We start from the raw sequence: 144,179 nt of genomic DNA on the forward strand, positions 1-144,179 counted from the left end.
TCAAACACTCAAATTGTGAGACTTCTCAAATTTTGACGCTCGATAACTTCGATAAATGATGACCAAATGTCTTAAACAAAGTATCAAATTAATCAGTTCGACGAGATCTTTCAGGTGACACAACACATCATGATTGCATCTTTTTGAATTTCCAAGAAAAAGAGTACTTTAAGTGCTCAAACACTCAAATTGTGCGATTTTTCATATTTTGAAGCTCGGTAACTTCGACAAATGATGACCAAATGCCTTGATCAAAGTGTCAAATTAATCAGATCGACGAGATCTTTCAGGTGACACAACACATCATCATTCCATCTTGTTGAATTTCCAAGAAAAATAGTACTTTAAGTGCTCAAACACTGAAATTGTGCGATTTTTCATATTTTGAAGCTCGATAACTTCGACAAATGATGACCAAATGTCTTAAACAAAGTATCAAATTAATCAGTTCGACGAGATCTTTCAGGTGACACAACACATCATGATTGCATCTTGTTGAATTTCCAAGAAAAAGAGTACTTTAAGTGCTCAAATACTCAAATTGTGCGATTTTTCATATTTTGAAGCTCAATAACTTCGACAAATGATGACCAAATGTCTTGATCAAAGTGTCAAATTAATCAGATCGACGAGATCTTTCAGGTGACACAACACATCATGATTGCATCTTGTTGAATTTCCAAGAAAAAGAGCATTTTAAGTGCTCAAATACTCAAATTGTGCGATTTTTCATATTTTGAAGCTCGGTAACTTCGACAAATGATGACCAAATGTCTTGATCAAAGTGTCAAATTAATCAGATCAACGAGATCTTTCAGGTGACATAACACATCATCATTCCATCTTGTTGAATTTCCAAGAAAAAGAGTACTTTAAGTGCTCAAATACTCAAATTGTGCGATTTTTCATATTTTGAAGCTCAATAACTTCGACAAATGATGACCAAATGTCTTGATCAAAGTGTCAAATTAATCAGATCGACGAGATCTTTCAGGTGACATAACACATCATCATTCCATCTTGTTGAATTTCCAAGAAAAAGAGTACTTTAAGTGCTCAAACACTAAAATTGTGCGATTTTTCATATTTTGAAGCTCCATAACTTCGACAAATGATGACCAAATGTCTTGAAGAAAGTGTCAAATTAATCATCTCGACGAGATCTTTCAGGTGACACAACACATCATAATTCCATCTTGTTGAATTTCCAAGAAAAAGAGTACTTTAAGTGCTCAAACACTCAAATTGTGCGATTTTTCATATTTTGAAGCTCGATAACTTCGACAAATGATGACCAAATGTCTTAAACAAAGTGTCAAATTAATCAGCTCGACGAGATCTTTCAGGTGACGCAACACATCATCATTCCATCTTGTTGAATTTCCAAGAAAAAGAGTACTTTATGTGCTCAAACACTCAAATTGTGCGATTTTTCATATTTTGAAGCTCGATAACTTCGACAAATGATGACCTAATGTCTTGAACAAAGTGTCAAATTAATCAGATCGACGAGATCTATCAGGTGACACAACACATCATCATTCCATCTTGTTGAATTTCCAAGAAAAAGAGTAGTTTAAGTGCTCAAACACTCAAATTGTAAGACTTCTCAAATTTTGACGCTCAATAACTTCGACAAATGATGACCAAATGTCTTGATCAAAGTGTCAAATTAATCAGATCGACGAGATCTTTCAGGTGACACAACATATCATCATTCCATTTTGTTGAATTTCCAAGAAAAAGAGTAGTTTAAGTGCTCAAACACTCAAATTGTGAGACTTCTCAAATTTTGACGCTCGATAACTTCGATAAATGATGACCAAATGTCTTAAACAAAGTATCAAATTAATCAGTTCGACGAGATCTTTCAGGTGACACAACACATCATGATTGCATCTTTTTGAATTTCCAAGAAAAAGAGTACTTTAAGTGCTCAAACACTCAAATTGTGCGATTTTTCATATTTTGAAGCTCGGTAACTTCGACAAATGATGACCAAATGCCTTGATCAAAGTGTCAAATTAATCAGATCGACGAGATCTTTCAGGTGACACAACACATCATCATTCCATCTTGTTGAATTTCCAAGAAAAATAGTACTTTAAGTGCTCAAACACTGAAATTGTGCGATTTTTCATATTTTGAAGCTCGATAACTTCGACAAATGATGACCAAATGTCTTAAACAAAGTATCAAATTAATCAGTTCGACGAGATCTTTCAGGTGACACAACACATCATGATTGCATCTTGTTGAATTTCCAAGAAAAAGAGTACTTTAAGTGCTCAAATACTCAAATTGTGCGATTTTTCATATTTTGAAGCTCAATAACTTCGACAAATGATGACCAAATGTCTTGATCAAAGTGTCAAATTAATCAGATCGACGAGATCTTTCAGGTGACACAACACATCATGATTGCATCTTGTTGAATTTCCAAGAAAAAGAGCATTTTAAGTGCTCAAATACTCAAATTGTGCGATTTTTCATATTTTGAAGCTCGGTAACTTCGACAAATGATGACCAAATGTCTTGATCAAAGTGTCAAATTAATCAGATCAACGAGATCTTTCAGGTGACATAACACATCATCATTCCATCTTGTTGAATTTCCAAGAAAAAGAGTACTTTAAGTGCTCAAATACTCAAATTGTGCGATTTTTCATATTTTGAAGCTCAATAACTTCGACAAATGATGACCAAATGTCTTGATCAAAGTGTCAAATTAATCAGATCGACGAGATCTTTCAGGTGACATAACACATCATCATTCCATCTTGTTGAATTTCCAAGAAAAAGAGTACTTTAAGTGCTCAAACACTAAAATTGTGCGATTTTTCATATTTTGAAGCTCCATAACTTCGACAAATGATGACCAAATGTCTTGAAGAAAGTGTCAAATTAATCATCTCGACGAGATCTTTCAGGTGACACAACACATCATAATTCCATCTTGTTGAATTTCCAAGAAAAAGAGTACTTTAAGTGCTCAAACACTCAAATTGTGCGATTTTTCATATTTTGAAGCTCGATAACTTCGACAAATGATGACCAAATGTCTTAAACAAAGTGTCAAATTAATCAGCTCGACGAGATCTTTCAGGTGACGCAACACATCATCATTCCATCTTGTTGAATTTCCAAGAAAAAGAGTACTTTATGTGCTCAAACACTCAAATTGTGCGATTTTTCATATTTTGAAGCTCGATAACTTCGACAAATGATGACCTAATGTCTTGAACAAAGTGTCAAATTAATCAGATCGACGAGATCTATCAGGTGACACAACACATCATCATTCCATCTTGTTGAATTTCCAAGAAAAAGAGTAGTTTAAGTGCTCAAACACTCAAATTGTAAGACTTCTCAAATTTTGACGCTCAATAACTTCGACAAATGATGACCAAATGTCTTGAACAAAGTGTCAAATTAATCAGCTCGACGAGATCTTTCAGGTGACACAACACATCATCATTCCATCTTGTTGAATTTCCAAGAAAAAGAGTACTTTAATTGCTCAAACACTCCAATTGTCAGACTTCTCAAATTTTGACGCTCGATAACTTCGACAAATGATGAACAAATGTCTTGAACAAAGTGTCAAATTAATTAAATCGACGAGATCTTTCAGGTGACACAACACATCATCATTCCATCTTGTTGAATTTCCAAGAAAAAGAGTAGTTTAAGTGCTCAAACACTCAAATTGTGAGACTTCTCAAATTTTGACGCTCAATAACTTCGACAAATGATGACCAAATGTCTTAAACAAAGTGTCAAATTAATCAGCTCGAGGAGATCTTTCAGGTGACACAACACATCATCATTCCATCTTGTTGAATTTCCAAGAAAAAGAGTACTTTAAGTGCTCAAACACTCCAATTGTGAGACTTCTCAAATTTTGACGCTCGATAACTTCGACAAATGATGACCAAATGTCTTAAACAAAGTATCAAATTAATCAGTTCGACGAGATCTTTCAGGTGACACAACACATCATGATTGCATCTTGTTGAATTTCCAAGAAAAAGAGTACTTTAAGTGCTCAAACACTCCAATTGTGACACTTCTCAAATTTTGACGCTCGATAACTTCGACAAATGATGAACAAATGTCTTGAACAAAGTGTCAAATTAATCAGCTCGACGAGATCTTTCAGGTGACACAACACATCATCATTCCATCTTGTTGAATTTCCAAGAAAAAGAGTACTTTAAGTGCTCAAACACTCCAATTGTGAGACTTCTCAAATTTTGACGCTCGATAACTTCGACAAATGATGAACAAATGTCTTAAACAAAGTATCAAATTAATCAGTTCGACGAGATCTTTCAGGTGACACAACACATCATCATTCCATCTTGTTGAATTTCCAAGAAAAAGAGCACTTTAAGTGCTCAAACACTCCAATTGTGACACTTTTCTAAATTTGAAACTCGATAGCTTCGACAAATGATGACCAAATGTCTTAAACAAAGTGTCAAATTAATCAGCTCGACGAGATCTTTCAGGTGACGCAACACATCATCATTCCATCTTGTTGAATTTCCAAGAAAAAGAGTACTTTATGTGCTCAAACACTCCAATTGTGAGACTTCTCAAATTTTGACGCTCGATAACTTCGACAAATGATGACCAAATGTCTTAAACAAAGTATCAAATTAATCAGTTCGACGAGATCTTTCAGGTGACACAACACATCATGATTGCATCTTGTTGAATTTCCAAGAAAAAGAGTACTTTAAGTGCTCAAACACTCAAATTGTGCGATTTTTCATATTTTGAAGCTCGGTAACTTCGACAAATGATGACCAAATGCCTTGATCAAAGTGTCAAATTAATCAAATCAACGAGATCTTTCAGGTGACATAACACATCATCATTCCATCTTGTTGAATTTCCAAGAAAAAGAGTACTTTAAGTGCTCAAATACTCAAATTGTGCGATTTTTCATATTTTGAAGCTCGGTAACTTCGAGAAATGATGACCAAATGCCTTGATCAAAGTGTCAAATTAATCAGATCGACGAGATCTTTCAGGTGACACAACACATCATGATTGCATCTTGTTGAATTTCCAAGAAAAAGAGTACTTTAAGTGTTCAAATACTCAAATTGTGCGATTTTTCATATTTTGAAGCTCAATAACTTCGACAAATGATGACCAAATGTCTTGATCAAAGTGTCAAATTAATCAGATCGACGAGATCTTTCAGGTGACATAACACATCATCATTCCATCTTGTTGAATTTCCAAGAAAAAGAGTAGTTTAAGTGCTCAAACACTCAAATTGTGAGACTTCTCAAATTTTGACGCTCGATAACTTCGATAAATGATGACCAAATGTCTTAAACAAAATATCAAATTAATCAGTTCGACGAGATCTTTCAGGTGACACAACACATCATGATTGCATCTTGTTGAATTTCCAAGAAAAAGAGTACTTTAAGTGCTCAAACACTCAAATTGTGCGATTTTTCATATTTTGAAGCTCGGTAACTTCGACAAATGATGACCAAATGCCTTGATCAAAGTGTCAAATTAATCAGATCGACGAGATCTTTCAGGTGACACAACACATCATCATTCCATCTTGTTGAATTTCCAAGAAAAAGAGTACTTTAAGTGCTCAAACACTCAAATTGTGCGATTCTTCATATTTTGAAGCTCGATAACTTCGACAAATGATGACCAACTGTCTTAAACAAAGTGTCAAGTTAATCAGCTCGACGAGATCTTTCAGGTGACACAACACATCATCATTCCATCTTGTTGAATTTCCAAGAAAAATAGTACTTTAAGTGCTCAAACACTGAAATTGTGCGATTTTTCATATTTTGAAGCTCGATAACTTCGACAAATGATGACCAAATGTCTTAAACAAAGTATCAAATTAATCAGTTCGACGAGATCTTTCAGGTGACACAACACATCATGATTGCATCTTGTTGAATTTCCAAGAAAAAGAGTACTTTAAGTGCTCAAATACTCAAATTGTGCGATTTTTCATATTTTGAAGCTCAATAACTTCGACAAATGATGACCAAATGTCTTGATCAAAGTGTCAAATTAATCAGATCGACGAGATCTTTCAGGTGACACAACACATCATGATTGCATCTTGTTGAATTTCCAAGAAAAAGAGCATTTTAAGTGCTCAAACACTCAAATTGTGCGATTTTTCATATTTTGAAGCTCGATAACTTCGACAAATGATGACCAAATGTCTTGATCAAAGTGTCAAATTAATCAGATCAACGAGATCTTTCAGGTGACATAACACATCATCATTCCATCTTGTTGAATTTCCAAGAAAAAGAGTACTTTAAGTGCTCAAATACTCAAATTGTGCGATTTTTCATATTTTGAAGCTCAATAACTTCGACAAATGATGACCAAATGTCTTGATCAAAGTGTCAAATTAATCAGATCGACGAGATCTTTCAGGTGACATAACACATCATCATTCCATCTTGTTGAATTTCCAAGAAAAAGAGTACTTTAAGTGCTCAAACACTAAAATTGTGCGATTTTTCATATTTTGAAGCTCCATAACTTCGACAAATGATGACCAAATGTCTTGAAGAAAGTGTCAAATTAATCATCTCGACGAGATCTTTCAGGTGACACAACACATCATGATTCCATCTTGTTGAATTTCCAAGAAAAAGAGTACTTTAAGTGCTCAAACACTCAAATTGTGCGATTTTTCATATTTTGAAGCTCGATAACTTCGACAAATGATGACCAAATGTCTTAAACAAAGTGTCAAATTAATCAGCTCGACGAGATCTTTCAGGTGACGCAACACATCATCATTCCATCTTGTTGAATTTCCAAGAAAAAGAGTACTTTATGTGCTCAAACACTCAAATTGTGCGATTTTTCATATTTTGAAGCTCGATAACTTCGACAAATGATGACCAAATGTCTTGAACAAAGTGTCAAATTAATCAGATCGACGAGATCTATCAGGTGACACAACACATCATCATTCCATCTTGTTGAATTTCCAAGAAAAAGAGTAGTTTAAGTGCTCAAACACTCAAATTGTGAGACTTCTCAAATTTTGACGCTCGATAACTTCGACAAATGATGAACAAATGTCTTGAACAAAGTGTCAAATTAATCAGATCGACGAGATCTTTCAGGTGACACAACACATCATGATTGCATCTTGTTGAATTTCCAAGAAAAAGAGTACTTTAAGTGCTCAAACACTCAAATTGTGCGATTTTTCATATTTTGAAGCTCGGTAACTTCGACAAATGATGACCAAATGCCTTGATCAAAGTGAAAAATTAATCAGATCGACGAGATCTTTCAGGTGACACAACACATCATGATTGCATCTTGTTGAATTTCCAAGAAAAAGAGTACTTTAAGTGTTCAAATACTCAAATTGTGCGATTTTTCATATTTTGAAGCTCAATAACTTCGACAAATGATGACCAAATGTCTTGATCAAAGTGTCAAATTAATCAGATCGACGAGATCTTTCAGGTGACATAACACATCATCATTCCATCTTGTTGAATTTCCAAGAAAAAGAGTAGTTTAAGTGCTCAAACACTCAAATTGTGAGACTTCTCAAATTTTGACGCTCGATAACTTCGATAAATGATGACCAAATGTCTTAAACAAAATATCAAATTAATCAGTTCGACGAGATCTTTCAGGTGACACAACACATCATGATTGCATCTTGTTGAATTTCCAAGAAAAAGAGTACTTTAAGTGCTCAAACACTCAAATTGTGCGATTTTTCATATTTTGAAGCTCGGTAACTTCGACAAATGATGACCAAATGCCTTGATCAAAGTGTCAAATTAATCAGATCGACGAGATCTTTCAGGTGACACAACACATCATCATTCCATCTTGTTGAATTTCCAAGAAAAAGAGTACTTTAAGTGCTCAAACACTCAAATTGTGCGATTTTTCATATTTTGAAGCTCGATAACTTCGACAAATGATGACCAACTGTCTTAAACAAAGTGTCAAGTTAATCAGCTCGACGAGATCTTTCAGGTGACACAACACATCATCATTCCATCTTGTTGAATTTCCAAGAAAAAGAGTACTTTAAGTGCTCAAACACTAAAATTGTGCGATTTTTCATATTTTGAAGCTCCATAACTTCGACAAATGATGACCAAATGTCTTGAAGAAAGTGTCAAATTAATCATCTCGACGAGATCTTTCAGGTGACACAACACATCATGATTCCATCTTGTTGAATTTCCAAGAAAAAGAGTACTTTAAGTGCTCAAACACTCAAATTGTGCGATTTTTCATATTTTGAAGCTCGATAACTTCGACAAATGATGACCAAATGTCTTAAACAAAGTGTCAAATTAATCAGCTCGACGAGATCTTTCAGGTGACGCAACACATCATCATTCCATCTTGTTGAATTTCCAAGAAAAAGAGTACTTTATGTGCTCAAACACTCAAATTGTGCGATTTTTCATATTTTGAAGCTCGATAACTTCGACAAATGATGACCAAATGTCTTGAACAAAGTGTCAAATTAATCAGATCGACGAGATCTATCAGGTGACACAACACATCATCATTCCATCTTGTTGAATTTCCAAGAAAAAGAGTAGTTTAAGTGCTCAAACACTCAAATTGTGAGACTTCTCAAATTTTGACGCTCGATAACTTCGACAAATGATGAACAAATGTCTTGAACAAAGTGTCAAATTAATCAGATCGACGAGATCTTTCAGGTGACACAACACATCATGATTGCATCTTGTTGAATTTCCAAGAAAAAGAGTACTTTAAGTGCTCAAACACTCAAATTGTGCGATTTTTCATATTTTGAAGCTCGGTAACTTCGACAAATGATGACCAAATGCCTTGATCAAAGTGTCAAATTAATCAGATCGACGAGATCTTTCAGGTGACACAACACATCATCATTCCATCTTGTTGAATTTCCAAGAAAAATAGTACTTTAAGTGCTCAAACACTGAAATTGTGCGATTTTTCATATTTTGAAGCTCGATAACTTCGACAAATGATGACCAAATGTCTTAAACAAAGTATCAAATTAATCAGTTCGACGAGATCTTTCAGGTGACACAACACATCATGATTGCATCTTGTTGAATTTCCAAGAAAAAGAGTACTTTAAGTGCTCAAATACTCAAATTGTGCGATTTTTCATATTTTGAAGCTCAATAACTTCGACAAATGATGACCAAATGTCTTGATCAAAGTGTCAAATTAATCAGATCGACGAGATCTTTCAAGTGACACAACACATCATGATTGCATCTTGTTGAATTTCCAAGAAAAAGAGCATTTTAAGTGCTCAAACACTCAAATTGTGCGATTTTTCATATTTTGAAGCTCGATAACTTCGACAAATGATGACCAAATGTCTTGATCAAAGTGTCAAATTAATCAGATCAACGAGATCTTTCAGGTGACATAACACATCATCATTCCATCTTGTTGAATTTCCAAGAAAAAGAGTACTTTAAGTGCTCAAATACTCAAATTGTGCGATTTTTCATATTTTGAAGCTCGGTAACTTCGAGAAATGATGACCAAATGCCTTGATCAAAGTGTCAAATTAATCAGATCGACGAGATCTTTCAGGTGACACAACACATCATGATTGCATCTTGTTGAATTTCCAAGAAAAAGAGTACTTTAAGTGTTCAAATACTCAAATTGTGCGATTTTTCATATTTTGAAGCTCAATAACTTCGACAAATGATGACCAAATGTCTTGATCAAAGTGTCAAATTAATCAGATCGACGAGATCTTTCAGGTGACATAACACATCATCATTCCATCTTGTTGAATTTCCAAGAAAAAGAGTAGTTTAAGTGCTCAAACACTCAAATTGTGAGACTTCTCAAATTTTGACGCTCGATAACTTCGATAAATGATGACCAAATGTCTTAAACAAAGTATCAAATTAATCAGTTCGACGAGATCTTTCAGGTGACACAACACATCATGATTGCATCTTGTTGAATTTCCAAGAAAAAGAGTACTTTAAGTGCTCAAACACTCAAATTGTGCGATTTTTCATATTTTGAAGCTCGGTAACTTCGACAAATGATGACCAAATGCCTTGATCAAAGTGTCAAATTAATCAGATCGACGAGATCTTTCAGGTGACACAACACATCATCATTCCATCTTGTTGAATTTCCAAGAAAAAGAGTACTTTAAGTGCTCAAACACTCAAATTGTGCGATTTTTCATATTTTGAAGCTCGATAACTTCGACAAATGATGACCAACTGTCTTAAACAAAGTGTCAAGTTAATCAGCTCGACGAGATCTTTCAGGTGACACAACACATCATCATTCCATCTTGTTGAATTTCCAAGAAAAATAGTACTTTAAGTGCTCAAACACTGAAATTGTGCGATTTTTCATATTTTGAAGCTCGATAACTTCGACAAATGATGACCAAATGTCTTAAACAAAGTATCAAATTAATCAGTTCGACGAGATCTTTCAGGTGACACAACACATCATGATTGCATCTTGTTGAATTTCCAAGAAAAAGAGTACTTTAAGTGCTCAAATACTCAAATTGTGCGATTTTTCATATTTTGAAGCTCAATAACTTCGACAAATGATGACCAAATGTCTTGATCAAAGTGTCAAATTAATCAGATCGACGAGATCTTTCAGGTGACACAACACATCATGATTGCATCTTGTTGAATTTCCAAGAAAAAGAGCATTTTAAGTGCTCAAACACTCAAATTGTGCGATTTTTCATATTTTGAAGCTCGATAACTTCGACAAATGATGACCAAATGTCTTGATCAAAGTGTCAAATTAATCAGATCAACGAGATCTTTCAGGTGACATAACACATCATCATTCCATCTTGTTGAATTTCCAAGAAAAAGAGTACTTTAAGTGCTCAAATACTCAAATTGTGCGATTTTTCATATTTTGAAGCTCAATAACTTCGACAAATGATGACCAAATGTCTTAAACAAAGTGACAAGTTAATCAGCTCGACGAGATCTTTCAGGTGACACAACACATCATCATTCCATCTTGTTGAATTTCCAAGAAAAATAGTACTTTAAGTGCTCAAACACTGAAATTGTGCGATTTTTCATATTTTGAAGCTCGATAACTTCGACAAATGATGACCAAATGTCTTGAAGAAAGTGTCAAATTAATCATCTCGACGAGATCTTTCAGGTGACACAACACATCATGATTCCATCTTGTTGAATTTCCAAGAAAAAGAGTACTTTAAGTGCTCAAACACTCCAATTGTGACACTTTTCTAAATTTGAAACTCGATAGCTTCGACAAATGATGACCAAATGTCTTAAACAAAGTGACAAATTAATCAGCTAGACGAGATCTTTCAGGTGACACAACACATTATCATTCCATCTTATTGAATTTCCAAGAAAAAGAGTACTTTAATTGCTCAAACACTGCAATTGTGCGATTTTTCATAATTTGAAGCTCGATAACTTCGACAAATGATGACCAAATGTCTTGAAGAAAGTGTCAAATTAATCATCTCGACGAGATCCTTCAGGTGACACAACACATCATGATTCCATCTTGTTGAATTTCCAAGAAAAAGAGTACTTTAAGTGCTCAAACACTCCAATTGTGACACTTTTCTAAATTTGAAACTCGATAGCTTCGACAAATGATGACCAAATGTCTTAAACAAAGTGTCAAATTAATCAGCTCGACGAGATCTTTCAGGTGACGCAACACATCATCATTCCATCTTGTTGAATTTCCAAGAAAAAGAGTACTTTATGTGCTCAAACACTCCAATTGTGAGACTTCTCAAAATTTGACGCTCGATAACTTCGACAAATGATGACCAAATGTCTTAAACAAAGTATCAAATTAATCAGTTCGACGAGATCTTTCAGGTGACACAACACATCATGATTGCATCTTGTTGAATTTCCAAGAAAAAGAGTACTTTAAGTGCTCAAACACTCAAATTGTGCGATTTTTCATATTTTGAAGCTCAATAACTTCGACAAATGATGACCAAATGTCTTGAACAAAGTGTCAAATTAATCAGAACGACGAGATCTTTCAGGTGACATAACACATCATCATTCCATCTTGTTGAATTTCCAAGAAAAAGAGTACTTTAAGTGCTCAAACACTCAAATTGTGCGATTTTTCATATTTTGAAGCTCGATAACTTCGACAAATGATGACCAAATGTCTTGAACAAAGTGTCAAATTAATCAGCTCGAAGAGATCTTTCAGGTGACACAACACATCATGATTGCATCTTGTTGAATTTCCAAGAAAAAGAGTACTTTAAGTGCTCAAACACTCAAATTGTGCGATTTTTCATATTTTGAAGCTCAATAACTTCGACAAATGATGACCAAATGTCTTGAACAAAGTGTCAAATTAATCAGATCGACGAGATCTTTCAGGTGACACAACACATCATCATTCCATCTTGTGTAATTTCCAAGAAAAAGAGTAGTTTAAGTGCTCAAACACTCAAATTGTGAGACTTCTCAAATTTTGACGCTCAATAACTTCGACAAATGATGACCAAATGTCTTAAACAAAGTGTCAAATTAATCAGCTCGACGAGATCTTTCAGGTGACACAACAAATCATCATTCCATCTTGTTGAATTTCCAAGAAAAAGAGTACTTTATGTGCTCAAACACTCAAATTGTGCGATTTTTCATATTTTGAAGCTCGATAACTTCGACAAATGATGACCAAATGTCTTGAACAAAGTGTCAAGGTAATCAGATCGACGAGATCTATCAGGTGACACAACACATCATGATTGCATCTTGTTGAATTTCCAAGAAAAAGAGTACTTTAAGAACTCAAACACTCAAATTGTGAGACTTCTCAAATTTTGACGCTCGATAACTTCGACAAATGATGACCAAATGTCTTAAACAAAGTATCAAATTAATAAGATCGAGGAGATCTTTCAGGTGACATAACACATCATCTATCCATCTTGTTGAATTTCCAAGAAAAAGAGTAGTTTAAGTGCTCAAACACTCAAATTGTGAGACTTCTCAAATTTTGACGCTCAATAACTTCGACAAATGATGACCAAATGTCTTAAACAAAGTGTCAAATTAATCAGATCGACGAGATCTTTCAGGTGACACAACACATCATGATTGCATCTTGTTGAATTTCCAAGAAAAAGAGTACTTTAAGAACTCAAACACTCAAATTGTGAGACTTCTCAAATTTTGACGCTCGATAACTTCGACAAATGATGACCAAATGTCTTGAACAAAGTGTCAAATTAATAAGATCGACGAGATCTTTCAGGTGACATAACACATCATCATTCCATCTTGTTGAATTTCCAAGAAAAAGAGTACTTTAAGTGCTCAAACACTCAAATTGTGCGATTTTTCATATTTTGAAGCTCGATAACTTCGACAAATGATGACCAAATGTCTTGAACAAAGTGTCAAATTAATCAGCTCGAAGAGATCTTTCAGGTGACACAACACATCATGATTGCATCTTGTTGAATTTCCAAGAAAAAGAGTACTTTAAGTGCTCAAACACTCAAATTGTGCGATTTTTCATATTTTGAAGCTCAATAACTTCGACAAATGATGACCAAATGTCTTGAACAAAGTGTCAAATTAATCAGATCGACGAGATCTTTCAGGTGACACAACACATCATCATTCCATCTTGTGTAATTTCCAAGAAAAAGAGTAGTTTAAGTGCTCAAACACTCAAATTGTGAGACTTCTCAAATTTTGACGCTCAATAACTTCGACAAATGATGACCAAATGTCTTAAACAAAGTGTCAAATTAATCAGCTCGACGAGATCTTTCAGGTGACACAACAAATCATCATTCCATCTTGTTGAATTTCCAAGAAAAAGAGTACTTTATGTGCTCAAACACTCAAATTGTGCGATTTTTCATATTTTGAAGCTCGATAACTTCGACAAATGATGACCAAATGTCTTGAACAAAGTGTCAAGGTAATCAGATCGACGAGATCTATCAGGTGACACAACACATCATGATTCCATCTTGTTGAATTTCCAAGAAAAAGAGTACTTTAAGTGCTCAAACACTGAAATTGTGCGATTTTTCATATTTTGAAGCTCAATAACTTCGACAAATGATGACCAAATGTCTTGATCAAAGTGTCAAATTAATCAGATCGACGAGATCTTTCAGGTGACACAACACATCATGATTGCATCTTGTTGAATTTCCAAGAAAAAGAGTACTTTAAGAACTCAAACACTCAAATTGTGAGACTTCTCAAATTTTGACGCTCGATAACTTCGACAAATGATGACCAAATGTCTTAAACAAAGTATCAAATTAATAAGATCGACGAGATCTTTCAGGTGACATAACACATCATCTATCCATCTTGTTGAATTTCCAAGAAAAAGAGTAGTTTAAGTGCTCAAACACTCAAATTGTGAGACTTCTCAAATTTTGACGCTCAATAACTTCGACAAATGATGACCAAATGTCTTAAACAAAGTGTCAAATTAATCAGATCGACGAGATCTTTCAGGTGACACAACACATCATGATTGCATCTTGTTGAATTTCCAAGAAAAAGAGTACTTTAAGAACTCAAACACTCAAATTGTGAGACTTCTCAAATTTTGACGCTCGATAACTTCGACAAATGATGACCAAATGTCTTGAACAAAGTGTCAAATTAATAAGATCGACGAGATCTTTCAGGTGACATAACACATCATGATTGCATCTTGTTGAATTTCCAAGAAAAAGAGTACTTTAAGTGCTCAAATACTCATATTGTGCGATTTTTCATATTTTGAAGCTCAATAACTTCGACAAATGATGACCAAATGTCTTGATCAAAGTGTCAAATTAATCAGATCGACGAGATCTTTCAGGTGACACAACACATCATCATTCCATCTTGTTGAATTTCCAAGAAAAAGAGTACTTTAATTGCTCAAACACTCCAATTGTGAGACTTTTCTAAATTTGAAACTCGATAACTTCGACAAATGATGACCAAATGTCTTAAACAAAGTGACAAATTAATCAGCTAGACGAGATCTTTCAGGTGACACAACACATCATGATTGCATCTTGTTGAATTTCCAAGAAAAAGAGTACTTTAAGTGCTCAAACACTCAAATTGTGCGATTTTTCATAATTTGAAGCTCAGTAACTTCGACAAATGATGACCAAATGTCTTGATCAAAGTGTCAAATTAATCAGATCAACGAGATCTTTCAGGTGACATAACACATCATCATTCCATCTTGTTGAATTTCCAAGAAAAAGAGTACTTTAAGTGCTCAAATACTCAAATTGTGCGATTTTTCATATTTTGAAGCTCGATAACTTCGACAAATGATGACCAAATGTCTTGAACAAAGTGTCAAATTAATAAGATCGACGAGATCTTTCAGGTGACATAACACATCATCATTCCATCTTGTTGAATTTCCAAGAAAAAGAGTACTTTAAGAACTCAAACACTCAAATTGTGAGACTTCTCAAATTTTGACGCTCGATAACGTCGACAAATGATGACCAAATGTCTTGATCAAAGTGTCAAATTAATCAGATCGACGAGATCTTTCAGGTGACATAACACATCATCATTCCATCTTGTTGAATTTCCAAGAAAAAGAGTACTTTAAGTGCTCAAACACTCAAATTGTGCGATTTTTCATATTTTGAAGCTCCATAACTTCGACAAATGATGACCAAATGTCTTGATCAAAGTGTCAAATTAATCAGATCGACGAGATCTTTCAGGTGACACAACACATCATCATTCCATCTTGTTGAATTTCCAAGAAAAAGAGTACTTTAAGTGCTCAAACACTCCAATTGTGACACTTTTCTAAATTTGAAACTCGATAACTTCGACAAATGATGACCAAATGTCTTAAACAAAGTGACAAATTAATCAGCTAGACGAGATCTTTCAGGTGACACAACACATCATGATTGCATCTTGTTGAATTTCCAAGAAAAAGAGTACTTTAAGTGCTCAAACACTCAAATTGTGCGATTTTTCATATTTTGAAGCTCAATAACTTCGACAAATGATGACCAAATGTCTTGAACAAAGTGTCAAATTAATCAGATCGACGAGATCTTTCAGGTGACACAACACATCATCATTCCATCTTGTTGAATTTCCAAGAAAAAGAGTAGTTTAAGTGCTCAAACTCTCAAATTGTGGGATTTTTCATAATTTGAAGCTCGATAACTTCGACAAATGATGACCAAATGTCTTAAACAAAGTGACAAATTAATCAGCTAGACGAGTTCTTTCAGGTGACACAACACATCATGATTGCATCTTGTTGAATTTCCAAGAAAAAGAGTACTTTAAGTGCTCAAACACTGAAATTGTGCGATTTTTCATATTTTGAAGCTCGATAACTTCGACAAATGATGACCAAATGTCTTGAACAAAGTGTCAAATTAATAAGATCGACGAGATCTTTCAGGTGACATAACACATCATCATTCCATCTTGTTGAATTTCCAAGAAAAAGAGTGCTTTAAGTGCTCAAACACTGAAATTGTGCGATTTTTCATATTTTGAAGCTCGATAACTTCGACAAATGATGACCAAATGTCTTAAACAAAGTATCAAATTAATAAGATCGACGAGATCTTTCAGGTGACATAACACATCATCTATCCATCTTGTTGAATTTCCAAGAAAAAGAGTACTTTAAGAACTCAAACACTCAAATTGTGAGACTTCTCAAATTTTGACGCTCGATAACGTCGACAAATGATGACCAAATGTCTTGATCAAAGTGTCAAATTAATCAGCTAGACGAGATCTTTCAGGTGACACAACACATCATGATTGCATCTTGTTGAATTTCCAAGAAAAAGAGTACTTTAAGTGCTCAAACACTCAAATTGTGCGATTTTTCATAATTTGAAGCTCAATAACTTCGACAAATGATGACCAAATGTCTTGATCAAAGTGTCAAATTAATCAGATCAACGAGATCTTTCAGGTGACATAACACATCATCATTCCATCTTGTTGAATTTCCAAGAAAAAGAGTACTTTAAGTGCTCAAATACTCAAATTGTGCGATTTTTCATATTTTGAAGCTCGATAACTTCGACAAATGATGACCAAATGTCTTGAACAAAGTGTCAAATTAATAAGATCGACGAGATCTTTCAGGTGACATAACACATCATCTATCCATCTTGTTGAATTTCCAAGAAAAAGAGTGCTTTAAGTGCTCAAACACTGAAATTGTGCGATTTTTCATATTTTGAAGCTCGATAACTTCGACAAATGATGACCAAATGTCTTGAACAAAGTGTCAAATTAATAAGATCGACGAGATCTTTCAGGTGACATAACACATCATCATTCCATCTTGTTGAATTTCCAAGAAAAAGAGTGCTTTAAGTGCTCAAACACTGAAATTGTGCGATTTTTCATATTTTGAAGCTCGATAACTTCGACAAATGATGACCAAATGTCTTGAACAAAGTGTCAAATTAATCAGATCGACGAGATCTTTCAGGTGACACAACACATCATCATTCCATCTTGTGTAATTTCCAAGAAAAAGAGTGCTTTAAGTGCTCAAACACTGAAATTGTGCGATTTTTCATATTTTGAAGCTCGATAACTTCGACAAATGATGACCAAATGTCTTGAACAAAGTGTCAAATTAATCAGATCGACGAGATCTTTCAGGTGACACAACACATCATCATTCCATCTTGTGTAATTTCCAAGAAAAAGAGTAGTTTAAGTGCTCAAACACTCAAATTGTGAGACTTCTCAAATTTTGACGCTCAATAACTTCGACAAATGATGACCAAATGTCTTAAACAAAGTGTCAAATTAATCAGCTCGACGAGATTTTTCAGGTGACACAACACATCATCATTCCATCTTGTTGAATTTCCAAGAAAAAGAGTACTTTAATTGCTCAAACACTCCAATTGTGAGACTTCTCAAATTTTGACGCTCGATAACTTCGACAAATGATGACCAAATGTCTTAAACAAAGTATCAAATTAATCAGTTCGACGAGATCTTTCAGGTGACACAACACATCATGATTGCATCTTGTTGAATTTCCAAGAAAAAGAGTACTTTATGTGCTCAAACACTCAAATTGTGCGATTTTTCATATTTTGAAGCTCGATAACTTCGACAAATGATGACCAAATGTCTTGAACAAAGTGTCAAATTAATCAGATCGACGAGATCTTTCAGGTGACACAACACATCATCATTCCATCTTGTTGAATTTCCAAGAAAAAGAGTACTTTAATTGCTCAAACACTCCAATTGTGAGACTTCTCAAATTTTGACGCTCAATAACTTCGACAAATGATGACCAAATGTCTTAAACAAAGGGTCAAATTAATCAGCTCGAGGAGATCTTTCAGGTGACACAACACATCATCATTCCATCTTGTTGAATTTCCAAGAAAAAGAGTACTTTATGTGCTCAAACACTCAAATTGTGCGATTTTTCATATTTTGAAGCTCGATAACTTCGACAAATGATGACCAAATGTCTTGAACAAAGTGTCAAATTAATCAGATCGACGAGATCTTTCAGGTGACACAACACATCATCATTCCATCTTGTTGAATTTCCAAGAAAAAGAGTAGTTTAAGTGCTCAAACACTCAAATTGTGAGACTTCTCAAATTTTGACGCTCAATAACTCCGACAAATGATGACCAAATGTCTTGAACAAAGTGTCAAATTAATCAGCTCGACGAGATTTTTCAGGTGACACAACACATCATCATTCCATCTTGTTGAATTTCCAAGAAAAAGAGTACTTTAATTGCTCAAACACTTCAATTGTGAGACTTCTCAAATTTTGACGCTCGATAACTTCGACAAATGATGACCAAATGTCTTAAACAAAGTATCAAATTAATCAGTTCGACGAGATCTTTCAGGTGACACAACACATCATCATTCCATCTTGTTGAATTTCCAAGAAAAAGAGTACTTTAATTGCTCAAATACTCAAATTGTGCGATTTTTCATATTTTGAAGCTCGATAACTTCGACAAATGATGACCAAATGTCTTGAACAAAGTGTCAAATTAATAAGATCGACGAGATCTTTCAGGTGACATAACACATCATCATTCCATCTTGTTGAATTTCCAAGAAAAAGAGTACTTTAAGTGCTCAAACACTGAAATTGTGCGATTTTTCATATTTTGAAGCTCGATAACTTCGACAAATGATGACCAAATGTCTTAAACAAAGTATCAAATTAATAAGATCGACGAGATCTTTCAGGTGACATAACACATCATCTATCCATCTTGTTGAATTTCCAAGAAAAAGAGTACTTTAAGAACTCAAACACTCAAATTGTGAGACTTCTCAAATTTTGACGCTCGATAACGTCGACAAATGATGACCAAATGTCTTGATCAAAGTGTCAAATTAATCAGATCGACGAGATCTTTCAGGTGACACAACACATCATCATTCCATCTTGTTGAATTTCCAAGAAAAAGAGTACTTTAAGTGCTCAAACACTCAAATTGTGCGATTTTTCATATTTTGAAGCTCGATAACTTCGACAAATGATGACCAAATGTCTTAAACAAAGTGACAAATTAATCAGCTAGACGAGATCTTTCAGGTGACACAACACATCATGATTGCATCTTGTTGAATTTCCAAGAAAAAGAGTACTTTAAGTGCTCAAACACTCAAATTGTGCGATTTTTCATAATTTGAAGCTCAATAACTTCGACAAATGATGACCAAATGTCTTGATCAAAGTGTCAAATTAATCAGATCAACGAGATCTTTCAGGTGACATAACACATCATCATTCCATCTTGTTGAATTTCCAAGAAAAAGAGTACTTTAAGTGCTCAAATACTCAAATTGTGCGATTTTTCATATTTTGAAGCTCGATAACTTCGACAAATGATGACCAAATGTCTTGAACAAAGTGTCAAATTAATAAGATCGACGAGATCTTTCAGGTGACATAACACATCATAATTCCATCTTGTTGAATTTCCAAGAAAAAGAGTGCTTTAAGTGCTCAAACACTGAAATTGTGCGATTTTTCATATTTTGAAGCTCGATAACTTCGACAAATGATGACCAAATGTCTTGAACAAAGTGTCAAATTAATAAGATCGACGAGATCTTTCAGGTGACATAACACATCATCATTCCATCTTGTTGAATTTCCAAGAAAAAGAGTGCTTTAAGTGCTCAAACACTGAAATTGTGCGATTTTTCATATTTTGAAGCTCGATAACTTCGACAAATGATGACCAAATGTCTTGAACAAAGTGTCAAATTAATCAGCTCGAAGAGATCTTTCAGGTGACACAACACATCATGATTGCATCTTGTTGAATTTCCAAGAAAAAGAGTACTTTAAGTGCTCAAACACTCAAATTGTGCGATTTTTCATATTTTGAAGCTCAATAACTTCGACAAATGATGACCAAATGTCTTGAACAAAGTGTCAAATTAATCAGATCGACGAGATCTTTCAGGTGACACAACACATCATCATTCCATCTTGTGTAATTTCCAAGAAAAAGAGTAGTTTAAGTGCTCAAACACTCAAATTGTGAGACTTCTCAAATTTTGACGCTCAATAACTTCGACAAATGATGACCAAATGTCTTAAACAAAGTGTCAAATTAATCAGCTCGACGAGATTTTTCAGGTGACACAACACATCATCATTCCATCTTGTTGAATTTCCAAGAAAAAGAGTACTTTAATTGCTCAAACACTCCAATTGTGAGACTTCTCAAATTTTGACGCTCGATAACTTCGACAAATGATGACCAAATGTCTTAAACAAAGTATCAAATTAATCAGTTCGACGAGATCTTTCAGGTGACACAACACATCATCATTCCATCTTGTTGAATTTCCAAGAAAAAGAGTACTTTAATTGCTCAAATACTCAAATTGTGCGATTTTTCATATTTTGAAGCTCGATAACTTCGACAAATGACGACCAAATGTCTTGAACAAAGTGTCAAATTAATAAGATCGACGAGATCTTTCAGGTGACATAACACATCATCATTCCATCTTGTTGAATTTCCAAGAAAAAGAGTACTTTAAGTGCTCAAACACTGAAATTGTGCGATTTTTCATATTTTGAAGCTCGATAACTTCGACAAATGATGACCAAATGTCTTGAACAAAGTGTCAAATTAATCAGATCGACGAGATCTTTCAGGTGACACAACACATCATCATTCCATCTTGTTGAATTTCCAAGAAAAAGAGTACTTTAATTGCTCAAACACTCCAATTGTGAGACTTCTCAAATTTTGACGCTCAATAACTTCGACAAATGATGACCAAATGTCTTAAACAAAGGGTCAAATTAATCAGCTCGAGGAGATCTTTCAGGTGACACAACACATCATCATTCCATCTTGTTGAATTTCCAAGAAAAAGAGTACTTTATGTGCTCAAACACTCAAATTGTGCGATTTTTCATAATTTGAAGCTCGATAACTTCGACAAATGATGACCAAATGTCTTGAACAAAGTGTCAAATTAATCAGATCGACGAGATCTTTCAGGTGACACAACACATCATCATTCCATCTTGTTGAATTTCCAAGAAAAAGAGTAGTTTAAGTGCTCAAACACTCAAATTGTGAGACTTCTCAAATTTTGACGCTCAATAACTCCGACAAATGATGACCAAATGTCTTGAACAAAGTGTCAAATTAATCAGCTCGACGAGATTTTTCAGGTGACACAACACATCATCATTCCATCTTGTTGAATTTCCAAGAAAAAGAGTACTTTAATTGCTCAAACACTTCAATTGTGAGACTTCTCAAATTTTGACGCTCGATAACTTCGACAAATGATGACCAAATGTCTTAAACAAAGTATCAAATTAATCAGTTCGACGAGATCTTTCAGGTGACACAACACATCATCATTCCATCTTGTTGAATTTCCAAGAAAAAGAGTACTTTAATTGCTCAAATACTCAAATTGTGCGATTTTTCATATTTTGAAGCTCGATAACTTCGACAAATGATGACCAAATGTCTTGAACAAAGTGTCAAATTAATAAGATCGACGAGATCTTTCAGGTGACATAACACATCATCATTCCATCTTGTTGAATTTCCAAGAAAAAGAGTACTTTAAGTGCTCAAACACTGAAATTGTGCGATTTTTCATATTTTGAAGCTCGATAACTTCGACAAATGATGACCAAATGTCTTAAACAAAGTATCAAATTAATAAGATCGACGAGATCTTTCAGGTGACATAACACATCATCTATCCATCTTGTTGAATTTCCAAGAAAAAGAGTACTTTAAGAACTCAAACACTCAAATTGTGAGACTTCTCAAATTTTGACGCTCGATAACGTCGACAAATGATGACCAAATGTCTTGATCAAAGTGTCAAATTAATCAGATCGACGAGATCTTTCAGGTGACACAACACATCATCATTCCATCTTGTTGAATTTCCAAGAAAAAGAGTACTTTAAGTGCTCAAACACTCAAATTGTGCGATTTTTCATATTTTGAAGCTCGATAACTTCGACAAATGATGACCAAATGTCTTAAACAAAGTGACAAATTAATCAGCTAGACGAGATCTTTCAGGTGACACAACACATCATGATTGCATCTTGTTGAATTTCCAAGAAAAAGAGTACTTTAAGTGCTCAAACACTCAAATTGTGCGATTTTTCATAATTTGAAGCTCAATAACTTCGACAAATGATGACCAAATGTCTTGATCAAAGTGTCAAATTAATCAGATCAACGAGATCTTTCAGGTGACATAACACATCATCATTCCATCTTGTTGAATTTCCAAGAAAAAGAGTACTTTAAGTGCTCAAATACTCAAATTGTGCGATTTTTCATATTTTGAAGCTCGATAACTTCGACAAATGATGACCAAATGTCTTGAACAAAGTGTCAAATTAATAAGATCGACGAGATCTTTCAGGTGACATAACACATCATCATTCCATCTTGTTGAATTTCCAAGAAAAAGAGTGCTTTAAGTGCTCAAACACTGAAATTGTGCGATTTTTCATATTTTGAAGCTCGATAACTTCGACAAATGATGACCAAATGTCTTGAACAAAGTGTCAAATTAATAAGATCGACGAGATCTTTCAGGTGACATAACACATCATCATTCCATCTTGTTGAATTTCCAAGAAAAAGAGTGCTTTAAGTGCTCAAACACTGAAATTGTGCGATTTTTCATATTTTGAAGCTCGATAACTTCGACAAATGATGACCAAATGTCTTGAACAAAGTGTCAAATTAATCAGCTCGAAGAGATCTTTCAGGTGACACAACACATCATGATTGCATCTTGTTGAATTTCCAAGAAAAAGAGTACTTTAAGTGCTCAAACACTCAAATTGTGCGATTTTTCATATTTTGAAGCTCAATAACTTCGACAAATGATGACCAAATGTCTTGAACAAAGTGTCAAATTAATCAGATCGACGAGATCTTTCAGGTGACACAACACATCATCATTCCATCTTGTGTAATTTCCAAGAAAAAGAGTAGTTTAAGTGCTCAAACACTCAAATTGTGAGACTTCTCAAATTTTGACGCTCAATAACTTCGACAAATGATGACCAAATGTCTTAAACAAAGTGTCAAATTAATCAGCTCGACGAGATTTTTCAGGTGACACAACACATCATCATTCCATCTTGTTGAATTTCCAAGAAAAAGAGTACTTTAATTGCTCAAACACTCCAATTGTGAGACTTCTCAAATTTTGACGCTCGATAACTTCGACAAATGATGACCAAATGTCTTAAACAAAGTATCAAATTAATCAGTTCGACGAGATCTTTCAGGTGACACAACACATCATCATTCCATCTTGTTGAATTTCCAAGAAAAAGAGTACTTTAATTGCTCAAATACTCAAATTGTGCGATTTTTCATATTTTGAAGCTCGATAACTTCGACAAATGATGACCAAATGTCTTGAACAAAGTGTCAAATTAATAAGATCGACGAGATCTTTCAGGTGACATAACACATCATCATTCCATCTTGTTGAATTTCCAAGAAAAAGAGTACTTTAAGTGCTCAAACACTCAAATTGTGCGATTTTTCATAATTTGAAGCTCAATAACTTCGACAAATGATGACCAAATGTCTTGAACAAAGTGTCAAATTAATCAGATCGACGAGATCTTTCAGGTGACACAACACATCATCATTCCATCTTGTTGAATTTCCAAGAAAAAGAGTACTTTAAGTGCTCAAACACTGAAATTGTGCGATTTTTCATATTTTGAAGCTCGATAACTTCGACAAATGATGACCAAATGTCTTAAACAAAGTATCAAATTAATAAGATCGACGAGATCTTTCAGGTGACATAACACATCATCTATCCATCTTGTTGAATTTCCAAGAAAAAGAGTACTTTAAGAACTCAAACACTCAAATTGTGAGACTTCTCAAATTTTGACGCTCGATAACGTCGACAAATGATGACCAAATGTCTTGATCAAAGTGTCAAATTAATCAGATCGACGAGATCTTTCAGGTGACACAACACATCATCATTCCATCTTGTTGAATTTCCAAGAAAAAGAGTACTTTAAGTGCTCAAACACTCAAATTGTGCGATTTTTCATATTTTGAAGCTCGATAACTTCGACAAATGATGACCAAATGTCTTAAACAAAGTGACAAATTAATCAGCTAGACGAGATCTTTCAGGTGACACAACACATCATGATTGCATCTTGTTGAATTTCCAAGAAAAAGAGTACTTTAAGTGCTCAAACACTCAAATTGTGCGATTTTTCATAATTTGAAGCTCAATAACTTCGACAAATGATGACCAAATGTCTTGATCAAAGTGTCAAATTAATCAGATCAACGAGATCTTTCAGGTGACATAACACATCATCATTCCATCTTGTTGAATTTCCAAGAAAAAGAGTACTTTAAGTGCTCAAATACTCAAATTGTGCGATTTTTCATATTTTGAAGCTCGATAACTTCGACAAATGATGACCAAATGTCTTGAACAAAGTGTCAAATTAATAAGATCGACGAGATCTTTCAGGTGACATAACACATCATCATTCCATCTTGTTGAATTTCCAAGAAAAAGAGTGCTTTAAGTGCTCAAACACTGAAATTGTGCGATTTTTCATATTTTGAAGCTCGATAACTTCGACAAATGATGACCAAATGTCTTGAACAAAGTGTCAAATTAATAAGATCGACGAGATCTTTCAGGTGACATAACACATCATCATTCCATCTTGTTGAATTTCCAAGAAAAAGAGTGCTTTAAGTGCTCAAACACTGAAATTGTGCGATTTTTCATATTTTGAAGCTCGATAACTTCGACAAATGATGACCAAATGTCTTGAACAAAGTGTCAAATTAATCAGCTCGAAGAGATCTTTCAGGTGACACAACACATCATGATTGCATCTTGTTGAATTTCCAAGAAAAAGAGTACTTTAAGTGCTCAAACACTCAAATTGTGCGATTTTTCATATTTTGAAGCTCAATAACTTCGACAAATGATGACCAAATGTCTTGAACAAAGTGTCAAATTAATCAGATCGACGAGATCTTTCAGGTGACACAACACATCATCATTCCATCTTGTGTAATTTCCAAGAAAAAGAGTAGTTTAAGTGCTCAAACACTCAAATTGTGAGACTTCTCAAATTTTGACGCTCAATAACTTCGACAAATGATGACCAAATGTCTTAAACAAAGTGTCAAATTAATCAGCTCGACGAGATTTTTCAGGTGACACAACACATCATCATTCCATCTTGTTGAATTTCCAAGAAAAAGAGTACTTTAATTGCTCAAACACTCCAATTGTGAGACTTCTCAAATTTTGACGCTCGATAACTTCGACAAATGATGACCAAATGTCTTAAACAAAGTATCAAATTAATCAGTTCGACGAGATCTTTCAGGTGACACAACACATCATCATTCCATCTTGTTGAATTTCCAAGAAAAAGAGTACTTTAATTGCTCAAATACTCAAATTGTGCGATTTTTCATATTTTGAAGCTCGATAACTTCGACAAATGATGACCAAATGTCTTGAACAAAGTGTCAAATTAATAAGATCGACGAGATCTTTCAGGTGACATAACACATCATCATTCCATCTTGTTGAATTTCCAAGAAAAAGAGTACTTTAAGTGCTCAAACACTCAAATTGTGCGATTTTTCATAATTTGAAGCTCAATAACTTCGACAAATGATGACCAAATGTCTTGAACAAAGTGTCAAATTAATCAGATCGACGAGATCTTTCAGGTGACACAACACATCATCATTCCATCTTGTTGAATTTCCAAGAAAAAGAGTACTTTATGTGCTCAAACACTCAAATTGTGCGATTTTTCATATTTTGAAGCTCGATAACTTCGACAAATGATGACCAAATGTCTTGAACAAAGTGTCAAATTAATCAGATCGACGAGATCTTTCAGGTGACACAACACATCATCATTCCATCTTGTTGAATTTCCAAGAAAAAGAGTAGTTTAAGTGCTCAAACACTCAAATTGTGAGACTTCTCAAATTTTGACGCTCAATAACTCCGACAAATGATGACCAAATGTCTTGAACAAAGTGTCAAATTAATCAGCTCGACGAGATTTTTCAGGTGACACAACACATCATCATTCCATCTTGTTGAATTTCCAAGAAAAAGAGTACTTTAATTGCTCAAACACTTCAATTGTGAGACTTCTCAAATTTTGACGCTCGATAACTTCGACAAATGATGACCAAATGTCTTAAACAAAGTATCAAATTAATCAGTTCGACGAGATCTTTCAGGTGACACAACACATCATCATTCCATCTTGTTGAATTTCCAAGAAAAAGAGTACTTTAATTGCTCAAATACTCAAATTGTGCGATTTTTCATATTTTGAAGCTCGATAACTTCGACAAATGATGACCAAATGTCTTGAACAAAGTGTCAAATTAATAAGATCGACGAGATCTTTCAGGTGACATAACACATCATCATTCCATCTTGTTGAATTTCCAAGAAAAAGAGTACTTTAAGTGCTCAAACACTGAAATTTTGCGATTTTTCATATTTTGAAGCTCGATAACTTCGACAAATGATGACCAAATGTCTTAAACAAAGTATCAAATTAATAAGATCGACGAGATCTTTCAGGTGACATAACACATCATCTATCCATCTTGTTGAATTTCCAAGAAAAAGAGTACTTTAAGAACTCAAACACTCAAATTGTGCGATTTTTCATATTTTGAAGCTCAATAACTTCGACAAATGATGACCAAATGTCTTGAACAAAGTGTCAAATTAATCAGATCGACGAGATCTTTCAGGTGACACAACACATCATCATTCCATCTTGTTGAATTTCCAAGAAAAAGAGTACTTTAAGTGCTCAAACACTGAAATTGTGCGATTTTTCATATTTTGACGCTCAATAACTTCGACAAATGATGACCAAATGTCTTAAACAAAGTGTCAAATTAATCAGCTCGACGAGATTTTTCAGGTGACACAACACATCATCATTCCATCTTGTTGAATTTCCAAGAAAAAGAGTACTTTAAGAACTCAAACACTCAAATTGTGAGACTTCTCAAATTTTGACGCTCGATAACTTCGACAAATGATGACCAAATGTCTTGAACAAAGTGTCAAATTAATAAGATCGACGAGATCTTTCAGGTGACATAACACATCATCATTCCATCTTGTTGAATTTCCAAGAAAAAGAGTACTTTAAGTGCTCAAACACTCAAATTGTGCGATTTTTCATATTTTGAAGCTCGATAACTTCGACAAATGATGACCAAATGTCTTGAACAAAGTGTCAAATTAATCAGATCGACGAGATCTTTCAGGTGACACAACACATCATCATTCCATCTTGTTGAATTTCCAAGAAAAAGAGTACTTTAAGTGCTCAAACACTCAAATTGTGCGATTTTTCATATTTTGAAGCTCGATAACTTCGACAAATGATGACCAAATGTCTTGAACAAAGTGTCAAATTAATCAGATCGACGAGATCTTTCAGGTGACACAACACATCATCATTCCATCTTGTTGAATTTCCAAGAAAAAGAGTACTTTAAGTGCTCAAACACTCAAATTGTGCGATTTTTCATATTTTGAAGCTCGATAACTTCGACAAATGATGACCAAATGTCTTGAACAAAGTGTCAAATTAATCAGATCGACGAGATCTTTCAGGTGACACAACACATCATCATTCCATCTTGTTGAATTTCCAAGAAAAAGAGTACTTTAAGTGCTCAAACACTCAAATTGTGCGATTTTTCATATTTTGAAGCTCCATAACTTCGACAAATGATGACCAAATGTCTTGATCAAAGTGTCAAATTAATCAGATCGACGAGATCTTTCAGGTGACACAACACATCATCATTCCATCTTGTTGAATTTCCAAGAAAAAGAGTACTTTAAGTGCTCAAACACTCCAATTGTGACACTTTTCTAAATTTGAAACTCGATAACTTCGACAAATGATGACCAAATGTCTTAAACAAAGTGACAAATTAATCAGCTAGACGAGATCTTTCAGGTGACACAACACATCATGATTGCATCTTGTTGAATTTCCAAGAAAAAGAGTACTTTAAGTGCTCAAACACTCAAATTGTGCGATTTTTCATATTTTGAAGCTCAATAACTTCGACAAATGATGACCAAATGTCTTGAACAAAGTGTCAAATTAATCAGATCGACGAGATCTTTCAGGTGACACAACACATCATCATTCCATCTTGTTGAATTTCCAAGAAAAAGAGTAGTTTAAGTGCTCAAACTCTCAAATTGTGGGATTTTTCATAATTTGAAGCTCGATAACTTCGACAAATGATGACCAAATGTCTTAAACAAAGTGACAAATTAATCAGCTAGACGAGTTCTTTCAGATAACACAACACATCATGATTCCATCTTGTTGAATTTCCAAGAAAAAGAGTACTTTAAGTGCTCAAACACTGAAATTGTGCGATTTTTCATATTTTGAAGCTCGATAACTTCGACAAATGATGACCAAATGTCTTAAACAAAGTATCAAATTAATAAGATCGACGAGATCTTTCAGGTGACATAACACATCATCTATCCATCTTGTTGAATTTCCAAGAAAAAGAGTACTTTAAGAACTCAAACACTCAAATTGTGAGACTTCTCAAATTTTGACGCTCGATAACTTCGACAAATGATGACCAAATGTCTTGAACAAAGTGTCAAATTAATAAGATCGACGAGATCTTTCAGGTGACATAACACATCATCATTCCATCTTGTTGAATTTCCAAGAAAAAGAGTACTTTAAGTGCTCAAACACTCAAATTGTGCGATTTTTCATATTTTGAAGCTCGATAACTTCGACAAATGATGACCAAATGTCTTGAACAAAGTGTCAAATTAATCAGATCGACGAGATCTTTCAGGTGACACAACACATCATCATTCCATCTTGTTGAATTTCCAAGAAAAAGAGTAGTTTAAGTGCTCAAACACTGAAATTGTGCGATTTTTCATATTTTGAAGCTCGATAACTTCGACAAATGATGACCAAATGTCTTGAACAAAGTGTCAAATTAATCAGATCGACGAGATCTTTCAGGTGACACAACACATCATCATTCCATCTTGTTGAATTTCCAAGAAAAAGAGTAGTTTAAGTGCTCAAACACTCAAATTGTGAGACTTCTCAAATTTTGACGCTCAATAACTTCGACAAATGATGACCAAATGTCTTAAACAAAGTGTCAAATTAATAAGCTCGACGAGATCTTTCAGGTGACACAACACATCATCATTCCATCTTGTTGAATTTCCAAGAAAAAGAGTACTTTATGTGCCCAAACACTCAAATTGTGCGATTTTTCATATTTTGAAGCTCGATAACTTCGACAAATAATGACCAAATGTCTTAAACAAAGTATCAAATTAATCAGTTCGACGAGATCTTTCAGGTGACACAACACATCATGATTGCATCTTGTTGAATTTCCAAGAAAAAGAGTACTTTAAGTGCTCAAACACTCAAATTGTGCGATTTTTCATATTTTGAAGCTCGATAACTTCGACAAATGATGACCAAATGTCTTAAACAAAGTATCAAATTAATAAGATCGACGAGATCTTTCAGGTGACATAACACATCATCATTCCATCTTGTTGAATTTCCAAGAAAAAGAGTACTTTAAGTGCTCAAATACTCAAATTGTGCGATTTTTCATATTTTGAAGCTCAATAACTTCGACAAATGATGACCAAATGTCTTGATCAAAGTGTCAAATTAATCAGATCGACGAGGTCTTTCAGGTGACACAACATATCATGATTGCATCTTGTTGAATTTCCAAGAAAAAGAGTACTTTAAGAACTCAAACACTCAAATTGTGAGACTTCTCAAATTTTGACGCTCGATAACTTCGACAAATAATGACCAAATGTCTTAAACAAAGTATCAAATTAATCAGTTCGACGAGATCTTTCAGGTGACACAACACATCATGATTGCATCTTGTTGAATTTCCAAGAAAAAGAGTACTTTAAGTGCTCAAACACTCAAATTGTGCGATTTTTCATAATTTGAAGCTCAATAACTTCGACAAATGATGACCAAATGTCTTGAACAAAGTGTCAAATTAATCAGATCGACGAGATCTTTCAGGTGACACAACACATCATCATTCCATCTTGTTGAATTTCCAAGAAAAAGAGTACTTTATGTGCTCAAACACTCAAATTGTGCGATTTTTCATATTTTGAAGCTCGATAACTTCGACAAATGATGACCAAATGTCTTGAACAAAGTGTCAAATTAATCAGATCGACGAGATCTTTCAGGTGACACAACACATCATCATTCCATCTTGTTGAATTTCCAAGAAAAAGAGTAGTTTAAGTGCTCAAACACTCAAATTGTGAGACTTCTCAAATTTTGACGCTCAATAACTCCGACAAATGATGACCAAATGTCTTGAACAAAGTGTCAAATTAATCAGCTCGACGAGATTTTTCAGGTGACACAACACATCATCATTCCATCTTGTTGAATTTCCAAGAAAAAGAGTACTTTAATTGCTCAAACACTTCAATTGTGAGACTTCTCAAATTTTGACGCTCGATAACTTCGACAAATGATGACCAAATGTCTTAAACAAAGTATCAAATTAATCAGTTCGACGAGATCTTTCAGGTGACACAACACATCATCATTCCATCTTGTTGAATTTCCAAGAAAAAGAGTACTTTAATTGCTCAAATACTCAAATTGTGCGATTTTTCATATTTTGAAGCTCGATAACTTCGACAAATGATGACCAAATGTCTTGAACAAAGTGTCAAATTAATAAGATCGACGAGATCTTTCAGGTGACATAACACATCATCATTCCATCTTGTTGAATTTCCAAGAAAAAGAGTACTTTAAGTGCTCAAACACTGAAATTGTGCGATTTTTCATATTTTGAAGCTCGATAACTTCGACAAATGATGACCAAATGTCTTAAACAAAGTATCAAATTAATAAGATCGACGAGATCTTTCAGGTGACATAACACATCATCTATCCATCTTGTTGAATTTCCAAGAAAAAGAGTACTTTAAGAACTCAAACACTCAAATTGTGAGACTTCTCAAATTTTGACGCTCGATAACGTCGACAAATGATGACCAAATGTCTTGATCAAAGTGTCAAATTAATCAGATCGACGAGATCTTTCAGGTGACACAACACATCATCATTCCATCTTGTTGAATTTCCAAGAAAAAGAGTACTTTAAGTGCTCAAACACTCAAATTGTGCGATTTTTCATATTTTGAAGCTCGATAACTTCGACAAATGATGACCAAATGTCTTAAACAAAGTGACAAATTAATCAGCTAGACGAGATCTTTCAGGTGACACAACACATCATGATTGCATCTTGTTGAATTTCCAAGAAAAAGAGTACTTTAAGTGCTCAAACACTCAAATTGTGCGATTTTTCATAATTTGAAGCTCAATAACTTCGACAAATGATGACCAAATGTCTTGATCAAAGTGTCAAATTAATCAGATCAACGAGATCTTTCAGGTGACATAACACATCATCATTCCATCTTGTTGAATTTCCAAGAAAAAGAGTACTTTAAGTGCTCAAATACTCAAATTGTGCGATTTTTCATATTTTGAAGCTCGATAACTTCGACAAATGATGACCAAATGTCTTGAACAAAGTGTCAAATTAATAAGATCGACGAGATCTTTCAGGTGACATAACACATCATCATTCCATCTTGTTGAATTTCCAAGAAAAAGAGTGCTTTAAGTGCTCAAACACTGAAATTGTGCGATTTTTCATATTTTGAAGCTCGATAACTTCGACAAATGATGACCAAATGTCTTGAACAAAGTGTCAAATTAATCAGCTCGAAGAGATCTTTCAGGTGACACAACACATCATGATTGCATCTTGTTGAATTTCCAAGAAAAAGAGTACTTTAAGTGCTCAAACACTCAAATTGTGCGATTTTTCATATTTTGAAGCTCAATAACTTCGACAAATGATGACCAAATGTCTTGAACAAAGTGTCAAATTAATCAGATCGACGAGATCTTTCAGGTGACACAACACATCATCATTCCATCTTGTGTAATTTCCAAGAAAAAGAGTAGTTTAAGTGCTCAAACACTCAAATTGTGAGACTTCTCAAATTTTGACGCTCAATAACTTCGACAAATGATGACCAAATGTCTTAAACAAAGTGTCAAATTAATCAGCTCGACGAGATTTTTCAGGTGACACAACACATCATCATTCCATCTTGTTGAATTTCCAAGAAAAAGAGTACTTTAATTGCTCAAACACTCCAATTGTGAGACTTCTCAAATTTTGACGCTCGATAACTTCGACAAATGATGACCAAATGTCTTAAACAAAGTATCAAATTAATCAGTTCGACGAGATCTTTCAGGTGACACAACACATCATCATTCCATCTTGTTGAATTTCCAAGAAAAAGAGTACTTTAATTGCTCAAATACTCAAATTGTGCGATTTTTCATATTTTGAAGCTCGATAACTTCGACAAATGATGACCAAATGTCTTGAACAAAGTGTCAAATTAATAAGATCGACGAGATCTTTCAGGTGACATAACACATCATCATTCCATCTTGTTGAATTTCCAAGAAAAAGAGTACTTTAAGTGCTCAAACACTCAAATTGTGCGATTTTTCATAATTTGAAGCTCAATAACTTCGACAAATGATGACCAAATGTCTTGATCAAAGTGTCAAATTAATCAGATCAACGAGATCTTTCAGGTGACATAACACATCATCATTCCATCTTGTTGAATTTCCAAGAAAAAGAGTACTTTAAGTGCTCAAATACTCAAATTGTGCGATTTTTCATATTTTGAAGCTCGATAACTTCGACAAATGATGACCAAATGTCTTGAACAAAGTGTCAAATTAATAAGATCGACGAGATCTTTCAGGTGACATAACACATCATCATTCCATCTTGTTGAATTTCCAAGAAAAAGAGTGCTTTAAGTGCTCAAACACTGAAATTGTGCGATTTTTCATATTTTGAAGCTCGATAACTTCGACAAATGATGACCAAATGTCTTGAACAAAGTGTCAAATTAATCAGCTCGAAGAGATCTTTCAGGTGACACAACACATCATGATTGCATCTTGTTGAATTTCCAAGAAAAAGAGTACTTTAAGTGCTCAAACACTCAAATTGTGCGATTTTTCATATTTTGAAGCTCAATAACTTCGACAAATGATGACCAAATGTCTTGAACAAAGTGTCAAATTAATCAGATCGACGAGATCTTTCAGGTGACACAACACATCATCATTCCATCTTGTGTAATTTCCAAGAAAAAGAGTAGTTTAAGTGCTCAAACACTCAAATTGTGAGACTTCTCAAATTTTGACGCTCAATAACTTCGACAAATGATGACCAAATGTCTTAAACAAAGTGTCAAATTAATCAGCTCGACGAGATTTTTCAGGTGACACAACACATCATCATTCCATCTTGTTGAATTTCCAAGAAAAAGAGTACTTTAATTGCTCAAACACTCCAATTGTGAGACTTCTCAAATTTTGACGCTCGATAACTTCGACAAATGATGACCAAATGTCTTAAACAAAGTATCAAATTAATCAGTTCGACGAGATCTTTCAGGTGACACAACACATCATCATTCCATCTTGTTGAATTTCCAAGAAAAAGAGTACTTTAATTGCTCAAATACTCAAATTGTGCGATTTTTCATATTTTGAAGCTCGATAACTTCGACAAATGATGACCAAATGTCTTGAACAAAGTGTCAAATTAATAAGATCGACGAGATCTTTCAGGTGACATAACACATCATCATTCCATCTTGTTGAATTTCCAAGAAAAAGAGTACTTTAAGTGCTCAAACACTCAAATTGTGCGATTTTTCATATTTTGAAGCTCGATAACTTCGACAAATGATGACCAAATGTCTTGAACAAAGTGTCAAATTAATAAGATCGACGAGATCTTTCAGGTGACATAACACATCATCATTCCATCTTGTTGAATTTCCAAGAAAAAGAGTGCTTTAAGTGCTCAAACACTGAAATTGTGCGATTTTTCATATTTTGAAGCTCGATAACTTCGACAAATGATGACCAAATGTCTTGAACAAAGTGTCAAATTAATAAGATCGACGAGATCTTTCAGGTGACATAACACATCATCATTCCATCTTGTTGAATTTCCAAGAAAAAGAGTGCTTTAAGTGCTCAAACACTGAAATTGTGCGATTTTTCATATTTTGAAGCTCGATAACTTCGACAAATGATGACCAAATGTCTTAAACAAAGTATCAAATTAATAAGATCGACGAGATCTTTCAGGTGACATAACACATCATCATTCCATCTTGTTGAATTTCCAAGAAAAAGAGTACTTTAATTGCTCAAACACTCCAATTGTGAGACTTCTCAAATTTTGACGCTCGATAACTTCGACAAATGATGACCAAATGTCTTGAACAAAGTGTCAAATTAATCAGATCGACGAGATCTTTCAGGTGACACAACACATCATCATTCCATCTTGTTGAATTTCCAAGAAAAAGAGTAGTTTAAGTGCTCAAACACTCAAATTGTGAGACTTCTCAAATTTTGACGCTCAATAACTCCGACAAATGATGACCAAATGTCTTGAACAAAGTGTCAAATTAATCAGCTCGACGAGATTTTTCAGGTGACACAACACATCATCATTCCATCTTGTTGAATTTCCAAGAAAAAGAGTACTTTAATTGCTCAAATACTCAAATTGTGCGATTTTTCATATTTTGAAGCTCGATAACTTCGACAAATGATGACCAAATGTCTTGAACAAAGTGTCAAATTAATAAGATCGACGAGATCTTTCAGGTGACATAACACATCATCATTCCATCTTGTTGAATTTCCAAGAAAAAGAGTACTTTAAGTGCTCAAACACTGAAATTGTGCGATTTTTCATATTTTGAAGCTCGATAACTTCGACAAATGATGACCAAATGTCTTAAACAAAGAATCAAATTAATAAGATCGACGAGATCTTTCAGGTGACATAACACATCATCTATCCATCTTGTTGAATTTCCAAGAAAAAGAGTACTTTAAGTGCTCAAACACTCAAATTGTGCGATTTTTCATATTTTGAAGCTCGATAACTTCGACAAATGATGACCAAATGTCTTGAACAAAGTGTCAAATTAATCAGCTCGAAGAGATCTTTCAGGTGACACAACACATCATGATTGCATCTTGTTGAATTTCCAAGAAAAAGACTACTTTAAGTGCTCAAACACTCAAATTGTGCGATTTTTCATATTTTGAAGCTCAATAACTTCGACAAATGATGACCAAATGTCTTGAACAAAGTGTCAAATTAATCAGATCGACGAGATCTTTCAGGTGACACAACACATCATCATTCCATCTTGTTGAATTTCCAAGAAAAAGAGTACTTTAAGTGCTCAAACACTGAAATTGTGCGATTTTTCATATTTTGAAGCTCGATAACTTCGACAAATGATGACCAAATGTCTTAAACAAAGTATCAAATTAATAAGATCGACGAGATCTTTCAGGTGACATAACACATCATCATTCCATCTTGTTGAATTTCCAAGAAAAAGAGTACTTTAAGTGCTCAAACACTCAAATTGTGCGATTTTTCATATTTTGAAGCTCGATAACTTCGACAAATGATGACCAAATGTCTTGAACAAAGTGTCAAATTAATCAGCTCGAAGAGATCTTTCAGGTGACACAACACATCATGATTGCATCTTGTTGAATTTCCAAGAAAAAGAGTACTTTAAGTGCTCAAACACTCAAATTGTGCGATTTTTCATATTTTGAAGCTCAATAACTTCGACAAATGATGACCAAATGTCTTGAACAAAGTGTCAAATTAATCAGATCGACGAGATCTTTCAGGTGACACAACACATCATCATTCCATCTTGTGTAATTTCCAAGAAAAAGAGTAGTTTAAGTGCTCAAACACTCAAATTGTGAGACTTCTCAAATTTTGACGCTCAATAACTTCGACAAATGATGACCAAATGTCTTAAACAAAGTGTCAAATTAATCAGCTTGACGAGATCTTTCAGGTGACACAACACATCATCATTCCATCTTGTTGAATTTCCAAGAAAAAGAGTACTTTAAGTGCTCAAACACTGAAATTGTGCGATTTTTCATATTTTGAAGCTCGATAACTTCGACAAATGATGACCAAATGTCTTAAACAAAGTATCAAATTAATAAGATCGACGAGATCTTTCAGGTGACACAACACATCATCATTCCATCTTGTTGAATTTCCAAGAAAAAGAGTACTTTAAGAACTCAAACACTCAAATTGTGAGACTTCTCAAATTTTGACGCTCGATAACGTCGACAAATGATGACCAAATGTCTTGATCAAAGTGTCAAAGTAATCAGATCGACGAGATCTTTCAGGTGACATAACACATCATCATTCCATCTTGTTGAATTTCCAAGAAAAAGAGTACTTTAAGTGCTCAAACACTCAAATTGTGCGATTTTTCATATTTTGAAGCTCCATAACTTCGACAAATGATGACCAAATGTCTTGATCAAAGTGTCAAATTAATCAGATCGACGAGATCTTTCAGGTGACACAACACATCATCATTCCATCTTGTTGAATTTCCAAGAAAAAGAGTACTTTAAGTGCTCAAACACTCCAATTGTGACACTTTTCTAAATTTGAAACTCGATAACTTCGACAAATGATGACCAAATGTCTTAAACAAAGTGACAAATTAATCAGCTAGACGAGATCTTTCAGGTGACACAACACATCATGATTGCATCTTGTTGAATTTCCAAGAAAAAGAGTACTTTAAGTGCTCAAACACTCAAATTGTGCGATTTTTCATATTTTGAAGCTCAATAACTTCGACAAATGATGACCAAATGTCTTGAACAAAGTGTCAAATTAATCAGATCGACGAGATCTTTCAGGTGACACAACACATCATCATTCCATCTTGTTGAATTTCCAAGAAAAAGAGTAGTTTAAGTGCTCAAACTCTCAAATTGTGGGATTTTTCATAATTTGAAGCTCGATAACTTCGACAAATGATGACCAAATGTCTTAAACAAAGTGACAAATTAATCAGCTAGACGAGTTCTTTCAGATAACACAACACATCATGATTCCATCTTGTTGAATTTCCAAGAAAAAGAGTACTTTAAGTGCTCAAACACTGAAATTGTGCGATTTTTCATATTTTGAAGCTCGATAACTTCGACAAATGATGACCAAATGTCTTAAACAAAGTATCAAATTAATAAGATCGACGAGATCTTTCAGGTGACATAACACATCATCTATCCATCTTGTTGAATTTCCAAGAAAAAGAGTACTTTAAGAACTCAAACACTCAAATTGTGAGACTTCTCAAATTTTGACGCTCGATAACTTCGACAAATGATGACCAAATGTCTTGAACAAAGTGTCAAATTAATAAGATCGACGAGATCTTTCAGGTGACATAACACATCATCATTCCATCTTGTTGAATTTCCAAGAAAAAGAGTACTTTAAGTGCTCAAACACTCAAATTGTGCGATTTTTCATATTTTGAAGCTCGATAACTTCGACAAATGATGACCAAATGTCTTGAACAAAGTGTCAAATTAATCAGATCGACGAGATCTTTCAGGTGACACAACACATCATCATTCCATCTTGTTGAATTTCCAAGAAAAAGAGTAGTTTAAGTGCTCAAACACTGAAATTGTGCGATTTTTCATATTTTGAAGCTCGATAACTTCGACAAATGATGACCAAATGTCTTGAACAAAGTGTCAAATTAATCAGATCGACGAGATCTTTCAGGTGACACAACACATCATCATTCCATCTTGTTGAATTTCCAAGAAAAAGAGTAGTTTAAGTGCTCAAACACTCAAATTGTGAGACTTCTCAAATTTTGACGCTCAATAACTTCGACAAATGATGACCAAATGTCTTAAACAAAGTGTCAAATTAATAAGCTCGACGAGATCTTTCAGGTGACACAACACATCATCATTCCATCTTGTTGAATTTCCAAGAAAAAGAGTACTTTATGTGCCCAAACACTCAAATTGTGCGATTTTTCATATTTTGAAGCTCGATAACTTCGACAAATAATGACCAAATGTCTTAAACAAAGTATCAAATTAATCAGTTCGACGAGATCTTTCAGGTGACACAACACATCATGATTGCATCTTGTTGAATTTCCAAGAAAAAGAGTACTTTAAGTGCTCAAACACTCAAATTGTGCGATTTTTCATATTTTGAAGCTCGATAACTTCGACAAATGATGACCAAATGTCTTAAACAAAGTATCAAATTAATAAGATCGACGAGATCTTTCAGGTGACATAACACATCATCATTCCATCTTGTTGAATTTCCAAGAAAAAGAGTACTTTAAGTGCTCAAATACTCAAATTGTGCGATTTTTCATATTTTGAAGCTCAATAACTTCGACAAATGATGACCAAATGTCTTGATCAAAGTGTCAAATTAATCAGATCGACGAGATCTTTCAGGTGACACAACATATCATGATTGCATCTTGTTGAATTTCCAAGAAAAAGAGTACTTTAAGAACTCAAACACTCAAATTGTGAGACTTCTCAAATTTTGACGCTCGATAACTTCGACAAATGATGACCAAATGTCTTAAACAAAGTTTCAAATTAATCAGTTCGACGAGATCTTTCAGGTGACACAACACATCATGATTCCATCTTGTTGAATTTCCAAGAAAAAGAGTACTTTAAGTGCTCAAACACTCAAATTGTGCGATTTTTCATATTTTGAAGCTCGATAACTTCGACAAATGATGACCAAATGTGTTAAACAAAGTATCAAATTAATAAGATCGACGAGATCTTTCAGGTGACATAACACATCATCTATCCATCTTGTTGAATTTCCAAGAAAAAGAGTACTTTAAGAACTCAAACACTCAAATTGTGAGACTTCTCAAATTTTGACGCTCGATAACGTCGACAAATGATGACCAAATGTCTTGATCAAAGTGTCAAATTAATCAGATCGACGAGATCTTTCAGGTGACACAACACATCATCATTCCATCTTGTTGAATTTCCAAGAAAAAGAGTACTTTAAGTGCTCAAACACTCAAATTGTGCGATTTTTCATATTTTGAAGCTCGATAACTTCGACAAATGATGACCAAATGTCTTAAACAAAGTGACAAATTAATCAGCTAGACGAGATCTTTCAGGTGACACAACACATCATGATTGCATCTTGTTGAATTTCCAAGAAAAAGAGTACTTTAAGTGCTCAAACACTCAAATTGTGCGATTTTTCATAATTTGAAGCTCAATAACTTCGACAAATGATGACCAAATGTCTTGATCAAAGTGTCAAATTAATCAGATCAACGAGATCTTTCAGGTGACATAACACATCATCATTCCATCTTGTTGAATTTCCAAGAAAAAGAGTACTTTAAGTGCTCAAATACTCAAATTGTGCGATTTTTCATATTTTGAAGCTCGATAACTTCGACAAATGATGACCAAATGTCTTGAACAAAGTGTCAAATTAATAAGATCGACGAGATCTTTCAGGTGACATAACACATCATCATTCCATCTTGTTGAATTTCCAAGAAAAAGAGTGCTTTAAGTGCTCAAACACTGAAATTGTGCGATTTTTCATATTTTGAAGCTCGATAACTTCGACAAATGATGACCAAATGTCTTGAACAAAGTGTCAAATTAATAAGATCGACGAGATCTTTCAGGTGACATAACACATCATCATTCCATCTTGTTGAATTTCCAAGAAAAAGAGTGCTTTAAGTGCTCAAACACTGAAATTGTGCGATTTTTCATATTTTGAAGCTCGATAACTTCGACAAATGATGACCAAATGTCTTGAACAAAGTGTCAAATTAATCAGCTCGAAGAGATCTTTCAGGTGACACAACACATCATGATTGCATCTTGTTGAATTTCCAAGAAAAAGAGTACTTTAAGTGCTCAAACACTCAAATTGTGCGATTTTTCATATTTTGAAGCTCAATAACTTCGACAAATGATGACCAAATGTCTTGAACAAAGTGTCAAATTAATCAGATCGACGAGATCTTTCAGGTGACACAACACATCATCATTCCATCTTGTGTAATTTCCAAGAAAAAGAGTAGTTTAAGTGCTCAAACACTCAAATTGTGAGACTTCTCAAATTTTGACGCTCAATAACTTCGACAAATGATGACCAAATGTCTTAAACAAAGTGTCAAATTAATCAGCTCGACGAGATTTTTCAGGTGACACAACACATCATCATTCCATCTTGTTGAATTTCCAAGAAAAAGAGTACTTTAATTGCTCAAACACTCCAATTGTGAGACTTCTCAAATTTTGACGCTCGATAACTTCGACAAATGATGACCAAATGTCTTAAACAAAGTATCAAATTAATCAGTTCGACGAGATCTTTCAGGTAACACAACACATCATGATTGCATCTTGTTGAATTTCCAAGAAAAAGAGTACTTTATGTGCTCAAACACTCAAATTGTGCGATTTTTCATATTTTGAAGCTCGATAACTTCGACAAATGATGACCAAATGTCTTGAACAAAGTGTCAAATTAATCAGATCGACGAGATCTTTCAGGTGACACAACACATCATCATTCCATCTTGTTGAATTTCCAAGAAAAAGAGTACTTTAATTGCTCAAACACTCCAATTGTGAGACTTCTCAAATTTTGACGCTCAATAACTTCGACAAATGATGACCAAATGTCTTAAACAAAGGGTCAAATTAATCAGCTCGAGGAGATCTTTCAGGTGACACAACACATCATCATTCCATCTTGTTGAATTTCCAAGAAAAAGAGTACTTTATGTGCTCAAACACTCAAATTGTGCGATTTTTCATATTTTGAAGCTCGATAACTTCGACAAATGATGACCAAATGTCTTGAACAAAGTGTCAAATTAATCAGATCGACGAGATCTTTCAGGTGACACAACACATCATCATTCCATCTTGTTGAATTTCCAAGAAAAAGAGTAGTTTAAGTGCTCAAACACTCAAATTGTGAGACTTCTCAAATTTTGACGCTCAATAACTCCGACAAATGATGACCAAATGTCTTGAACAAAGTGTCAAATTAATCAGCTCGACGAGATTTTTCAGGTGACACAACACATCATCATTCCATCTTGTTGAATTTCCAAGAAAAAGAGTACTTTAATTGCTCAAATACTCAAATTGTGCGATTTTTCATATTTTGAAGCTCGATAACTTCGACAAATGATGACCAAATGTCTTGAACAAAGTGTCAAATTAATAAGATCGACGAGATCTTTCAGGTGACATAACACATCATCATTCCATCTTGTTGAATTTCCAAGAAAAAGAGTACTTTAAGTGCTCAAACACTGAAATTGTGCGATTTTTCATATTTTGAAGCTCGATAACTTCGACAAATGATGACCAAATGTCTTAAACAAAGTATCAAATTAATAAGATCGACGAGATCTTTCAGGTGACATAACACATCATCTATCCATCTTGTTGAATTTCCAAGAAAAAGAGTACTTTAAGTGCTCAAACACTCAAATTGTGCGATTTTTCATATTTTGAAGCTCGATAACTTCGACAAATGATGACCAAATGTCTTGAACAAAGTGTCAAATTAATCAGCTCGAAGAGATCTTTCAGGTGACACAACACATCATGATTGCATCTTGTTGAATTTCCAAGAAAAAGAGTACTTTAAGTGCTCAAACACTCAAATTGTGCGATTTTTCATATTTTGAAGCTCGATAACTTCGACAAATGATGACCAAATGTCTTGAACAAAGTGTCAAATTAATCAGCTCGAAGAGATCTTTCAGGTGACACAACACATCATGATTGCATCTTGTTGAATTTCCAAGAAAAAGACTACTTTAAGAGCTCAAACACTCAAATTGTGCGATTTTTCATATTTTGAAGCTCAATAACTTCGACAAATGATGACCAAATGTCTTGAACAAAGTGTCAAATTAATCAGATCGACGAGATCTTTCAGGTGACACAACACATCATCATTCCATCTTGTGTAATTTCCAAGAAAAAGAGTAGTTTAAGTGCTCAAACACTCAAATTGTGAGACTTCTCAAATTTTGACGCTCAATAACTTCGACAAATGATGACCAAATGTCTTAAACAAAGTGTCAAATTAATCAGCTCGACGAGATCTTTCAGGTGACACAACACATCATCATTCCATCTTGTTGAATTTCCAAGAAAAAGAGTACTTTAAGTGCTCAAACACTGAAATTGTGCGATTTTTCATATTTTGAAGCTCGATAACTTCGACAAATGATGACCAAATGTCTTAAACAAAGTATCAAATTAATAAGATCGACGAGATCTTTCAGGTGACATAACACATCATCATTCCATCTTGTTGAATTTCCAAGAAAAAGAGTACTTTAAGTGCTCAAACACTCAAATTGTGCGATTTTTCATATTTTGAAGCTCGATAACTTCGACAAATGATGACCAAATGTCTTGAACAAAGTGTCAAATTAATCAGCTCGAAGAGATCTTTCAGGTGACACAACACATCATGATTGCATCTTGTTGAATTTCCAAGAAAAAGAGTACTTTAAGTGCTCAAACACTCAAATTGTGCGATTTTTCATATTTTGAAGCTCAATAACTTCGACAAATGATGACCAAATGTCTTGAACAAAGTGTCAAATTAATCAGATCGACGAGATCTTTCAGGTGACACAACACATCATCATTCCATCTTGTGTAATTTCCAAGAAAAAGAGTAGTTTAAGTGCTCAAACACTCAAATTGTGAGACTTCTCAAATTTTGACGCTCAATAACTTCGACAAATGATGACCAAATGTCTTAAACAAAGTGTCAAATTAATCAGCTTGACGAGATCTTTCAGGTGACACAACACATCATCATTCCATCTTGTTGAATTTCCAAGAAAAAGAGTACTTTAAGTGCTCAAACACTGAAATTGTGCGATTTTTCATATTTTGAAGCTCGATAACTTCGACAAATGATGACCAAATGTCTTAAACAAAGTATCAAATTAATAAGATCGACGAGATCTTTCAGGTGACACAACACATCATCATTCCATCTTGTTGAATTTCCAAGAAAAAGAGTACTTTAAGAACTCAAACACTCAAATTGTGAGACTTCTCAAATTTTGACGCTCGATAACGTCGACAAATGATGACCAAATGTCTTGATCAAAGTGTCAAATTAATCAGATCGACGAGATCTTTCAGGTGACATAACACATCATCATTCCATCTTGTTGAATTTCCAAGAAAAAGAGTACTTTAAGTGCTCAAACACTCAAATTGTGCGATTTTTCATATTTTGAAGCTCCATAACTTCGACAAATGATGACCAAATGTCTTGATCAAAGTGTCAAATTAATCAGATCGACGAGATCTTTCAGGTGACACAACACATCATCATTCCATCTTGTTGAATTTCCAAGAAAAAGAGTACTTTAATTGCTCAAACACTCCAATTGTGACACTTTTCTAAATTTGAAACTCGATAACTTCGACAAATGATGACCAAATGTCTTAAACAAAGTGACAAATTAATCAGCTAGACGAGATCTTTCAGGTGACACAACACATCATGATTGCATCTTGTTGAATTTCCAAGAAAAAGAGTACTTTAAGTGCTCAAACACTCAAATTGTGCGATTTTTCATATTTTGAAGCTCAATAACTTCGACAAATGATGACCAAATGTCTTGAACAAAGTGTCAAATTAATCAGATCGACGAGATCTTTCAGGTGACACAACACATCATCATTCCATCTTGTTGAATTTCCAAGAAAAAGAGTAGTTTAAGTGCTCAAACTCTCAAATTGTGGGATTTTTCATAATTTGAAGCTCGATAACTTCGACAAATGATGACCAAATGTCTTAAACAAAGTGTCAAATTAATCAGCTCGAGGAGATCTTTCAGGTGACACAACACATCATGATTCCATCTTGTTGAATTTCCAAGAAAAAGAGTACTTTAAGTGCTCAAACACTGAAATTGTGCGATTTTTCATATTTTGAAGCTCGATAACTTCGACAAATGATGACCAAATGTCTTAAACAAAGTATCAAATTAATAAGATCGACGAGATCTTTCAGGTGACATAACACATCATCTATCCATCTTGTTGAATTTCCAAGAAAAAGAGTACTTTAAGAACTCAAACACTCAAATTGTGAGACTTCTCAAATTTTGACGCTCGATAACTTCGACAAATGATGACCAAATGTCTTGAACAAAGTGTCAAATTAATAAGATCGACGAGATCTTTCAGGTGACATAACACATCATCATTCCATCTTGTTGAATTTCCAAGAAAAAGAGTACTTTAAGTGCTCAAACACTCAAATTGTGCGATTTTTCATATTTTGAAGCTCGATAACTTCGACAAATGATGACCAAATGTCTTGAACAAAGTGTCAAATTAATCAGATCGACGAGATCTTTCAGGTGACACAACACATCATCATTCCATCTTGTTGAATTTCCAAGAAAAAGAGTAGTTTAAGTGCTCAAACACTGAAATTGTGCGATTTTTCATATTTTGAAGCTCGATAACTTCGACAAATGATGACCAAATGTCTTGAACAAAGTGTCAAATTAATCAGATCGACGAGATCTTTCAGGTGACACAACACATCATCATTCCATCTTGTTGAATTTCCAAGAAAAAGAGTAGTTTAAGTGCTCAAACACTCAAATTGTGAGACTTCTCAAATTTTGACGCTCAATAACTTCGACAAATGATGACCAAATGTCTTAAACAAAGTGTCAAATTAATAAGCTCGACGAGATCTTTCAGGTGACACAACACATCATCATTCCATCTTGTTGAATTTCCAAGAAAAAGAGTACTTTATGTGCCCAAACACTCAAATTGTGCGATTTTTCATATTTTGAAGCTCGATAACTTCGACAAATAATGACCAAATGTCTTAAACAAAGTATCAAATTAATCAGTTCGACGAGATCTTTCAGGTGACACAACACATCATGATTGCATCTTGTTGAATTTCCAAGAAAAAGAGTACTTTAAGTGCTCAAACACTCAAATTGTGCGATTTTTCATATTTTGAAGCTCGATAACTTCGACAAATGATGACCAAATGTCTTAAACAAAGTATCAAATTAATAAGATCGACGAGATCTTTCAGGTGACATAACACATCATCATTCCATCTTGTTGAATTTCCAAGAAAAAGAGTACTTTAAGTGCTCAAATACTCAAATTGTGCGATTTTTCATATTTTGAAGCTCAATAACTTCGACAAATGATGACCAAATGTCTTGATCAAAGTGTCAAATTAATCAGATCGACGAGATCTTTCAGGTGACACAACATATCATGATTGCATCTTGTTGAATTTCCAAGAAAAAGAGTACTTTAAGAACTCAAACACTCAAATTGTGAGACTTCTCAAATTTTGACGCTCGATAACTTCGACAAATGATGACCAAATGTCTTAAACAAAGTGTCAAATTAATCAGCTCGAGGAGATCTTTCAGGTGACACAACATATCATGATTGCATCTTGTTGAATTTCCAAGAAAAAGAGTAGTTTAAGTGCTCAAACACTCAAATTGTGAGACTTCTCAAATTTTGACGCTCAATAACTTCGACAAATGATGACCAAATGTCTTAAACAAAGTGTCAAATTAATCAGCTCGAGGAGATCTTTCAGGTGACACAACACATCATCATTCCATCTTGTTGAATTTCCAAGAAAAAGAGTACTTTAATTGCTCAAACACTCCAATTGTGAGACTTCTCAAATTTTGACGCTCGATAACTTCGACAAATGATGACCAAATGTCTTAAACAAAGTTTCAAATTAATCAGTTCGACGAGATCTTTCAGGTGACACAACACATCATGATTCCATCTTGTTGAATTTCCAAGAAAAAGAGTACTTTAAGTGCTCAAACACTCAAATTGTGCGATTTTTCATATTTTGAAGCTCGATAACTTCGACAAATGATGACCAAATGTCTTGAACAAAGTGTCAAATTAATCAGCTCGAAGAGATCTTTCAGGTGACACAACACATCATCATTCCATCTTGTTGAATTTCCAAGAAAAAGAGTACTTTAATTGCTCAAACACTCCAATTGTGAGACTTTTCTAAATTTGAAACTCGATAACTTCGACAAATGATGACCAAATGTCTTAAACAAAGTGACAAATTAATCAGCTAGACGAGATCTTTCAGGTGACACAACACATCATCATTCCATCTTGTTGAATTTCCAAGAAAAAGAGTACTTTAATTGCTCAAACACTCCAATTGTGAGACTTCTCAAATTTTGACGCTCAATAACTTCGACAAATGATGACCAAATGTCTTAAACAAAGTGTCAAATTAATCAGCTCGAGGAGATCTTTCAGGTGACACAACACATCATCATTCCATCTTGTTGAATTTCCAAGAAAAAGAGTACTTTATGTGCTCAAACACTCAAATTGTGCGATTTTTCATATTTTGAAGCTCGATAACTTCGACAAATGATGACCAAATGTCTTGAACAAAGTGTCAAATTAATCAGATCGACGAGATCTTTCAGGTGACACAACACATCATCATTCCATCTTGTTGAATTTCCAAGAAAAAGTGTAGTTTAAGTGCTCAAACACTCAAATTGTGAGACTTCTCAAATTTTGACGCTCAATAACTCCGACAAATGATGACCAAATGTCTTGAACAAAGTGTCAAATTAATCAGCTCGACGAGATTTTTCAGGTGACACAACACATCATCATTCCATCTTGTTGAATTTCCAAGAAAAAGAGTACTTTAATTGCTCAAACACTTCAATTGTGAGACTTCTCAAATTTTGACGCTCGATAACTTCGACAAATGATGACCAAATGTCTTAAACAAAGTATCAAATTAATCAGTTCGACGAGATCTTTCAGGTGACACAACACATCATCATTCCATCTTGTTGAATTTCCAAGAAAAAGAGTACTTTAATTGCTCAAACACTTCAATTGTGAGACTTCTCAAATTTTGACGCTCGATAACTTCGACAAATGATGACCAAATGTCTTAAACAAAGTATCAAATTAATCAGTTCGACGAGATCTTTCAGGTGACACAACACATCATCATTCCATCTTGTTGAATTTCCAAGAAAAAGAGGACTTTAATTGCTCAAACACTCCAATTGTGAGACTTCTCAAATTTTGACGCTCAATAACTTCGACAAATGATGACCAAATGTCTTAAACAAAGTGTCAAATTAATCAGCTCGAGGAGATCTTTCAGGTGACACAACACATCATCATTCCATCTTGTTGAATTTCCAAGAAAAAGAGTACTTTATGTGCTCAAACACTCAAATTGTGCGATTTTTCATATTTTGAAGCTCAATAACTTCGACAAATGATGACCAAATGTCTTGATCAAAGTGTCAAATTAATAAGATCGACGAGATCTTTCAGGTGACATAACACATCATCATTCCATCTTGTTGAATTTCCAAGAAAAAGAGTACTTTAAGTGCTCAAACACCCAAATTGTGCGATTTTTCATATTTTGAAGCTCGATAACTTCGACAAATGATGACCAAATGTCTTGAACAAAGTATCAAATTAATCAGTTCGACGAGATCTTTCAGGTGACACAACACATCATGATTGCATCTTGTTGAATTTCCAAGAAAAAGAGTACTTTAATTGCTCAAACACTCCAATTGTGAGACTTCTCAAATTTTGACGCTCAATAACTTCGAAAAATGATGACCAAATGTCTTGAACAAAGTGTCAAATTAATCAGATCGACGAGATCTTTCAGGTGACACAACACATCATCATTCCATCTTGTTGAATTTCCAAGAAAAAGAGTAGTTTAAGTGCTCAAACACTCAAATTGTGAGACTTCTCAAATTTTGACGCTCAATAACTCCGACAAATGATGACCAAATGTCTTGAACAAAGTGTCAAATTAATCAGCTCGACGAGATTTTTCAGGTGACACAACACATCATCATTCCATCTTGTTGAATTTCCAAGAAAAAGAGTACTTTAATTGCTCAAACACTTCAATTGTGAGACTTCTCAAATTTTGACGCTCGATAACTTCGACAAATGATGACCAAATGTCTTAAACAAAGTATCAAATTAATCAGTTCGACGAGATCTTTCAGGTGACACAACACATCATGATTGCATCTTGTTGAATTTCCAAGAAAAAGAGTACTTTATGTGCTCAAACACTCAAATTGTGCGATTTTTCATATTTTGAAGCTCGATAACTTCGACAAATGATGACCAAATGTCTTGAACAAAGTGTCAAATTAATCAGATCGACGAGATCTTTCAGGTGACACAACACATCATCATTCCATCTTGTTGAATTTCCAAGAAAAAGAGTAGTTTAAGTGCTCAAACACTCAAATTGTGAGACTTCTCAAATTTTGACGCTCAATAACTTCGACAAATGATGACCAAATGTCTTAAACAAAGTGTCAAATTAATAAGCTCGACGAGATCTTTCAGGTGACACAACACATCATCATTCCATCTTGTTGAATTTCCAAGAAAAAGAGTACTTTATGTGCCCAAACACTCAAATTGTGCGATTTTTCATATTTTGAAGCTCGATAACTTCGACAAATGATGACCAAATGTCTTAAACAAAGTATCAAATTAATCAGTTCGACGAGATCTTTCAGGTGACATAACACATCATGATTGCATCTTGTTGAATTTCCAAGAAAAAGAGTACTTTAAGAACTCAAACACTCAAATTGTGCGATTTTTCATATTTTGAAGCTCGATAACTTCGACAAATGATGACCAAATGTCTTAAACAAAGTATCAAATTAATAAGATCGACGAGATCTTTCAGGTGACATAACACATCATCATTCCATCTTGTTGAATTTCCAAGAAAAAGAGTACTTTAAGTGCTCAAATACTCAAATTGTGCGATTTTTCATATTTTGAAGCTCAATAACTTCGACAAATGATGACCAAATGTCTTGATCAAAGTGTCAAATTAATCAGATCGACGAGATCTTTCAGGTGACACAACACATCATGATTGCATCTTGTTGAATTTCCAAGAAAAAGAGTACTTTAAGAACTCAAACACTCAAATTGTGAGACTTCTCAAATTTTGACGCTCGATAACTTCGACAAATGATGACCAAATGTCTTGAACAAAGTGTCAAATTAATAAGATCGACGAGATCTTTCAGGTGACATAACACATCATCATTCCATCTTGTTGAATTTCCAAGAAAAAGAGTACTTTAAGTGCTCAAACACTCAAATTGTGCGATTTTTCATATTTTGAAGCTCGATAACTTCGACAAATGATGACCAAATGTCTTGAACAAAGTGTCAAATTAATCAGATCGACGAGATCTTTCAGGTGACACAACACATCATCATTCCATCTTGTTGAATTTCCAAGAAAAAGAGTAGTTTAAGTGCTCAAACACTCAAATTGTGAGACTTCTCAAATTTTGACGCTCAATAACTTCGACAAATGATGACCAAATGTCTTAAACAAAGTGTCAAATTAATCAGCTCGAGGAGATCTTTCAGGTGACACAACACATCATCATTCCATCTTGTTGAATTTCCAAGAAAAAGAGTACTTTAATTGCTCAAACACTCCAATTGTGAGACTTCTCAAATTTTGACGCTCGATAACTTCGACAAATGATGACCAAATGTCTTAAACAAAGTTTCAAATTAATCAGTTCGACGAGATCTTTCAGGTGACACAACACATCATGATTCCATCTTGTTGAATTTCCAAGAAAAAGAGTACTTTAAGTGCTCAAACACTCAAATTGTGCGATTTTTCATATTTTGAAGCTCGATAACTTCGACAAATGATGACCAAATGTCTTGATCAAAGTGTCAAATTAATCAGATCGACGAGATCTTTCAGGTGACACAACACATCATGATTGCATCTTGTTGAATTTCCAAGAAAAAGAGTACTTTAAGAACTCAAACACTCAAATTGTGAGACTTCTCAAATTTTGACGCTCGATAACTTCGGCAAATGATGACCAAATGTCTTGAACAAAGTGTCAAATTAATAAGATCGACGAGATCTTTCAGGTGACATAACACATCATCATTCCATCTTGTTGAATTTCCAAGAAAAAGAGTACTTTAATTGCTCAAACACTCCAATTGTGAGACTTCTCAAATTTTGACGCTCAATAACTTCGACAAATGATGACCAAATGTCTTAAACAAAGTGTCAAATTAATCAGCTCGAGGAGATCTTTCAGGTGACACAACACATCATCATTCCATCTTGTTGAATTTCCAAGAAAAAGAGTACTTTAATTGCTCAAACACTCCAATTGTGAGACTTCTCAAATTTTGACGCTCGATAACTTCGACAAATGATGACCAAATGTCTTAAACAAAGTTTCAAATTAATCAGTTCGACGAGATCTTTCAGGTGACACAACACATCATGATTCCATCTTGTTGAATTTCCAAGAAAAAGAGTATTTTAAGTGCTCAAACACTCAAATTGTGCGATTTTTCATATTTTGAAGCTCGATAACTTCGACAAATGATGACCAAATGTCTTGAACAAAGTGTCAAATTAATCAGCTCGAAGAGATCTTTCAGGTGACACAACACATCATCATTCCATCTTGTTGAATTTCCAAGAAAAAGAGTACTTTAATTGCTCAAACACTCCAATTGTGAGACTTTTCTAAATTTGAAACTCGATAACTTCGACAAATGATGACCAAATGTCTTAAACAAAGTGACAAATTAATCAGCTAGACGAGATCTTTCAGGTGACACAACACATCATCATTCCATCTTGTTGAATTTCCAAGAAAAAGAGTACTTTAATTGCTCAAACACTCCAATTGTGAGACTTCTCAAATTTTGACGCTCAATAACTTCGACAAATGATGACCAAATGTCTTAAACAAAGTGTCAAATTAATCAGCTCGAGGAGATCTTTCAGGTGACACAACACATCATCATTCCATCTTGTTGAATTTCCAAGAAAAAGAGTACTTTATGTGCTCAAACACTCAAATTGTGCGATTTTTCATATTTTGAAGCTCGATAACTTCGACAAATGATGACCAAATGTCTTGAACAAAGTGTCAAATTAATCAGATCGACGAGATCTTTCAGGTGACACAACACATCATCATTCCATCTTGTTGAATTTCCAAGAAAAAGAGTAGTTTAAGTGCTCAAACTCTCAAATTGTGGGATTTTTCATAATTTGAAGCTCGATAACTTCGACAAATGATGACCAAATGTCTTAAACAAAGTGACAAATTAATCAGCTAGACGAGTTCTTTCAGGTGACACAACACATCATGATTGCATCTTGTTGAATTTCCAAGAAAAAGAGTACTTTATGTGCCCAAACACTCAAATTGTGCGATTTTTCATATTTTGAAGCTCGATAACTTCGACAAATGATGACCAAATGTCTTAAACAAAGTATCAAATTAATCAGTTCGACGAGATCTTTCAGGTGACACAACACATCATGATTGCATCTTGTTGAATTTCCAAGAAAAAGAGTACTTTAAGTGCTCAAACACTCAAATTATGCGATTTTTCATATTTTGAAGCTCGATAACTTCGACAAATGATGACCAAATGTCTTAAACAAAGTATCAAATTAATAAGATCGACGAGATCTTTCAGGTGACATAACACATCATCATTCCATCTTGTTGAATTTCCAAGAAAAAGAGTACTTTAAGTGCTCAAATACTCAAATTGTGCGATTTTTCATATTTTGAAGCTCAATAACTTCGACAAATGATGACCAAATGTCTTGATCAAAGTGTCAAATTAATAAGATCGACGAGATCTTTCAGGTGACATAACACATCATCATTCCATCTTGTTGAATTTCCAAGAAAAAGAGTACTTTAAGTGCTCAAATACTCAAATTGTGCGATTTTTCATATTTTGAAGCTCAATAACTTCGACAAATGATGACCAAATGTCTTGATCAAAGTGTCAAATTAATCAGATCGACGAGATCTTTCAGGTGACACAACACATCATGATTGCATCTTGTTGAATTTCCAAGAAAAAGAGTACTTTAAGAACTCAAACACTCAAATTGTGAGACTTCTCAAATTTTGACGCTCGATAACTTCGACAAATGATGACCAAATGTCTTGAACAAAGTGTCAAATTAATAAGATCGACGAGATCTTTCAGGTGACATAACACATCATCATTCCATCTTGTTGAATTTCCAAGAAAAAGAGTACTTTAAGTGCTCAAACACTCAAATTGTGCGATTTTTCATATTTTGAAGCTCGATAACTTCGACAAATGATGACCAAATGTCTTGAACAAAGTGTCAAATTAATCAGATCGACGAGATCTTTCAGGTGACACAACACATCATCATTCCATCTTGTTGAATTTCCAAGAAAAAGAGTAGTTTAAGTGCTCAAACACTCAAATTGTGAGACTTCTCAAATTTTGACGCTCAATAACTTCGACAAATGATGACCAAATGTCTTAAACAAAGTGTCAAATTAATCAGCTCGAGGAGATCTTTCAGGTGACACAACACATCATCATTCCATCTTGTTGAATTTCCAAGAAAAAGAGTACTTTAATTGCTCAAACACTCCAATTGTGAGACTTCTCAAATTTTGACGCTCGATAACTTCGACAAATGATGACCAAATGTCTTAAACAAAGTTTCAAATTAATCAGTTCGACGAGATCTTTCAGGTGACACAACACATCATGATTCCATCTTGTTGAATTTCCAAGAAAAAGAGTATTTTAAGTGCTCAAACACTCAAATTGTGCGATTTTTCATATTTTGAAGCTCGATAACTTCGACAAATGATGACCAAATGTCTTGAACAAAGTGTCAAATTAATCAGCTCGAAGAGATCTTTCAGGTGACACAACACATCATCATTCCATCTTGTTGAATTTCCAAGAAAAAGAGTACTTTAATTGCTCAAACACTCAAATTGTGAGACTTCTCAAATTTTGACGCTCGATAACTTCGACAAATGATGACCAAATGTCTTAAACAAAGTTTCAAATTAATCAGTTCGACGAGATCTTTCAGGTGACACAACACATCATGATTCCATCTTGTTGAATTTCCAAGAAAAAGAGTACTTTAAGTGCTCAAACACTCAAATTGTGCGATTTTTCATATTTTGAAGCTCGATAACTTCGACAAATGATGACCAAATGTCTTAAACAAAGTATCAAATTAATCAGTTCGACGAGATCTTTCAGGTGACATAACACATCATGATTGCATCTTGTTGAATTTCCAAGAAAAAGAGTACTTTAAGAACTCAAACACTCAAATTGTGCGATTTTTCATATTTTGAAGCTCGATAACTTCGACAAATGATGACCAAATGTCTTAAACAAAGTATCAAATTAATAAGATCGACGAGATCTTTCAGGTGACATAACACATCATCATTCCATCTTGTTGAATTTCCAAGAAAAAGAGTACTTTAAGTGCTCAAATACTCAAATTGTGCGATTTTTCATATTTTGAAGCTCAATAACTTCGACAAATGATGACCAAATGTCTTGATCAAAGTGTCAAATTAATCAGATCGACGAGATCTTTCAGGTGACACAACACATCATGATTGCATCTTGTTGAATTTCCAAGAAAAAGAGTACTTTAAGAACTCAAACACTCAAATTGTGAGACTTCTCAAATTTTGACGCTCGATAACTTCGACAAATGATGACCAAATGTCTTGAACAAAGTGTCAAATTAATAAGATCGACGAGATCTTTCAGGTGACATAACACATCATCATTCCATCTTGTTGAATTTCCAAGAAAAAGAGTACTTTAAGTGCTCAAACACTCAAATTGTGCGATTTTTCATATTTTGAAGCTCGATAACTTCGACAAATGATGACCAAATGTCTTGAACAAAGTGTCAAATTAATCAGATCGACGAGATCTTTCAGGTGACACAACACATCATCATTCCATCTTGTTGAATTTCCAAGAAAAAGAGTAGTTTAAGTGCTCAAACACTCAAATTGTGAGACTTCTCAAATTTTGACGCTCAATAACTTCGACAAATGATGACCAAATGTCTTAAACAAAGTGTCAAATTAATCAGCTCGAGGAGATCTTTCAGGTGACACAACACATCATCATTCCATCTTGTTGAATTTCCAAGAAAAAGAGTACTTTAATTGCTCAAACACTCCAATTGTGAGACTTCTCAAATTTTGACGCTCGATAACTTCGACAAATGATGACCAAATGTCTTAAACAAAGTTTCAAATTAATCAGTTCGACGAGATCTTTCAGGTGACACAACACATCATGATTCCATCTTGTTGAATTTCCAAGAAAAAGAGTACTTTAAGTGCTCAAACACTCAAATTGTGCGATTTTTCATATTTTGAAGCTCGATAACTTCGACAAATGATGACCAAATGTCTTGATCAAAGTGTCAAATTAATCAGATCGACGAGATCTTTCAGGTGACACAACACATCATGATTGCATCTTGTTGAATTTCCAAGAAAAAGAGTACTTTAAGAACTCAAACACTCAAATTGTGAGACTTCTCAAATTTTGACGCTCGATAACTTCGGCAAATGATGACCAAATGTCTTGAACAAAGTGTCAAATTAATAAGATCGACGAGATCTTTCAGGTGACATAACACATCATCATTCCATCTTGTTGAATTTCCAAGAAAAAGAGTACTTTAATTGCTCAAACACTCCAATTGTGAGACTTCTCAAATTTTGACGCTCAATAACTTCGACAAATGATGACCAAATGTCTTAAACAAAGTGTCAAATTAATCAGCTCGAGGAGATCTTTCAGGTGACACAACACATCATCATTCCATCTTGTTGAATTTCCAAGAAAAAGAGTACTTTAATTGCTCAAACACTCCAATTGTGAGACTTCTCAAATTTTGACGCTCGATAACTTCGACAAATGATGACCAAATGTCTTAAACAAAGTTTCAAATTAATCAGTTCGACGAGATCTTTCAGGTGACACAACACATCATGATTCCATCTTGTTGAATTTCCAAGAAAAAGAGTATTTTAAGTGCTCAAACACTCAAATTGTGCGATTTTTCATATTTTGAAGCTCGATAACTTCGACAAATGATGACCAAATGTCTTGAACAAAGTGTCAAATTAATCAGCTCGAAGAGATCTTTCAGGTGACACAACACATCATCATTCCATCTTGTTGAATTTCCAAGAAAAAGAGTACTTTAATTGCTCAAACACTCCAATTGTGAGACTTTTCTAAATTTGAAACTCGATAACTTCGACAAATGATGACCAAATGTCTTAAACAAAGTGACAAATTAATCAGCTAGACGAGATCTTTCAGGTGACACAACACATCATCATTCCATCTTGTTGAATTTCCAAGAAAAAGAGTACTTTAATTGCTCAAACACTCCAATTGTGAGACTTCTCAAATTTTGACGCTCAATAACTTCGACAAATGATGACCAAATGTCTTAAACAAAGTGTCAAATTAATCAGCTCGAGGAGATCTTTCAGGTGACACAACACATCATCATTCCATCTTGTTGAATTTCCAAGAAAAAGAGTACTTTATGTGCTCAAACACTCAAATTGTGCGATTTTTCATATTTTGAAGCTCGATAACTTCGACAAATGATGACCAAATGTCTTGAACAAAGTGTCAAATTAATCAGATCGACGAGATCTTTCAGGTGACACAACACATCATCATTCCATCTTGTTGAATTTCCAAGAAAAAGAGTAGTTTAAGTGCTCAAACTCTCAAATTGTGGGATTTTTCATAATTTGAAGCTCGATAACTTCGACAAATGATGACCAAATGTCTTAAACAAAGTGACAAATTAATCAGCTAGACGAGTTCTTTCAGGTGACACAACACATCATGATTGCATCTTGTTGAATTTCCAAGAAAAAGAGTACTTTATGTGCCCAAACACTCAAATTGTGCGATTTTTCATATTTTGAAGCTCGATAACTTCGACAAATGATGACCAAATGTCTTAAACAAAGTATCAAATTAATCAGTTCGACGAGATCTTTCAGGTGACACAACACATCATGATTGCATCTTGTTGAATTTCCAAGAAAAAGAGTACTTTAAGTGCTCAAACACTCAAATTATGCGATTTTTCATATTTTGAAGCTCGATAACTTCGACAAATGATGACCAAATGTCTTAAACAAAGTATCAAATTAATAAGATCGACGAGATCTTTCAGGTGACATAACACATCATCATTCCATCTTGTTGAATTTCCAAGAAAAAGAGTACTTTAAGTGCTCAAATACTCAAATTGTGCGATTTTTCATATTTTGAAGCTCAATAACTTCGACAAATGATGACCAAATGTCTTGATCAAAGTGTCAAATTAATAAGATCGACGAGATCTTTCAGGTGACATAACACATCATCATTCCATCTTGTTGAATTTCCAAGAAAAAGAGTACTTTAAGTGCTCAAATACTCAAATTGTGCGATTTTTCATATTTTGAAGCTCAATAACTTCGACAAATGATGACCAAATGTCTTGATCAAAGTGTCAAATTAATCAGATCGACGAGATCTTTCAGGTGACACAACACATCATGATTGCATCTTGTTGAATTTCCAAGAAAAAGAGTACTTTAAGAACTCAAACACTCAAATTGTGAGACTTCTCAAATTTTGACGCTCGATAACTTCGACAAATGATGACCAAATGTCTTGAACAAAGTGTCAAATTAATAAGATCGACGAGATCTTTCAGGTGACATAACACATCATCATTCCATCTTGTTGAATTTCCAAGAAAAAGAGTACTTTAAGTGCTCAAACACTCAAATTGTGCGATTTTTCATATTTTGAAGCTCGATAACTTCGACAAATGATGACCAAATGTCTTGAACAAAGTGTCAAATTAATCAGATCGACGAGATCTTTCAGGTGACACAACACATCATCATTCCATCTTGTTGAATTTCCAAGAAAAAGAGTAGTTTAAGTGCTCAAACACTCAAATTGTGAGACTTCTCAAATTTTGACGCTCAATAACTTCGACAAATGATGACCAAATGTCTTAAACAAAGTGTCAAATTAATCAGCTCGAGGAGATCTTTCAGGTGACACAACACATCATCATTCCATCTTGTTGAATTTCCAAGAAAAAGAGTACTTTAATTGCTCAAACACTCCAATTGTGAGACTTCTCAAATTTTGACGCTCGATAACTTCGACAAATGATGACCAAATGTCTTAAACAAAGTTTCAAATTAATCAGTTCGACGAGATCTTTCAGGTGACACAACACATCATGATTCCATCTTGTTGAATTTCCAAGAAAAAGAGTATTTTAAGTGCTCAAACACTCAAATTGTGCGATTTTTCATATTTTGAAGCTCGATAACTTCGACAAATGATGACCAAATGTCTTGAACAAAGTGTCAAATTAATCAGCTCGAAGAGATCTTTCAGGTGACACAACACATCATCATTCCATCTTGTTGAATTTCCAAGAAAAAGAGTACTTTAATTGCTCAAACACTCAAATTGTGAGACTTCTCAAATTTTGACGCTCGATAACTTCGACAAATGATGACCAAATGTCTTAAACAAAGTTTCAAATTAATCAGTTCGACGAGATCTTTCAGGTGACACAACACATCATGATTCCATCTTGTTGAATTTCCAAGAAAAAGAGTACTTTAAGTGCTCAAACACTCAAATTGTGCGATTTTTCATATTTTGAAGCTCGATAACTTCGACAAATGATGACCAAATGTCTTGATCAAAGTGTCAAATTAATCAGATCGACGAGATCTTTCAGGTGACACAACACATCATGATTGCATCTTGTTGAATTTCCAAGAAAAAGAGTACTTTAAGAACTCAAACACTCAAATTGTGAGACTTCTCAAATTTTGACGCTCGATAACTTCGGCAAATGATGACCAAATGTCTTGAACAAAGTGTCAAATTAATAAGATCGACGAGATCTTTCAGGTGACATAACACATCATCATTCCATCTTGTTGAATTTCCAAGAAAAAGAGTACTTTAATTGCTCAAACACTCCAATTGTGAGACTTCTCAAATTTTGACGCTCAATAACTTCGACAAATGATGACCAAATGTCTTAAACAAAGTGTCAAATTAATCAGCTCGAGGAGATCTTTCAGGTGACACAACACATCATCATTCCATCTTGTTGAATTTCCAAGAAAAAGAGTACTTTAATTGCTCAAACACTCCAATTGTGAGACTTCTCAAATTTTGACGCTCGATAACTTCGACAAATGATGACCAAATGTCTTAAACAAAGTTTCAAATTAATCAGTTCGACGAGATCTTTCAGGTGACACAACACATCATGATTCCATCTTGTTGAATTTCCAAGAAAAAGAGTATTTTAAGTGCTCAAACACTCAAATTGTGCGATTTTTCATATTTTGAAGCTCGATAACTTCGACAAATGATGACCAAATGTCTTGAACAAAGTGTCAAATTAATCAGCTCGAAGAGATCTTTCAGGTGACACAACACATCATCATTCCATCTTGTTGAATTTCCAAGAAAAAGAGTACTTTAATTGCTCAAACACTCCAATTGTGAGACTTTTCTAAATTTGAAACTCGATAACTTCGACAAATGATGACCAAATGTCTTAAACAAAGTGACAAATTAATCAGCTAGACGAGATCTTTCAGGTGACACAACACATCATCATTCCATCTTGTTGAATTTCCAAGAAAAAGAGTACTTTAATTGCTCAAACACTCCAATTGTGAGACTTCTCAAATTTTGACGCTCAATAACTTCGACAAATGATGACCAAATGTCTTAAACAAAGTGTCAAATTAATCAGCTCGAGGAGATCTTTCAGGTGACACAACACATCATCATTCCATCTTGTTGAATTTCCAAGAAAAAGAGTACTTTATGTGCTCAAACACTCAAATTGTGCGATTTTTCATATTTTGAAGCTCGATAACTTCGACAAATGATGACCAAATGTCTTGAACAAAGTGTCAAATTAATCAGATCGACGAGATCTTTCAGGTGACACAACACATCATCATTCCATCTTGTTGAATTTCCAAGAAAAAGAGTAGTTTAAGTGCTCAAACTCTCAAATTGTGGGATTTTTCATAATTTGAAGCTCGATAACTTCGACAAATGATGACCAAATGTCTTAAACAAAGTGACAAATTAATCAGCTAGACGAGTTCTTTCAGGTGACACAACACATCATGATTGCATCTTGTTGAATTTCCAAGAAAAAGAGTACTTTATGTGCCCAAACACTCAAATTGTGCGATTTTTCATATTTTGAAGCTCGATAACTTCGACAAATGATGACCAAATGTCTTAAACAAAGTATCAAATTAATCAGTTCGACGAGATCTTTCAGGTGACACAACACATCATGATTGCATCTTGTTGAATTTCCAAGAAAAAGAGTACTTTAAGTGCTCAAACACTCAAATTATGCGATTTTTCATATTTTGAAGCTCGATAACTTCGACAAATGATGACCAAATGTCTTAAACAAAGTATCAAATTAATAAGATCGACGAGATCTTTCAGGTGACATAACACATCATCATTCCATCTTGTTGAATTTCCAAGAAAAAGAGTACTTTAAGTGCTCAAATACTCAAATTGTGCGATTTTTCATATTTTGAAGCTCAATAACTTCGACAAATGATGACCAAATGTCTTGATCAAAGTGTCAAATTAATAAGATCGACGAGATCTTTCAGGTGACATAACACATCATCATTCCATCTTGTTGAATTTCCAAGAAAAAGAGTACTTTAAGTGCTCAAATACTCAAATTGTGCGATTTTTCATATTTTGAAGCTCAATAACTTCGACAAATGATGACCAAATGTCTTGATCAAAGTGTCAAATTAATCAGATCGACGAGATCTTTCAGGTGACACAACACATCATGATTGCATCTTGTTGAATTTCCAAGAAAAAGAGTACTTTAAGAACTCAAACACTCAAATTGTGAGACTTCTCAAATTTTGACGCTCGATAACTTCGACAAATGATGACCAAATGTCTTGAACAAAGTGTCAAATTAATAAGATCGACGAGATCTTTCAGGTGACATAACACATCATCATTCCATCTTGTTGAATTTCCAAGAAAAAGAGTACTTTAAGTGCTCAAACACTCAAATTGTGCGATTTTTCATATTTTGAAGCTCGATAACTTCGACAAATGATGACCAAATGTCTTGAACAAAGTGTCAAATTAATCAGATCGACGAGATCTTTCAGGTGACACAACACATCATCATTCCATCTTGTTGAATTTCCAAGAAAAAGAGTAGTTTAAGTGCTCAAACACTCAAATTGTGAGACTTCTCAAATTTTGACGCTCAATAACTTCGACAAATGATGACCAAATGTCTTAAACAAAGTGTCAAATTAATCAGCTCGAGGAGATCTTTCAGGTGACACAACACATCATCATTCCATCTTGTTGAATTTCCAAGAAAAAGAGTACTTTAATTGCTCAAACACTCCAATTGTGAGACTTCTCAAATTTTGACGCTCGATAACTTCGACAAATGATGACCAAATGTCTTAAACAAAGTTTCAAATTAATCAGTTCGACGAGATCTTTCAGGTGACACAACACATCATGATTCCATCTTGTTGAATTTCCAAGAAAAAGAGTATTTTAAGTGCTCAAACACTCAAATTGTGCGATTTTTCATATTTTGAAGCTCGATAACTTCGACAAATGATGACCAAATGTCTTGAACAAAGTGTCAAATTAATCAGCTCGAAGAGATCTTTCAGGTGACACAACACATCATCATTCCATCTTGTTGAATTTCCAAGAAAAAGAGTACTTTAATTGCTCAAACACTCCAATTGTGAGACTTTTCTAAATTTGAAACTCGATAACTTCGACAAATGATGACCAAATGTCTTAAACAAAGTGACAAATTAATCAGCTAGACGAGATCTTTCAGGTGACACAACACATCATCATTCCATCTTGTTGAATTTCCAAGAAAAAGAGTACTTTAATTGCTCAAACACTCCAATTGTGAGACTTCTCAAATTTTGACGCTCAATAACTTCGACAAATGATGACCAAATGTCTTAAACAAAGTGTCAAATTAATCAGCTCGAGGAGATCTTTCAGGTGACACAACACATCATCATTCCATCTTGTTGAATTTCCAAGAAAAAGAGTAGTTTAAGTGCTCAAACACTCAAATTGTGAGACTTCTCAAATTTTGACGCTCAATAACTCCGACAAATGATGACCAAATGTCTTGAACAAAGTGTCAAATTAATCAGCTCGACGAGATTTTTCAGGTGACACAACACATCATCATTCCATCTTGTTGAATTTCCAAGAAAAAGAGTACTTTAATTGCTCAAACACTTCAATTGTGAGACTTCTCAAATTTTGACGCTCGATAACTTCGACAAATGATGACCAAATGTCTTAAACAAAGTATCAAATTAATCAGTTCGACGAGATCTTTCAGGTGACACAACACATCATGATTGCATCTTGTTGAATTTCCAAGAAAAAGAGTACTTTATGTGCTCAAACACTCAAATTGTGCGATTTTTCATATTTTGAAGCTCGATAACTTCGACAAATGATGACCAAATGTCTTGAACAAAGTGTCAAATTAATCAGATCGACGAGATCTTTCAGGTGACACAACACATCATAATTCCATCTTGTTGAATTTCCAAGAAAAAGAGTAGTTTAAGTGCTCAAACACTCAAATTGTGAGACTTCTCAAATTTTGACGCTCAATAACTTCGACAAATGATGACCAAATGTCTTAAACAAAGTGTCAAATTAATAAGCTCGACGAGATCTTTCAGGTGACACAACACATCATCATTCCATCTTGTTGAATTTCCAAGAAAAAGAGTACTTTATGTGCCCAAACACTCAAATTGTGCGATTTTTCATATTTTGAAGCTCGATAACTTCGACAAATGATGACCAAATGTCTTAAACAAAGTATCAAATTAATCAGTTCGACGAGATCTTTCAGGTGACACAACACATCATGATTGCATCTTGTTGAATTTCCAAGAAAAAGAGTACTTTAAGTGCTCAAACACTCAAATTGTGCGATTTTTCATATTTTGAAGCTCGATAACTTCGACAAATGATGACCAAATGTCTTAAACAAAGTATCAAATTAATAAGATCGACGAGATCTTTCAGGTGACATAACACATCATCATTCCATCTTGTTGAATTTCCAAGAAAAAGAGTACTTTAAGTGCTCAAACACTCAAATTGTGCGATTTTTCATATTTTGAAGCTCGATAACTTCGACAAATGATGACCAAATGTCTTGAACAAAGTATCAAATTAATCAGTTCGACGAGATCTTTCAGGTGACACAACACATCATGATTCCATCTTGTTGAATTTCCAAGAAAAAGAGTACTTTAAGTGCTCAAACACTCAAATTGTACGATTTTTCATATTTTGACGCTCGATAACTTCGACAAATGATGACCAAATGTCTTGAACAAAGTGTCAAATTAATCAGCTCGAAGAGATCTTTCAGGTGACACAACACATCATCATTCCATCTTGTTGAATTTCCAAGAAAAAGAGTACTTTATGTGCTCAAACACTCAAATTGTGCGATTTTTCATATTTTGAAGCTCGATAACTTCGACAAATGATGACCAAATGTCTTGAACAAAGTGTCAAATTAATCAGATCGACGAGATCTTTCAGGTGACACAACACATCATCATTCCATCTTGTTGAATTTCCAAGAAAAAGAGTAGTTTAAGTGCTCAAACACTCAAATTGTGAGACTTCTCAAATTTTGACGCTCAATAACTTCGACAAATGATGACCAAATGTCTTAAACAAAGTGTCAAATTAATAAGCTCGACGAGATCTTTCAGGTGACACAACACATCATCATTCCATCTTGTTGAATTTCCAAGAAAAAGAGTACTTTATGTGCCCAAACACTAAAATTGTGCGATTTTTCATATTTTGAAGCTCGATAACTTCGACAAATGATGACCAAATGTCTTAAACAAAGTATCAAATTAATCAGTTCGACGAGATCTTTCAGGTGACACAACACATCATGATTGCATCTTGTTGAATTTCCAAGAAAAAGAGTACTTTAAGTGCTCAAACACTCAAATTGTGCGATTTTTCATATTTTGAAGCTCGATAACTTCGACAAATGATGACCAAATGTCTTAAACAAAGTATCAAATTAATAAGATCGACGAGATCTTTCAGGTGACATAACACATCATCATTCCATCTTGTTGAATTTCCAAGAAAAAGAGTACTTTAATTGCTCAAACACTCCAATTGTGAGACTTCTCAAATTTTGACGCTCAATAACTTCGACAAATGATGACCAAATGTCTTAAACAAAGTGTCAAATTAATCAGCTCGAGGAGATCTTTCAGGTGACACAACACATCATCATTCCATCTTGTTGAATTTCCAAGAAAAAGAGTACTTTAATTGCTCAAACACTCCAATTGTGAGACTTCTCAAATTTTGACGCTCGATAACTTCGACAAATGATGACCAAATGTCTTAAACAAAGTTTCAAATTAATCAGTTCGACGAGATCTTTCAGGTGACACAACACATCATGATTCCATCTTGTTGAATTTCCAAGAAAAAGAGTATTTTAAGTGCTCAAACACTCAAATTGTGCGATTTTTCATATTTTGAAGCTCGATAACTTCGACAAATGATGACCAAATGTCTTGAACAAAGTGTCAAATTAATCAGCTCGAAGAGATCTTTCAGGTGACACAACACATCATCATTCCATCTTGTTGAATTTCCAAGAAAAAGAGTACTTTAATTGCTCAAACACTCCAATTGTGAGACTTTTCTAAATTTGAAACTCGATAACTTCGACAAATGATGACCAAATGTCTTAAACAAAGTGACAAATTAATCAGCTAGACGAGATCTTTCAGGTGACACAACACATCATCATTCCATCTTGTTGAATTTCCAAGAAAAAGAGTACTTTAATTGCTCAAACACTCCAATTGTGAGACTTCTCAAATTTTGACGCTCAATAACTTCGACAAATGATGACCAAATGTCTTAAACAAAGTGTCAAATTAATCAGCTCGAGGAGATCTTTCAGGTGACACAACACATCATCATTCCATCTTGTTGAATTTCCAAGAAAAAGAGTACTTTATGTGCTCAAACACTCAAATTGTGCGATTTTTCATATTTTGAAGCTCGATAACTTCGACAAATGATGACCAAATGTCTTGAACAAAGTGTCAAATTAATCAGATCGACGAGATCTTTCAGGTGACACAACACATCATCATTCCATCTTGTTGAATTTCCAAGAAAAAGAGTAGTTTAAGTGCTCAAACTCTCAAATTGTGGGATTTTTCATAATTTGAAGCTCGATAACTTCGACAAATGATGACCAAATGTCTTAAACAAAGTGACAAATTAATCAGCTAGACGAGTTCTTTCAGGTGACACAACACATCATGATTGCATCTTGTTGAATTTCCAAGAAAAAGAGTACTTTATGTGCCCAAACACTCAAATTGTGCGATTTTTCATATTTTGAAGCTCGATAACTTCGACAAATGATGACCAAATGTCTTGAACAAAGTATCAAATTAATCAGTTCGACGAGATCTTTCAGGTGACACAACACATCATGATTGCATCTTGTTGAATTTCCAAGAAAAAGAGTACTTTAAGTGCTCAAACACTCAAATTATGCGATTTTTCATATTTTGAAGCTCGATAACTTCGACAAATGATGACCAAATGTCTTAAACAAAGTATCAAATTAATAAGATCGACGAGATCTTTCAGGTGACATAACACATCATCATTCCATCTTGTTGAATTTCCAAGAAAAAGAGTACTTTAAGTGCTCAAATACTCAAATTGTGCGATTTTTCATATTTTGAAGCTCAATAACTTCGACAAATGATGACCAAATGTCTTGATCAAAGTGTCAAATTAATAAGATCGACGAGATCTTTCAGGTGACATAACACATCATCATTCCATCTTGTTGAATTTCCAAGAAAAAGAGTACTTTAAGTGCTCAAATACTCAAATTGTGCGATTTTTCATATTTTGAAGCTCAATAACTTCGACAAATGATGACCAAATGTCTTGATCAAAGTGTCAAATTAATCAGATCGACGAGATCTTTCAGGTGACACAACACATCATGATTGCATCTTGTTGAATTTCCAAGAAAAAGAGTACTTTAAGAACTCAAACACTCAAATTGTGAGACTTCTCAAATTTTGACGCTCGATAACTTCGACAAATGATGACCAAATGTCTTGAACAAAGTGTCAAATTAATAAGATCGACGAGATCTTTCAGGTGACATAACACATCATCATTCCATCTTGTTGAATTTCCAAGAAAAAGAGTACTTTAAGTGCTCAAACACTCAAATTGTGCGATTTTTCATATTTTGAAGCTCGATAACTTCGACAAATGATGACCAAATGTCTTGAACAAAGTGTCAAATTAATCAGATCGACGAGATCTTTCAGGTGACACAACACATCATCATTCCATCTTGTTGAATTTCCAAGAAAAAGAGTAGTTTAAGTGCTCAAACACTCAAATTGTGAGACTTCTCAAATTTTGACGCTCAATAACTTCGACAAATGATGACCAAATGTCTTAAACAAAGTGTCAAATTAATCAGCTCGAGGAGATCTTTCAGGTGACACAACACATCATGATTCCATCTTGTTGAATTTCCAAGAAAAAGAGTATTTTAAGTGCTCAAACACTCAAATTGTGCGATTTTTCATATTTTGAAGCTCGATAACTTCGACAAATGATGACCAAATGTCTTGAACAAAGTGTCAAATTAATCAGCTCGAAGAGATCTTTCAGGTGACACAACACATCATCATTCCATCTTGTTGAATTTCCAAGAAAAAGAGTACTTTAATTGCTCAAACACTCCAATTGTGAGACTTTTCTAAATTTGAAACTCGATAACTTCGACAAATGATGACCAAATGTCTTAAACAAAGTGACAAATTAATCAGCTAGACGAGATCTTTCAGGTGACACAACACATCATCATTCCATCTTGTTGAATTTCCAAGAAAAAGAGTACTTTAATTGCTCAAACACTCCAATTGTGAGACTTCTCAAATTTTGACGCTCAATAACTTCGACAAATGATGACCAAATGTCTTGAACAAAGTGTCAAATTAATCAGATCGACGAGATCTTTCAGGTGACACAACACATCATCATTCCATCTTGTTGAATTTCCAAGAAAAAGAGTACTTTAATTGCTCAAACACTCCAATTGTGAGACTTCTCAAATTTTGACGCTCGATAACTTCGACAAATGATGACCAAATGTCTTAAACAAAGTTTCAAATTAATCAGTTCGACGAGATCTTTCAGGTGACACAACACATCATGATTCCATCTTGTTGAATTTCCAAGAAAAAGAGTATTTTAAGTGCTCAAACACTCAAATTGTGCGATTTTTCATATTTTGAAGCTCGATAACTTCGACAAATGATGACCAAATGTCTTGAACAAAGTGTCAAATTAATCAGCTCGAAGAGATCTTTCAGGTGACACAACACATCATCATTCCATCTTGTTGAATTTCCAAGAAAAAGAGTACTTTAATTGCTCAAACACTCCAATTGTGAGACTTTTCTAAATTTGAAACTCGATAACTTCGACAAATGATGACCAAATGTCTTAAACAAAGTGACAAATTAATCAGCTAGACGAGATCTTTCAGGTGACACAACACATCATCATTCCATCTTGTTGAATTTCCAAGAAAAAGAGTACTTTAATTGCTCAAACACTCCAATTGTGAGACTTCTCAAATTTTGACGCTCAATAACTTCGACAAATGATGACCAAATGTCTTAAACAAAGTGTCAAATTAATCAGCTCGAGGAGATCTTTCAGGTGACACAACACATCATCATTCCATCTTGTTGAATTTCCAAGAAAAAGAGTAGTTTAAGTGCTCAAACACTCAAATTGTGAGACTTCTCAAATTTTGACGCTCAATAACTCCGACAAATGATGACCAAATGTCTTGAACAAAGTGTCAAATTAATCAGCTCGACGAGATTTTTCAGGTGACACAACACATCATCATTCCATCTTGTTGAATTTCCAAGAAAAAGAGTACTTTAATTGCTCAAACACTTCAATTGTGAGACTTCTCAAATTTTGACGCTCGATAACTTCGACAAATGATGACCAAATGTCTTAAACAAAGTATCAAATTAATCAGTTCGACGAGATCTTTCAGGTGACACAACACATCATGATTGCATCTTGTTGAATTTCCAAGAAAAAGAGTACTTTATGTGCTCAAACACTCAAATTGTGCGATTTTTCATATTTTGAAGCTCGATAACTTCGACAAATGATGACCAAATGTCTTGAACAAAGTGTCAAATTAATCAGATCGACGAGATCTTTCAGGTGACACAACACATCATAATTCCATCTTGTTGAATTTCCAAGAAAAAGAGTAGTTTAAGTGCTCAAACACTCAAATTGTGAGACTTCTCAAATTTTGACGCTCAATAACTTCGACAAATGATGACCAAATGTCTTAAACAAAGTGTCAAATTAATAAGCTCGACGAGATCTTTCAGGTGACACAACACATCATCATTCCATCTTGTTGAATTTCCAAGAAAAAGAGTACTTTATGTGCCCAAACACTCAAATTGTGCGATTTTTCATATTTTGAAGCTCGATAACTTCGACAAATGATGACCAAATGTCTTAAACAAAGTATCAAATTAATCAGTTCGACGAGATCTTTCAGGTGACACAACACATCATGATTGCATCTTGTTGAATTTCCAAGAAAAAGAGTACTTTAAGTGCTCAAACACTCAAATTGTGCGATTTTTCATATTTTGAAGCTCGATAACTTCGACAAATGATGACCAAATGTCTTAAACAAAGTATCAAATTAATAAGATCGACGAGATCTTTCAGGTGACATAACACATCATCATTCCATCTTGTTGAATTTCCAAGAAAAAGAGTACTTTAAGTGCTCAAACACTCAAATTGTGCGATTTTTCATATTTTGAAGCTCGATAACTTCGACAAATGATGACCAAATGTCTTGAACAAAGTATCAAATTAATCAGTTCGACGAGATCTTTCAGGTGACACAACACATCATGATTCCATCTTGTTGAATTTCCAAGAAAAAGAGTACTTTAAGTGCTCAAACACTCAAATTGTACGATTTTTCATATTTTGACGCTCGATAACTTCGACAAATGATGACCAAATGTCTTGAACAAAGTGTCAAATTAATCAGCTCGAAGAGATCTTTCAGGTGACACAACACATCATCATTCCATCTTGTTGAATTTCCAAGAAAAAGAGTACTTTATGTGCTCAAACACTCAAATTGTGCGATTTTTCATATTTTGAAGCTCGATAACTTCGACAAATGATGACCAAATGTCTTGAACAAAGTGTCAAATTAATCAGATCGACGAGATCTTTCAGGTGACACAACACATCATCATTCCATCTTGTTGAATTTCCAAGAAAAAGAGTAGTTTAAGTGCTCAAACACTCAAATTGTGAGACTTCTCAAATTTTGACGCTCAATAACTTCGACAAATGATGACCAAATGTCTTAAACAAAGTGTCAAATTAATAAGCTCGACGAGATCTTTCAGGTGACACAACACATCATCATTCCATCTTGTTGAATTTCCAAGAAAAAGAGTACTTTATGTGCCCAAACACTAAAATTGTGCGATTTTTCATATTTTGAAGCTCGATAACTTCGACAAATGATGACCAAATGTCTTAAACAAAGTATCAAATTAATCAGTTCGACGAGATCTTTCAGGTGACACAACACATCATGATTGCATCTTGTTGAATTTCCAAGAAAAAGAGTACTTTAAGTGCTCAAACACTCAAATTGTGCGATTTTTCATATTTTGAAGCTCGATAACTTCGACAAATGATGACCAAATGTCTTAAACAAAGTATCAAATTAATAAGATCGACGAGATCTTTCAGGTGACATAACACATCATCATTCCATCTTGTTGAATTTCCAAGAAAAAGAGTACTTTAATTGCTCAAACACTCCAATTGTGAGACTTCTCAAATTTTGACGCTCAATAACTTCGACAAATGATGACCAAATGTCTTAAACAAAGTGTCAAATTAATCAGCTCGAGGAGATCTTTCAGGTGACACAACACATCATCATTCCATCTTGTTGAATTTCCAAGAAAAAGAGTACTTTAATTGCTCAAACACTCCAATTGTGAGACTTCTCAAAGTTTGACGCTCGATAACTTCGACAAATGATGACCAAATGTCTTAAACAAAGTTTCAAATTAATCAGTTCGACGAGATCTTTCAGGTGACACAACACATCATGATTCCATCTTGTTGAATTTCCAAGAAAAAGAGTATTTTAAGTGCTCAAACACTCAAATTGTGCGATTTTTCATATTTTGAAGCTCGATAACTTCGACAAATGATGACCAAATGTCTTGAACAAAGTGTCAAATTAATCAGCTCGAAGAGATCTTTCAGGTGACACAACACATCATCATTCCATCTTGTTGAATTTCCAAGAAAAAGAGTACTTTAATTGCTCAAACACTCCAATTGTGAGACTTTTCTAAATTTGAAACTCGATAACTTCGACAAATGATGACCAAATGTCTTAAACAAAGTGACAAATTAATCAGCTAGACGAGATCTTTCAGGTGACACAACACATCATCATTCCATCTTGTTGAATTTCCAAGAAAAAGAGTACTTTAATTGCTCAAACACTCCAATTGTGAGACTTCTCAAATTTTGACGCTCAATAACTTCGACAAATGATGACCAAATGTCTTAAACAAAGTGTCAAATTAATCAGCTCGAGGAGATCTTTCAGGTGACACAACACATCATCATTCCATCTTGTTGAATTTCCAAGAAAAAGAGTACTTTAAGTGCTCAAATACTCAAATTGTGCGATTTTTCATATTTTGAAGCTCAATAACTTCGACAAATGATGACCAAATGTCTTGATCAAAGTGTCAAATTAATAAGATCGACGAGATCTTTCAGGTGACATAACACATCATCATTCCATCTTGTTGAATTTCCAAGAAAAAGAGTACTTTAAGTGCTCAAACACTCAAATTGTGCGATTTTTCATATTTTGAAGCTCGATAACTTCGACAAATGATGACCAAATGTCTTGAACAAAGTATCAAATTAATCAGTTCGACGAGATCTTTCAGGTGACACAACACATCATGATTCCATCTTGTTGAATTTCCAAGAAAAAGAGTACTTTAAGTGCTCAAACACTCAAATTGTACGATTTTTCATATTTTGACGCTCGATAACTTCGACAAATGATGACCAAATGTCTTGAACAAAGTGTCAAATTAATCAGCTCGAAGAGATCTTTCAGGTGACACAACACATCATCATTCCATCTTGTTGAATTTCCAAGAAAAAGAGTACTTTATGTGCTCAAACACTCAAATTGTGCGATTTTTCATATTTTGAAGCTCGATAACTTCGACAAATGATGACCAAATGTCTTGAACAAAGTGTCAAATTAATCAGATCGACGAGATCTTTCAGGTGACACAACACATCATCATTCCATCTTGTTGAATTTCCAAGAAAAAGAGTAGTTTAAGTGCTCAAACACTCAAATTGTGAGACTTCTCAAATTTTGACGCTCAATAACTTCGACAAATGATGACCAAATGTCGTAAACAAAGTGTCAAATTAATAAGCTCGACGAGATCTTTCAGGTGACACAACACATCATCATTCCATCTTGTTGAATTTCCAAGAAAAAGAGTACTTTATGTGCTCAAACACTCAAATTGTGCGATTTTTCATATTTTGAAGCTCGATAACTTCGACAAATGATGACCAAATGTCTTGAACAAAGTGTCAAATTAATCAGATCGACGAGATCTTTCAGGTGACACAACACATCATCATTCCATCTTGTTGAATTTCCAAGAAAAAGAGTAGTTTAAGTGCTCAAACACTCAAATTGTGAGACTTCTCAAATTTTGACGCTCAATAACTTCGACAAATGATGACCAAATGTCTTAAACAAAGTGTCAAATTAATAAGCTCGACGAGATCTTTCAGGTGACACAACACATCATCATTCCATCTTGTTGAATTTCCAAGAAAAAGAGTAGTTTAAGTGCTCAAACACTCAAATTGTGAGACTTCTCAAATTTTGACGCTCAATAACTTCGACAAATGATGACCAAATGTCTTAAACAAAGTGTCAAATTAATCAGATCGACGAGATCTTTCAGGTGACACAACACATCATCATTCCATCTTGTTGAATTTCCAAGAAAAAGAGTAGTTTAAGTGCTCAAACACTCAAATTGTGAGACTTCTCAAATTTTGACGCTCGATAACTTCGACAAATGATGACCAAATGTCTTAAACAAAGTATCAAATTAATCAGTTCGACGAGATCTTTCAGGTGACACAACACATCATGATTGCATCTTGTTGAATTTCCAAGAAAAAGAGTACTTTATGTGCTCAAACACTCAAATTGTGCGATTTTTCATATTTTGAAGCTCGATAACTTCGACAAATGATGACCAAATGTCTTGAACAAAGTGTCAAATTAATCAGATCGACGAGATCTTTCAGGTGACACAACACATCATCATTCCATCTTGTTGAATTTCCAAGAAAAAGAGTAGTTTAAGTGCTCAAACACTCAAATTGTGAGACTTCTCAAATTTTGACGCTCAATAACTTCGACAAATGATGACCAAATGTCTTAAACAAAGTGTCAAATTAATAAGCTCGACGAGATCTTTCAGGTGACATAACACATCATCATTCCATCTTGTTGAATTTCCAAGAAAAAGAGTACTTTAAGTGCCCAAACACTCAAATTGTGCGATTTTTCATATTTTGAAGCTCGATAACTTCGACAAATGATGACCAAATGTCTTAAACAAAGTATCAAATTAATCAGTTCGACGAGATCTTTCAGGTGACACAACACATCATGATTGCATCTTGTTGAATTTCCAAGAAAAAGAGTACTTTAAGTGCTCAAACACTCAAATTGTGCGATTTTTCATATTTTGAAGCTCGATAACTTCGACAAATGATGACCAAATGTCTTAAACAAAGTATCAAATTAATAAGATCGACGAGATCTTTCAGGTGACATAACACATCATCATTCCATCTTGTTGAATTTCCAAGAAAAAGAGTACTTTAAGTGCTCAAATACTCAAATTGTGCGATTTTTCATATTTTGAAGCTCGATAACTTCGACAAATGATGACCAAATGTCTTAAACAAAGTATCAAATTAATAAGATCGACGAGATCTTTCAGGTGACATAACACATCATCATTCCATCTTGTTGAATTTCCAAGAAAAAGAGTACTTTAAGTGCTCAAACACTCAAATTGTGCGATTTTTCATATTTTGAAGCTCGATAACTTCGACAAATGATGACCAAATGTCTTAAACAAAGTGTCAAATTAATAAGCTCGACGAGATCTTTCAGGTGACACAACACATCATCATTCCATCTTGTTGAATTTCCAAGAAAAAGAGTACTTTATGTGCCCAAACACTCAAATTGTGCGATTTTTCATATTTTGAAGCTCGATAACTTCGACAAATGATGACCAAATGACTTAAACAAAGTATCAAATTAATCAGTTCGACGAGATCTTTCAGGTGACACAACACATCATGATTGCATCTTGTTGAATTTCCAAGAAAAAGAGTACTTTAAGTGCTCAAACACTCAAATTGTGCGATTTTTCATATTTTGAAGCTCGATAACTTCGACAAATGATGACCAAATGTCTTAAACAAAGTATCAAATTAATAAGATCGACGAGATCTTTCAGGTGACATAACACATCATCATTCCATCTTGTTGAATTTCCAAGAAAAAGAGTACTTTAAGTGCTCAAATACTCAAATTGTGCGATTTTTCATATTTTGAAGCTCGATAACTTCGACAAATGATGACCAAATGTCTTAAACAAAGTATCAAATTAATAAGATCGACGAGATCTTTCAGGTGACATAACACATCATCATTCCATCTTGTTGAATTTCCAAGAAAAAGAGTACTTTAAGTGCTCAAACACTCAAATTGTGCGATTTTTCATATTTTGAAGCTCGATAACTTCGACAAATGATGACCAAATGTCTTAAACAAAGTGTCAAATTAATAAGCTCGACGAGATCTTTCAGGTGACACAACACATCATCATTCCATCTTGTTGAATTTCCAAGAAAAAGAGTACTTTAAGTGCTCAAACACTCAAATTGTGAGACTTCTCAAATTTTGACGCTCAATAACTTCGACAAATGATGACCAAATGTCGTAAACAAAGTGTCAAATTAATAAGCTCGACGAGATCTTTCAGGTGACACAACACATCATCATTCCATCTTGTTGAATTTCCAAGAAAAAGAGTACTTTATGTGCTCAAACACTCAAATTGTGCGATTTTTCATATTTTGAAGCTCGATAACTTCGACAAATGATGACCAAATGTCTTGAACAAAGTGTCAAATTAATCAGATCGACGAGATCTTTCAGGTGACACAACACATCATCATTCCATCTTGTTGAATTTCCAAGAAAAAGAGTAGTTTAAGTGCTCAAACACTCAAATTGTGAGACTTCTCAAATTTTGACGCTCAATAACTTCGACAAATGATGACCAAATGTCTTAAACAAAGTGTCAAATTAATAAGCTCGACGAGATCTTTCAGGTGACACAACACATCATCATTCCATCTTGTTGAATTTCCAAGAAAAAGAGTAGTTTAAGTGCTCAAACACTCAAATTGTGAGACTTCTCAAATTTTGACGCTCAATAACTTCGACAAATGATGACCAAATGTCTTAAACAAAGTGTCAAATTAATCAGATCGACGAGATCTTTCAGGTGACACAACACATCATCATTCCATCTTGTTGAATTTCCAAGAAAAAGAGTAGTTTAAGTGCTCAAACACTCAAATTGTGAGACTTCTCAAATTTTGACGCTCGATAACTTCGACAAATGATGACCAAATGTCTTAAACAAAGTATCAAATTAATCAGTTCGACGAGATCTTTCAGGTGACACAACACATCATGATTGCATCTTGTTGAATTTCCAAGAAAAAGAGTACTTTATGTGCTCAAACACTCAAATTGTGCGATTTTTCATATTTTGAAGCTCGATAACTTCGACAAATGATGACCAAATGACTTAAACAAAGTATCAAATTAATCAGTTCGACGAGATCTTTCAGGTGACACAACACATCATGATTGCATCTTGTTGAATTTCCAAGAAAAAGAGTACTTTAAGTGCTCAAACACTCAAATTGTGCGATTTTTCATATTTTGAAGCTCGATAACTTCGACAAATGATGACCAAATGTCTTAAACAAAGTATCAAATTAATAAGATCGACGAGATCTTTCAGGTGACATAACACATCATCATTCCATCTTGTTGAATTTCCAAGAAAAAGAGTACTTTAAGTGCTCAAATACTCAAATTGTGCGATTTTTCATATTTTGAAGCTCGATAACTTCGACAAATGATGACCAAATGTCTTAAACAAAGTATCAAATTAATAAGATCGACGAGATCTTTCAGGTGACATAACACATCATCATTCCATCTTGTTGAATTTCCAAGAAAAAGAGTACTTTAAGTGCTCAAACACTCAAATTGTGCGATTTTTCATATTTTGAAGCTCGATAACTTCGACAAATGATGACCAAATGTCTTAAACAAAGTGTCAAATTAATAAGCTCGACGAGATCTTTCAGGTGACACAACACATCATCATTCCATCTTGTTGAATTTCCAAGAAAAAGAGTAGTTTAAGTGCTCAAACACTCAAATTGTGAGACTTCTCAAATTTTGACGCTCAATAACTTCGACAAATGATGACCAAATGTCGTAAACAAAGTGTCAAATTAATAAGCTCGACGAGATCTTTCAGGTGACACAACACATCATCATTCCATCTTGTTGAATTTCCAAGAAAAAGAGTACTTTATGTGCTCAAACACTCAAATTGTGCGATTTTTCATATTTTGAAGCTCGATAACTTCGACAAATGATGACCAAATGTCTTGAACAAAGTGTCAAATTAATCAGATCGACGAGATCTTTCAGGTGACACAACACATCATCATTCCATCTTGTTGAATTTCCAAGAAAAAGAGTAGTTTAAGTGCTCAAACACTCAAATTGTGAGACTTCTCAAATTTTGACGCTCAATAACTTCGACAAATGATGACCAAATGTCTTAAACAAAGTGTCAAATTAATAAGCTCGACGAGATCTTTCAGGTGACACAACACATCATCATTCCATCTTGTTGAATTTCCAAGAAAAAGAGTAGTTTAAGTGCTCAAACACTCAAATTGTGAGACTTCTCAAATTTTGACGCTCAATAACTTCGACAAATGATGACCAAATGTCTTAAACAAAGTGTCAAATTAATCAGATCGACGAGATCTTTCAGGTGACACAACACATCATCATTCCATCTTGTTGAATTTCCAAGAAAAAGAGTAGTTTAAGTGCTCAAACACTCAAATTGTGAGACTTCTCAAATTTTGACGCTCGATAACTTCGACAAATGATGACCAAATGTCTTAAACAAAGTATCAAATTAATCAGTTCGACGAGATCTTTCAGGTGACACAACACATCATGATTGCATCTTGTTGAATTTCCAAGAAAAAGAGTACTTTATGTGCTCAAACACTCAAATTGTGCGATTTTTCATATTTTGAAGCTCGATAACTTCGACAAATGATGACCAAATGTCTTGAACAAAGTGTCAAATTAATCAGATCGACGAGATCTTTCAGGTGACACAACACATCATCATTCCATCTTGTTGAATTTCCAAGAAAAAGAGTAGTTTAAGTGCTCAAACACTCAAATTGTGAGACTTCTCAAATTTTGACGCTCAATAACTTCGACAAATGATGACCAAATGTCTTAAACAAAGTGTCAAATTAATAAGCTCGACGAGATCTTTCAGGTGACATAACACATCATCATTCCATCTTGTTGAATTTCCAAGAAAAAGAGTACTTTAAGTGCCCAAACACTCAAATTGTGCGATTTTTCATATTTTGAAGCTCGATAACTTCGACAAATGATGACCAAATGTCTTAAACAAAGTATCAAATTAATCAGTTCGACGAGATCTTTCAGGTGACACAACACATCATGATTGCATCTTGTTGAATTTCCAAGAAAAAGAGTACTTTAAGTGCTCAAACACTCAAATTGTGCGATTTTTCATATTTTGAAGCTCGATAACTTCGACAAATGATGACCAAATGTCTTAAACAAAGTATCAAATTAATAAGATCGACGAGATCTTTCAGGTGACATAACACATCATCATTCCATCTTGTTGAATTTCCAAGAAAAAGAGTACTTTAAGTGCTCAAATACTCAAATTGTGCGATTTTTCATATTTTGAAGCTCGATAACTTCGACAAATGATGACCAAATGTCTTAAACAAAGTATCAAATTAATAAGATCGACGAGATCTTTCAGGTGACATAACACATCATCATTCCATCTTGTTGAATTTCCAAGAAAAAGAGTACTTTAAGTGCTCAAACACTCAAATTGTGCGATTTTTCATATTTTGAAGCTCGATAACTTCGACAAATGATGACCAAATGTCTTAAACAAAGTGTCAAATTAATAAGCTCGACGAGATCTTTCAGGTGACACAACACATCATCATTCCATCTTGTTGAATTTCCAAGAAAAAGAGTACTTTAAGTGCTCAAACACTCAAATTGTGCGATTTTTCATATTTTGAAGCTCGATAACTTCGACAAATGATGACCAAATGTCTTAAACAAAGTGTCAAATTAATAAGCTCGACGAGATCTTTCAGGTGACACAACACATCATCATTCCATCTTGTTGAATTTCCAAGAAAAAGAGTACTTTATGTGCTCAAACACTCAAATTGTGCGATTTTTCATATTTTGAAGCTCGATAACTTCGACAAATGATGACCAAATGTCTTAAACAAAGTATCAAATTAATAAGATCGACGAGATCTTTCAGGTGACATAACACATCATCATTCCATCTTGTTGAATTTCCAAGAAAAAGAGTACTTTAAGTGCTCAAATACTCAAATTGTGCGATTTTTCATATTTTGAAGCTCAATAACTTCGACAAATGATGACCAAATGTCTTGATCAAAGAGTCAAATTAATAAGATCGACGAGATCTTTCAGGTGACATAACACATCATCATTCCATCTTGTTGAATTTCCAAGAAAAAGAGTACTTTAAGTGCTCAAACACTCAAATTGTGCGATTTTTCATATTTTGAAGCTCGATAACTTCGACAAATGATGACCAAATGTCTTGAACAAAGTGTCAAATTAATCAGATCGACGAGATCTTTCAGGTGACACAACACATCATCATTCCATCTTGTTGAGTTTCCAAGAAAAAGAGTAGTTTAAGTGCTCAAACACTCAAATTGTGAGACTTCTCAAATTTTGACGCTCAATAACTTCGACAAATGATGACCAAATGTCTTGAACAAAGTGTCAAATTAATCAGATCGACGAGATCTTTCAGGTGACATAACACATCATCATTCCATCTTGTTGAATTTCCAAGAAAAAGAGTACTTTAAGTGCTCAAACACTCAAATTGTGCGATTTTTCATATTTTGAAGCTCGATAACTTCGACAAATGATGACCAAATGTCTTGAACAAAGTATCAAATTAATCAGTTCGACGAGATCTTTCAGGTGACACAACACATCATGATTCCATCTTGTTGAATTTCCAAGAAAAAGAGTACTTTAAGTGCTCAAACACTCAAATTGTACGATTTTTCATATTTTGACGCTCGATAACTTCGACAAATGATGACCAAATGTCTTGAACAAAGTGTCAAATTAATCAGCTCGAAGAGATCTTTCAGGTGACACAACACATCATCATTCCATCTTGTTGAATTTCCAAGAAAAAGAGTACTTTAATTGCTCAAACACTCCAATTGTGAGACTTCTCAAATTTTGACGCTCGATAACTTCGACAAATGATGACCAAATGTCTTAAACAAAGTGTCAAATTAATAAGCTCGACGAGATCTTTCAGGTGACACAACACATCATCATTCCATCTTGTTGAATTTCCAAGAAAAAGAGTAGTTTAAGTGCTCAAACACTCAAATTGTGAGACTTCTCAAATTTTGACGCTCAATAACTTCGACAAATGATGACCAAATGTCTTAAACAAAGTGTCAAATTAATCAGTTCGACGAGATCTTTCAGGTGACACAACACATCATCATTCCATCTTGTTGAATTTCCAAGAAAAAGAGTAGTTTAAGTGCTCAAACACTCAAATTGTGAGACTTCTCAAATTTTGACGCTCAATAACTTCGACAAATGATGACCAAATGTCTTAAACAAAGTATCAAATTAATCAGTTCGACGAGATCTTTCAGGTGACACAACACATCATGATTGCATCTTGTTGAATTTCCAAGAAAAAGAGTACTTTAAGTGCTCAAACACTCAAATTGTGCGATTTTTCATATTTTGAAGCTCGATAACTTCGACAAATGATGACCAAATGTCTTAAACAAAGTATCAAATTAATAAGATCGACGAGATCTTTCAGGTGACATAACACATCATCATTCCATCTTGTTGAATTTCCAAGAAAAAGAGTACTTTAAGTGCTCAAATACTCAAATTGTGCGATTTTTCATATTTTGAAGCTCAATAACTTCGACAAATGATGACCAAATGTCTTGATCAAAGAGTCAAATTAATAAGATCGACGAGATCTTTCAGGTGACATAACACATCATCATTCCATCTTGTTGAATTTCCAAGAAAAAGAGTACTTTAAGTGCTCAAACACTCAAATTGTGCGATTTTTCATATTTTGAAGCTCGATAACTTCGACAAATGATGACCAAATGTCTTGAACAAAGTGTCAAATTAATCAGATCGACGAGATCTTTCAGGTGACACAACACATCATCATTCCATCTTGTTGAGTTTCCAAGAAAAAGAGTAGTTTAAGTGCTCAAACACTCAAATTGTGAGACTTCTCAAATTTTGACGCTCAATAACTTCGACAAATGATGACCAAATGTCTTGAACAAAGTGTCAAATTAATCAGATCGACGAGATCTTTCAGGTGACATAACACATCATCATTCCATCTTGTTGAATTTCCAAGAAAAAGAGTACTTTAAGTGCTCAAACACTCAAATTGTGCGATTTTTCATATTTTGAAGCTCGATAACTTCGACAAATGATGACCAAATGTCTTGAACAAAGTATCAAATTAATCAGTTCGACGAGATCTTTCAGGTGACACAACACATCATGATTCCATCTTGTTGAATTTCCAAGAAAAAGAGTACTTTAAGTGCTCAAACACTCAAATTGTACGATTTTTCATATTTTGACGCTCGATAACTTCGACAAATGATGACCAAATGTCTTGAACAAAGTGTCAAATTAATCAGCTCGAAGAGATCTTTCAGGTGACACAACACATCATCATTCCATCTTGTTGAATTTCCAAGAAAAAGAGTACTTTAATTGCTCAAACACTCCAATTGTGAGACTTCTCAAATTTTGACGCTCGATAACTTCGACAAATGATGACCAAATGTCTTAAACAAAGTGTCAAATTAATAAGCTCGACGAGATCTTTCAGGTGACACAACACATCATCATTCCATCTTGTTGAATTTCCAAGAAAAAGAGTAGTTTAAGTGCTCAAACACTCAAATTGTGAGACTTCTCAAATTTTGACGCTCAATAACTTCGACAAATGATGACCAAATGTCTTAAACAAAGTGTCAAATTAATCAGTTCGACGAGATCTTTCAGGTGACACAACACATCATCATTCCATCTTGTTGAATTTCCAAGAAAAAGAGTAGTTTAAGTGCTCAAACACTCAAATTGTGAGACTTCTCAAATTTTGACGCTCGATAACTTCGACAAATGATGACCAAATGTCTTAAACAAAGTATCAAATTAATCAGTTCGACGAGATCTTTCAGGTGACACAACACATCATCATTCCATCTTGTTGAATTTCCAAGAAAAAGAGTACTTTAATTGCTCAAACACTCCAATTGTGAGACTTCTCAAATTTTGACGCTCAATAACTTCGACAAATGATGACCAAATGTCTTAAACAAAGTGTCAAATTAATCAGTTCGACGAGATCTTTCAGGTGACACAACACATCATCATTCCATCTTGTTGAATTTCCAAGAAAAAGAGTAGTTTAAGTGCTCAAACACTCAAATTGTGAGACTTCTCAAATTTTGACGCTCAATAACTTCGACAAATGATGACCAAATGTCTTAAACAAAGTATCAAATTAATCAGTTCGACGAGATCTTTCAGGTGACACAACACATCATGATTGCATCTTGTTGAATTTCCAAGAAAAAGAGTACTTTAAGTGCTCAAACACTCAAATTGTGCGATTTTTCATATTTTGAAGCTCGATAACTTCGACAAATGATGACCAAATGTCTTAAACAAAGTATCAAATTAATAAGATCGACGAGATCTTTCAGGTGACATAACACATCATCATTCCATCTTGTTGAATTTCCAAGAAAAAGAGTACTTTAAGTGCTCAAATACTCAAATTGTGCGATTTTTCATATTTTGAAGCTCAATAACTTCGACAAATGATGACCAAATGTCTTGATCAAAGAGTCAAATTAATAAGATCGACGAGATCTTTCAGGTGACATAACACATCATCATTCCATCTTGTTGAATTTCCAAGAAAAAGAGTACTTTAAGTGCTCAAACACTCAAATTGTGCGATTTTTCATATTTTGAAGCTCGATAACTTCGACAAATGATGACCAAATGTCTTGAACAAAGTGTCAAATTAATCAGATCGACGAGATCTTTCAGGTGACACAACACATCATCATTCCATCTTGTTGAGTTTCCAAGAAAAAGAGTAGTTTAAGTGCTCAAACACTCAAATTGTGAGACTTCTCAAATTTTGACGCTCAATAACTTCGACAAATGATGACCAAATGTCTTGAACAAAGTGTCAAATTAATCAGATCGACGAGATCTTTCAGGTGACATAACACATCATCATTCCATCTTGTTGAATTTCCAAGAAAAAGAGTACTTTAAGTGCTCAAACACTCAAATTGTGCGATTTTTCATATTTTGAAGCTCGATAACTTCGACAAATGATGACCAAATGTCTTGAACAAAGTATCAAATTAATCAGTTCGACGAGATCTTTCAGGTGACACAACACATCATGATTCCATCTTGTTGAATTTCCAAGAAAAAGAGTACTTTAAGTGCTCAAACACTCAAATTGTACGATTTTTCATATTTTGACGCTCGATAACTTCGACAAATGATGACCAAATGTCTTGAACAAAGTGTCAAATTAATCAGCTCGAAGAGATCTTTCAGGTGACACAACACATCATCATTCCATCTTGTTGAATTTCCAAGAAAAAGAGTACTTTAATTGCTCAAACACTCCAATTGTGAGACTTCTCAAATTTTGACGCTCGATAACTTCGACAAATGATGACCAAATGTCTTAAACAAAGTGTCAAATTAATAAGCTCGACGAGATCTTTCAGGTGACACAACACATCATCATTCCATCTTGTTGAATTTCCAAGAAAAAGAGTAGTTTAAGTGCTCAAACACTCAAATTGTGAGACTTCTCAAATTTTGACGCTCAATAACTTCGACAAATGATGACCAAATGTCTTAAACAAAGTGTCAAATTAATCAGTTCGACGAGATCTTTCAGGTGACACAACACATCATCATTCCATCTTGTTGAATTTCCAAGAAAAAGAGTAGTTTAAGTGCTCAAACACTCAAATTGTGAGACTTCTCAAATTTTGACGCTCGATAACTTCGACAAATGATGACCAAATGTCTTAAACAAAGTATCAAATTAATCAGTTCGACGAGATCTTTCAGGTGACACAACACATCATCATTCCATCTTGTTGAATTTCCAAGGAAAAGAGTACTTTAATTGCTCAAACACTCCAATTGTGAGACTTCTCAAATTTTGACGCTCGATAACTTCGACAAATGATGACCAAATGTCTTAAACAAAGTATCAAATTAATCAGTTCGACGAGATCTTTCAGGTGACACAACACATCATCATTCCATCTTGTTGAATTTCCAAGAAAAAGAGTACTTTATGTGCTCAAACACTCAAATTGTGCGATTTTTCATATTTTGAAGCTCGATAACTTCGACAAATGATGACCAAATGTCTTGAACAAAGTGTCAAATTAATCAGATCGACGAGATCTTTCAGGTGACACAACACATCATCATTCCATCTTGTTGAGTTTCCAAGAAAAAGAGTAGTTTAAGTGCTCAAACACTCAAATTGTGAGACTTCTCAAATTTTGACGCTCAATAACTTCGACAAATGATGACCAAATGTCTTAAACAAAGTGTCAAATTAATCAGTTCGACGAGATCTTTCAGGTGACACAACACATCATCATTCCATCTTGTTGAATTTCCAAGAAAAAGAGTAGTTTAAGTGCTCAAACACTCAAATTGTGAGACTTCTCAAATTTTGACGCTCAATAACTTCGACAAATGATGACCAAATGTCTTAAACAAAGTATCAAATTAATCAGTTCGACGAGATCTTTCAGGTGACACAACACATCATGATTGCATCTTGTTGAATTTCCAAGAAAAAGAGTACTTTAAGTGCTCAAACACTCAAATTGTGCGATTTTTCATATTTTGAAGCTCGATAACTTCGACAAATGATGACCAAATGTCTTAAACAAAGTATCAAATTAATAAGATCGACGAGATCTTTCAGGTGACATAACACATCATCATTCCATCTTGTTGAATTTCCAAGAAAAAGAGTACTTTAAGTGCTCAAATACTCAAATTGTGCGATTTTTCATATTTTGAAGCTCAATAACTTCGACAAATGATGACCAAATGTCTTGATCAAAGAGTCAAATTAATAAGATCGACGAGATCTTTCAGGTGACATAACACATCATCATTCCATCTTGTTGAATTTCCAAGAAAAAGAGTACTTTAAGTGCTCAAACACTCAAATTGTGCGATTTTTCATATTTTGAAGCTCGATAACTTCGACAAATGATGACCAAATGTCTTGAACAAAGTGTCAAATTAATCAGATCGACGAGATCTTTCAGGTGACACAACACATCATCATTCCATCTTGTTGAGTTTCCAAGAAAAAGAGTAGTTTAAGTGCTCAAACACTCAAATTGTGAGACTTCTCAAATTTTGACGCTCAATAACTTCGACAAATGATGACCAAATGTCTTGAACAAAGTGTCAAATTAATCAGATCGACGAGATCTTTCAGGTGACATAACACATCATCATTCCATCTTGTTGAATTTCCAAGAAAAAGAGTACTTTAAGTGCTCAAACACTCAAATTGTGCGATTTTTCATATTTTGAAGCTCGATAACTTCGACAAATGATGACCAAATGTCTTGAACAAAGTATCAAATTAATCAGTTCGACGAGATCTTTCAGGTGACACAACACATCATGATTCCATCTTGTTGAATTTCCAAGAAAAAGAGTACTTTAAGTGCTCAAACACTCAAATTGTACGATTTTTCATATTTTGACGCTCGATAACTTCGACAAATGATGACCAAATGTCTTGAACAAAGTGTCAAATTAATCAGCTCGAAGAGATCTTTCAGGTGACACAACACATCATCATTCCATCTTGTTGAATTTCCAAGAAAAAGAGTACTTTATGTGCTCAAACACTCAAATTGTGCGATTTTTCATATTTTGAAGCTCGATAACTTCGACAAATGATGACCAAATGTCTTGAACAAAGTGTCAAATTAATCAGATCGACGAGATCTTTCAGGTGACACAACACATCATCATTCCATCTTGTTGAATTTCCAAGAAAAAGAGTAGTTTAAGTGCTCAAACACTCAAATTGTGAGACTTCTCAAATTTTGACGCTCAATAACTTCGACAAATGATGACCAAATGTCTTAAACAAAGTATCAAATTAATCAGTTCGACGAGATCTTTCAGGTGACACAACACATCATGATTGCATCTTGTTGAATTTCCAAGAAAAAGAGTACTTTAAGTGCTCAAACACTCAAATTGTGCGATTTTTCATATTTTGAAGCTCGATAACTTCGACAAATGATGACCAAATGTCTTAAACAAAGTATCAAATTAATAAGATCGACGAGATCTTTCAGGTGACATAACACATCATCATTCCATCTTGTTGAATTTCCAAGAAAAAGAGTACTTTAAGTGCTCAAACACTCAAATTGTGCGATTTTTCATATTTTGAAGCTCGATAACTTCGACAAATGATGACCAAATGTCTTGAACAAAGTATCAAATTAATCAGTTCGACGAGATCTTTCAGGTGACACAACACATCATGATTCCATCTTGTTGAATTTCCAAGAAAAAGAGTACTTTAAGTGCTCAAACACTCAAATTGTACGATTTTTCATATTTTGACGCTCGATAACTTCGACAAATGATGACCAAATGTCTTGAACAAAGTGTCAAATTAATCAGCTCGAAGAGATCTTTCAGGTGACACAACACATCATCATTCCATCTTGTTGAATTTCCAAGAAAAAGAGTACTTTATGTGCTCAAACACTCAAATTGTGCGATTTTTCATATTTTGAAGCTCGATAACTTCGACAAATGATGACCAAATGTCTTGAACAAAGTGTCAAATTAATCAGATCGACGAGATCTTTCAGGTGACACAACACATCATCATTCCATCTTGTTGAATTTCCAAGAAAAAGAGTAGTTTAAGTGCTCAAACACTCAAATTGTGAGACTTCTCAAATTTTGACGCTCAATAACTTCGACAAATGATGACCAAATGTCTTAAACAAAGTGTCAAATTAATAAGCTCGACGAGATCTTTCAGGTGACACAACACATCATCATTCCATCTTGTTGAATTTCCAAGAAAAAGAGTACTTTATGTGCTCAAACACTCAAATTGTGCGATTTTTCATATTTTGAAGCTCGATAACTTCGACAAATGATGACCAAATGTCTTGAACAAAGTGTCAAATTAATCAGATCGACGAGATCTTTCAGGTGACACAACACATCATCATTCCATCTTGTTGAGTTTCCAAGAAAAAGAGTAGTTTAAGTGCTCAAACACTCAAATTGTGAGACTTCTCAAATTTTGACGCTCAATAACTTCGACAAATGATGACCAAATGTCTTGAACAAAGTGTCAAATTAATCAGATCGACGAGATCTTTCAGGTGACACAACACATCATCATTCTATCTTGTTGAATTTCCAAGAAAAAGAGTAGTTTAAGTGCTCAAACACTCAAATTGTGAGACTTCTCAAATTTTGACGCTCAATAACTTCGACAAATGATGACCAAATGTCTTAAACAAAGTGTCAAATTAATAAGCTCGACGAGATCTTTCAGGTGACACAACACATCATCATTCCATCTTGTTGAATTTCCAAGAAAAAGAGTACTTTATGTGCTCAAACACTCAAATTGTGCGATTTTTCATATTTTGAAGCTCGATAACTTCGACAAATGATGACCAAATGTCTTGAACAAAGTGTCAAATTAATCAGATCGACGAGATCTTTCAGGTGACACAACACATCATCATTCCATCTTGTTGAGTTTCCAAGAAAAAGAGTAGTTTAAGTGCTCAAACACTCAAATTGTGAGACTTCTCAAATTTTGACGCTCAATAACTTCGACAAATGATGACCAAATGTCTTAAACAAAGTGTCAAATTAATCAGTTCGACGAGATCTTTCAGGTGACACAACACATCATCATTCCATCTTGTTGAATTTCCAAGAAAAAGAGTAGTTTAAGTGCTCAAACACTCAAATTGTGAGACTTCTCAAATTTTGACGCTCAATAACTTCGACAAATGATGACCAAATGTCTTAAATAAAGTATCAAATTAATCAGTTCGACGAGATCTTTCAGGTGACACAACACATCATGATTGCATCTTGTTGAATTTCCAAGAAAAAGAGTAGTTTAAGTGCTCAAACACTCAAATTGTGCGATTTTTCATATTTTGAAGCTCGATAACTTCGACAAATGATGACCAAATGTCTTAAACAAAGTATCAAATTAATAAGATCGACGAGATCTTTCAGGTGACATAACACATCATCATTCCATCTTGTTGAATTTCCAAGAAAAAGAGTACTTTAAGTGCTCAAACACTCAAATTGTACGATTTTTCATATTTTGACGCTCGATAACTTCGACAAATGATGACCAAATGTCTTGAACAAAGTGTCAAATTAATCAGCTCGAAGAGATCTTTCAGGTGACACAACACATCATCATTCCATCTTGTTGAATTTCCAAGAAAAAGAGTACTTTATGTGCTCAAACACTCAAATTGTGCGATTTTTCATATTTTGAAGCTCGATAACTTCGACAAATGATGACCAAATGTCTTGAACAAAGTGTCAAATTAATCAGATCGACGAGATCTTTCAGGTGACACAACACATCATCATTCCATCTTGTTGAATTTCCAAGAAAAAGAGTAGTTTAAGTGCTCAAACACTCAAATTGTGAGACTTCTCAAATTTTGACGCTCAATAACTTCGACAAATGATGACCAAATGTCTTAAACAAAGTGTCAAATTAATAAGCTCGACGAGATCTTTCAGGTGACACAACACATCATCATTCCATCTTGTTGAATTTCCAAGAAAAAGAGTACTTTATGTGCTCAAACACTCAAATTGTGCGATTTTTCATATTTTGAAGCTCGATAACTTCGACAAATGATGACCAAATGTCTTGAACAAAGTGTCAAATTAATCAGATCGACGAGATCTTTCAGGTGACACAACACATCATCATTCCATCTTGTTGAGTTTCCAAGAAAAAGAGTAGTTTAAGTGCTCAAACACTCAAATTGTGAGACTTCTCAAATTTTGACGCTCAATAACTTCGACAAATGATGACCAAATGTCTTGAACAAAGTGTCAAATTAATAAGCTCGACGAGATCTTTCAGGTGACACAACACATCATCATTCCATCTTGTTGAATTTCCAAGAAAAAGAGTACTTTATGTGCTCAAACACTCAAATTGTGCGATTTTTCATATTTTGAAGCTCGATAACTTCGACAAATGATGACCAAATGTCTTGAACAAAGTGTCAAATTAATCAGATCGACGAGATCTTTCAGGTGACACAACACATCATCATTCCATCTTGTTGAGTTTCCAAGAAAAAGAGTAGTTTAAGTGCTCAAACACTCAAATTGTGAGACTTCTCAAATTTTGACGCTCAATAACTTCGACAAATGATGACCAAATGTCTTAAACAAAGTGTCAAATTAATCAGTTCGACGAGATCTTTCAGGTGACACAACACATCATCATTCCATCTTGTTGAATTTCCAAGAAAAAGAGTAGTTTAAGTGCTCAAACACTCAAATTGTGAGACTTCTCAAATTTTGACGCTCGATAACTTCGACAAATGATGACCAAATGTCTTAAACAAAGTATCAAATTAATCAGTTCGACGAGATCTTTCAGGTGACACAACACATCATCATTCCATCTTGTTGAATTTCCAAGAAAAAGAGTACTTTATGTGCTCAAACACTCAAATTGTGCGATTTTTCATATTTTGAAGCTCGATAACTTCGACAAATGATGACCAAATGTCTTGAACAAAGTGTCAAATTAATCAGATCGACGAGATCTTTCAGGTGACACAACACATCATCATTCCATCTTGTTGAGTTTCCAAGAAAAAGAGTAGTTTAAGTGCTCAAACACTCAAATTGTGAGACTTCTCAAATTTTGACGCTCAATAACTTCGACAAATGATGACCAAATGTCTTAAACAAAGTGTCAAATTAATCAGTTCGACGAGATCTTTCAGGTGACACAACACATCATCATTCCATCTTGTTGAATTTCCAAGAAAAAGAGTAGTTTAAGTGCTCAAACACTCAAATTGTGAGACTTCTCAAATTTTGACGCTCAATAACTTCGACAAATGATGACCAAATGTCTTAAACAAAGTATCAAATTAATCAGTTCGACGAGATCTTTCAGGTGACACAACACATCATGATTGCATCTTGTTGAATTTCCAAGAAAAAGAGTACTTTAAGTGCTCAAACACTCAAATTGTGCGATTTTTCATATTTTGAAGCTCGATAACTTCGACAAATGATGACCAAATGTCTTAAACAAAGTATCAAATTAATAAGATCGACGAGATCTTTCAGGTGACATAACACATCATCATTCCATCTTGTTGAATTTCCAAGAAAAAGAGTACTTTAAGTGCTCAAATACTCAAATTGTGCGATTTTTCATATTTTGAAGCTCAATAACTTCGACAAATGATGACCAAATGTCTTGATCAAAGAGTCAAATTAATAAGATCGACGAGATCTTTCAGGTGACATAACACATCATCATTCCATCTTGTTGAATTTCCAAGAAAAAGAGTACTTTAAGTGCTCAAACACTCAAATTGTGCGATTTTTCATATTTTGAAGCTCGATAACTTCGACAAATGATGACCAAATGTCTTGAACAAAGTGTCAAATTAATCAGATCGACGAGATCTTTCAGGTGACACAACACATCATCATTCCATCTTGTTGAGTTTCCAAGAAAAAGAGTAGTTTAAGTGCTCAAACACTCAAATTGTGAGACTTCTCAAATTTTGACGCTCAATAACTTCGACAAATGATGACCAAATGTCTTGAACAAAGTGTCAAATTAATCAGATCGACGAGATCTTTCAGGTGACATAACACATCATCATTCCATCTTGTTGAATTTCCAAGAAAAAGAGTACTTTAAGTGCTCAAACACTCAAATTGTGCGATTTTTCATATTTTGAAGCTCGATAACTTCGACAAATGATGACCAAATGTCTTGAACAAAGTATCAAATTAATCAGTTCGACGAGATCTTTCAGGTGACACAACACATCATGATTCCATCTTGTTGAATTTCCAAGAAAAAGAGTACTTTAAGTGCTCAAACACTCAAATTGTACGATTTTTCATATTTTGACGCTCGATAACTTCGACAAATGATGACCAAATGTCTTGAACAAAGTGTCAAATTAATCAGCTCGAAGAGATCTTTCAGGTGACACAACACATCATCATTCCATCTTGTTGAATTTCCAAGAAAAAGAGTACTTTAATTGCTCAAACACTCCAATTGTGAGACTTCTCAAATTTTGACGCTCGATAACTTCGACAAATGATGACCAAATGTCTTAAACAAAGTGTCAAATTAATAAGCTCGACGAGATCTTTCAGGTGACACAACACATCATCATTCCATCTTGTTGAATTTCCAAGAAAAAGAGTAGTTTAAGTGCTCAAACACTCAAATTGTGAGACTTCTCAAATTTTGACGCTCAATAACTTCGACAAATGATGACCAAATGTCTTAAACAAAGTGTCAAATTAATCAGTTCGACGAGATCTTTCAGGTGACACAACACATCATCATTCCATCTTGTTGAATTTCCAAGAAAAAGAGTAGTTTAAGTGCTCAAACACTCAAATTGTGAGACTTCTCAAATTTTGACGCTCGATAACTTCGACAAATGATGACCAAATGTCTTAAACAAAGTATCAAATTAATCAGTTCGACGAGATCTTTCAGGTGACACAACACATCATCATTCCATCTTGTTGAATTTCCAAGAAAAAGAGTACTTTAATTGCTCAAACACTCCAATTGTGAGACTTCTCAAATTTTGACGCTCAATAACTTCGACAAATGATGACCAAATGTCTTAAACAAAGTGTCAAATTAATCAGTTCGACGAGATCTTTCAGGTGACACAACACATCATCATTCCATCTTGTTGAATTTCCAAGAAAAAGAGTAGTTTAAGTGCTCAAACACTCAAATTGTGAGACTTCTCAAATTTTGACGCTCAATAACTTCGACAAATGATGACCAAATGTCTTAAACAAAGTATCAAATTAATCAGTTCGACGAGATCTTTCAGGTGACACAACACATCATGATTGCATCTTGTTGAATTTCCAAGAAAAAGAGTACTTTAAGTGCTCAAACACTCAAATTGTGCGATTTTTCATATTTTGAAGCTCGATAACTTCGACAAATGATGACCAAATGTCTTAAACAAAGTATCAAATTAATAAGATCGACGAGATCTTTCAGGTGACATAACACATCATCATTCCATCTTGTTGAATTTCCAAGAAAAAGAGTACTTTAAGTGCTCAAATACTCAAATTGTGCGATTTTTCATATTTTGAAGCTCAATAACTTCGACAAATGATGACCAAATGTCTTGATCAAAGAGTCAAATTAATAAGATCGACGAGATCTTTCAGGTGACATAACACATCATCATTCCATCTTGTTGAATTTCCAAGAAAAAGAGTACTTTAAGTGCTCAAACACTCAAATTGTGCGATTTTTCATATTTTGAAGCTCGATAACTTCGACAAATGATGACCAAATGTCTTGAACAAAGTGTCAAATTAATCAGATCGACGAGATCTTTCAGGTGACACAACACATCATCATTCCATCTTGTTGAGTTTCCAAGAAAAAGAGTAGTTTAAGTGCTCAAACACTCAAATTGTGAGACTTCTCAAATTTTGACGCTCAATAACTTCGACAAATGATGACCAAATGTCTTGAACAAAGTGTCAAATTAATCAGATCGACGAGATCTTTCAGGTGACATAACACATCATCATTCCATCTTGTTGAATTTCCAAGAAAAAGAGTACTTTAAGTGCTCAAACACTCAAATTGTGCGATTTTTCATATTTTGAAGCTCGATAACTTCGACAAATGATGACCAAATGTCTTGAACAAAGTATCAAATTAATCAGTTCGACGAGATCTTTCAGGTGACACAACACATCATGATTCCATCTTGTTGAATTTCCAAGAAAAAGAGTACTTTAAGTGCTCAAACACTCAAATTGTACGATTTTTCATATTTTGACGCTCGATAACTTCGACAAATGATGACCAAATGTCTTGAACAAAGTGTCAAATTAATCAGCTCGAAGAGATCTTTCAGGTGACACAACACATCATCATTCCATCTTGTTGAATTTCCAAGAAAAAGAGTACTTTAATTGCTCAAACACTCCAATTGTGAGACTTCTCAAATTTTGACGCTCGATAACTTCGACAAATGATGACCAAATGTCTTAAACAAAGTGTCAAATTAATAAGCTCGACGAGATCTTTCAGGTGACACAACACATCATCATTCCATCTTGTTGAATTTCCAAGAAAAAGAGTAGTTTAAGTGCTCAAACACTCAAATTGTGAGACTTCTCAAATTTTGACGCTCAATAACTTCGACAAATGATGACCAAATGTCTTAAACAAAGTGTCAAATTAATCAGTTCGACGAGATCTTTCAGGTGACACAACACATCATCATTCCATCTTGTTGAATTTCCAAGAAAAAGAGTAGTTTAAGTGCTCAAACACTCAAATTGTGAGACTTCTCAAATTTTGACGCTCGATAACTTCGACAAATGATGACCAAATGTCTTAAACAAAGTATCAAATTAATCAGTTCGACGAGATCTTTCAGGTGACACAACACATCATCATTCCATCTTGTTGAATTTCCAAGAAAAAGAGTACTTTATGTGCTCAAACACTCAAATTGTGCGATTTTTCATATTTTGAAGCTCGATAACTTCGACAAATGATGACCAAATGTCTTGAACAAAGTGTCAAATTAATCAGATCGACGAGATCTTTCAGGTGACACAACACATCATCATTCCATCTTGTTGAGTTTCCAAGAAAAAGAGTAGTTTAAGTGCTCAAACACTCAAATTGTGAGACTTCTCAAATTTTGACGCTCAATAACTTCGACAAATGATGACCAAATGTCTTAAACAAAGTGTCAAATTAATCAGTTCGACGAGATCTTTCAGGTGACACAACACATCATCATTCCATCTTGTTGAATTTCCAAGAAAAAGAGTAGTTTAAGTGCTCAAACACTCAAATTGTGAGACTTCTCAAATTTTGACGCTCAATAACTTCGACAAATGATGACCAAATGTCTTAAACAAAGTATCAAATTAATCAGTTCGACGAGATCTTTCAGGTGACACAACACATCATGATTGCATCTTGTTGAATTTCCAAGAAAAAGAGTACTTTAAGTGCTCAAACACTCAAATTGTGCGATTTTTCATATTTTGAAGCTCGATAACTTCGACAAATGATGACCAAATGTCTTAAACAAAGTATCAAATTAATAAGATCGACGAGATCTTTCAGGTGACATAACACATCATCATTCCATCTTGTTGAATTTCCAAGAAAAAGAGTACTTTAAGTGCTCAAATACTCAAATTGTGCGATTTTTCATATTTTGAAGCTCAATAACTTCGACAAATGATGACCAAATGTCTTGATCAAAGAGTCAAATTAATAAGATCGACGAGATCTTTCAGGTGACATAACACATCATCATTCCATCTTGTTGAATTTCCAAGAAAAAGAGTACTTTAAGTGCTCAAACACTCAAATTGTGCGATTTTTCATATTTTGAAGCTCGATAACTTCGACAAATGATGACCAAATGTCTTGAACAAAGTGTCAAATTAATCAGATCGACGAGATCTTTCAGGTGACACAACACATCATCATTCCATCTTGTTGAGTTTCCAAGAAAAAGAGTAGTTTAAGTGCTCAAACACTCAAATTGTGAGACTTCTCAAATTTTGACGCTCAATAACTTCGACAAATGATGACCAAATGTCTTGAACAAAGTGTCAAATTAATCAGATCGACGAGATCTTTCAGGTGACATAACACATCATCATTCCATCTTGTTGAATTTCCAAGAAAAAGAGTACTTTAAGTGCTCAAACACTCAAATTGTGCGATTTTTCATATTTTGAAGCTCGATAACTTCGACAAATGATGACCAAATGTCTTGAACAAAGTATCAAATTAATCAGTTCGACGAGATCTTTCAGGTGACACAACACATCATGATTCCATCTTGTTGAATTTCCAAGAAAAAGAGTACTTTAAGTGCTCAAACACTCAAATTGTACGATTTTTCATATTTTGACGCTCGATAACTTCGACAAATGATGACCAAATGTCTTGAACAAAGTGTCAAATTAATCAGCTCGAAGAGATCTTTCAGGTGACACAACACATCATCATTCCATCTTGTTGAATTTCCAAGAAAAAGAGTACTTTAATTGCTCAAACACTCCAATTGTGAGACTTCTCAAATTTTGACGCTCGATAACTTCGACAAATGATGACCAAATGTCTTAAACAAAGTGTCAAATTAATAAGCTCGACGAGATCTTTCAGGTGACACAACACATCATCATTCCATCTTGTTGAATTTCCAAGAAAAAGAGTAGTTTAAGTGCTCAAACACTCAAATTGTGAGACTTCTCAAATTTTGACGCTCAATAACTTCGACAAATGATGACCAAATGTCTTAAACAAAGTGTCAAATTAATCAGTTCGACGAGATCTTTCAGGTGACACAACACATCATCATTCCATCTTGTTGAATTTCCAAGAAAAAGAGTAGTTTAAGTGCTCAAACACTCAAATTGTGAGACTTCTCAAATTTTGACGCTCGATAACTTCGACAAATGATGACCAAATGTCTTAAACAAAGTATCAAATTAATCAGTTCGACGAGATCTTTCAGGTGACACAACACATCATCATTCCATCTTGTTGAATTTCCAAGAAAAAGAGTACTTTAATTGCTCAAACACTCCAATTGTGAGACTTCTCAAATTTTGACGCTCAATAACTTCGACAAATGATGACCAAATGTCTTAAACAAAGTGTCAAATTAATCAGTTCGACGAGATCTTTCAGGTGACACAACACATCATCATTCCATCTTGTTGAATTTCCAAGAAAAAGAGTAGTTTAAGTGCTCAAACACTCAAATTGTGAGACTTCTCAAATTTTGACGCTCAATAACTTCGACAAATGATGACCAAATGTCTTAAACAAAGTATCAAATTAATCAGTTCGACGAGATCTTTCAGGTGACACAACACATCATGATTGCATCTTGTTGAATTTCCAAGAAAAAGAGTACTTTAAGTGCTCAAACACTCAAATTGTGCGATTTTTCATATTTTGAAGCTCGATAACTTCGACAAATGATGACCAAATGTCTTAAACAAAGTATCAAATTAATAAGATCGACGAGATCTTTCAGGTGACATAACACATCATCATTCCATCTTGTTGAATTTCCAAGAAAAAGAGTACTTTAAGTGCTCAAATACTCAAATTGTGCGATTTTTCATATTTTGAAGCTCAATAACTTCGACAAATGATGACCAAATGTCTTGATCAAAGAGTCAAATTAATAAGATCGACGAGATCTTTCAGGTGACATAACACATCATCATTCCATCTTGTTGAATTTCCAAGAAAAAGAGTACTTTAAGTGCTCAAACACTCAAATTGTGCGATTTTTCATATTTTGAAGCTCGATAACTTCGACAAATGATGACCAAATGTCTTGAACAAAGTGTCAAATTAATCAGATCGACGAGATCTTTCAGGTGACACAACACATCATCATTCCATCTTGTTGAGTTTCCAAGAAAAAGAGTAGTTTAAGTGCTCAAACACTCAAATTGTGAGACTTCTCAAATTTTGACGCTCAATAACTTCGACAAATGATGACCAAATGTCTTGAACAAAGTGTCAAATTAATCAGATCGACGAGATCTTTCAGGTGACATAACACATCATCATTCCATCTTGTTGAATTTCCAAGAAAAAGAGTACTTTAAGTGCTCAAACACTCAAATTGTGCGATTTTTCATATTTTGAAGCTCGATAACTTCGACAAATGATGACCAAATGTCTTGAACAAAGTATCAAATTAATCAGTTCGACGAGATCTTTCAGGTGACACAACACATCATGATTCCATCTTGTTGAATTTCCAAGAAAAAGAGTACTTTAAGTGCTCAAACACTCAAATTGTACGATTTTTCATATTTTGACGCTCGATAACTTCGACAAATGATGACCAAATGTCTTGAACAAAGTGTCAAATTAATCAGCTCGAAGAGATCTTTCAGGTGACACAACACATCATCATTCCATCTTGTTGAATTTCCAAGAAAAAGAGTACTTTAATTGCTCAAACACTCCAATTGTGAGACTTCTCAAATTTTGACGCTCGATAACTTCGACAAATGATGACCAAATGTCTTAAACAAAGTGTCAAATTAATAAGCTCGACGAGATCTTTCAGGTGACACAACACATCATCATTCCATCTTGTTGAATTTCCAAGAAAAAGAGTAGTTTAAGTGCTCAAACACTCAAATTGTGAGACTTCTCAAATTTTGACGCTCAATAACTTCGACAAATGATGACCAAATGTCTTAAACAAAGTGTCAAATTAATCAGTTCGACGAGATCTTTCAGGTGACACAACACATCATCATTCCATCTTGTTGAATTTCCAAGAAAAAGAGTAGTTTAAGTGCTCAAACACTCAAATTGTGAGACTTCTCAAATTTTGACGCTCGATAACTTCGACAAATGATGACCAAATGTCTTAAACAAAGTATCAAATTAATCAGTTCGACGAGATCTTTCAGGTGACACAACACATCATCATTCCATCTTGTTGAATTTCCAAGAAAAAGAGTACTTTAATTGCTCAAACACTCCAATTGTGAGACTTCTCAAATTTTGACGCTCGATAACTTCGACAAATGATGACCAAATGTCTTAAACAAAGTATCAAATTAATCAGTTCGACGAGATCTTTCAGGTGACACAACACATCATCATTCCATCTTGTTGAATTTCCAAGAAAAAGAGTACTTTATGTGCTCAAACACTCAAATTGTGCGATTTTTCATATTTTGAAGCTCGATAACTTCGACAAATGATGACCAAATGTCTTGAACAAAGTGTCAAATTAATCAGATCGACGAGATCTTTCAGGTGACACAACACATCATCATTCCATCTTGTTGAGTTTCCAAGAAAAAGAGTAGTTTAAGTGCTCAAACACTCAAATTGTGAGACTTCTCAAATTTTGACGCTCAATAACTTCGACAAATGATGACCAAATGTCTTAAACAAAGTGTCAAATTAATCAGTTCGACGAGATCTTTCAGGTGACACAACACATCATCATTCCATCTTGTTGAATTTCCAAGAAAAAGAGTAGTTTAAGTGCTCAAACACTCAAATTGTGAGACTTCTCAAATTTTGACGCTCAATAACTTCGACAAATGATGACCAAATGTCTTAAACAAAGTATCAAATTAATCAGTTCGACGAGATCTTTCAGGTGACACAACACATCATGATTGCATCTTGTTGAATTTCCAAGAAAAAGAGTACTTTAAGTGCTCAAACACTCAAATTGTGCGATTTTTCATATTTTGAAGCTCGATAACTTCGACAAATGATGACCAAATGTCTTAAACAAAGTATCAAATTAATAAGATCGACGAGATCTTTCAGGTGACATAACACATCATCATTCCATCTTGTTGAATTTCCAAGAAAAAGAGTACTTTAAGTGCTCAAATACTCAAATTGTGCGATTTTTCATATTTTGAAGCTCAATAACTTCGACAAATGATGACCAAATGTCTTGATCAAAGAGTCAAATTAATAAGATCGACGAGATCTTTCAGGTGACATAACACATCATCATTCCATCTTGTTGAATTTCCAAGAAAAAGAGTACTTTAAGTGCTCAAACACTCAAATTGTGCGATTTTTCATATTTTGAAGCTCGATAACTTCGACAAATGATGACCAAATGTCTTGAACAAAGTGTCAAATTAATCAGATCGACGAGATCTTTCAGGTGACACAACACATCATCATTCCATCTTGTTGAGTTTCCAAGAAAAAGAGTAGTTTAAGTGCTCAAACACTCAAATTGTGAGACTTCTCAAATTTTGACGCTCAATAACTTCGACAAATGATGACCAAATGTCTTGAACAAAGTGTCAAATTAATCAGATCGACGAGATCTTTCAGGTGACATAACACATCATCATTCCATCTTGTTGAATTTCCAAGAAAAAGAGTACTTTAAGTGCTCAAACACTCAAATTGTGCGATTTTTCATATTTTGAAGCTCGATAACTTCGACAAATGATGACCAAATGTCTTGAACAAAGTATCAAATTAATCAGTTCGACGAGATCTTTCAGGTGACACAACACATCATGATTCCATCTTGTTGAATTTCCAAGAAAAAGAGTACTTTAAGTGCTCAAACACTCAAATTGTACGATTTTTCATATTTTGACGCTCGATAACTTCGACAAATGATGACCAAATGTCTTGAACAAAGTGTCAAATTAATCAGCTCGAAGAGATCTTTCAGGTGACACAACACATCATCATTCCATCTTGTTGAATTTCCAAGAAAAAGAGTACTTTATGTGCTCAAACACTCAAATTGTGCGATTTTTCATATTTTGAAGCTCGATAACTTCGACAAATGATGACCAAATGTCTTGAACAAAGTGTCAAATTAATCAGATCGACGAGATCTTTCAGGTGACACAACACATCATCATTCCATCTTGTTGAATTTCCAAGAAAAAGAGTAGTTTAAGTGCTCAAACACTCAAATTGTGAGACTTCTCAAATTTTGACGCTCAATAACTTCGACAAATGATGACCAAATGTCTTAAACAAAGTATCAAATTAATCAGTTCGACGAGATCTTTCAGGTGACACAACACATCATGATTGCATCTTGTTGAATTTCCAAGAAAAAGAGTACTTTAAGTGCTCAAACACTCAAATTGTGCGATTTTTCATATTTTGAAGCTCGATAACTTCGACAAATGATGACCAAATGTCTTAAACAAAGTATCAAATTAATAAGATCGACGAGATCTTTCAGGTGACATAACACATCATCATTCCATCTTGTTGAATTTCCAAGAAAAAGAGTACTTTAAGTGCTCAAACACTCAAATTGTGCGATTTTTCATATTTTGAAGCTCGATAACTTCGACAAATGATGACCAAATGTCTTGAACAAAGTATCAAATTAATCAGTTCGACGAGATCTTTCAGGTGACACAACACATCATGATTCCATCTTGTTGAATTTCCAAGAAAAAGAGTACTTTAAGTGCTCAAACACTCAAATTGTACGATTTTTCATATTTTGACGCTCGATAACTTCGACAAATGATGACCAAATGTCTTGAACAAAGTGTCAAATTAATCAGCTCGAAGAGATCTTTCAGGTGACACAACACATCATCATTCCATCTTGTTGAATTTCCAAGAAAAAGAGTACTTTATGTGCTCAAACACTCAAATTGTGCGATTTTTCATATTTTGAAGCTCGATAACTTCGACAAATGATGACCAAATGTCTTGAACAAAGTGTCAAATTAATCAGATCGACGAGATCTTTCAGGTGACACAACACATCATCATTCCATCTTGTTGAATTTCCAAGAAAAAGAGTAGTTTAAGTGCTCAAACACTCAAATTGTGAGACTTCTCAAATTTTGACGCTCAATAACTTCGACAAATGATGACCAAATGTCTTAAACAAAGTGTCAAATTAATAAGCTCGACGAGATCTTTCAGGTGACACAACACATCATCATTCCATCTTGTTGAATTTCCAAGAAAAAGAGTACTTTATGTGCTCAAACACTCAAATTGTGCGATTTTTCATATTTTGAAGCTCGATAACTTCGACAAATGATGACCAAATGTCTTGAACAAAGTGTCAAATTAATCAGATCGACGAGATCTTTCAGGTGACACAACACATCATCATTCCATCTTGTTGAGTTTCCAAGAAAAAGAGTAGTTTAAGTGCTCAAACACTCAAATTGTGAGACTTCTCAAATTTTGACGCTCAATAACTTCGACAAATGATGACCAAATGTCTTAAACAAAGTGTCAAATTAATCAGTTCGACGAGATCTTTCAGGTGACACAACACATCATCATTCCATCTTGTTGAATTTCCAAGAAAAAGAGTAGTTTAAGTGCTCAAACACTCAAATTGTGAGACTTCTCAAATTTTGACGCTCAATAACTTCGACAAATGATGACCAAATGTCTTAAATAAAGTATCAAATTAATCAGTTCGACGAGATCTTTCAGGTGACACAACACATCATGATTGCATCTTGTTGAATTTCCAAGAAAAAGAGTACTTTAAGTGCTCAAACACTCAAATTGTGCGATTTTTCATATTTTGAAGCTCGATAACTTCGACAAATGATGACCAAATGTCTTAAACAAAGTATCAAATTAATAAGATCGACGAGATCTTTCAGGTGACATAACACATCATCATTCCATCTTGTTGAATTTCCAAGAAAAAGAGTACTTTAAGTGCTCAAATACTCAAATTGTGCGATTTTTCATATTTTGAAGCTCAATAACTTCGACAAATGATGACCAAATGTCTTGATCAAAGAGTCAAATTAATAAGATCGACGAGATCTTTCAGGTGACATAACACATCATCATTCCATCTTGTTGAATTTCCAAGAAAAAGAGTACTTTAAGTGCTCAAACACTCAAATTGTGCGATTTTTCATATTTTGAAGCTCGATAACTTCGACAAATGATGACCAAATGTCTTGAACAAAGTGTCAAATTAATCAGATCGACGAGATCTTTCAGGTGACACAACACATCATCATTCCATCTTGTTGAGTTTCCAAGAAAAAGAGTAGTTTAAGTGCTCAAACACTCAAATTGTGAGACTTCTCAAATTTTGACGCTCAATAACTTCGACAAATGATGACCAAATGTCTTGAACAAAGTGTCAAATTAATCAGATCGACGAGATCTTTCAGGTGACATAACACATCATCATTCCATCTTGTTGAATTTCCAAGAAAAAGAGTACTTTAAGTGCTCAAACACTCAAATTGTGAGACTTCTCAAATTTTGAAGCTCGATAACTTCGACAAATGATGACCAAATGTCTTGAACAAAGTGTCAAATTAATCAGCTCGACGAGATCTTTCAGGTGACACAACACATCATCATTCCATCTTGTTGAATTTCCAAGAAAAAGAGTACTTTAAGTGCTCAAACACTCCAATTGTGACACTTTTCTAAATTTGAAACTCGATAACTTCGACAAATGATGACCAAATGTCTTGAACAAAGTGTCAAATTAATCAGCTCGAGGAGATCTTTCAGGTGACACAACACATCATCATTCCATCTTGTTGAATTTCCAAGAAAAAGAGTACTTTATGTGCTCAAACACTCAAATTGTGCGATTTTTCATATTTTGAAGCTCGATAACTTCGACAAATGATGACCAAATGTCTTGATCAAAGTGTCAAATTAATCAGATCGACGAGATCTTTCAGGTGACACAACACATCATGATTGCATCTTGTTGAATTTCCAAGAAAAAGAGCATTTTAAGTGCTCAAACACTCAAATTGTGCGATTTTTCATATTTTGAAGCTCGATAACTTCGACAAATGATGACCAAATGTCTTGATCAAAGTGTCAAATTAATCAGATCAACGAGATCTTTCAGGTGACATAACACATCATCATTCCATCTTGTTGAATTTCCAAGAAAAAGAGTACTTTAAGTGCTCAAACACTAAAATTGTGCGATTTTTCATATTTTGAAGCTCCATAACTTCGACAAATGATGACCAAATGTCTTGAAGAAAGTGTCAAATTAATCATCTCGACGAGATCTTTCAGGTGACACAACACATCATGATTCCATCTTGTTGAATTTCCAAGAAAAAGAGTACTTTAAGTGCTCAAACACTCAAATTGTGCGATTTTTCATATTTTGAAGCTCGATAACTTCGACAAATGATGACCAAATGTCTTAAACAAAGTGTCAAATTAATCAGCTCGACGAGATCTTTCAGGTGACGCAACACATCATCATTCCATCTTGTTGAATTTCCAAGAAAAAGAGTACTTTATGTGCTCAAACACTCAAATTGTGCGATTTTTCATATTTTGAAGCTCGATAACTTCGACAAATGATGACCAAATGTCTTGAACAAAGTGTCAAATTAATCAGATCGACGAGATCTATCAGGTGACACAACACATCATCATTCCATCTTGTTGAATTTCCAAGAAAAAGAGTAGTTTAAGTGCTCAAACACTCAAATTGTGCGATTTTTCATATTTTGAAGCTCGGTAACTTCGACAAATGATGACCAAATGCCTTGATCAAAGTGTCAAATTAATCAGATCGACGAGATCTTTCAGGTGACACAACACATCATGATTGCATCTTGTTGAATTTCCAAGAAAAAGAGCATTTTAAGTGCTCAAACACTCAAATTGTGCGATTTTTCATATTTTGAAGCTCGATAACTTCGATAAATGATGACCAAATGTCTTAAACAAAGTATCAAATTAATCAGTTCGACGAGATCTTTCAGGTGACACAACACATCATCATTCCATCTTGTTGAATTTCCAAGAAAAAGAGTAGTTTAAGTGCTCAAACACTCAAATTGTGAGACTTCTCAAATTTTGACGCTCGATAACTTCGATAAATGATGACCAAATGTCTTAAACAAAGTATCAAATTAATCAGTTCGACGAGATCTTTCAGGTGACACAACACATCATCATTCCATCTTGTTGAATTTCCAAGAAAAAGAGTACTTTAAGTGCTCAAACACTCAAATTGTGCGATTTTTCATATTTTGAAGCTCGATAACTTCGACAAATGATGACCAACTGTCTTAAACAAAGTGTCAAGTTAATCAGCTCGACGAGATCTTTCAGGTGACACAACACATCATCATTCCATCTTGTTGAATTTCCAAGAAAAATAGTACTTTAAGTGCTCAAACACTGAAATTGTGCGATTTTTCATATTTTGAAGCTCGATAACTTCGACAAATGATGACCAAATGTCTTAAACAAAGTATCAAATTAATCAGTTCGACGAGATCTTTCAGGTGACACAACACATCATGATTGCATCTTGTTGAATTTCCAAGAAAAAGAGTACTTTAAGTGCTCAAATACTCAAATTGTGCGATTTTTCATATTTTGAAGCTCAATAACTTCGACAAATGATGACCAAATGTCTTGATCAAAGTGTCAAATTAATCAGATCGACGAGATCTTTCAGGTGACACAACACATCATGATTGCATCTTGTTGAATTTCCAAGAAAAAGAGCATTTTAAGTGCTCAAACACTCAAATTGTGCGATTTTTCATATTTTGAAGCTCGATAACTTCGACAAATGATGACCAAATGTCTTGATCAAAGTGTCAAATTAATCAGATCAACGAGATCTTTCAGGTGACATAACACATCATCATTCCATCTTGTTGAATTTCCAAGAAAAAGAGTACTTTAAGTGCTCAAATACTCAAATTGTGCGATTTTTCATATTTTGAAGCTCAATAACTTCGACAAATGATGACCAAATGTCTTGATCAAAGTGTCAAATTAATCAGATCGACGAGATCTTTCAGGTGACATAACACATCATCATTCCATCTTGTTGAATTTCCAAGAAAAAGAGTACTTTAAGTGCTCAAACACTAAAATTGTGCGATTTTTCATATTTTGAAGCTCCATAACTTCGACAAATGATGACCAAATGTCTTGAAGAAAGTGTCAAATTAATCATCTCGACGAGATCTTTCAGGTGACACAACACATCATGATTCCATCTTGTTGAATTTCCAAGAAAAAGAGTACTTTAAGTGCTCAAACACTCAAATTGTGCGATTTTTCATATTTTGAAGCTCGATAACTTCGACAAATGATGACCAAATGTCTTAAACAAAGTGTCAAATTAATCAGCTCGACGAGATCTTTCAGGTGACGCAACACATCATCATTCCATCTTGTTGAATTTCCAAGAAAAAGAGTACTTTATGTGCTCAAACACTCAAATTGTGCGATTTTTCATATTTTGAAGCTCGATAACTTCGACAAATGATGACCAAATGTCTTGAACAAAGTGTCAAATTAATCAGATCGACGAGATCTATCAGGTGACACAACACATCATCATTCCATCTTGTTGAATTTCCAAGAAAAAGAGTAGTTTAAGTGCTCAAACACTCAAATTGTGCGATTTTTCATATTTTGAAGCTCGGTAACTTCGACAAATGATGACCAAATGCCTTGATCAAAGTGTCAAATTAATCAGATCGACGAGATCTTTCAGGTGACACAACACATCATGATTGCATCTTGTTGAATTTCCAAGAAAAAGAGTACTTTAAGTGCTCAAACACTCAAATTGTGCGATTTTTCATATTTTGAAGCTCGGTAACTTCGACAAATGATGACCAAATGCCTTGATCAAAGTGTCAAATTAATCAGATCGACGAGATCTTTCAGGTGACACAACACATCATCATTCCATCTTGTTGAATTTCCAAGAAAAATAGTACTTTAAGTGCTCAAACACTGAAATTGTGCGATTTTTCATATTTTGAAGCTCGATAACTTCGACAAATGATGACCAAATGTCTTAAACAAAGTATCAAATTAATCAGTTCGACGAGATCTTTCAGGTGACACAACACATCATGATTGCATCTTGTTGAATTTCCAAGAAAAAGAGTACTTTAAGTGCTCAAATACTCAAATTGTGCGATTTTTCATATTTTGAAGCTCAATAACTTCGACAAATGATGACCAAATGTCTTGATCAAAGTGTCAAATTAATCAGATCGACGAGATCTTTCAAGTGACACAACACATCATGATTGCATCTTGTTGAACTTCCAAGAAAAAGAGCATTTTAAGTGCTCAAACACTCAAATTGTGCGATTTTTCATATTTTGAAGCTCGATAACTTCGACAAATGATGACCAAATGTCTTGATCAAAGTGTCAAATTAATCAGATCAACGAGATCTTTCAGGTGACATAACACATCATCATTCCATCTTGTTGAATTTCCAAGAAAAAGAGTACTTTAAGTGCTCAAATACTCAAATTGTGCGATTTTTCATATTTTGAAGCTCGGTAACTTCGAGAAATGATGACCAAATGCCTTGATCAAAGTGTCAAATTAATCAGATCGACGAGATCTTTCAGGTGACACAACACATCATGATTGCATCTTGTTGAATTTCCAAGAAAAAGAGTACTTTAAGTGTTCAAATACTCAAATTGTGCGATTTTTCATATTTTGAAGCTCAATAACTTCGACAAATGATGACCAAATGTCTTGATCAAAGTGTCAAATTAATCAGATCGACGAGATCTTTCAGGTGACATAACACATCATCATTCCATCTTGTTGAATTTCCAAGAAAAAGAGTAGTTTAAGTGCTCAAACACTCAAATTGTGAGACTTCTCAAATTTTGACGCTCGATAACTTCGATAAATGATGACCAAATGTCTTAAACAAAGTATCAAATTAATCAGATCGACGAGATCTATCAGGTGACACAACACATCATCATTCCATCTTGTTGAATTTCCAAGAAAAAGAGTAGTTTAAGTGCTCAAACACTCAAATTGTGCGATTTTTCATATTTTGAAGCTCGATAACTTCGACAAATGATGACCAACTGTCTTAAACAAAGTGTCAAGTTAATCAGCTCGACGAGATCTTTCAGGTGACACAACACATCATCATTCCATCTTGTTGAATTTCCAAGAAAAATAGTACTTTAAGTGCTCAAACACTGAAATTGTGCGATTTTTCATATTTTGAAGCTCGATAACTTCGACAAATGATGACCAAATGTCTTAAACAAAGTATCAAATTAATCAGTTCGACGAGATCTTTCAGGTGACACAACACATCATGATTGCATCTTGTTGAATTTCCAAGAAAAAGAGTACTTTAAGTGCTCAAATACTCAAATTGTGCGATTTTTCATATTTTGAAGCTCAATAACTTCGACAAATGATGACCAAATGTCTTGATCAAAGTGTCAAATTAATCAGATCGACGAGATCTTTCAGGTGACACAACACATCATGATTGCATCTTGTTGAATTTCCAAGAAAAAGAGCATTTTAAGTGCTCAAACACTCAAATTGTGCGATTTTTCATATTTTGAAGCTCGATAACTTCGACAAATGATGACCAAATGTCTTGATCAAAGTGTCAAATTAATCAGATCAACGAGATCTTTCAGGTGACATAACACATCATCATTCCATCTTGTTGAATTTCCAAGAAAAAGAGTACTTTAAGTGCTCAAATACTCAAATTGTGCGATTTTTCATATTTTGAAGCTCAATAACTTCGACAAATGATGACCAAATGTCTTAAACAAAGTGACAAGTTAATCAGCTCGACGAGATCTTTCAGGTGACACAACACATCATCATTCCATCTTGTTGAATTTCCAAGAAAAATAGTACTTTAAGTGCTCAAACACTGAAATTGTGCGATTTTTCATATTTTGAAGCTCGATAACTTCGACAAATGATGACCAAATGTCTTGAAGAAAGTGTCAAATTAATCATCTCGACGAGATCTTTCAGGTGACACAACACATCATGATTCCATCTTGTTGAATTTCCAAGAAAAAGAGTACTTTAAGTGCTCAAACACTCCAATTGTGACACTTTTCTAAATTTGAAACTCGATAGCTTCGACAAATGATGACCAAATGTCTTAAACAAAGTGACAAATTAATCAGCTAGACGAGATCTTTCAGGTGACACAACACATTATCATTCCATCTTATTGAATTTCCAAGAAAAAGAGTACTTTAATTGCTCAAACACTGCAATTGTGCGATTTTTCATAATTTGAAGCTCGATAACTTCGACAAATGATGACCAAATGTCTTGAAGAAAGTGTCAAATTAATCATCTCGACGAGATCTTTCAGGTGACACAACACATCATGATTCCATCTTGTTGAATTTCCAAGAAAAAGAGTACTTTAAGTGCTCAAACACTCCAATTGTGACACTTTTCTAAATTTGAAACTCGATAGCTTCGACAAATGATGACCAAATGTCTTAAACAAAGTGTCAAATTAATCAGCTCGACGAGATCTTTCAGGTGACGCAACACATCATCATTCCATCTTGTTGAATTTCCAAGAAAAAGAGTACTTTATGTGCTCAAACACTCCAATTGTGAGACTTCTCAAAATTTGACGCTCGATAACTTCGACAAATGATGACCAAATGTCTTAAACAAAGTATCAAATTAATCAGTTCGACGAGATCTTTCAGGTGACACAACACATCATGATTGCATCTTGTTGAATTTCCAAGAAAAAGAGTACTTTAAGTGCTCAAACACTCAAATTGTGCGATTTTTCATATTTTGAAGCTCAATAACTTCGACAAATGATGACCAAATGTCTTGAACAAAGTGTCAAATTAATCAGAACGACGAGATCTTTCAGGTGACACAACACATCATCATTCCATCTTGTTGAATTTCCAAGAAAAAGAGTAGTTTAAGTGCTCAAACTCTCAAATTGTGGGATTTTTCATAATTTGAAGCTCGATAACTTCGACAAATGATGACCAAATGTCTTAAACAAAGTGACAAATTAATCAGCTAGACGAGTTCTTTCAGGTGACACAACACATCATGATTGCATCTTGTTGAATTTCCAAGAAAAAGAGTACTTTAAGTGCTCAAACACTGAAATTGTGCGATTTTTCATATTTTGAAGCTCGATAACTTCGACAAATGATGACCAAATGTCTTAAACAAAGTATCAAATTAATAAGATCGACGAGATCTTTCAGGTGACATAACACATCATCTATCCATCTTGTTGAATTTCCAAGAAAAAGAGTACTTTAAGAACTCAAACACTCAAATTGTGAGACTTCTCAAATTTTGACGCTCGATAACTTCGACAAATGATGACCAAATGTCTTGAACAAAGTGTCAAATTAATAAGATCGACGAGATCTTTCAGGTGACATAACACATCATCATTCCATCTTGTTGAATTTCCAAGAAAAAGAGTACTTTAAGTGCTCAAACACTCAAATTGTGCGATTTTTCATATTTTGAAGCTCGATAACTTCGACAAATGATGACCAAATGTCTTGAACAAAGTGTCAAATTAATCAGCTCGAAGAGATCTTTCAGGTGACACAACACATCATGATTGCATCTTGTTGAATTTCCAAGAAAAAGAGTACTTTAAGTGCTCAAACACTCAAATTGTGCGATTTTTCATATTTTGAAGCTCAATAACTTCGACAAATGATGACCAAATGTCTTGAACAAAGTGTCAAATTAATCAGATCGACGAGATCTTTCAGGTGACACAACACATCATCATTCCATCTTGTGTAATTTCCAAGAAAAAGAGTAGTTTAAGTGCTCAAACACTCAAATTGTGAGACTTCTCAAATTTTGACGCTCAATAACTTCGACAAATGATGACCAAATGTCTTAAACAAAGTGTCAAATTAATCAGCTCGACGAGATCTTTCAGGTGACACAACAAATCATCATTCCATCTTGTTGAATTTCCAAGAAAAAGAGTACTTTATGTGCTCAAACACTCAAATTGTGCGATTTTTCATATTTTGAAGCTCGATAACTTCGACAAATGATGACCAAATGTCTTGAACAAAGTGTCAAGGTAATCAGATCGACGAGATCTATCAGGTGACACAACACATCATGATTGCATCTTGTTGAATTTCCAAGAAAAAGAGTACTTTAAGAACTCAAACACTCAAATTGTGAGACTTCTCAAATTTTGACGCTCGATAACTTCGACAAATGATGACCAAATGTCTTAAACAAAGTATCAAATTAATAAGATCGACGAGATCTTTCAGGTGACATAACACATCATCTATCCATCTTGTTGAATTTCCAAGAAAAAGAGTAGTTTAAGTGCTCAAACACTCAAATTGTGAGACTTCTCAAATTTTGACGCTCAATAACTTCGACAAATGATGACCAAATGTCTTAAACAAAGTGTCAAATTAATCAGATCGACGAGATCTTTCAGGTGACACAACACATCATGATTGCATCTTGTTGAATTTCCAAGAAAAAGAGTACTTTAAGAACTCAAACACTCAAATTGTGAGACTTCTCAAATTTTGACGCTCGATAACTTCGACAAATGATGACCAAATGTCTTGAACAAAGTGTCAAATTAATAAGATCGACGAGATCTTTCAGGTGACATAACACATCATCATTCCATCTTGTTGAATTTCCAAGAAAAAGAGTACTTTAAGTGCTCAAACACTCAAATTGTGCGATTTTTCATATTTTGAAGCTCGATAACTTCGACAAATGATGACCAAATGTCTTGAACAAAGTGTCAAATTAATCAGCTCGAAGAGATCTTTCAGGTGACACAACACATCATGATTGCATCTTGTTGAATTTCCAAGAAAAAGAGTACTTTAAGTGCTCAAACACTCAAATTGTGCGATTTTTCATATTTTGAAGCTCAATAACTTCGACAAATGATGACCAAATGTCTTGAACAAAGTGTCAAATTAATCAGATCGACGAGATCTTTCAGGTGACACAACACATCATCATTCCATCTTGTGTAATTTCCAAGAAAAAGAGTAGTTTAAGTGCTCAAACACTCAAATTGTGAGACTTCTCAAATTTTGACGCTCAATAACTTCGACAAATGATGACCAAATGTCTTAAACAAAGTGTCAAATTAATCAGCTCGACGAGATCTTTCAGGTGACACAACAAATCATCATTCCATCTTGTTGAATTTCCAAGAAAAAGAGTACTTTATGTGCTCAAACACTCAAATTGTGCGATTTTTCATATTTTGAAGCTCGATAACTTCGACAAATGATGACCAAATGTCTTGAACAAAGTGTCAAGGTAATCAGATCGACGAGATCTATCAGGTGACACAACACATCATGATTCCATCTTGTTGAATTTCCAAGAAAAAGAGTACTTTAAGTGCTCAAACACTGAAATTGTGCGATTTTTCATATTTTGAAGCTCAATAACTTCGACAAATGATGACCAAATGTCTTGATCAAAGTGTCAAATTAATCAGATCGACGAGATCTTTCAGGTGACACAACACATCATGATTGCATCTTGTTGAATTTCCAAGAAAAAGAGTACTTTAAGAACTCAAACACTCAAATTGTGAGACTTCTCAAATTTTGACGCTCGATAACTTCGACAAATGATGACCAAATGTCTTAAACAAAGTATCAAATTAATAAGATCGACGAGATCTTTCAGGTGACATAACACATCATCTATCCATCTTGTTGAATTTCCAAGAAAAAGAGTAGTTTAAGTGCTCAAACACTCAAATTGTGAGACTTCTCAAATTTTGACGCTCAATAACTTCGACAAATGATGACCAAATGTCTTAAACAAAGTGTCAAATTAATCAGATCGACGAGATCTTTCAGGTGACACAACACATCATGATTGCATCTTGTTGAATTTCCAAGAAAAAGAGTACTTTAAGAACTCAAACACTCAAATTGTGAGACTTCTCAAATTTTGACGCTCGATAACTTCGACAAATGATGACCAAATGTCTTGAACAAAGTGTCAAATTAATAAGATCGACGAGATCTTTCAGGTGACATAACACATCATGATTGCATCTTGTTGAATTTCCAAGAAAAAGAGTACTTTAAGTGCTCAAATACTCATATTGTGCGATTTTTCATATTTTGAAGCTCAATAACTTCGACAAATGATGACCAAATGTCTTGATCAAAGTGTCAAATTAATCAGATCGACGAGATCTTTCAGGTGACACAACACATCATCATTCCATCTTGTTGAATTTCCAAGAAAAAGAGTACTTTAATTGCTCAAACACTCCAATTGTGAGACTTTTCTAAATTTGAAACTCGATAACTTCGACAAATGATGACCAAATGTCTTAAACAAAGTGACAAATTAATCAGCTAGACGAGATCTTTCAGGTGACACAACACATCATGATTGCATCTTGTTGAATTTCCAAGAAAAAGAGTACTTTAAGTGCTCAAACACTCAAATTGTGCGATTTTTCATAATTTGAAGCTCAGTAACTTCGACAAATGATGACCAAATGTCTTGATCAAAGTGTCAAATTAATCAGATCAACGAGATCTTTCAGGTGACAAAACACATCATCATTCCATCTTGTTGAATTTCCAAGAAAAAGAGTACTTTAAGTGCTCAAATACTCAAATTGTGAGACTTCTCAAATTTTGACGCTCAATAACTTCGACAAATGATGACCAAATGTCTTAAACAAAGTGTCAAATTAATCAGCTCGACGAGATCTTTCAGGTGACACAACAAATCATCATTCCATCTTGTTGAATTTCCAAGAAAAAGAGTACTTTATGTGCTCAAACACTCAAATTGTGCGATTTTTCATATTTTGAAGCTCGATAACTTCGACAAATGATGACCAAATGTCTTGATCAAAGTGTCAAATTAATCAGATCGACGAGATCTTTCAGGTGACATAACACATCATCATTCCATCTTGTTGAATTTCCAAGAAAAAGAGTACTTTAAGTGCTCAAACACTCAAATTGTGCGATTTTTCATATTTTGAAGCTCCATAACTTCGACAAATGATGACCAAATGTCTTGATCAAAGTGTCAAATTAATCAGATCGACGAGATCTTTCAGGTGACACAACACATCATCATTCCATCTTGTTGAATTTCCAAGAAAAAGAGTACTTTAAGTGCTCAAACACTCCAATTGTGACACTTTTCTAAATTTGAAACTCGATAACTTCGACAAATGATGACCAAATGTCTTAAACAAAGTGACAAATTAATCAGCTAGACGAGATCTTTCAGGTGACACAACACATCATGATTGCATCTTGTTGAATTTCCAAGAAAAAGAGTACTTTAAGTGCTCAAACACTCAAATTGTGACACTTTTCTAAATTTGAAACTCGATAGCTTCGACAAATGATGACCAAATGTCTTAAACAAAGTGTCAAATTAATCAGCTCGACGAGATCTTTCAGGTGACGCAACACATCATCATTCCATCTTGTTGAATTTCCAAGAAAAAGAGTACTTTATGTGCTCAAACACTCCAATTGTGAGACTTCTCAAAATTTGACGCTCGATAACTTCGACAAATGATGACCAAATGTCTTAAACAAAGTATCAAATTAATCAGTTCGACGAGATCTTTCAGGTGACACAACACATCATGATTGCATCTTGTTGAATTTCCAAGAAAAAGAGTACTTTAAGTGCTCAAACACTCAAATTGTGCGATTTTTCATATTTTGAAGCTCCATAACTTCGACAAATGATGACCAAATGTCTTGAACAAAGTGTCAAATTAATCAGAACGACGAGATCTTTCAGGTGACACAACACATCATCATTCCATCTTGTTGAATTTCCAAGAAAAAGAGTAGTTTAAGTGCTCAAACTCTCAAATTGTGGGATTTTTCATAATTTGAAGCTCGATAACTTCGACAAATGATGACCAAATGTCTTAAACAAAGTGACAAATTAATCAGCTAGACGAGTTCTTTCAGGTGACACAACACATCATGATTGCATCTTGTTGAATTTCCAAGAAAAAGAGTACTTTAAGTGCTCAAACACTGAAATTGTGCGATTTTTCATATTTTGAAGCTCGATAACTTCGACAAATGATGACCAAATGTCTTAAACAAAGTATCAAATTAATAAGATCGACGAGATCTTTCAGGTGACATAACACATCATCTATCCATCTTGTTGAATTTCCAAGAAAAAGAGTACTTTAAGAACTCAAACACTCAAATTGTGAGACTTCTCAAATTTTGACGCTCGATAACTTCGACAAATGATGACCAAATGTCTTGAACAAAGTGTCAAATTAATAAGATCGACGAGATCTTTCAGGTGACATAACACATCATCATTCCATCTTGTGTAATTTCCAAGAAAAAGAGTAGTTTAAGTGCTCAAACACTCAAATTGTGAGACTTCTCAAATTTTGACGCTCAATAACTTCGACAAATGATGACCAAATGTCTTAAACAAAGTGTCAAATTAATCAGCTCGACGAGATCTTTCAGGTGACACAACAAATCATCATTCCATCTTGTTGAATTTCCAAGAAAAAGAGTACTTTATGTGCTCAAACACTCAAATTGTGCGATTTTTCATATTTTGAAGCTCGATAACTTCGACAAATGATGACCAAATGTCTTGAACAAAGTGTCAAGGTAATCAGATCGACGAGATCTATCAGGTGACACAACACATCATGATTCCATCTTGTTGAATTTCCAAGAAAAAGAGTACTTTAAGTGCTCAAACACTGAAATTGTGCGATTTTTCATATTTTGAAGCTCAATAACTTCGACAAATGATGACCAAATGTCTTAAACAAAGTGTCAAATTAATCAGATCGACGAGATCTTTCAGGTGACACAACACATCATGATTGCATCTTGTTGAATTTCCAAGAAAAAGAGTACTTTAAGAACTCAAACACTCAAATTGTGAGACTTCTCAAATTTTGACGCTCGATAACTTCGACAAATGATGACCAAATGTCTTGAACAAAGTGTCAAATTAATAAGATCGACGAGATCTTTCAGGTGACATAACACATCATCATTCCATCTTGTTGAATTTCCAAGAAAAAGAGTACTTTAAGTGCTCAAACACTCAAATTGTGCGATTTTTCATATTTTGAAGCTCGATAACTTCGACAAATGATGACCAAATGTCTTGAACAAAGTGTCAAATTAATCAGCTCGAAGAGATCTTTCAGGTGACACAACACATCATGATTGCATCTTGTTGAATTTCCAAGAAAAAGAGTACTTTAAGTGCTCAAACACTCAAATTGTGCGATTTTTCATATTTTGAAGCTCAATAACTTCGACAAATGATGACCAAATGTCTTGAACAAAGTGTCAAATTAATCAGATCGACGAGATCTTTCAGGTGACACAACACATCATCATTCCATCTTGTGTAATTTCCAAGAAAAAGAGTAGTTTAAGTGCTCAAACACTCAAATTGTGAGACTTCTCAAATTTTGACGCTCAATAACTTCGACAAATGATGACCAAATGTCTTAAACAAAGTGTCAAATTAATCAGCTCGACGAGATCTTTCAGGTGACACAACAAATCATCATTCCATCTTGTTGAATTTCCAAGAAAAAGAGTACTTTATGTGCTCAAACACTCAAATTGTGCGATTTTTCATATTTTGAAGCTCGATAACTTCGACAAATGATGACCAAATGTCTTGAACAAAGTGTCAAGGTAATCAGATCGACGAGATCTATCAGGTGACACAACACATCATGATTCCATCTTGTTGAATTTCCAAGAAAAAGAGTACTTTAAGTGCTCAAACACTGAAATTGTGCGATTTTTCATATTTTGAAGCTCAATAACTTCGACAAATGATGACCAAATGTCTTGATCAAAGTGTCAAATTAATCAGATCGACGAGATCTTTCAGGTGACACAACACATCATGATTGCATCTTGTTGAATTTCCAAGAAAAAGAGTACTTTAAGAACTCAAACACTCAAATTGTGAGACTTCTCAAATTTTGACGCTCGATAACTTCGACAAATGATGACCAAATGTCTTAAACAAAGTATCAAATTAATAAGATCGACGAGATCTTTCAGGTGACATAACACATCATCTATCCATCTTGTTGAATTTCCAAGAAAAAGAGTAGTTTAAGTGCTCAAACACTCAAATTGTGAGACTTCTCAAATTTTGACGCTCAATAACTTCGACAAATGATGACCAAATGTCTTAAACAAAGTGTCAAATTAATCAGATCGACGAGATCTTTCAGGTGACACAACACATCATGATTGCATCTTGTTGAATTTCCAAGAAAAAGAGTACTTTAAGAACTCAAACACTCAAATTGTGAGACTTCTCAAATTTTGACGCTCGATAACTTCGACAAATGATGACCAAATGTCTTGAACAAAGTGTCAAATTAATAAGATCGACGAGATCTTTCAGGTGACATAACACATCATGATTGCATCTTGTTGAATTTCCAAGAAAAAGAGTACTTTAAGTGCTCAAATACTCATATTGTGCGATTTTTCATATTTTGAAGCTCAATAACTTCGACAAATGATGACCAAATGTCTTGATCAAAGTGTCAAATTAATCAGATCGACGAGATCTTTCAGGTGACACAACACATCATCATTCCATCTTGTTGAATTTCCAAGAAAAAGAGTACTTTAATTGCTCAAACACTCCAATTGTGAGACTTTTCTAAATTTGAAACTCGATAACTTCGACAAATGATGACCAAATGTCTTAAACAAAGTGACAAATTAATCAGCTAGACGAGATCTTTCAGGTGACACAACACATCATGATTGCATCTTGTTGAATTTCCAAGAAAAAGAGTACTTTAAGTGCTCAAACACTCAAATTGTGCGATTTTTCATAATTTGAAGCTCAGTAACTTCGACAAATGATGACCAAATGTCTTGATCAAAGTGTCAAATTAATCAGATCAACGAGATCTTTCAGGTGACATAACACATCATCATTCCATCTTGTTGAATTTCCAAGAAAAAGAGTACTTTAAGTGCTCAAATACTCAAATTGTGCGATTTTTCATATTTTGAAGCTCGATAACTTCGACAAATGATGACCAAATGTCTTGAACAAAGTGTCAAATTAATAAGATCGACGAGATCTTTCAGGTGACATAACACATCATCATTCCATCTTGTTGAATTTCCAAGAAAAAGAGTACTTTAAGAACTCAAACACTCAAATTGTGAGACTTCTCAAATTTTGACGCTCGATAACGTCGACAAATGATGACCAAATGTCTTGATCAAAGTGTCAAATTAATCAGATCGACGAGATCTTTCAGGTGACATAACACATCATCATTCCATCTTGTTGAATTTCCAAGAAAAAGAGTACTTTAAGTGCTCAAACACTCAAATTGTGCGATTTTTCATATTTTGAAGCTCCATAACTTCGACAAATGATGACCAAATGTCTTGATCAAAGTGTCAAATTAATCAGATCGACGAGATCTTTCAGGTGACACAACACATCATCATTCCATCTTGTTGAATTTCCAAGAAAAAGAGTACTTTAAGTGCTCAAACACTCCAATTGTGACACTTTTCTAAATTTGAAACTCGATAACTTCGACAAATGATGACCAAATGTCTTAAACAAAGTGACAAATTAATCAGCTAGACGAGATCTTTCAGGTGACACAACACATCATGATTGCATCTTGTTGAATTTCCAAGAAAAAGAGTACTTTAAGTGCTCAAACACTCAAATTGTGCGATTTTTCATATTTTGAAGCTCAATAACTTCGACAAATGATGACCAAATGTCTTGAACAAAGTGTCAAATTAATCAGATCGACGAGATCTTTCAGGTGACACAACACATCATCATTCCATCTTGTTGAATTTCCAAGAAAAAGAGTAGTTTAAGTGCTCAAACTCTCAAATTGTGGGATTTTTCATAATTTGAAGCTCGATAACTTCGACAAATGATGACCAAATGTCTTAAACAAAGTGACAAATTAATCAGCTAGACGAGTTCTTTCAGGTGACACAACACATCATGATTGCATCTTGTTGAATTTCCAAGAAAAAGAGTACTTTAAGTGCTCAAACACTGAAATTGTGCGATTTTTCATATTTTGAAGCTCGATAACTTCGACAAATGATGACCAAATGTCTTAAACAAAGTATCAAATTAATAAGATCGACGAGATCTTTCAGGTGACATAACACATCATCTATCCATCTTGTTGAATTTCCAAGAAAAAGAGTACTTTAAGAACTCAAACACTCAAATTGTGAGACTTCTCAAATTTTGACGCTCGATAACGTCGACAAATGATGACCAAATGTCTTGATCAAAGTGTCAAATTAATCAGCTAGACGAGATCTTTCAGGTGACACAACACATTATGATTGCATCTTGTTGAATTTCCAAGAAAAAGAGTACTTTAAGTGCTCAAACACTCAAATTGTGCGATTTTTCATAATTTGAAGCTCAATAACTTCGACAAATGATGACCAAATGTCTTGATCAAAGTGTCAAATTAATCAGATCAACGAGATCTTTCAGGTGACATAACACATCATCATTCCATCTTGTTGAATTTCCAAGAAAAAGAGTACTTTAAGTGCTCAAATACTCAAATTGTGCGATTTTTCATATTTTGAAGCTCGATAACTTCGACAAATGATGACCAAATGTCTTGAACAAAGTGTCAAATTAATAAGATCGACGAGATCTTTCAGGTGACATAACACATCATCATTCCATCTTGTTGAATTTCCAAGAAAAAGAGTGCTTTAAGTGCTCAAACACTGAAATTGTGCGATTTTTCATATTTTGAAGCTCGATAACTTCGACAAATGATGACCAAATGTCTTGAACAAAGTGTCAAATTAATAAGATCGACGAGATCTTTCAGGTGACATAACACATCATCATTCCATCTTGTTGAATTTCCAAGAAAAAGAGTGCTTTAAGTGCTCAAACACTGAAATTGTGCGATTTTTCATATTTTGAAGCTCGATAACTTCGACAAATGATGACCAAATGTCTTGAACAAAGTGTCAAATTAATCAGATCGACGAGATCTTTCAGGTGACACAACACATCATCATTCCATCTTGTGTAATTTCCAAGAAAAAGAGTAGTTTAAGTGCTCAAACACTCAAATTGTGAGACTTCTCAAATTTTGACGCTCAATAACTTCGACAAATGATGACCAAATGTCTTAAACAAAGTGTCAAATTAATCAGCTCGACGAGATTTTTCAGGTGACACAACACATCATCATTCCATCTTGTTGAATTTCCAAGAAAAAGAGTACTTTAATTGCTCAAACACTCCAATTGTGAGACTTCTCAAATTTTGACGCTCGATAACTTCGACAAATGATGACCAAATGTCTTGAACAAAGTGTCAAATTAATCAGATCGACGAGATCTTTCAGGTGACACAACACATCATCATTCCATCTTGTTGAATTTCCAAGAAAAAGAGTACTTTAATTGCTCAAACACTCCAATTGTGAGACTTCTCAAATTTTGACGCTCAATAACTTCGACAAATGATGACCAAATGTCTTAAACAAAGGGTCAAATTAATCAGCTCGACGAGATCTTTCAGGTGACATAACACATCATAATTCCATCTTGTTGAATTTCCAAGAAAAAGAGTGCTTTAAGTGCTCAAACACTGAAATTGTGCGATTTTTCATATTTTGAAGCTCGATAACTTCGACAAATGATGACCAAATGTCTTGAACAAAGTGTCAAATTAATAAGATCGACGAGATCTTTCAGGTGACATAACACATCATCATTCCATCTTGTTGAATTTCCAAGAAAAAGAGTGCTTTAAGTGCTCAAACACTGAAATTGTGCGATTTTTCATATTTTGAAGCTCGATAACTTCGACAAATGATGACCAAATATCTTGAACAAAGTGTCAAATTAATCAGCTCGAAGAGATCTTTCAGGTGACACAACACATCATGATTGCATCTTGTTGAATTTCCAAGAAAAAGAGTACTTTAAGTGCTCAAACACTCAAATTGTGCGATTTTTCATATTTTGAAGCTCAATAACTTCGACAAATGATGACCAAATGTCTTGAACAAAGTGTCAAATTAATCAGATCGACGAGATCTTTCAGGTGACACAACACATCATCATTCCATCTTGTGTAATTTCCAAGAAAAAGAGTAGTTTAAGTGCTCAAACACTCAAATTGTGAGACTTCTCAAATTTTGACGCTCAATAACTTCGACAAATGATGACCAAATGTCTTAAACAAAGTGTCAAATTAATCAGCTCGACGAGATTTTTCAGGTGACACAACACATCATCATTCCATCTTGTTGAATTTCCAAGAAAAAGAGTACTTTAATTGCTCAAACACTCCAATTGTGAGACTTCTCAAATTTTGACGCTCGATAACTTCGACAAATGATGACCAAATGTCTTAAACAAGGTATCAAATTAATCAGTTCGACGAGATCTTTCAGGTGACACAACACATCATCATTCCATCTTGTTGAATTTCCAAGAAAAAGAGTACTTTAATTGCTCAAATACTCAAATTGTGCGATTTTTCATATTTTGAAGCTCGATAACTTCGACAAATGACGACCAAATGTCTTGAACAAAGTGTCAAATTAATAAGATCGACGAGATCTTTCAGGTGACATAACACATCATCATTCCATCTTGTTGAATTTCCAAGAAAAAGAGTACTTTAAGTGCTCAAACACTGAAATTGTGCGATTTTTCATATTTTGAAGCTCGATAACTTCGACAAATGATGACCAAATGTCTTGAACAAAGTGTCAAATTAATCAGATCGACGAGATCTTTCAGGTGACACAACACATCATCATTCCATCTTGTTGAATTTCCAAGAAAAAGAGTACTTTAATTGCTCAAACACTCCAATTGTGAGACTTCTCAAATTTTGACGCTCAATAACTTCGACAAATGATGACCAAATGTCTTAAACAAAGGGTCAAATTAATCAGCTCGAGGAGATCTTTCAGGTGACACAACACATCATCATTCCATCTTGTTGAATTTCCAAGAAAAAGAGTACTTTATGTGCTCAAACACTCAAATTGTGCGATTTTTCATATTTTGAAGCTCGATAACTTCGACAAATGATGACCAAATGTCTTGAACAAAGTGTCAAATTAATCAGATCGACGAGATCTTTCAGGTGACACAACACATCATCATTCCATCTTGTTGAATTTCCAAGAAAAAGAGTAGTTTAAGTGCTCAAACACTCAAATTGTGAGACTTCTCAAATTTTGACGCTCAATAACTCCGACAAATGATGACCAAATGTCTTGAACAAAGTGTCAAATTAATCAGCTCGACGAGATTTTTCAGGTGACACAACACATCATCATTCCATCTTGTTGAATTTCCAAGAAAAAGAGTACTTTAATTGCTCAAACACTTCAATTGTGAGACTTCTCAAATTTTGACGCTCGATAACTTCGACAAATGATGACCAAATGTCTTAAACAAAGTATCAAATTAATCAGTTCGACGAGATCTTTCAGGTGACACAACACATCATCATTCCATCTTGTTGAATTTCCAAGAAAAAGAGTACTTTAATTGCTCAAATACTCAAATTGTGCGATTTTTCATATTTTGAAGCTCGATAACTTCGACAAATGATGACCAAATGTCTTGAACAAAGTGTCAAATTAATAAGATCGACGAGATCTTTCAGGTGACATAACACATCATCATTCCATCTTGTTGAATTTCCAAGAAAAAGAGTACTTTAAGTGCTCAAACACTGAAATTGTGCGATTTTTCATATTTTGAAGCTCGATAACTTCGACAAATGATGACCAAATGTCTTAAACAAAGTATCAAATTAATAAGATCGACGAGATCTTTCAGGTGACATAACACATCATCTATCCATCTTGTTGAATTTCCAAGAAAAAGAGTACTTTAAGAACTCAAACACTCAAATTGTGAGACTTCTCAAATTTTGACGCTCGATAACGTCGACAAATGATGACCAAATGTCTTGATCAAAGTGTCAAATTAATCAGATCGACGAGATCTTTCAGGTGACACAACACATCATCATTCCATCTTGTTGAATTTCCAAGAAAAAGAGTACTTTAAGTGCTCAAACACTCAAATTGTGCGATTTTTCATATTTTGAAGCTCGATAACTTCGACAAATGATGACCAAATGTCTTAAACAAAGTGACAAATTAATCAGCTAGACGAGATCTTTCAGGTGACACAACACATCATGATTGCATCTTGTTGAATTTCCAAGAAAAAGAGTACTTTAAGTGCTCAAACACTCAAATTGTGCGATTTTTCATAATTTGAAGCTCAATAACTTCGACAAATGATGACCAAATGTCTTGATCAAAGTGTCAAATTAATCAGATCAACGAGATCTTTCAGGTGACATAACACATCATCATTCCATCTTGTTGAATTTCCAAGAAAAAGAGTACTTTAAGTGCTCAAATACTCAAATTGTGCGATTTTTCATATTTTGAAGCTCGATAACTTCGACAAATGATGACCAAATGTCTTGAACAAAGTGTCAAATTAATAAGATCGACGAGATCTTTCAGGTGACATAACACATCATCATTCCATCTTGTTGAATTTCCAAGAAAAAGAGTGCTTTAAGTGCTCAAACACTGAAATTGTGCGATTTTTCATATTTTGAAGCTCGATAACTTCGACAAATGATGACCAAATGTCTTGAACAAAGTGTCAAATTAATAAGATCGACGAGATCTTTCAGGTGACATAACACATCATCATTCCATCTTGTTGAATTTCCAAGAAAAAGAGTGCTTTAAGTGCTCAAACACTGAAATTGTGCGATTTTTCATATTTTGAAGCTCGATAACTTCGACAAATGATGACCAAATGTCTTGAACAAAGTGTCAAATTAATCAGCTCGAAGAGATCTTTCAGGTGACACAACACATCATGATTGCATCTTGTTGAATTTCCAAGAAAAAGAGTACTTTAAGTGCTCAAACACTCAAATTGTGCGATTTTTCATATTTTGAAGCTCAATAACTTCGACAAATGATGACCAAATGTCTTGAACAAAGTGTCAAATTAATCAGATCGACGAGATCTTTCAGGTGACACAACACATCATCATTCCATCTTGTGTAATTTCCAAGAAAAAGAGTAGTTTAAGTGCTCAAACACTCAAATTGTGAGACTTCTCAAATTTTGACGCTCAATAACTTCGACAAATGATGACCAAATGTCTTAAACAAAGTGTCAAATTAATCAGCTCGACGAGATTTTTCAGGTGACACAACACATCATCAATCCATCTTGTTGAATTTCCAAGAAGAAGAGTACTTTAATTGCTCAAACACTCCAATTGTGAGACTTCTCAAATTTTGACGCTCGATAACTTCGACAAATGATGACCAAATGTCTTAAACAAAGTATCAAATTAATCAGTTCGACGAGATCTTTCAGGTGACACAACACATCATCATTCCATCTTGTTGAATTTCCAAGAAAAAGAGTACTTTAATTGCTCAAATACTCAAATTGTGCGATTTTTCATATTTTGAAGCTCGATAACTTCGACAAATGATGACCAAATGTCTTGAACAAAGTGTCAAATTAATAAGATCGACGAGATCTTTCAGGTGACATAACACATCATCATTCCATCTTGTTGAATTTCCAAGAAAAAGAGTACTTTAAGTGCTCAAACACTCAAATTGTGCGATTTTTCATAATTTGAAGCTCAATAACTTCGACAAATGATGACCAAATGTCTTGAACAAAGTGTCAAATTAATCAGATCGACGAGATCTTTCAGGTGACACAACACATCATCATTCCATCTTGTTGAATTTCCAAGAAAAAGAGTAGTTTATGTGCTCAAACACTCAAATTGTGCGATTTTTCATATTTTGAAGCTCGATAACTTCGACAAATGATGACCAAATGTCTTGAACAAAGTGTCAAATTAATCAGATCGACGAGATCTTTCAGGTGACACAACACATCATCATTCCATCTTGTTGAATTTCCAAGAAAAAGAGTAGTTTAAGTGCTCAAACACTCAAATTGTGAGACTTCTCAAATTTTGACGCTCAATAACTCCGACAAATGATGACCAAATGTCTTGAACAAAGTGTCAAATTAATCAGCTCGACGAGATTTTTCAGGTGACACAACACATCATCATTCCATCTTGTTGAATTTCCAAGAAAAAGAGTACTTTAATTGCTCAAACACTTCAATTGTGAGACTTCTCAAATTTTGACGCTCGATAACTTCGACAAATGATGACCAAATGTCTTAAACAAAGTATCAAATTAATCAGTTCGACGAGATCTTTCAGGTGACACAACACATCATCATTCCATCTTGTTGAATTTCCAAGAAAAAGAGTACTTTAATTGCTCAAATACTCAAATTGTGCGATTTTTCATATTTTGAAGCTCGATAACTTCGACAAATGATGACCAAATGTCTTGAACAAAGTGTCAAATTAATAAGATCGACGAGATCTTTCAGGTGACATAACACATCATCATTCCATCTTGTTGAATTTCCAAGAAAAAGAGTACTTTAAGTGCTCAAACACTGAAATTGTGCGATTTTTCATATTTTGAAGCTCGATAACTTCGACAAATGATGACCAAATGTCTTAAACAAAGTATCAAATTAATAAGATCGACGAGATCTTTCAGGTGACATAACACATCATCTATCCATCTTGTTGAATTTCCAAGAAAAAGAGTACTTTAAGAACTCAAACACTCAAATTGTGAGACTTCTCAAATTTTGACGCTCGATAACTTCGACAAATGATGACCAAATGTCTTGAACAAAGTGTCAAATTAATAAGATCGACGAGATCTTTCAGGTGACATAACACATCATCATTCCATCTTGTTGAATTTCCAAGAAAAAGAGTACTTTAAGTGCTCAAACACTCAAATTGTGCGATTTTTCATATTTTGAAGCTCGATAACTTCGACAAATGATGACCAAATGTCTTAAACAAAGTGACAAATTAATCAGCTAGACGAGATCTTTCAGGTGACACAACACATCATGATTGCATCTTGTTGAATTTCCAAGAAAAAGAGTACTTTAAGTGCTCAAACACTCAAATTGTGCGATTTTTCATAATTTGAAGCTCAATAACTTCGACAAATGATGACCAAATGTCTTGATCAAAGTGTCAAATTAATCAGATCAACGAGATCTTTCAGGTGACATAACACATCATCATTCCATCTTGTTGAATTTCCAAGAAAAAGAGTACTTTAATTGCTCAAACACTCCAATTGTGAGACTTCTCAAATTTTGACGCTCGATAACTTCGACAAATGATGACCAAATGTCTTGATCAAAGTGTCAAATTAATCAGATCAACGAGATCTTTCAGGTGACATAACACATCATCATTCCATCTTGTTGAATTTCCAAGAAAAAGAGTACTTTAAGTGCTCAAACACTCAAATTGTGCGATTTTTCATATTTTGAAGCTCGATAACTTCGACAAATGATGACCAAATGTCTTAAACAAAGTGACAAATTAATCAGCTAGACGAGATCTTTCAGGTGACACAACACATCATGATTGCATCTTGTTGAATTTCCAAGAAAAAGAGTACTTTAAGTGCTCAAATACTCAAATTGTGCGATTTTTCATATTTTGAAGCTCGATAACTTCGACAAATGATGACCAAATGTCTTGAACAAAGTGTCAAATTAATAAAATCGACGAGATCTTTCAGGTGACATAACACATCATCATTCCATCTTGTTGAATTTCCAAGAAAAAGAGTGCTTTAAGTGCTCAAACACTGAAATTGTGCGATTTTTCATATTTTGAAGCTCGATAACTTCGACAAATGATGACCAAATGTCTTGAACAAAGTGTCAAATTAATCAGCTCGAAGAGATCTTTCAGGTGACACAACACATCATGATTGCATCTTGTTGAATTTCCAAGAAAAAGAGTACTTTAAGTGCTCAAACACTCAAATTGTGCGATTTTTCATATTTTGAAGCTCAATAACTTCGACAAATGATGACCAAATGTCTTAAACAAAGTGTCAAATTAATCAGCTCGACGAGATTTTTCAGGTGACACAACACATCATCATTCCATCTTGTTGAATTTCCAAGAAAAAGAGTACTTTAATTGCTCAAACACTCCAATTGTGAGACTTCTCAAATTTTGACGCTCGATAACTTCGACAAATGATGACCAAATGTCTTAAACAAAGTATCAAATTAATCAGTTCGACGAGATCTTTCAGGTGACACAACACATCATCATTCCATCTTGTTGAATTTCCAAGAAAAAGAGTACTTTAATTGCTCAAATACTCAAATTGTGCGATTTTTCATATTTTGAAGCTCGATAACTTCAACAAATGATGACCAAATGTCTTGAACAAAGTGTCAAATTAATAAGATCGACGAGATCTTTCAGGTGACATAACACATCATCATTCCATCTTGTTGAATTTCCAAGAAAAAGAGTACTTTAAGTGCTCAAACACTCAAATTGTGCGATTTTTCATAATTTGAAGCTCAATAACTTCGACAAATGATGACCAAATGTCTTGATCAAAGTGTCAAATTAATCAGATCAACGAGATCTTTCAGGTGACATAACACATCATCATTCCATCTTGTTGAATTTCCAAGAAAAAGAGTACTTTAAGTGCTCAAATACTCAAATTGTGCGATTTTTCATATTTTGAAGCTCGATAACTTCGACAAATGATGACCAAATGTCTTGAACAAAGTGTCAAATTAATAAGATCGACGAGATCTTTCAGGTGACATAACACATCATCATTCCATCTTGTTGAATTTCCAAGAAAAAGAGTGCTTTAAGTGCTCAAACACTGAAATTGTGCGATTTTTCATATTTTGAAGCTCGATAACTTCGACAAATGATGACCAAATGTCTTGAACAAAGTGTCAAATTAATAAGATCGACGAGATCTTTCAGGTGACATAACACATCATCATTCCATCTTGTTGAATTTCCAAGAAAAAGAGTGCTTTAAGTGCTCAAACACTGAAATTGTGCGATTTTTCATATTTTGAAGCTCGATAACTTCGACAAATGATGACCAAATGTCTTGAACAAAGTGTCAAATTAATCAGCTCGAAGAGATCTTTCAGGTGACACAACACATCATGATTGCATCTTGTTGAATTTCCAAGAAAAAGAGTACTTTAAGTGCTCAAACACTCAAATTGTGCGATTTTTCATATTTTGAAGCTCAATAACTTCGACAAATGATGACCAAATGTCTTGAACAAAGTGTCAAATTAATCAGATCGACGAGATCTTTCAGGTGACACAACACATCATCATTCCATCTTGTGTAATTTCCAAGAAAAAGAGTAGTTTAAGTGCTCAAACACTCAAATTGTGAGACTTCTCAAATTTTGACGCTCAATAACTTCGACAAATGATGACCAAATGTCTTAAACAAAGTGTCAAATTAATCAGCTCGACGAGATTTTTCAGGTGACACAACACATCATCATTCCATCTTGTTGAATTTCCAAGAAAAAGAGTACTTTAATTGCTCAAACACTCCAATTGTGAGACTTCTCAAATTTTGACGCTCGATAACTTCGACAAATGATGACCAAATGTCTTAAACAAAGTATCAAATTAATCAGTTCGACGAGATCTTTCAGGTGACACAACACATCATGATTGCATCTTGTTGAATTTCCAAGAAAAAGAGTACTTTATGTGCTCAAACACTCAAATTGTGCGATTTTTCATATTTTGAAGCTCGATAACTTCGACAAATGATGACCAAATGTCTTGAACAAAGTGTCAAATTAATCAGATCGACGAGATCTTTCAGGTGACACAACACATCATCATTCCATCTTGTTGAATTTCCAAGAAAAAGAGTACTTTAATTGCTCAAACACTCCAATTGTGAGACTTCTCAAATTTTGACGCTCAATAACTTCGACAAATGATGACCAAATGTCTTAAACAAAGGGTCAAATTAATCAGCTCGAGGAGATCTTTCAGGTGACACAACACATCATCATTCCATCTTGTTGAATTTCCAAGAAAAAGAGTACTTTATGTGCTCAAACACTCAAATTGTGCGATTTTTCATATTTTGTAGCTCGATAACTTCGACAAATGATGACCAAATGTCTTGAACAAAGTGTCAAATTAATCAGATCGACGAGATCTTTCAGGTGACACAACACATCATCATTCCATCTTGTTGAATTTCCAAGAAAAAGAGTAGTTTAAGTGCTCAAACACTCAAATTGTGAGACTTCTCAAATTTTGACGCTCAATAACTCCGACAAATGATGACCAAATGTCTTGAACAAAGTGTCAAATTAATCAGCTCGACGAGATTTTTCAGGTGACACAACACATCATCATTCCATCTTGTTGGATTTCCAAGAAAAAGAGTACTTTAATTGCTCAAATACTCAAATTGTGCGATTTTTCATATTTTGAAGCTCGATAACTTCGACAAATGATGACCAAATGTCTTGAACAAAGTGTCAAATTAATAAGATCGACGAGATCTTTCAGGTGACATAACACATCATCATTCCATCTTGTTGAATTTCCAAGAAAAAGAGTACTTTAAGTGCTCAAACACTGAAATTGTGCGATTTTTCATATTTTGAAGCTCGATAACTTCGACAAATGATGACCAAATGTCTTAAACAAAGTATCAAATTAATAAGATCGACGAGATCTTTCAGGTGACATAACACATCATCTATCCATCTTGTTGAATTTCCAAGAAAAAGAGTACTTTAAGTGCTCAAACACTCAAATTGTGCGATTTTTCATATTTTGAAGCTCGATAACTTCGACAAATGATGACCAAATGTCTTGAACAAAGTGTCAAATTAATCAGCTCGAAGAGATCTTTCAGGTGACACAACACATCATGATTGCATCTTGTTGAATTTCCAAGAAAAAGACTACTTTAAGTGCTCAAACACTCAAATTGTGCGATTTTTCATATTTTGAAGCTCAATAACTTCGACAAATGATGACCAAATGTCTTGAACAAAGTGTCAAATTAATCAGATCGACGAGATCTTTCAGGTGACACAACACATCATCATTCCATCTTGTGTAATTTCCAAGAAAAAGAGTAGTTTAAGTGCTCAAACACTCAAATTGTGAGACTTCTCAAATTTTGACGCTCAATAACTTCGACAAATGATGACCAAATGTCTTAAACAAAGTGTCAAATTAATCAGCTCGACGAGATCTTTCAGGTGACACAACACATCATCATTCCATCTTGTTGAATTTCCAAGAAAAAGAGTACTTTAAGTGCTCAAACACTGAAATTGTGCGATTTTTCATATTTTGAAGCTCGATAACTTCGACAAATGATGACCAAATGTCTTAAACAAAGTATCAAATTAATAAGATCGACGAGATCTTTCAGGTGACATAACACATCATCATTCCATCTTGTTGAATTTCCAAGAAAAAGAGTACTTTAAGTGCTCAAACACTCAAATTGTGCGATTTTTCATATTTTGAAGCTCGATAACTTCGACAAATGATGACCAAATGTCTTGAACAAAGTGTCAAATTAATCAGCTCGAAGAGATCTTTCAGGTGACACAACACATCATGATTGCATCTTGTTGAATTTCCAAGAAAAAGAGTACTTTAAGTGCTCAAACACTCAAATTGTGCGATTTTTCATATTTTGAAGCTCAATAACTTCGACAAATGATGACCAAATGTCTTGAACAAAGTGTCAAATTAATCAGATCGACGAGATCTTTCAGGTGACACAACACATCATCATTCCATCTTGTGTAATTTCCAAGAAAAAGAGTAGTTTAAGTGCTCAAACACTCAAATTGTGAGACTTCTCAAATTTTGACGCTCAATAACTTCGACAAATGATGACCAAATGTCTTAAACAAAGTGTCAAATTAATCAGCTTGACGAGATCTTTCAGGTGACACAACACATCATCATTCCATCTTGTTGAATTTCCAAGAAAAAGAGTACTTTAAGTGCTCAAACACTGAAATTGTGCGATTTTTCATATTTTGAAGCTCGATAACTTCGACAAATGATGACCAAATGTCTTAAACAAAGTATCAAATTAATAAGATCGACGAGATCTTTCAGGTGACACAACACATCATCATTCCATCTTGTTGAATTTCCAAGAAAAAGAGTACTTTAAGAACTCAAACACTCAAATTGTGAGACTTCTCAAATTTTGACGCTCGATAACGTCGACAAATGATGACCAAATGTCTTGATCAAAGTGTCAAAGTAATCAGATCGACGAGATCTTTCAGGTGACATAACACATCATCATTCCATCTTGTTGAATTTCCAAGAAAAAGAGTACTTTAAGTGCTCAAACACTCAAATTGTGCGATTTTTCATATTTTGAAGCTCCATAACTTCGACAAATGATGACCAAATGTCTTGATCAAAGTGTCAAATTAATCAGATCGACGAGATCTTTCAGGTGACACAACACATCATCATTCCATCTTGTTGAATTTCCAAGAAAAAGAGTACTTTAAGTGCTCAAACACTCCAATTGTGACACTTTTCTAAATTTGAAACTCGATAACTTCGACAAATGATGACCAAATGTCTTAAACAAAGTGACAAATTAATCAGCTAGACGAGATCTTTCAGGTGACACAACACATCATGATTGCATCTTGTTGAATTTCCAAGAAAAAGAGTACTTTAAGTGCTCAAACACTCAAATTGTGCGATTTTTCATATTTTGAAGCTCGATAACTTCGACAAATGATGACCAAATGTCTTGAACAAAGTGTCAAATTAATAAGATCGACGAGATCTTTCAGGTGACATAACACATCATCATTCCATCTTGTTGAATTTCCAAGAAAAAGAGTGCTTTAAGTGCTCAAACACTGAAATTGTGCGATTTTTCATATTTTGAAGCTCGATAACTTCGACAAATGATGACCAAATGTCTTGAACAAAGTGTCAAAGTAATCAGATCGACGAGATCTTTCAGGTGACATAACACATCATCATTCCATCTTGTTGAATTTCCAAGAAAAAGAGTGCTTTAAGTGCTCAAACACTGAAATTGTGCGATTTTTCATATTTTGAAGCTCCATAACTTCGACAAATGATGACCAAATGTCTTGATCAAAGTGTCAAATTAATCAGATCGACGAGATCTTTCAGGTGACACAACACATCATCATTCCATCTTGTTGAATTTCCAAGAAAAAGAGTACTTTAAGTGCTCAAACACTCCAATTGTGACACTTTTCTAAATTTGAAACTCGATAACTTCGACAAATGATGACCAAATGTCTTAAACAAAGTGACAAATTAATCAGCTAGACGAGATCTTTCAGGTGACACAACACATCATGATTGCATCTTGTTGAATTTCCAAGAAAAAGAGTACTTTAAGTGCTCAAACACTCAAATTGTGCGATTTTTCATATTTTGAAGCTCGATAACTTCGACAAATGATGACCAAATGTCTTGAACAAAGTGTCAAATTAATAAGATCGACGAGATCTTTCAGGTGACATAACACATCATCATTCCATCTTGTTGAATTTCCAAGAAAAAGAGTGCTTTAAGTGCTCAAACACTGAAATTGTGCGATTTTTCATATTTTGAAGCTCGATAACTTCGACAAATGATGACCAAATGTCTTGAACAAAGTGTCAAATTAATAAGATCGACGAGATCTTTCAGGTGACATAACACATCATCATTCCATCTTGTTGAATTTCCAAGAAAAAGAGTGCTTTAAGTGCTCAAACACTGAAATTGTGCGATTTTTCATATTTTGAAGCTCGATAACTTCGACAAATGATGACCAAATGTCTTGAACAAAGTGTCAAATTAATCAGCTCGAAGAGATCTTTCAGGTGACACAACACATCATGATTGCATCTTGTTGAATTTCCAAGAAAAAGAGTACTTTAAGTGCTCAAACACTCAAATTGTGCGATTTTTCATATTTTGAAGCTCAATAACTTCGACAAATGATGACCAAATGTCTTGAACAAAGTGTCAAATTAATCAGATCGACGAGATCTTTCAGGTGACACAACACATCATCATTCCATCTTGTGTAATTTCCAAGAAAAAGAGTAGTTTAAGTGCTCAAACACTCAAATTGTGAGACTTCTCAAATTTTGACGCTCAATAACTTCGACAAATGATGACCAAATGTCTTAAACAAAGTGTCAAATTAATCAGCTCGACGAGATTTTTCAGGTGACACAACACATCATCATTCCATCTTGTTGAATTTCCAAGAAAAAGAGTACTTTAATTGCTCAAACACTCCAATTGTGAGACTTCTCAAATTTTGACGCTCGATAACTTCGACAAATGATGACCAAATGTCTTAAACAAAGTATCAAATTAATCAGTTCGACGAGATCTTTCAGGTGACACAACACATCATGATTGCATCTTGTTGAATTTCCAAGAAAAAGAGTACTTTATGTGCTCAAACACTCAAATTGTGCGATTTTTCATATTTTGAAGCTCGATAACTTCGACAAATGATGACCAAATGTCTTGAACAAAGTGTCAAATTAATCAGATCGACGAGATCTTTCAGGTGACACAACACATCATCATTCCATCTTGTTGAATTTCCAAGAAAAAGAGTACTTTAATTGCTCAAACACTCCAATTGTGAGACTTCTCAAATTTTGACGCTCAATAACTTCGACAAATGATGACCAAATGTCTTAAACAAAGGGTCAAATTAATCAGCTCGAGGAGATCTTTCAGGTGACACAACACATCATCATTCCATCTTGTTGAATTTCCAAGAAAAAGAGTACTTTATGTGCTCAAACACTCAAATTGTGCGATTTTTCATATTTTGTAGCTCGATAACTTCGACAAATGATGACCAAATGTCTTGAACAAAGTGTCAAATTAATCAGATCGACGAGATCTTTCAGGTGACACAACACATCATCATTCCATCTTGTTGAATTTCCAAGAAAAAGAGTACTTTAAGAACTCAAACACTCAAATTGTGAGACTTCTCAAATTTTGACGCTCGATAACGTCGACAAATGATGACCAAATGTCTTGATCAAAGTGTCAAAGTAATCAGATCGACGAGATCTTTCAGGTGACATAACACATCATCATTCCATCTTGTTGAATTTCCAAGAAAAAGAGTACTTTAAGAACTCAAACACTCAAATTGTGAGACTTCTCAAATTTTGACGCTCGATAACGTCGACAAATGATGACCAAATGTCTTGATCAAAGTGTCAAAGTAATCAGATCGACGAGATCTTTCAGGTGACATAACACATCATCATTCCATCTTGTTGAATTTCCAAGAAAAAGAGTACTTTAAGTGCTCAAACACTCAAATTGTGCGATTTTTCATATTTTGAAGCTCCATAACTTCGACAAATGATGACCAAATGTCTTGATCAAAGTGTCAAATTAATCAGATCGACGAGATCTTTCAGGTGACACAACACATCATCATTCCATCTTGTTGAATTTCCAAGAAAAAGAGTACTTTAAGTGCTCAAACACTCCAATTGTGACACTTTTCTAAATTTGAAACTCGATAACTTCGACAAATGATGACCAAATGTCTTAAACAAAGTGACAAATTAATCAGCTAGACGAGATCTTTCAGGTGACACAACACATCATGATTGCATCTTGTTGAATTTCCAAGAAAAAGAGTACTTTAAGTGCTCAAACACTCAAATTGTGCGATTTTTCATATTTTGAAGCTCGATAACTTCGACAAATGATGACCAAATGTCTTGAACAAAGTGTCAAATTAATAAGATCGACGAGATCTTTCAGGTGACATAACACATCATCATTCCATCTTGTTGAATTTCCAAGAAAAAGAGTGCTTTAAGTGCTCAAACACTGAAATTGTGCGATTTTTCATATTTTGAAGCTCGATAACTTCGACAAATGATGACCAAATGTCTTGAACAAAGTGTCAAATTAATAAGATCGACGAGATCTTTCAGGTGACATAACACATCATCATTCCATCTTGTTGAATTTCCAAGAAAAAGAGTGCTTTAAGTGCTCAAACACTGAAATTGTGCGATTTTTCATATTTTGAAGCTCGATAACTTCGACAAATGATGACCAAATGTCTTGAACAAAGTGTCAAATTAATCAGCTCGAAGAGATCTTTCAGGTGACACAACACATCATGATTGCATCTTGTTGAATTTCCAAGAAAAAGAGTACTTTAAGTGCTCAAACACTCAAATTGTGCGATTTTTCATATTTTGAAGCTCAATAACTTCGACAAATGATGACCAAATGTCTTGAACAAAGTGTCAAATTAATCAGATCGACGAGATCTTTCAGGTGACACAACACATCATCATTCCATCTTGTGTAATTTCCAAGAAAAAGAGTAGTTTAAGTGCTCAAACACTCAAATTGTGAGACTTCTCAAATTTTGACGCTCAATAACTTCGACAAATGATGACCAAATGTCTTAAACAAAGTGTCAAATTAATCAGCTCGACGAGATTTTTCAGGTGACACAACACATCATCATTCCATCTTGTTGAATTTCCAAGAAAAAGAGTACTTTAATTGCTCAAACACTCCAATTGTGAGACTTCTCAAATTTTGACGCTCGATAACTTCGACAAATGATGACCAAATGTCTTAAACAAAGTATCAAATTAATCAGTTCGACGAGATCTTTCAGGTGACACAACACATCATGATTGCATCTTGTTGAATTTCCAAGAAAAAGAGTACTTTATGTGCTCAAACACTCAAATTGTGCGATTTTTCATATTTTGAAGCTCGATAACTTCGACAAATGATGACCAAATGTCTTGAACAAAGTGTCAAATTAATCAGATCGACGAGATCTTTCAGGTGACACAACACATCATCATTCCATCTTGTTGAATTTCCAAGAAAAAGAGTACTTTAATTGCTCAAACACTCCAATTGTGAGACTTCTCAAATTTTGACGCTCAATAACTTCGACAAATGATGACCAAATGTCTTAAACAAAGGGTCAAATTAATCAGCTCGAGGAGATCTTTCAGGTGACACAACACATCATCATTCCATCTTGTTGAATTTCCAAGAAAAAGAGTACTTTATGTGCTCAAACACTCAAATTGTGCGATTTTTCATATTTTGTAGCTCGATAACTTCGACAAATGATGACCAAATGTCTTGAACAAAGTGTCAAATTAATCAGATCGACGAGATCTTTCAGGTGACACAACACATCATCATTCCATCTTGTTGAATTTCCAAGAAAAAGAGTAGTTTAAGTGCTCAAACACTCAAATTGTGAGACTTCTCAAATTTTGACGCTCAATAACTCCGACAAATGATGACCAAATGTCTTGAACAAAGTGTCAAATTAATCAGCTCGACGAGATTTTTCAGGTGACACAACACATCATCATTCCATCTTGTTGGATTTCCAAGAAAAAGAGTACTTTAATTGCTCAAATACTCAAATTGTGCGATTTTTCATATTTTGAAGCTCGATAACTTCGACAAATGATGACCAAATGTCTTGAACAAAGTGTCAAATTAATAAGATCGACGAGATCTTTCAGGTGACATAACACATCATCATTCCATCTTGTTGAATTTCCAAGAAAAAGAGTACTTTAAGTGCTCAAACACTGAAATTGTGCGATTTTTCATATTTTGAAGCTCGATAACTTCGACAAATGATGACCAAATGTCTTAAACAAAGTATCAAATTAATAAGATCGACGAGATCTTTCAGGTGACATAACACATCATCTATCCATCTTGTTGAATTTCCAAGAAAAAGAGTACTTTAAGTGCTCAAACACTCAAATTGTGCGATTTTTCATATTTTGAAGCTCGATAACTTCGACAAATGATGACCAAATGTCTTGAACAAAGTGTCAAATTAATCAGCTCGAAGAGATCTTTCAGGTGACACAACACATCATGATTGCATCTTGTTGAATTTCCAAGAAAAAGACTACTTTAAGTGCTCAAACACTCAAATTGTGCGATTTTTCATATTTTGAAGCTCAATAACTTCGACAAATGATGACCAAATGTCTTGAACAAAGTGTCAAATTAATCAGATCGACGAGATCTTTCAGGTGACACAACACATCATCATTCCATCTTGTGTAATTTCCAAGAAAAAGAGTAGTTTAAGTGCTCAAACACTCAAATTGTGAGACTTCTCAAATTTTGACGCTCAATAACTTCGACAAATGATGACCAAATGTCTTAAACAAAGTGTCAAATTAATCAGCTCGACGAGATCTTTCAGGTGACACAACACATCATCATTCCATCTTGTTGAATTTCCAAGAAAAAGAGTACTTTAAGTGCTCAAACACTGAAATTGTGCGATTTTTCATATTTTGAAGCTCGATAACTTCGACAAATGATGACCAAATGTCTTAAACAAAGTATCAAATTAATAAGATCGACGAGATCTTTCAGGTGACATAACACATCATCATTCCATCTTGTTGAATTTCCAAGAAAAAGAGTACTTTAAGTGCTCAAACACTCAAATTGTGCGATTTTTCATATTTTGAAGCTCGATAACTTCGACAAATGATGACCAAATGTCTTGAACAAAGTGTCAAATTAATCAGCTCGAAGAGATCTTTCAGGTGACACAACACATCATGATTGCATCTTGTTGAATTTCCAAGAAAAAGAGTACTTTAAGTGCTCAAACACTCAAATTGTGCGATTTTTCATATTTTGAAGCTCAATAACTTCGACAAATGATGACCAAATGTCTTGAACAAAGTGTCAAATTAATCAGATCGACGAGATCTTTCAGGTGACACAACACATCATCATTCCATCTTGTGTAATTTCCAAGAAAAAGAGTAGTTTAAGTGCTCAAACACTCAAATTGTGAGACTTCTCAAATTTTGACGCTCAATAACTTCGACAAATGATGACCAAATGTCTTAAACAAAGTGTCAAATTAATCAGCTTGACGAGATCTTTCAGGTGACACAACACATCATCATTCCATCTTGTTGAATTTCCAAGAAAAAGAGTACTTTAAGTGCTCAAACACTGAAATTGTGCGATTTTTCATATTTTGAAGCTCGATAACTTCGACAAATGATGACCAAATGTCTTAAACAAAGTATCAAATTAATAAGATCGACGAGATCTTTCAGGTGACACAACACATCATCATTCCATCTTGTTGAATTTCCAAGAAAAAGAGTACTTTAAGAACTCAAACACTCAAATTGTGAGACTTCTCAAATTTTGACGCTCGATAACGTCGACAAATGATGACCAAATGTCTTGATCAAAGTGTCAAAGTAATCAGATCGACGAGATCTTTCAGGTGACATAACACATCATCATTCCATCTTGTTGAATTTCCAAGAAAAAGAGTACTTTAAGTGCTCAAACACTCAAATTGTGCGATTTTTCATATTTTGAAGCTCCATAACTTCGACAAATGATGACCAAATGTCTTGATCAAAGTGTCAAATTAATCAGATCGACGAGATCTTTCAGGTGACACAACACATCATCATTCCATCTTGTTGAATTTCCAAGAAAAAGAGTACTTTAAGTGCTCAAACACTCCAATTGTGACACTTTTCTAAATTTGAAACTCGATAACTTCGACAAATGATGACCAAATGTCTTAAACAAAGTGACAAATTAATCAGCTAGACGAGATCTTTCAGGTGACACAACACATCATGATTGCATCTTGTTGAATTTCCAAGAAAAAGAGTACTTTAAGTGCTCAAACACTCAAATTGTGCGATTTTTCATATTTTGAAGCTCAATAACTTCGACAAATGATGACCAAATGTCTTGAACAAAGTGTCAAATTAATCAGATCGACGAGATCTTTCAGGTGACACAACACATCATCATTCCATCTTGTTGAATTTCCAAGAAAAAGAGTAGTTTAAGTGCTCAAACTCTCAAATTGTGGGATTTTTCATAATTTGAAGCTCGATAACTTCGACAAATGATGACCAAATGTCTTAAACAAAGTGACAAATTAATCAGCTAGACGAGTTCTTTCAGATAACACAACACATCATGATTCCATCTTGTTGAATTTCCAAGAAAAAGAGTACTTTAAGTGCTCAAACACTGAAATTGTGCGATTTTTCATATTTTGAAGCTCGATAACTTCGACAAATGATGACCAAATGTCTTGAACAAAGTATCAAATTAATAAGATCGACGAGATCTTTCAGGTGACATAACACATCATCTATCCATCTTGTTGAATTTCCAAGAAAAAGAGTACTTTAAGAACTCAAACACTCAAATTGTGAGACTTCTCAAATTTTGACGCTCGATAACTTCGACAAATGATGACCAAATGTCTTGAACAAAGTGTCAAATTAATAAGATCGACGAGATCTTTCAGGTGACATAACACATCATCATTCCATCTTGTTGAATTTCCAAGAAAAAGAGTACTTTAAGTGCTCAAACACTCAAATTGTGCGATTTTTCATATTTTGAAGCTCGATAACTTCGACAAATGATGACCAAATGTCTTGAACAAAGTGTCAAATTAATCAGATCGACGAGATCTTTCAGGTGACACAACACATCATCATTCCATCTTGTTGAATTTCCAAGAAAAAGAGTAGTTTAAGTGCTCAAACACTGAAATTGTGCGATTTTTCATATTTTGAAGCTCGATAACTTCGACAAATGATGACCAAATGTCTTGAACAAAGTGTCAAATTAATCAGATCGACGAGATCTTTCAGGTGACACAACACATCATCATTCCATCTTGTTGAATTTCCAAGAAAAAGAGTAGTTTAAGTGCTCAAACACTCAAATTGTGAGACTTCTCAAATTTTGACGCTCAATAACTTCGACAAATGATGACCAAATGTCTTAAACAAAGTGTCAAATTAATAAGCTCGACGAGATCTTTCAGGTGACACAACACATCATCATTCCATCTTGTTGAATTTCCAAGAAAAAGAGTACTTTATGTGCCCAAACACTCAAATTGTGCGATTTTTCATATTTTGAAGCTCGATAACTTCGACAAATAATGACCAAATGTCTTAAACAAAGTATCAAATTAATCAGTTCGACGAGATCTTTCAGGTGACACAACACATCATGATTGCATCTTGTTGAATTTCCAAGAAAAAGAGTACTTTAAGTGCTCAAACACTCAAATTGTGCGATTTTTCATATTTTGAAGCTCGATAACTTCGACAAATGATGACCAAATGTCTTAAACAAAGTATCAAATTAATAAGATCGACGAGATCTTTCAGGTGACATAACACATCATCATTCCATCTTGTTGAATTTCCAAGAAAAAGAGTACTTTAAGTGCTCAAATACTCAAATTGTGCGATTTTTCATATTTTGAAGCTCAATAACTTCGACAAATGATGACCAAATGTCTTGATCAAAGTGTCAAATTAATCAGATCGACGAGATCTTTCAGGTGACACAACATATCATGATTGCATCTTGTTGAATTTCCAAGAAAAAGAGTACTTTAAGAACTCAAACACTCAAATTGTGAGACTTCTCAAATTTTGACGCTCGATAACTTCGACAAATGATGACCAAATGTCTTAAACAAAGTTTCAAATTAATCAGTTCGACGAGATCTTTCAGGTGACACAACACATCATGATTCCATCTTGTTGAATTTCCAAGAAAAAGAGTACTTTAAGTGCTCAAACACTCAAATTGTGCGATTTTTCATATTTTGAAGCTCGATAACTTCGACAAATGATGACCAAATGTGTTAAACAAAGTATCAAATTAATAAGATCGACGAGATCTTTCAGGTGACATAACACATCATCTATCCATCTTGTTGAATTTCCAAGAAAAAGAGTACTTTAAGAACTCAAACACTCAAATTGTGAGACTTCTCAAATTTTGACGCTCGATAACGTCGACAAATGATGACCAAATGTCTTGATCAAAGTGTCAAATTAATCAGATCGACGAGATCTTTCAGGTGACACAACACATCATCATTCCATCTTGTTGAATTTCCAAGAAAAAGAGTACTTTAAGTGCTCAAACACTCAAATTGTGCGATTTTTCATATTTTGAAGCTCGATAACTTCGACAAATGATGACCAAATGTCTTAAACAAAGTGACAAATTAATCAGCTAGACGAGATCTTTCAGGTGACACAACACATCATGATTGCATCTTGTTGAATTTCCAAGAAAAAGAGTACTTTAAGTGCTCAAACACTCAAATTGTGCGATTTTTCATAATTTGAAGCTCAATAACTTCGACAAATGATGACCAAATGTCTTGATCAAAGTGTCAAATTAATCAGATCAACGAGATCTTTCAGGTGACATAACACATCATCATTCCATCTTGTTGAATTTCCAAGAAAAAGAGTACTTTAAGTGCTCAAATACTCAAATTGTGCGATTTTTCATATTTTGAAGCTCGATAACTTCGACAAATGATGACCAAATGTCTTGAACAAAGTGTCAAATTAATAAGATCGACGAGATCTTTCAGGTGACATAACACATCATCATTCCATCTTGTTGAATTTCCAAGAAAAAGAGTGCTTTAAGTGCTCAAACACTGAAATTGTGCGATTTTTCATATTTTGAAGCTCGATAACTTCGACAAATGATGACCAAATGTCTTGAACAAAGTGTCAAATTAATAAGATCGACGAGATCTTTCAGGTGACATAACACATCATCATTCCATCTTGTTGAATTTCCAAGAAAAAGAGTGCTTTAAGTGCTCAAACACTGAAATTGTGCGATTTTTCATATTTTGAAGCTCGATAACTTCGACAAATGATGACCAAATGTCTTGAACAAAGTGTCAAATTAATCAGCTCGAAGAGATCTTTCAGGTGACACAACACATCATGATTGCATCTTGTTGAATTTCCAAGAAAAAGAGTACTTTAAGTGCTCAAACACTCAAATTGTGCGATTTTTCATATTTTGAAGCTCAATAACTTCGACAAATGATGACCAAATGTCTTGAACAAAGTGTCAAATTAATCAGATCGACGAGATCTTTCAGGTGACACAACACATCATCATTCCATCTTGTGTAATTTCCAAGAAAAAGAGTAGTTTAAGTGCTCAAACACTCAAATTGTGAGACTTCTCAAATTTTGACGCTCAATAACTTCGACAAATGATGACCAAATGTCTTAAACAAAGTGTCAAATTAATCAGCTCGACGAGATTTTTCAGGTGACACAACACATCATCATTCCATCTTGTGTAATTTCCAAGAAAAAGAGTAGTTTAAGTGCTCAAACACTCAAATTGTGAGACTTCTCAAATTTTGACGCTCAATAACTTCGACAAATGATGACCAAATGTCTTGAACAAAGTGTCAAATTAATCAGATCGACGAGATCTTTCAGGTGACACAACACATCATCATTCCATCTTGTTGAATTTCCAAGAAAAAGAGTACTTTAAGTGCTCAAACACTGAAATTGTGCGATTTTTCATATTTTGAAGCTCAATAACTTCGACAAATGATGACCAAATGTCTTGAACAAAGTGTCAAATTAATCAGATCGACGAGATCTTTCAGGTGACACAACACATCATCATTCCATCTTGTGTAATTTCCAAGAAAAAGAGTAGTTTAAGTGCTCAAACACTCAAATTGTGAGACTTCTCAAATTTTGACGCTCAATAACTTCGACAAATGATGACCAAATGTCTTAAACAAAGTATCAAATTAATCAGTTCGACGAGATCTTTCAGGTGACACAACACATCATGATTGCATCTTGTTGAATTTCCAAGAAAAAGAGTACTTTAAGTGCTCAAACACTCAAATTGTGCGATTTTTCATATTTTGAAGCTCGATAACTTCGACAAATAATGACCAAATGTCTTAAACAAAGTATCAAATTAATCAGTTCGACGAGATCTTTCAGGTGACACAACACATCATGATTGCATCTTGTTGAATTTCCAAGAAAAAGAGTACTTTAAGTGCTCAAACACTCAAATTGTGCGATTTTTCATATTTTGAAGCTCGATAACTTCGACAAATGATGACCAAATGTCTTAAACAAAGTATCAAATTAATAAGATCGACGAGATCTTTCAGGTGACATAACACATCATCATTCCATCTTGTTGAATTTCCAAGAAAAAGAGTACTTTAAGTGCTCAAATACTCAAATTGTGCGATTTTTCATATTTTGAAGCTCAATAACTTCGACAAATGATGACCAAATGTCTTGATCAAAGTGTCAAATTAATCAGATCGACGAGATCTTTCAGGTGACACAACATATCATGATTGCATCTTGTTGAATTTCCAAGAAAAAGAGTACTTTAAGAACTCAAACACTCAAATTGTGAGACTTCTCAAATTTTGACGCTCGATAACTTCGACAAATGATGACCAAATGTCTTAAACAAAGTTTCAAATTAATCAGTTCGACGAGATCTTTCAGGTGACACAACACATCATGATTCCATCTTGTTGAATTTCCAAGAAAAAGAGTACTTTAAGTGCTCAAACACTCAAATTGTGCGATTTTTCATATTTTGAAGCTCGATAACTTCGACAAATGATGACCAAATGTGTTAAACAAAGTATCAAATTAATAAGATCGACGAGATCTTTCAGGTGACATAACACATCATCTATCCATCTTGTTGAATTTCCAAGAAAAAGAGTACTTTAAGAACTCAAACACTCAAATTGTGAGACTTCTCAAATTTTGACGCTCGATAACGTCGACAAATGATGACCAAATGTCTTGATCAAAGTGTCAAATTAATCAGATCGACGAGATCTTTCAGGTGACACAACACATCATCATTCCATCTTGTTGAATTTCCAAGAAAAAGAGTACTTTAAGTGCTCAAACACTCAAATTGTGCGATTTTTCATATTTTGAAGCTCGATAACTTCGACAAATGATGACCAAATGTCTTAAACAAAGTGACAAATTAATCAGCTAGACGAGATCTTTCAGGTGACACAACACATCATGATTGCATCTTGTTGAATTTCCAAGAAAAAGAGTACTTTAAGTGCTCAAACACTCAAATTGTGCGATTTTTCATAATTTGAAGCTCAATAACTTCGACAAATGATGACCAAATGTCTTGATCAAAGTGTCAAATTAATCAGATCAACGAGATCTTTCAGGTGACATAACACATCATCATTCCATCTTGTTGAATTTCCAAGAAAAAGAGTACTTTAAGTGCTCAAATACTCAAATTGTGCGATTTTTCATATTTTGAAGCTCGATAACTTCGACAAATGATGACCAAATGTCTTGAACAAAGTGTCAAATTAATAAGATCGACGAGATCTTTCAGGTGACATAACACATCATCATTCCATCTTGTTGAATTTCCAAGAAAAAGAGTGCTTTAAGTGCTCAAACACTGAAATTGTGCGATTTTTCATATTTTGAAGCTCGATAACTTCGACAAATGATGACCAAATGTCTTGAACAAAGTGTCAAATTAATAAGATCGACGAGATCTTTCAGGTGACATAACACATCATCATTCCATCTTGTTGAATTTCCAAGAAAAAGAGTGCTTTAAGTGCTCAAACACTGAAATTGTGCGATTTTTCATATTTTGAAGCTCGATAACTTCGACAAATGATGACCAAATGTCTTGAACAAAGTGTCAAATTAATCAGCTCGAAGAGATCTTTCAGGTGACACAACACATCATGATTGCATCTTGTTGAATTTCCAAGAAAAAGAGTACTTTAAGTGCTCAAACACTCAAATTGTGCGATTTTTCATATTTTGAAGCTCAATAACTTCGACAAATGATGACCAAATGTCTTGAACAAAGTGTCAAATTAATCAGATCGACGAGATCTTTCAGGTGACACAACACATCATCATTCCATCTTGTGTAATTTCCAAGAAAAAGAGTAGTTTAAGTGCTCAAACACTCAAATTGTGAGACTTCTCAAATTTTGACGCTCAATAACTTCGACAAATGATGACCAAATGTCTTAAACAAAGTGTCAAATTAATCAGCTCGACGAGATTTTTCAGGTGACACAACACATCATCATTCCATCTTGTGTAATTTCCAAGAAAAAGAGTAGTTTAAGTGCTCAAACACTCAAATTGTGAGACTTCTCAAATTTTGACGCTCAATAACTTCGACAAATGATGACCAAATGTCTTGAACAAAGTGTCAAATTAATCAGATCGACGAGATCTTTCAGGTGACACAACACATCATCATTCCATCTTGTTGAATTTCCAAGAAAAAGAGTACTTTAAGTGCTCAAACACTGAAATTGTGCGATTTTTCATATTTTGAAGCTCAATAACTTCGACAAATGATGACCAAATGTCTTGAACAAAGTGTCAAATTAATCAGATCGACGAGATCTTTCAGGTGACACAACACATCATCATTCCATCTTGTGTAATTTCCAAGAAAAAGAGTAGTTTAAGTGCTCAAACACTCAAATTGTGAGACTTCTCAAATTTTGACGCTCAATAACTTCGACAAATGATGACCAAATGTCTTAAACAAAGTGTCAAATTAATCAGCTCGACGAGATCTTTCAGGTGACACAACACATCATCATTCCATCTTGTTGAATTTCCAAGAAAAAGAGTACTTTAAGTGCTCAAACACTGAAATTGTGCGATTTTTCATATTTTGAAGCTCGATAACTTCGACAAATGATGACCAAATGTCTTAAACAAAGTATCAAATTAATAAGATCGACGAGATCTTTCAGGTGACATAACACATCATCATTCCATCTTGTTGAATTTCCAAGAAAAAGAGTACTTTAAGTGCTCAAACACTCAAATTGTGCGATTTTTCATATTTTGAAGCTCGATAACTTCGACAAATGATGACCAAATGTCTTGAACAAAGTGTCAAATTAATCAGATCGACGAGATCTTTCAGGTGACACAACACATCATCATTCCATCTTGTTGAATTTCCAAGAAAAAGAGTAGTTTAAGTGCTCAAACACTCAAATTGTGAGACTTCTCAAATTTTGACGCTCAATAACTCCGACAAATGATGACCAAATGTCTTGAACAAAGTGTCAAATTAATCAGCTCGACGAGATTTTTCAGGTGACACAACACATCATCATTCCATCTTGTTGAATTTCCAAGAAAAAGAGTACTTTAATTGCTCAAATACTCAAATTGTGCGATTTTTCATATTTTGAAGCTCGATAACTTCGACAAATGATGACCAAATGTCTTGAACAAAGTGTCAAATTAATAAGATCGACGAGATCTTTCAGGTGACATAACACATCATCATTCCATCTTGTTGAATTTCCAAGAAAAAGAGTACTTTAAGTGCTCAAACACTGAAATTGTGCGATTTTTCATATTTTGAAGCTCGATAACTTCGACAAATGATGACCAAATGTCTTAAACAAAGTATCAAATTAATAAGATCGACGAGATCTTTCAGGTGACATAACACATCATCTATCCATCTTGTTGAATTTCCAAGAAAAAGAGTACTTTAAGTGCTCAAACACTCAAATTGTGCGATTTTTCATATTTTGAAGCTCGATAACTTCGACAAATGATGACCAAATGTCTTGAACAAAGTGTCAAATTAATCAGCTCGAAGAGATCTTTCAGGTGACACAACACATCATGATTGCATCTTGTTGAATTTCCAAGAAAAAGAGTACTTTAAGTGCTCAAACACTCAAATTGTGCGATTTTTCATATTTTG

Source organism: Euwallacea fornicatus, unplaced genomic scaffold (genome assembly GCF_040115645.1).
Source record: "Euwallacea fornicatus isolate EFF26 unplaced genomic scaffold, ASM4011564v1 scaffold_45, whole genome shotgun sequence".
NCBI lineage: Eukaryota > Metazoa > Arthropoda > Insecta > Coleoptera > Curculionidae > Euwallacea > Euwallacea fornicatus.